This window comes from Miscanthus floridulus, chromosome 1 (genome assembly GCF_019320115.1).
Source record: "Miscanthus floridulus cultivar M001 chromosome 1, ASM1932011v1, whole genome shotgun sequence".
NCBI classification, from domain to species: Eukaryota; Viridiplantae; Streptophyta; class Magnoliopsida; order Poales; family Poaceae; genus Miscanthus; species Miscanthus floridulus.
Genome location: NC_089580.1, coordinates 179,103,623 through 179,217,735, shown reverse-complemented (window position 1 = coordinate 179,217,735; position 114,113 = coordinate 179,103,623). Strand labels below are relative to the sequence as shown.

The following is a 114,113-nucleotide window of genomic DNA, read 5'->3' as shown; positions in this document are numbered from 1 at the left end:
TTTCATGAGCTTCTCATTGTCACTCTTGAGCTTGACATACTCATCATAGTCATTGCACTCAACCACTTGCTTGCCTTTGCTACTAGATCCATGCTCAATGCTCTCATCAATTAAATCATCATATGTTGTAGCTATATCAATCTTAACAACATGGTTAGTAGCAACATGTGGCTCATTTGGTAAGAATTCTTGTGCAATAACAAGGGTATCATAATTGATCTTTAGAGTTGTATATTTATCTTTTAGCTTGTTGTGACTAGTGATGAGCTCATTGTGCACCCACTCAAGTTTATCATGTTTATCTTTAAGCTCTTTCTTAGAAGATTTGAGCTCCTTGAGTTTGGATGATATAGAATCATTTGTTTCTTTGAGCTCATCATTAGCCTTTTCTAATGTATCACACTTAGCTAAGAGTGAATCATTTTTAGCATCAAGTTTTTCATTTGTGGCTCTACTCTTTCTAATGATCTTAGTGTATTTTCTTAATATTTTGACAAGATTATTATATGTGGGTGAATCATCATCGCTATCGCTATCATCATCACTAGCTTGCTCATCATCACTACTATCATCACTCTTAGTTACCTTGCGTTCACCCTTGGCCATAAGGCATAGGTGTGTAGAGGATGATGGCGATGGTGGTGGTGAGGATGCAAGATCAATAGTAATGGCGGCCACCTTCTCATTGTCACTCTCATCATTGGATGATCCACTTGATGAATCAATGTCCGTGAGCCAATCACCGACAATGTAGGCCTTACCACTCTTCTTCTTCTTGTAGAAGTCTCTCTTTTTGCCATCTCTCTTCTTGTATGGCTTGTTCTTTTTCTTTTCATCTTTATCACTTGAATTATCTTTCTTGCCCTTATTCTTGAACTTGTCTTTCTTGGGCTTTGTGCATTGATGAGCTAGGTGGCCAAGTTCGCCACAATTGTAGCAATCCATCTCGGAGATTGGCTTTCTTCTTGAGCTAGTGAAGAACTTCTTCTTCTTGCCATCAAACTTGATGCCACTCTTGTTTAGCTTCTTTAGCATCTTGGCGGTATTCTTCACCATGAGAGCAAGACTTTCTTCATCATCTTCATCACTTGAGCTCTCATACTCAAGTCTTGCCTTGCCCTTATCTTGGCTAGCTTTGAATGCTAAGTCTTTCTCTTTCTTCTTTGTAGAGGCTGAGCCATCTTGTGGTGTGATGTGCATATACATCTCATGAGCATTGATCTTTCCCAAGATTTGTGTCGGTGTAGCGGCGAAAAGATCACCTTGATGTAGCATGGTCACAATGTGCCCATATTTGTCAATGGGGAGGACACTCAAGATCTTTCTCACAACGTCGGATGGTGACATTTGAGTAAGTCCAAGCCCATTGACTTCCTCTACAAGAACATTTAAACGAGAATACATTTCATTAGCACTTTCTTTGGGAAGCATCTCAAAAGAATTTAGCTTTTTAATTACAAGATGATAGCATTCCTCACGCTCACTCTTGGTTCCCTCATGGAGCGCACAAACGTTCGACCATAGTGCATGGGCGTCTTTGTGGTTCCTTACACGATTGAACACATCTTTGCAAAGGCATCTAAAGATGGTGTTGCGAGCCTTTGCATTCTATTTTTCATAGTTTACTTCATCGCCTTGAAGTTGTGCGGCATTCTTAGGTGTTGGGAACCCTTGAGAGGCGGCTCTAAGAATTCCAACATCTAGAGCTTCTAGGTATGCCTCCATGCGAATTTTCCAATATGGAAAATCACCCCCCTCGAAGATAGGAGGAGGTCCATCCCCGTGAGACATCTTGCTCTGAGCAGTTAAGCTTAAAAATGTGAGCATGAGGCTCTGATACCAATTGAAAGGATCAAGATGCCCAAGAGGGGGGGTGAATTGGGCTAATTCTAAATTTTCTTGCAATAATCAAATCCTACGGATAGCCCAATTAACCCCTTGTGCCTAGAAAAGTGTTTCTATCAAATCAACACACAAAAGACTTGCAATCTATATTCCAAACTTACTTTAACATAGCAATTCTATGAATGTAAAGACAAGTATTGAATTGCTCAAAGTAAATATTCAAAGTAAATGCTCAAAGTAAATGCTCAAAGTAAATAGAGAGAGGAACGCGGCGATATTTTGCCGAGGTATCGGAGAGTCGCCACTCTCCACTAGTCCTCATTAGAGCACCTGCGTAAGGGTGTAGCTCCCCCTTGATCTGCGCAAGGATCAAGTGCTCTCTATGGGTTGATTCTTCGACACTCCATCGCGGCGAATCACCCAAAGCCGCTCACAACTTGAGTTGGGTCACCCACAAGCTCCACCGAGTGATCACCAAGCTCCCAATCACCACCAAGCCGTCTAGGTGATGGCGATCACCAAGAGTAACAAGCACGAACTCTCACTTGACCACGCGAAGCCTAATGAGAAGATGGATGCACACTTGTCTACTCTTGATTCACTAATGAGGTTTCACTCTTGGATTCTCAAATCACAAACACCTCACTAGGACCTTGCTCTTCTTGGCACTCACAAACGTGTTTCTCAGCTGTTGCAATGAGCAAAAGTAACTCCACACACGAGTGGAGCTTCTATTTATAAGGCAGCCTAAAAACGAACCGTTATGAGCTTCCGCGGGATGATCGGACGCTCCGATCATTTTGACCGGACGCTCCGGTCAGTTCAACCCATGCAATAGTTTTCAAGTGATGACCGGACATAGTTAGGGTCCGGTCAGTACTGATTGGACGCGTCTGGTCGCTCTTGGATGCTTACTGTAATCAACCGAACGCTGGATACTCAGGGTCCGGTCACACTTTCTCAAGTCTGGACCCTTACTGGAGTCGACCAGACGCTGGCCCTCAGCGTCCGGTCACATTGACCTTCAGCGTCCGATCACATCAGACTTGTTCTCCTCGGTCAAATGAACTGACCAGACCTTGCGGCCAGCGTCCGGTCGCACCGGAGCGAGCGTCCGGTCAGTATTTGACCCTCCATTCACTTCCAACTCTCGATCATATGTGAATGAAGTTTGTTCCAAAGGATCTTAGGCATTCATAGGAGCTATCTAGAGCTAGTTTTAACAAGTCTGCACCACACCTAACTCACTAAACTCAACTAGGTCAAGCTACCCATTCATACCCCCCTTAATAGTATGGCCAAAGGAAAAACAAAGTCCTAAACTATTCTAGGTGCCTCTCCAACTCCAATCGACACTTAGAACTAGTCATCCTTAACCTTATCGTCAATCCTTTGAAAACCAAAACGATTTCCATCGTAGGGGCATGACAACCTCGATTGCCCAATCGATCTCCATTACCATGACCTAACTTAATTGTCTCTGCAAACCCCCCTTAATCATAGTAATCTTGTATTGACATTAATCACCGAAATCCAACTAGGGGCCTAGATGCTTTCAGCAGATCGCGGGAACGGTTTCCCAAAAACCCTTGAGTCAAAAAAGTGGAGAAAGTGCTTTATAACAGTACCACCGCCCCCCATTCTTCCACCCTTGCCACTTCACCATTTCATCTTCCGCCTTAGCCACCACGCCCCTAGATTCGCAGCCACACACATTGCCGACGCCAGACCACATCTAGATCTGAGTGATGGCATCGAAGAGGAGAGTCATGAACCCAAAGAAAACAAGCCCAAAGAAGGTAGGAAGCAGAGCTAGCCATGACAAAGAGTGGACGCCGTCACAAACTAGAGAAGCAGAGCTCGAAAGAATGGTGACGGCAGGCATGCTTCCTGACTGCATCATCACCGGATGGTGGCTAGCCAGTGGTGAGCCCATTCTAATGCCTAACATTGATGAAGTCGTAGTCTTTGAAGATTATTTCTGGCATGGATTGGGGTTCCCTATTCATCCTTTTCTATGAGAGTTGTTGGTATTTTGGTCGATTAGTCTATGCAATCTCCACCCCAACACCATACTCCACATCTCGATTGTTATTCACTTCTGTGAGGTGTTTCTTGTGATTCTGCCGCACTTCAACCTCTTTAGACACTTGTTGTGGTTAAAGAAGAAAGGCAGTGGCTCCAAGGTGGTTGGTGGCGTATATCTTCAGCTCCGAGATGGAATGGCCAGTGATTATATCTGTGTACCATTGAACACTTCCCTGAAAGGATAGAATTCCAAGTGGTTCTACATGAAACAGAACCACCCGGCCATCTGCTGCGACATCCACCATATCCCGGAGAACCAAAGAAGCTGGTTGAAGAGACCAAGAAGTATCAACATGGAGCAAGTGAAGGAGCTCCTTGACTTGATTCAAGGTGTGGACTTGAGAGGTGAACTTGTGGCAGCAAGCTTCATAGTACGCCGTGTGCAGCCTTACAAGGAGAGGGCCTACCCTGCTTTTGACTACAAGGGTGACAACGACGAAACCCGGGAGAGACCTGAACGGCTGTCAAGGAGAGAAGTAATAAGCCGCACCATAGAACTATTCACCTCCGGTGCCTCATTTAGCTAACCAAAAGAAACAAAGGCCTTTAATTGTACGAACCCGCCTCCTTAGGTAATCATTGTAACCTGCATTGTTCAAATGTCGATTGCCGAGTAGGGAACTGACTTACTTATGCAAAGACCCATTCGCAGGACTAGGCAGTATATTTTTCTGACGTGCCGAGAGCTGAATGGCCGCCGGCGGTGGATGTCCAACCAACAGAAAACCCTAAAGAAAGTTCCATCGGTATCTCATCAGAATCTAGAAATTCGGATGTTGATCACACGGTGCGTCCCCCCATTATCAGAGAAATCCTAGGGGAAACGGGTAGCAGCGGACGAGCCAGCCTAGAAGAAGAGGAAAACGGCGACTGCCGCTCCCCACAAACCAGGCGGTATATCACTTGATGGCGACCAGACCACTCGTCCGCGAAGGGCCACGGTAATCAAGTGGTTTGATGACGACGAAGATACAGTTCCTCCTCCCCCAAGCGTGCAAACAACTTCATGCAGTACGCGCATGGAAGAGCAACCAAGGGGAAGCGATAAAGTCCCCAAGCAGCAGACAACAAAAAACCCCATGGAGCAAGCGACGGGAGTCCCCGAGCAACAGGCGGAGCTAAACCCGGTGTTACCGGTGGAGGAAACACCAGAACAATAGGTGGAGCAGAGGCCGACTATAGAGGAGGACAGACCTCCACCCAAGAGTATGGGAGTCGACCCCACGGTCGCACCTAGGGGCTCAAACAGGCCTCGTCGATTCAAAAAAGCACATCGGTAGACTAAACGGTAAGTATCCTCGCGTTGGTGTTGTTTTGCTATTTGATCATAGCTATTTGGGCGATCGACCAAATGTTCTGATGCAACGCAAGGCACACGGAGGATTTGAAATCACCCACCCAGACTAATGAGCAGCCTCAAGCTGACCCTGAGGCAGAGGTAATGCCTACCACCCTTGTGTCAGGGTCCCCTAGTGCTCGGTAGTCAGCAAAAAATCAACAACCGCTTTGGGTGGACCTAGAGACGACGAAGGGCCAGCATCAGTAGAGGCCGGCTCAGCGACAATGCTCAAAGCAACGACGGGTAGTGCTGGACCCTTGAGAGCTGAAACTAGAGCTGCCAGCGAAGCAATGGAATCTGGGTCGATGAGACCAGGGGTGCCTAAGGATGGCAATGGGTCGAGTTCGGATCGGGTGGAGTCTCCATGCACCCAAAACCGAAACCCGAAATCGAAACCTGAATTCACCCCAAAAACCGATTCGGGTGGAAATCCATCACCAAAACCAAACTCGCGGATACCCGAAACCCAAACGGATACCTAAAACCTGAATGGATACCCGAAACCCGTAGATATATATACACATATTCACATGTATAAACAAGAGGCAACAAATAATAAATATTTTCATGAGTCAACTTTAAATAAATTTAATAATCTAAGTAAACAAATTATTATTAGTATATTATAAAACATGAGTTTTAATTCCAAATGATTTATTTTGGATATCCATTGGATATCCACGGGTGGAAAACCAAACTCGAAACCGAACCCGATTGGTTTCAGGCCCCGAACCCGAAAACCGTGGGTGAAAAACCATCCCCAAACCCGAACCCGCAGAACCCGAAACCCATGGATATCCGCCCCAAACCTAATCCATTGCCATCCTTAGGGGTGCCTGAGGAGCTAATGGTGCCCCCTAAGGGGTCACAGGTCATGCTCAAACCCACTGTCCGGCCAGAGAGCCCCCCTTGCGATGACCCCAACTGCTATGGAAGAGGAGGACAAGGTGGAGGAGATCGTTCATGATGAGCCTCGAACCCAATCTGTCCAAATCCTTCGCAAGCATGGTGAAGAAGTGGTAGTTGTCGAGGAAGAGGACACCCCTAGAGAAATGAGGAGGCTGAAATCCACCCTCGGCGGAGTAGTAAAACAAATCGAGGTTAATACTGAATCCCAAATATTCTTCATTGACATTGGTGGTGTCCTTCTGTCATTGTCATTATTCATTTTCAGGGGATAACTCGAACTGCCAAGCACCATTACCAACTGATTAAGAGGATGGAGCCCCTTGCCGAGGAGAACAAAAAACTCAAGGAGGCGATGAACCGTTCGGAGAAAAACATCCAAAGGGCCCAGCGCGAGCGAGACCTTGCTGAGTCCAACATGCGGGACCTAGAATACCAGAAGGCGATCTTGTCTGAGCACCTGGCGACTGTGAAAGAACAATTGTGGAGCAAGTCCGAGCAGCTGACCACTCCCTCTACACAACTTAAAGATGCTTCCAAGCAGTTGGAAAAGCTGCAGAAATTCTCTAAGGAGAAAAAAGGTGCGTACGATCCACAAAAATGCCTCGCATAGTTGGATATGATTACTTTTGGTGATGAAAGATGTACTTGTAGAACAAGACGCGGTGCTCGGCCAACTACGCTAGACACTCGAGCAACTCCGAGAGGAGAAAACAAATGAGACAGGGCGAGTGAACAAACTGACCGAGGAGCTAAACAGTAAGTACCCCTTGGTTGGGTTTTCTGCTATAGCAATTATCTTGCCTGATGGAACTTCAAAATGTATGCAGACTATCGCCAGAGGGTCAAGGCATAGTTCAATGTGCTGGAGCAAGAAGCCCGGTCCCAGAGGAACAAATTTGACACCGTAGTTGTTGGAATCAACCCAGTGCTCGACTGTGTCGAACCGGAAACTGCTCCTCAGCCTAACGGTAGGCCACCGTGCCCGGACATCATCATTGAAAGATGCAAGATGGCATGGGAAAGCTTCAAGAGCTTCAACCGTGATGTTGTTGTTACCACCGCTACCCACACCCTTGCTGTTGTTTGGTCCTACTATCTAGCCACTGACCTTGAGGCGATAGGGGGCGGGTACGCCGAGGGACTGAGTGAAGCGGAGACCCAGCGGCTGGAGGATGAGGTGGAAGACACGGTGAAAAAGTTGGCCAGCGATATAGACCTATTCAAGAGAGACTGACGGCAGTGGCAAAACACAATGATCTCCTTGGTAGAGATCATCTGTAATTTCCAGACAGTATAGTTAGAATGCACGAAAGCATGGAAAATACTTATACAGATGATAACTATTATAAAGTGCATGAGCATGCAGTCAGATTGTATTTCGGCGAAAAAATCTTCGTAATTACGACCATAAGGTATTTATACGAAGTATAAGTAGAGTCTGAGCAGTTAGTTCGCTACTGACCCCCATGGCCTCAGCTAGCCCATAGTCCATGACGTCGAGTGTGGAGCCCGTGCATGTGTAGGCGTGACCAAGGAACCACAGCCGACCACCCATAACACAGAGCGCGGAGCCCATAGCACGTGTAGGGAGAGATTAGAGACTAGGTCTTCTCCATAGAAAGGAAAAAAGTAGAACGTGTACTGCTCGGTGGCTATGGAAATAACTTGGAGATATAGATCGTATAGGCAGAGTACGAGCAAGTAGTCTTGTGTTGAACTCTCGGCCTTGGCTGACCCATAGTTCATAATGTCGAGCGCGGAGCCCGTAGACATGTAGGAAAAATAGGTGTGACCAAGGGACCACAGTCGACCACCCATAACACAGAGCACGGAGCCCGTAGCACGTGTAGTGAGAAATAGGAGACTGGGTCATCTTTGAAGAGATCAGAAAAAAGAAAGCATGTTGCTCTTCGATCAAAAAATGTTTGGCAATTTGGGGAAATCGTGTTCGACGATTTGGAGAAATCGTGTTCGGTGATTTGGAGAAAACGTGTTCGGCGATTTGGAGAAAACGTGTTCGGCGATTTGGAGAAAACGAGTTTGGTGATTTGGAGAAAACATGTTCGGCGTAGTTATGGCGATTACGTACTGGAGTTCGTTATGAAGTAGCATATAGCTCAGCAACCACAAGTGGTTGTTAATCCACAATAGAGATAAAATGGAGACAAGTTATGGAGACAAAAAAACATTACTGATTATAAATTTGTAGAGTATATATCTGTAGTGTTTTAAGGATAGAAACATATAAGGTGTTCGATGTGCCATGAGTTGGGAACATCAACTCCTTCTAAGTCACTTAGGCGATAAGAACCTAGTCGAGTAACCTCTTTGATGATATAAGGCCCTTCCCAGGGGGAAGAGAGCTTGTGCAAACCATCAGTCTTTTGTTTTCTATGGAGAACGAGATCACCCACAGCAAATGAATGACCTTTGATGTTCTGGTTGTAGTACCTCCGCAAGCCTTCTAGATACTTAGTTGTATAGACACAGGTGATTAGGCGCTCTTCCTTGGCTCTCTCGACATCCTCAGACCGAACAGCCTCGACCTGCTTTTCATCATAGTTTTCCACTCTAGGTGCTTGGAAAGTAACGTCCGCTAGTAGTATGGCTTCTGAGCCGTAGACCAAAAAGTATGGAGTCATGCCGGTGCTACGACTAGCTTGAGTACGTAGTCCCCAAACTACAGCTGAAAGCTCCTTGAGCCATCTGCCCAAGTGCTTTTCTTCTTTCTGATATAGTCATTTTTAGGGCATCAAAGATCATACTGTTCGTCCGTTTGACTTGACCATTGGCTCTTGGATGGGCAACAGAAACATATTTGACGGAGATGCAATGGTCTTTGCAGAAGTCCCAAAAGTGGTGTTTAGTAAATGTAGTTCTGAGATCGGTGATGATGCTGTTTGGTAGACCAAATCTGTGGATGATATCTTTAAAGAGCTCAACTGCCTTCTTTGTAGTAGTCGAGACGAGCAGTTTATATTCAATCCACTTGGAGAACTTGTCAATGGCGACATACACGTACCGGAAACCACCTGGTGCTAGCTTAAAAGGCCCAATCATATCCAGTCCCCAGCATGCAAAGGGCCAGGAAGCTGGGATGGTGTAACAGAACCGACCAATTATACGAAATTAAGTAAGAAAATCATCCGCCAACGTAGACGATTTAGCAAACTTAAACCCGCATAACCCGGTAGTCCATGAAATCACGAAGAATTTCAAACCAACTTACATACCAGCCAAGATCGTAATAAGTTTAGCGATCGCCATCATATATTACATAAAAGTTTGCATCTCAGATATATCATAGTTTAAACATAGTTATTACAAAACGAGTTCAAATAGAAGTAGCGGAAGCCATTTATTCAAAACCACACACACTTACACGGAGTTCAAATACAGTGCCAGCTAATGATCATCTCCAACAAAAGCATCAGACGAGACGTAAGGAATGACCATGCCCATGGTCCTAAGCATCACCCATCGCAGGATAAAGGCAGTTGATACAGTAGCCGTAATACATCTGCTCATCTACAACAAGTGAGAATAAAACCTTGAGTACGAGAAGGTACTCAGCTAGACTTACCTGACATAACAAAAAATAAGTGGCACCAAGGATTATGAAGGCTTTATAGTAGGGTAGCTGACTCATTTGCAAAAAGAAGCATTTTTAGTATTTCAAGAACCTTTTCAAAAGCATTATTGTCAAGTTAATTATTATTAACCAGTTAACTAGATTTGCACCTATACTAGAGCAAACATATGATTAAGCCAATAATGATAACCAATGATCATTAACAACTTCCATAATGTCATATTCATTATAACTGTCCAAGTGTTCCATCAACATTACTATGATGAAGTAACTCAAGTCAAGTGCTCACTATCCAGGAGCGATGGCGATTTGAATCGATTTCTAACTAGCTGGTAATTTATTCCTTACACAAACCTCACTCACCCGCTAAAGTGAGGTATTGATCACCGAGTCAACTATCTAGGTATCTTGAGTTTGCTAGGAACCACATGTACTCGGGGGCCGACCGACTGTACTTTGGTCTTATCATCTCGCCCTCGTGTCCTACCACATCTCCCAGTTTCGTGGTCGAAAGGTACTTTATCCGGCTAGCTAAATGTAAGGCATGCATTCAACATGACTCGAGGCCCAACAACGGTCGGTCCTTAATCGACACAGATGGAAAGCACTATAGTTCAAAACTCTATAAGTCTCCGTCCGGTCTCAATTTCATTTAACACTTAGTTATACCATGACTTCATAGTCATCCAAGCAGATCCAGGTAACCACCTATAGCTCGCAGGTGATAGGAAATCACCCAACTTCTACTGGTCTAAGCCAGCTAAGCATTGACTCGACTGCGGATACCAGGGTAACAAGGATATAGTATAACAAAGGTAGACAAGGTATAATGCAGCAACGGTTGCAAACAACTCCTGAATGTAATGCATCAATTAAAGTAAAGCATTTAATTAATAATTGCAAACCGGGAGAAAATGCTCCGGGGCTTGCCTCTCTCGAAGGAGCTCAGTCGGTGATCGGGGCACTCCGGAAGTTCCTCAACGTCCTCCTCGTCGGCTTCGGGCACTTCCTGCGGCTGCACCACGAGATGCTCCTCGAGCTCCTTGGGTATGACGATTGGGTTCTCGGTTTGCGATCCTATATGATGCAATGTGCGTAAGTGCTTATGCCATCGGTGCATCGGATGAGATGAATACAATGGATATGCTTGAATGCAAGGTAGTCAACATCATGCAAGAACATATACTACAAGCATATGTCATCTACTACATTCTCTTCTACTACTAATATGTTAAGTCAACACATCTTATTAAATGCTTCAAAGATACACCAAAGCTTCACTAATTTCTTAATCACACATAAAGCAACACTTAATTAAACCCTAATTAATAATAGGTTTGAATAGTAACATCTATTTTTATTGTTTAGAAAAATCTTAGAAAATTACCATAGCATAGTACTACCCTAAGTAGTCTACCATCAGATTTTCATAGTATTTGAATGAGTGGATTAGCCTACACACAAATAACAAGCTATGGCATGTTTATGAACCTGAAAATACTTTGTACTGTGAAAAGTGTCAAACAATAGAGAAAATATTTTTCCTATGTTCTACACAGCAAATAATCACTGTACAAAAATTATCACATGCATGTTTTATATAAATTTTGCTCTCTAGCAAAAATAACAAAAATTAGCCATTAAAGGCACTTGAACTACACCTCATAATTTTTATACAGTACATGCATGACACATATTTTTCCTAGGAAGTACATTACATAAGAAGATTAACAAACTTGGAATCATATTTTTCTGAAGCCTATAGGTTTTTCTCCACAATTTTCAAGTTATCAGCAATATCAAGGATTAAATAAAGCTCTACAGAAAAGTATCTCAAAAATGACATGCAATATTTTTATCATGTAGATCTGGTGACAAGGAACCTAGCAAAATTTGTTTCAATAGATTTGGAGCAAATTTGAGTATATAAACATTTTCCAAATCATTTCTCTTTTCAAATAATAAAGAAAACTAAAAACGAAAACTTCCTATTACTACTGGGCCGGCCCGTGGAAACCAACTGGCCCACGGCCATACTCGTCCTGCTCAGACTGAGCAAAGGGGAGTGTAGTGGCATGGCTTGGGGCTTTGGCCCAAGCCAGCCTGGCCCAGCTCGGTTGAGGCAAGGAGCCACGCCGGCGTCGAGACGCCACGGCGGCGCGGACTCTGCCAGCTGGCCAGCGGTCGTTGCTGGCCGGGTCAGGGCAAGTGGGCGAGCATGCGGGGTTCGCAAGGAGGTGGTGAACTTGAGCAGGCAACTAGGAAGGGTGTAGGAGGGGAAGGAAGACGCGTTCCACGGTGGCCGAGCCCGATGGCGCCATGACTGACGGCGGTGAAGCTCGCAAAATGCTCTACCTTGGCTCAAAAGGCGTCACAGCCATGAGCACCAGGTGCCGGAGAGTGAGGTGAAGCCAGGTGCGCTTGATTGCGGGCAGTGGTGGAGGATGGGCAGCGAATTTCACCGGCGGGGGCTGCGGTGGCGCTCGGTGGCGAGAGAGCAGAGCGTGTGCGAGCGGAGCAAAGAGGCAGCGCGGGAGAATGGAGTGGCGAGCACAGCAGCTTCGGCAGATGAAGGCGGGTGCATGGGAGCAGAGGTAGGCCATGGCTACTGTGTGGCAAGTATCGTCGGCGCATGGCCGCCACACGGCGGTCGCGCCCTAGCGCGGTCGGGACACGACGCGCGGGAACGGTCGCGGCGCAGCGCTGGGGCAGGCCGGACGCGGCTCTAGGCTGGGCCGAACACGAGGTGCGCAAGCGGCGGGCACTGCTGCAGGCCAGGCCGGCTTCGGTCGTGGGCCGAGAAGGGAGGTGGCGGCCCGCGAAAGGAGAAAACATTTTTCTCAATTTCCATTTTTAAGAAATGTTCAAATACAAATTTTCAAATATCATTTTGAGCAAGAAAATGACATCTTTTGAAAATGGCCCAAAAATAAAAGTTGCTTAGAATTTAATCCTCTACAACTTTGATTTTATGACCAAAGTCCAATTCTAGCTAGATTTTGAATTATAAAATTAAAGTCAATTTTAACTCAAAACCCTAATTTTGGAGAATTATTTTTAAAGCAAAATTTGGCAATAATTTGAATACAAACTTTGCTCCAAAAAATATGCTAAATAATTCTAGATGATTTACAATGATAGCCGAACATGTTTTACTAACCTAGCAAGCATAATTAGGGCAAAAACAACTCTAAATAATTGTATGCAACATTCATGTTTCACGAGCATGTTTCGTATGTTTCGAAGCAGGGTTTCAGTTATTATTTACATGATTAGGCTTGTATGATTAGGATGCTTGATGATGCATGATATGCATGATTTGTAGTGCCTAAATGCTGGCAGAACACTGAGGTGTTACAGATGGTTTGCAACTCTTGCACTGGCACGTGTATTTGCTTAGCGAAGAATTAGCATCCTTCACAACGTCGGACGAGATCTTCTGCATCAGTGATGGTTGTGGGCCAATAAAAACCAGCTCGAAAAGCCTTGTGAATTTCAAGAAGCAGCTTCGCTCTCTCCTCTTGGGTGATGCATTTCTATAGGATCCTTTCCTTAGCACTTTTCCCCATCAAGCTACCGTCCACCAGCACGTAAAGCTTGCTCCGATGAACTAAGCGTTCAGTTTTAGTCTTGTCTGTGGGTACCTCGGTGCTGGTGAGGTACTTGATGAATTGCTCCCTCCAATCAGCGACCAGCAAAAGTACCATAAGTACCAACTACTCGGCAGGGGGAACTTCTTCAACTTCCTTATCTTCTTTGATGGATGGCGCCAGGAGATCTTGAATAAAAACCCTGGGTGGAATCGCGGCGCGAGAAGAACTGAGCTTGGATAAGTGGTTGGTGAGTTGATTTTGGTCATGTACCACGTGGTGATACTTGATACCATAGAATTTTCCTTCAAGCTTTCTGATTTTAGTGCAGTAAGTATCCATCTTCTCGCTGAAACAGGACCAGTCTTTATTGAGCTGGTTGATAACCAATGCAAAGTCCCCATACACCATTAGGCATTTGACGCCGAGCTCGATGGCTATACGAAGACCATGGAGACATGCTTTGTATTCTGTGGTGTTGTTGGAGACCGGGAAGTGTATCCGAAGAACATAACGTAGCTTATCCTTTGTCGGCGTAATGAACAGAATGCCTGCACCAGCACCGTTGAAAGGTCCTGGTTTGGTTTTGGTAATTGGATGACAACTTAGGTGGACTAATTGTATTTATGTGAGATACATAGGTGATTAGTCCACAGGTACATCTGTGTGAGCAACATATGCCATGAAGGTGAAAATGGCTTGGAGATGTTGTAAAGCTCACACATGTGATGATGAAGGAGCTTAAATGCACATGAGACATGACATTGAGTCATGTGATCGAGGTGGAGAAGATCAAGACAAGACTTGGCTTGATGGACCGGTTGCAAGCGTGAAGGGCAAGTCGAAGGCTTTGGAGTGATGGACCGCATGGCAGTGAAGCTTGAGCAAGACTTGGCGCCGATGGACGATAGCAACGGTGAAGAGCAAGTAAAGTCAAGATTGATGAACCAATATGATCACATGATGATATGAAGTGGATCATATCATTGTTGATCGTGTTGGTGCATGTGTTGCATCGACATTGGAGGAGATGGAATGAAATGCGCAAGGCAAAGGTATAACCTAGGGCATTTCATTTCACTGGTCATAGGTGTATAGAGAAGTTTATGACCGGGTTTAGGATAGATGGCCATACTATCAAGAGGGGCAAACTTGTTTGCATATCGGTCATCTAGTGCCACTTGAGTGATCTAACTTTGCATCGTCGCTAGGATCGAGTGGCGTGGCAAGTTGAGTGGCTAACATCCTTTGGGAAATGATTGTGAAAATGCTAACACAATATACATGGTGGTGTACACTTGGTGGTGTTGGCACATTTACAAAGGAGGTGGTGTTTGTAGGGTTGAGATGGGTTCGGCGCTTTTGGGAAAATGGAATACCTATTTTCTATTGCGCCGGATGCAAATTCTTGTGGTTAGCACATTAGAGCAAGGGTGAAGAAGTTAGAAGTGAAAATGAGTTGATCGCGAAGATGCTGGCGTCGGTCAACTGACCGGACGCTGGATCTAAATGCACCGGATGCTGGCTGGCTGCGTCCGGTCAGGCTAACGTACGATGACGCAGAAGCTGGAGTGTGACCGGACGCTAGCTGCGTCCGATCAAGTGTGACCGGACGTGTCTGGTCGAGGTCGGTACCTTACTAGAAACGACAAGACGCTAGGGGTTCAGCGTCCAGTCAGTTGAAGCTACTGCGTCCAGTCAAGTCAAGTAACCGTTGGAACTGGGACACATGGCCGTCTACGGGCGACCGGACGCTGAGGTCCAGCGTCCGGTCAACACGACCAGAGCGTCCGGTCGGCCCGACCGTTGCCCAGTGAAGGGGTAATGGCTAGTTTAGCCCTTGGGGCTATAAATAGAAGTGGCCTTCGGCCATGGCTGGGAGAGAGCACCTAAGGGGACTTTGTGTCCATGCTTGAGAGTGCTTGGAAGCCCTCCATCTCACACATACTTGATAGCGATCATCCAATTGTGTGAGTGAGCGATTCTAGTGCGATTGCATCGTGAGGTTGCATCGAGTGGCACTAGGCGATCGAGTTGCAAGCCGATGGTGCTTGTTACTCTTGGAGGTTGCCACCTCCTAGATGACTTGGTGATGGTCTCCGTCGAAGCGCGCAAGAAGCTTGTGCAGCACTCTGGAGAAGTGCTTGTGAGGGGTACTTGTGCTCACCCTGCGGGAGTCACGAAGAGCAACTTTAGTAAAGCGTGTCATTGAGCTACCCTTACTCAAGGGGTAGGTTCTTGCGGCGCCCGACGTGCGGGCTTAGCGGGTGATGCTAATTAGCCGTCGAACCACCAAGTGAGCGGTCGACATAACGGGGACTAGCGTGTTGGCAAACACGTGAACCTCGGGAGAAAAATCATCATGTCAACCTTGTTCTTCCCATTGGTTTGCATCCCCGTTGCACAAGCTTGTGTTTACTTTCATATACATTAAGCTTGTGTTGTTGCTTTTGTAATTAGTTAGCTTGTGTAGCTTGCTAGTTACCTTCATGCTTGTGTAGCATAGAAGTAGCTCACTTGCGTAGCTAATTTGGTTTGTGTAACCTTATTAGTCATATTACTTAGTTTGTGTAGCTAAGTAATTGCGCTCTCTAATTTAGCATTGGTTGCCTTGTTAATGAGCATTGCTAGTGAGCTTAGTTAGCTTTGTGCTTTTGCTTACTAGCATGTGTAGGAGCTCCCTTATAGCTTAAAGTACTAGTGGCATAAGTTTGTGTGACCTTGCTTCTAGAATTGGTTAGGAGAGCTCTAGCTAGCTCGGCACCTTTGTTGCTTGATTAGTATCTTTGCAAGGTGCTAGTGAACATAGATAGAGGGGTGTAGTCTTAGCTAGACCGATAGTTTTAATTCCGCACTTGTTTCGGTTAGCCAACGTGATTAAGTTTTAAAAAGGACTATTCACCCCCCCCCTAGTCGCCATCTCGACCCTTCAACCGTTGATGTTAAGGGCACCGTCGAAGTACATCACCCAGTGTTTGGGACAAGTAGCGGCGATGGGCTCTTGGATCTCGATCTATTCAGCGATGAAGTCAGCGAGCGCCTATGACTTTAATGGTAGGTCTGCTTCTGAATTCAATGGAATAGGTGCTAAGCTCAATAGCCCATTTAATGATGTGGCCATTGGCTTCTTTGTTGCGAAGAATGTCCCCCAAGGGGAGCTCAGTGACCACGACGATCTTGTAGTATTTGAAGTAATGTCGGAGCTTGCGCGACGTAATAAGAATTACATATAACAGCTTTTGTACCTAAGGATAACGAGTTTTTGGCTCATTAAGTACTTCACTGATAAAGTAGATCGGACGTTGCACCTTGTAAGCGTGCCCGACTTCCTCACTTTCGACGACAATAGCTGTGCTCACGACGTGAGAAGTGGCAGCGATGTATATTAGCAGAGTCTCATCTGGCCTTGGCGTTGTCATGATCGGTGGCTTTGTTAAGAACAACTTGAGCTGCTCGAAAGCTGAGTCTGCCTCCTCCGACCAAGAAAAGTGCTCGGAGGCCTTGAGGAGCTTGAAGAAAGGTAGCCCTTTTTTGCCGAGGCGTGATATGAAGCAGCTTAAAACAGCCATACAACCTGTAAGCTTTTGTATATCCTTGACATATGTTGGCCGTTTTGATATTGGTGATGGTGGAGACCTTGTCAGGATTAGGCTCGATGCCTCAAGCACTGACGATGTAGCCTAGTAGTATACCGGATGGAACTCTAAAGATGCACTTTGAAGGGTTCAACTTCTATCGATACTTGTTCAAATTGGTGAAGGTTTCTTCGAGGTCAGCGATAAGGTTGTCGGCTGTCTTGGTTTTGACGACCACGTCATCGATGTAGGCTTCGATGTTGTGGCCGATCTGCTAGTCGAGGCACATCTGAATTGCCCTTTGATAGGTAGCCCCAGCGTTCTTGAGTCCGAAGGACATAGTTTTGTTGCAGTATGCATCAAAAGGTGTAATGAATGATGTTTTTATCTAGTCTTCTTCCTTGAGAGAGATCTAATGATAGCCGGAGTAACAATCAAGGAAAGAGAGTAGTTCATAGCCGGTGGTAGAGTCTACAACCTTGTCTATCCGAGGCAAGCTGAAGGGGTCTTTAGGGTAGTGTTTGTTAAGATCAGTATAATCAACGCACATTCTCCATTCTTTATTCTTTTTTTGAACGAGAACAGGGTTTGCTAACCAATCTAGATGATACACTTCTTTAATAAACCCGACAGCTAAGAGCCATTTTATTTCTACCCTAATAGCCTCCTTCTTGTCTGGTGCGAATCGGTGGAGTTTCTGCTTGATCGGTTTGGCGGTCGGCGAGACATTCAAGGAGTGCTCGATCTTCTCCCGTAGTACCCCCGGCATGTCTATAGGTTTCCAAGCAAACATATCGGCATTGTCATGTAGGAAGGAGATGAGCATGCCTTCCTATTTGGGGTCAAGGTGAGCCCCAATCTTCACGGTCTTGGAGGCGTCGTCGAGGCCAAGGCCGACCTCCTTGATTTTCTTGGACTTGGCGGAGGCACGGGGAAGCTCTATCTCTAGAATCTCCATGTTATCGGTGGGTACTATCATGGCTTCGGCAACCATGCTAGCCATATGGATGGAGAGGTCAGTGGTTTCAGCGAGAGCAAGACTCTCTATCTTGCAGGCATAGGCAACAGAAAGGTTGGCCCGCAGAGCCAGGACTCCTATAGGTGAAGGCATCTTCAACACCAGATACGCATAGTGTGGTACGGCCATGAATTTAGCTAGAGCTGGCTGGCCAAGTATGGTGTGGTAGGCGGTGTCAAAGTCAGCGATGTAGAAGTTGATGTGCTCGACACGATAGTTGCTTGCCGTGCCAAACTGTACTCGTAGGGTGATCTCTCCAAGTGGTCGTGAGGCCCAACTCCCTTAGGGCTCTGGCGAAGAGTAGGTTCAAAGCACTGCCACCATCAACAAGGACTTTTTTGAAGAGCACCTTCTGGACGGTTGCATCGAGGATGAGGGGGAAACACCCTGTATATGGTATCTCTACCCACTGGTCAGCCCTGCTAAAGGTGATGGGGACCTCGAACCATGGGTGATAGCTGGGGTCGGTGGTAGTTTCTTGTAAAGCGACGGTGAGCACTCATCGAGCGGCAAGCTTCCGTTCCCTTCGACTTTTAGTGGAGGCGAGGCCCCCAAAGATGGTGGCAACCACCTTATCATGGTCCTAAAAGGCGTTGTTGTTGTTCCCAAGCAGTCGATGACCTCTGGCTCCATCATTGGTGTCGTCATCGAGCCTCTTGTCCTGGAACTCCCTGGCCAGACCAATGCAGTCCTTTATCTTGTGTTTGGCATTCTTGTGAAGAGGGCATGGGCCGTCGAGGATCTTTTGGTACTGCTTGTCATAGTTACACTTGGCACGAGGTTGACTAGCAGCGGCAAAGATGTGTTCTGGCTGGCGGCGGCGATTTTGGCGAGGCCTGTGTCCTCCTATTCGCTCATGGCCGCTATTGCAATGATAGCTGCAGTCGTCGGGACGGCGGTCGCTGTGACGTCGGTCGTCGGGGCGATCATCATATTAGTGAGGTGGTTGCTGAGTGCCTGCATCCTCGTTGAAGTGCACCTTGGCTTCCTCTGCATCGGCATACTGGTTGGCAGTAGTTATCATTTTGCCGATTCCGGTCAGTAGCTTACGGTTGAATTTGGAGCGAAGCTCACGATGGTGTAGTCCTTAGATAAAGGCGGTGATGACTTTAGCTTTCGTGATGTTGGGGATAGAGTTCCTCATCTCGGAGAAACATCGGATGTAGCTACGGAGGAGCTTGGATGGCTTCTGGTTGATGCGGCTGAGATCATGCTTCGTGCTAGGTCGAGTACACGTGGCCATATAGTTGTCGGTAAAGGCTTTCTTCAACTCTTCCCATGAGCCGATGGAGTCCGGTGCAAGGCTGGTGAACCAGCTCATGGAGGGTGGTGTGAACATGACGGGGAGATAATTTGCCATGACGTTGGTGTCTCCTCCCATGGTGTGGACGGTAGTGGCGTAAGCCTGCAGCCACTTAGTTGGGTTCATTCTTCCTTCGTAGGGCTCGACCCTGGTGATCTTAAAACCATGGGGCCATCGAAGCGTTCGGAGTGCCCTTGTGAAAGCCAGAGGCCCCTTAGGGTTGTCGACACCATCATGTGTGGCGTTGTGGTCAAGGATAGGCTCGAGGGCTAAGTCTGGGTTGTTGTTCTCCTTTTTGTAATCCTAGCGGCGACGCACTTCGTCTTTAGGGTGACCAAAGCAACGTTGCTCGATACACCGCTGCGCATCTCGGAGGTTGCTAAGATGTACTCTAGCATCATGTTTGACCTCCTAGTCATGTTGGCACTGGTGTTTGGCACGATGCCCCCTAAGTCCCCCGTAGAGAGGTAGCGATTGGTCAGTGAAACGACATTGACTTGGGCGGCGATTGGACCTCAGCGCAGCTGATCGGTGAATCGTGCTCGTAGAGCACGAAGGTCTCTGATTCTCGTGGATCTCATTGACTTGACAGTGAGCCGCTTTAAGCATGGCAGCGATCTTGGCAAGCTCGAGCATTTGAGGGAAATGAGCAAGCTCATTGGCGGCTACTGCCAAATTGGCGCTTGGAGTCTTAAAGACGTCATGGCCATTGACATGGAGGAATTCTTCGTCAAGGTCACGGTAGACCGGGAGTGGTCTTCCCTGAGAGTCAAGCCGATTATTCCGAGCAGCCTCGACCCTCGCAATGGCCGCCTCATTTTCTCGCTGCTGTGCGCGGTTGATGTTTCGATTCTCCTGAGCAACATGCTCCTCCTCGATTTCGCCATTCTAAGGAGGGCTGTCGATGCTGACGTTGAAGATTGCACCACCCTAGAAGGGTGGAAGGAGAAATTGATCAGAGAAGGTTTCGACGAGGGTCTCCATAGAGCCCTGAGACTCAGTGCCTAGAGTTTCTTCTAGGATGGTCTAGAGGTGCACCCCGGGGCTCTAGCCTAAGTGTAGCGTGTTGACGGCTGGCGAAAGCTGGACGGCGACCTAGTTGGCAAGTTTGCCCCTTAGGGCATGCTAGTAAGTGGCAGCGGCGTTGGAGAATCCAAAGGGTAGGGCCATAGCCCCTACAGTTTCCCGAGCAGCTTTCGATAGATCTAGATTAGAGGGTGGTTGGCGCTGAACCAGAGTGTCTAGTGCCAATTCAGCAACGGAGAGACAATCGGCGAGCTTCAGTCTGACCTGATCGATAGATTCGATTAGATTGTCGTTGTTGATCGGCCTACTCTGGTAGCAAGGAAGCGGACGACGAGTCATCGCCGAAGGAGACCTCGGAATCAGCTCCGAGATCGGATCTACAGTTGCATGTGTGGTGGTGACTGGCGTAGAACCAATTTGCCCCGGCTCGAGGAGCTCTCCGACTCCGTCAGCATTGATGACCCATGAGATGGATCCGACCGTGAAGATCTAGCTGAGCTATGGAAGGGACGAAGAGCCTACAGAAAAAGCCATCTTGTTTGATAAGGAAACAGCACGCACACCCCTACCTGGCGTGCCAACTGTCGACATAATATCGTCGGCAGTCCTCCGAGGGGTATCCTACGAAGGTAGATTGATCGGTAGGGGAGCGCGAGATCAATAACCAGAAGGCAACAGAGACACACGAGTTAGACAGGTTCAGTCCATCAGTATGACATAATACCTTACTCCTGTAGTCTGTTGGTGTGTATTAGCTATCATATGATATGCCATGATTTTAGAGGGCGTCCTTGCCCGCCTTATATAGTCCGGGAGGTAGGGTTACAAGTCGGTTAGATCTGAGAGATAACCGGAAAAAATAATCGATTATAGGAATCTTGGAATTATACATATCCTAACAGATCTCATAGTGTCTTCAGGATATCTTCTCGATGTCTTGCGGAAGGCGCCGAATAGAGTCATGCCCCACAAGGCTTCTTCTTGTGGGCTGGGCCACCCCTAAGGGCGTAGCCCATATGGTCGATCGTGGGTATCCGGGGTCATACACCCCACAGCTAGTCCCTGAGCACCTTATACCTATTGTGCAATGTCGTCTTTTGCTCGTCCAAGCACGTGCGAACAATACCGAGCAGTCAAGCTCATGGTCCAACCACCATGCTGAACTGCCAAGTTGTGTGAGCCGTTGTCGAGCAGTATGAACTGTTGCCGAGCAGAGTAACCTATCACCAAGCAGTGTGAACCATCACTGAGCAGAGTGACCAAAGTACGGCTTGCTATAAGGGTGTAAGGAGCTCAAGTTTAGAATAAAAAATTTCTCCGCAGTGGACCAAGTGTGCCCAGTTAGAGTCCGAACAAAATTGTAGGAGTCAATCTTCCTCTATAGTCATGTAGTCTTCGAGAATAACCCTGCATACTCACCACGAGGTGAAGTGTGCCCACTTAGTCTCTGAGCCTGACAGCAGATGATGTAGTCATGTGGTGTCAGGGTCAGAAACTTGAAGAATAGTAGAAAACCAGCCGAGCAAGAAACAGTCCCTGGGCGTGTCCCAGAAAGAGACAAAGCACATTCACCGCGAGGTGAAGTGTGCCTACTTAGTCCCCAAGCCTAGCAGTAGGTGGCGTAGTCACGTGGTGCCAGGGTCAGTAACAGAAAAATAATCAATCGACCAACAGAACAGACCGCTAGTCCCTGAGCTATAGGCGTAGTTATCGGAGAAATCAAATCATGGAGGAAAAACCGGAGTAACAGCTGTTCAGTATCAGTTACTTAGCCTCAATAAATGGCGGAGAAGTCAGCAATATTTCGGCAAGGAGCAACTGAAGGTAGCAACAAATGAGCGACATGGGCCGAGGTTGCGCGGAAATCCTGGTAACGGCCCATTAAGCCGCATCGGAGAATTCAGAGGTAGCGCAGATCGTGGGAACGGTTTTCCAAAAACCCTTGAGTCAAAAAAGTGGAGAAAGTGCTTTATAATAGTACCGCCACCCCCCATTCTTCCACCCTTGCCACTTTGCCATTTCATCTTCCGCCTTAGCCACCATGCCCCTAGATTCGCATCCACACATGTTGCCGACACCAGACCACATCTAGATCTAAGTGATGGCGCCGAAGAGGAGAGCCATGAACCCAAAGAAAACAAGCCCAAAGAAGGCAGGAAGCGGAGCTAGCCGCGATGAAGAGTGGATGCCGTCGTGAGCTAGAGAAGCAGAGCTCGAAAGAATGGTGACGGTGGGCGTGCTTCATGACTGCGTCACCACCGGATGGCAGCCAGCCAGTGGTGAGCCCTTTCTAATGCCTAACACCGATGAAGTCATAGTCTTTGAAGATTATTTTTAGCATGGATTGGGGTTCCCTGTTCATCCTTTTCTGCGAGAGTTGTTGGTATTTTGGTCGATTAGTCTTTGCAATCTTCACCCCAACACTATACTCCACATCTCGATCTTTATTCACTTTTGTGAGGCGTTTCTTGGGATTCTGCCGCACTTCAACCTCTTTAGACACTTGTTTTGGTTAAGGAAGAAAGACGGCGGTGGCTCCAAGGTGGTCGGTGGCGTATATCTTCAGCTCCGGGATGGAATGGCCAGCGATTATATCTTCAGCTCCGGGACAGAATGGATGCATCATTTTGATAGATAATGTTTCATAAGTGCTCAAGTCAACCCATGTGAGTTGTGAGTGTTTGAGAGACAAAAGAACTAATCTAATTTTGCTGGTCCGGGTATTGATACCAGATGTGTCCGGTTTGTGCCCAGCCACGATAAAATTCTTATTGTTCTTGGGATGATTCGTCGAGAGTTCCGATGTGGGTCAAAAGTTCCGACGGTCGGGAGTTCTGGCATAGGTCAGGAGTTCCAATGTTTCACGCTTAACTGACTCATAGGTTCACTATCCTGATCATACCGGACGTGTATGATATGGACGACCAGAGGCCAACGGCTAGTTTTCAAATGCCTTGAGGGTTAGGAGTTTCGACGTGAGTCGGGAGTTCCGACGGTCGAAAGTTCCAGCATGCATCAGGAGCTCCGACACCTCACTAACTTCAACTCAGTTACCTAGTTTTCAAACACGCTAAGGGTCAGGAGTTTCGACGTGAGTTAGGAGTTTCAACGGTTGGAAGTTCTGACATTCATCGGGAGGTCCGATGCCTCACATTGTCATTATAACTTAGTTACCATTAACGCAGTGTAAGTCATACCGGATGTGTATGGCAACGACTATAAAACGACTAGTTTTTCCAAGGGGGCTATAAATACCCCCAAGCCTCCACCTTTAGAGGTTGCTGATTCTACTGATACATATACACGTTTTTGAGCCTTGCCAACTCTCCTAAACCCTCTCTTAGTGAGTGTGTGACCCAAATTGCCAGATCAATTAGTGGGTTGAGAGAAATTCAAAAAGAGAGTAATCCATCCACTTGAGCACTTGTGCATATTGTCAATCTCATGATTTACATTTGTTACTCTTGGACTCTTCGGTCCTAGACGGCTAGGCATCGCCGGAGAGCACCCGAGAGATTGTGGTGTGCCTTGGAAAATTTATAATGGTCGATTCCACCACCTCGAAATCAACTAGTGGAAGGAGGAAAAGGAGTTGAAAAAGACTCAGGCTAGAGTGACCTTTGTGGTAACCTCTAGGGCTGACCTTCGCTGGGTCACCCACAACCCCCTCAACAGAGAGTATGACTTGAACAAGTCTAAACTTCGGTAAAACAAATACCATGTCCCAATTTGCATTTTATTTAATATTTGTGTTGCTCTAGCTCTTGTGCAGGTTCTCTGTGTATATTGTCATCTCTAGTAGGTACCTGTAGTTTGGCTTGAAGATAGAAATCGAAATGAGCAGGTTTGGGCTGCTCTGTAGAAATCGTGTATACCAGACACGTCCAGTATTTCATACTTGTGCTGAAAATATTTATTCTCTGTTCTAACTTTGTGCTGCAGGGTTGTAGCTTCTAGATATATTCTTTATATGTTGCTTACTCTATGATATACTTATGAGGGGTGGTATTACTCTTAATTTAGAATTTCTATTTTGGAAACTCTCTTTTCTAATTGTTTTCACATTTAAAGGTGTTAATTTTTAGAAACGCCTATTCACCCTCCCTCTAGGTGGCATCCTAGGTCCTTTCAAAAACATTTTCTAAACTAAAATTTAACAACAAATTCTTTTAAAAAAGTTAGGGCGTTCAACTGCGAAGTTATATAAGTAGCCCTATTACTTTGGTTATGTATCCAGGGTAGATGGCACTCTACTGACTTAGGTAGGCTTAATCAAGTTTTCTATAGGTACACTGACTCGAGCATAGTCTGATAGTATCGACTAGCTATAGGAAGAGAACGATATGCCAAAAATCTAAGAACGGTTGCCCTATATGTTGGCAACAGTGAAAGGACATATAGGACATGCATTCATGCATATCTTATTATGCATTGTAGTGCCGATATTGCTTGCGGATACGCCATCCATAGGTGTCACGCGTGTCGTATTATGCATGACTGGCTCGTTCTATTTCAGAGTTAGGTCTGCACTGTGGCTTCGTGCTCCGCGTTCGCCCGTGGTTCACGCCTATCGTGACCCATGTCTCCCATACCCCTTTTCTACACTCTTGTCAGACCCTTGCCCTACAGTCGTACTAGTCAGTAAGGGCATCGTACGTCGCTCGCCTCGAATGCACGGATTTTGGTCGATTCATTCATAGTGACCCCATACAGGAACCCTGGTGAACCGCGTCAAGACCACTGAACATTCCGCCTTTATAAGCAGAGCCTAACTTAGCCATCGGTACCACCACTCGTCGCTTGTTAGGTCGCTTAGCTTTTCCTTTGAGCTAGCTTTTCGCTTAGCCTTCCTCACCCCCACTGCCAGAAATGGCAGGAGCCTAGGTTAGTAGTTACTGCTTGAACATTGAGGGTTTTCCTAGAATCCTGCATGCCACCCTGCAAAAGCTTAGAGTCAAAGATCATCCTGAGTATGAAGGCCATGAGTATGAGGAGCGTGGCTCCAAGCGGTGTGAGGTTACCGTCTACATTGGGAAGAGTGAAGAGTTCCCCGACCTCACTGAAGCCTGGAGTGTGACCGCCACTGGGTTTAGCTTCATCTACACCTACCAGGTTGTGGCCCGCAAAGACTTGCGGCACCTCTACCAGATCTATGAGGAGCCCATTGCCCATACCCCCATGAGGTTCTTTCTTCCCATGGACAAGAATCAGCAGGCATGGTGGCTTTGCAAGGGTGGGATGCACAAGAAGATAGTCCTACCGTGGTTCACTTGGCCATGTACCTGCTTGCTCTAGATGAGCAATATGATCGGCAAGCCTTAGAACTGAGGATCTGCCTCTATTGAGCCAAGGAAGCCGAGATCTTCACCCGGATGCCTGAGGTGCAACTTGTTGAAGCGCATGCTAGTGCTACAGCTGCTGAGAGCTGGGTGACTGCCATGTCAGAAGTTTGAAGGAGGCTAAAGATTAGCATGTCCATCAGCCGCGAGAGGCCTATCTTATCACCAAGGCCAAGCGAAGGACGTTGGCTGCTGAAAGGTAGGATGCCCCGATCTTAGAAGGGATCCCTATCCATCCACCAGAAAGAAGGAGAACCTGTGTTGCAGTGCTGCCAGCACCTCCACCTTCGGAAGTGTCAGAAGTCGAGCCCTTGATTCTCTCACTCGGCCACTGCTAAGAGAAGAGGTAGATCCATAGCCTGGGCAGTAGAAGAATCCACCGAGCCCAGGAATGAAGATGCATGGTGTCGAGTAGATCAGTCGCCTTGGGATGCTGTACACGTAGTAGTAGTGCTTGTTGTCGCTGTTCTTTGGTGTTGTACTCTTGCCGTTGTTCTTCGTCCGTAGTTGTTGAGATCGTTCGATCATAGAGAATGATGTGTCATGACTGGGAGACTGGATGCCTATACGTGTACTCATATAAGAGAATTGGAATGTGCATTTTGTTTATTTCGCTGTGTTTATTACGTTCATCTACCCTAAGTTTCATTAGGCGTGCTTAAAGTTTTCAAGAATGATATTAAGTGAGTTGTAAGAGAAGTTAATATTCAGAGACCAGCAGACCAGCCGTGATTGGATAACATTGGACACTGTATCAACTAATTATGGATGTCCTAGCAGAACACTTGAATCTCTTTAAATCAAATCCGTCGTTGGATTTGAATTTCTTGTCCCTTGTCGTGAAGGGAACCCTTGTGGTTTGAATCTTTCCTTACAATACTTCCCTTATTCTGTGGTCTATGACCCCATCGCCTTCATGGTGTGTAAGCTGGAAATAGTTGCTTGGTTAATAGCTTATAGTGCCGCAATAAAACCGAGGGCTCCCTGTGGAACAGCTGCCACATGGTGATACTGCTCGACACGCGCTGGTATCGAGGTTGTTAACCAAGTACCTTTGCCAAGTTACACCGCCATACTGCTTTTACTACAAAATATTCTCCTTGAAAATGTTCAGGTGTTTAAAATAGGAAATCCACAATGGGTTGATGCAAAAGTGTTCTCTTAAAGTAAGCAAAAGGAGGTGGTTTTGGAAGAAGAACGTATGAAATGGTCTTGGTTTACACGAAAGACGGATGTGGTCAAGTAAAGGAAAGAAAAAATAGAGTAGTAAGGAAAGTTAACCTTGGGTAGTCGGGAGTGATTGTAAAAATCTGAGTGGATGTCATGTCCCAAGCCCTATGTTTAGTTGACCACGTTACGTATTCTGGTTCATTTCGCTGCGTGCCCTGCAAATGCTGTCTATATCGGGCCCTTAGCTCCCCATTCTCGTGTGGCTGTGACATCATGCCGCACTCGCCGTCCTTGTGCACTGTGCGCTTTTCCTTTTCCCTAGCATTCGGTCGGCTCTCGACTCTCACGCCTTGTCCCTCGTACTGGATCCCCCTCTTCACTCTCATCTCTTTCTCTTTTGGGAACATAGACGCTCGCATGCCTCCCTCATCGAGCACACCCTCTTATCTCCTCTTCTTTATTTCCCACCCGCTTGCTTGTGCAGGGAGCGTACCATGGCCATGTTTATTTCCACGGCATGACCCGTCTATGTATTCCATCCATGCCGTCTCTACTTCCGGTGTGTTGCGCCCCCACCTCCATTCATCACTATAAGATCCCCTTAGTCCTTGCTCTTCTTCTTCATCCTCATTCCCCTCGCATTCGGAGCAGAGCTATGAAATCCAGTCGACATTGTGAAGTTAGGTTCGTCAGTCTAGGATGATGGTGTAATCTGAGAAGAAGAAATGATCTAGTTTCTAAAGAAGTTCAAGTTCCCTTGGTTAGTTGGTCTTAGGGTTCACAATGTTTGAGTTCTACACCATGTTTCGGATAATCATCATCTTGTTGTTTCTCCATTGCCCTTGTCTATCTCGATTTCTGGATTAAGTCTCGATTGTATTAAGTTGCTCTTAACCATGTATCCCAAGATCTCGTGTGGTTTAGTATTCAAAGTCGTGTATTCTTTCATGTAATCCTTGATCTACGGAATGTGATCGTGTTTTTTCCTCTTCTGGTTCTTGCTTCGAATCTCAGGACGAGATTCTTTTTTTGGGGTTGGTTGTAACACCCCTGGTGTTACGAGCTCGTTTAACACCGCGATTTAGGCCTAAGAAAAATTTCTGAAACAAGTTTCTCAGGTTTTTAATTTAAAATGTACTTGAGGTGATAAGCGAATCTTGTGTGACTTAGTTTCGTGGACTCAAATAAATGCTCAAGTTAAATTACGTAGTACGTAGAAATATTTAGGAATATCGAACGACAATTCTAGCAAACGGTTTGTCCTGTTAGATTAAACATAAAAAGCAACTTTTATAAATAAAATAAAATCCATTCATGAATAGAACAATATATATATATACTCACGGGTTTATTTTGATAAGCAAGAATTGACGAGAGAGAGCGCATCAACTTTGTTTATTTTTCTGGCATACAACGTACTCGTTGCATGGTAATTATTTACCGTCTCGTTCTCGTCGTGGCTCTGCATTTCTCTACTGTGGAGGAGATGCCCTAGCTTCAGTCTTCCCATTCGGTCTGCTGCTGTTTGCTCTGACCTTGCTTGCCTTGCTTAGCTTAGCTTGTCTCAGTCTATGCTCGCTTGTCTGGACTGCTTCTCTACCGAGTCAAGCACCCGATTGATAGTGTCCCAGTCACCTTGGCCTACTCCTCACGCACCTTCTTTTCTCCTCTCCACGGTCTCTACCGAGCCACGGCAACTGAAGCGCCTCACGCCCGCTGGAAGCTTCTCAATCTCACTGCTCTCTACTACGTCCCACTATCGTGCCTGTGCCTGCTGCTCCACTCGCCATCCCTCTCAAGCGCCGCTCCACCTCTACGCCGGCCTTTCCCCGCGCGCGTGCCCTGGCCCTGTGTGGACCTACGCCTCCTCGGCGCGCCCGAGATGCAGCGCCCCACGCGTCGACGCCTCGTCGATGAAGAGCCCCTGTCGTTTCCTTCCCGCGCGCGACTCCAACTGCTCCATTCTACCACCGTCCTTCCCTTCCCCGCTACTCGGCCACCGCGCGCGAGTGCGCGAGCCCCGCCGCGCTAGACCTGTAGCTCCTCCATGCAGCCCCTTCCAGGCACCTCCTCCACACGCGCTACTCCATGGTGCCCGCGCGTGTCTCCACCTCGCTGCCCATGCTGCCGTGCGCCGTTGCCCTCCTCTTCTTCCTCACATCGCGTGTCCCCGCCATGGCCATGCCTCATGCACCGTCGTCCAGCCCCCCTCACGGGTACGCAGGCGCACGTGAATCCCGCGCCATTTCCCCTCTGCGGCTGCTCCTGTTCCTCCGTAGCAACCATAGCGCTGCCCTCCTCTTCCACCCCCGCGTTCGTGCTTGATACCCGGCATCTGTGCTCTACCCCCGGTGTCCACGCGCGCCACCTCTATGCGCGTGAGCGCGCCAGGCTCGCCCAGAGTAGTCCTACCTATGCCGTTCCTCGCGTGCCTCTCCGCCGAGCACCAAGCACCGTGCGCGAGCGTGCTGCACCACCCCATGGCTATCCGACCGTCATCCGCGTACCTCCTCGCGCCGCCCCGCTTCACCTCCACCACCGACGAGCCGCCGAAGAGGGTCGGCGGGTTGCTCCTCTGCTCCGTGCGCTCTGCTCCTGGGAAAGAAAGGAAGGTGAGATGGGTGAGAATCCAAGAAGAAATATTGTACAGGGTTGTTTTTGCGAAATATGTGACTCACATGAATAATGTATTCTGGACCATGGATTGGTTTAGTGAAACTATGGGGTCTTTTCTGCATAAGTCGCGCGCACCTTTGGCCTTGGTCACATGGGCCGTAGTTGGCCTTGCACCGCTAGGCCACGCGCGTCGCGCTGCTAGGCCGGTCGGCTACCGTTCGCGTGGGCCACGCGCGCTGCTGGGTCGTCGCCTACGCCGCGCGCTGGGCCGGGCTACCGCTGATTGTCGTGCCCCGCTTGGGCTGCCCTGACCGCTGGGCCGATTTGATGACTGCTGGTTCCTTAGTTTCTAAAACATCTAGCTAAATTGATTACGGAAATAAACTTGTAAAATCAATATAAAGTTGTGTAGGTGTCTAAAAATAGTAAAATCAATTTTGTTAAGTTTCTAAAATCATGACCTACCTGTTAGTATATTTTGTTCACATAGTTTGATAATATTCTTGAAAGCTCTATAATTAAGTTAAGGTACTTAATATTGTAAAATATAAACTTGTTGGAATTTTCATAATAAATTGATAATATTGTTGAATCTAAAATTTGTATAGTAGGCTCCTAGCAATATTAAGTACTCGCTGTAATTTTTGTAGCTCTAGAATAATTAGGTTGCTAAATAGATAATAATGCCCTATTCCGAATAAATATTAAATAGATAAAATGGGATAAAGAAACAACTTGGATTTGTATAACTAAAATAAATGTTGGGAAGTAATGCCTTATTCGACAACATGGATACGTAGATTAGAGCGTTAGAACTGTCTCGTTAGCTTGTGAGACATAATCAGATTTCTAAGCATTTCGACTGTCATCGATTATTTACATCTATGCATTGGCATCAATGTATATCATATAGGTACGATGATGGATCAATGGGTCAATTGAAGGATGATTGGGAATTCAAAGATGGTATAATGGTATTCTCTTTAGGAGATGATGCAATTGAATTTCTATTCAGTTGATGATGGATAATCTAAAGATGCAGATACTAACTTTTTAATATATATCTTACTCAGACAAGTCCTGGTGCATAATCCCTACTTTTCTGCAGTTTAAATTATATTTGTGTATTAAGTTTTAAGGAGTTGAATGAAACCCACTTGCATATATATCTTTATCCTATGAGTCTTACTAGTATGACAGGATCGTATAGATTGCTATGCTACAGGACTCCAGTAGAGGTCGAGTGATTACTTGTCACTCACGAGATATAGAAAAATATGTTACTATATCATTATCACTTGAAAAATATAAATGGTGAAAAAGAAAAATGGTGACCGAGCAGGGATATGGTTTGGGTATTGGTGGGTACAAGAGGTTGTGTCACCGTGGACGCGGGGCATGGCTTGGTTACACTGCTTTCCCTGTCTGTGTCGGTTAAGGACCGATCGTTGCATAAGTCATCGAGACAAGTCACAGATTTATTATCCCGAACACATACTTATGTATGGTCGCTTGGAAGACTTATTGCTCTCTTATCGTGGGTTCTGACTCTTTTCTGGACCGACTGTCAGAGTTTTATTTTGGTGGAGGAGGTCCTTGCACCGCACTAAGTCTAGGACTCAGAGACGGGGGCTTAGAGTCCCAGTTTGGATGGGGACCTAGGACCGCAGGACAGGAGAGTGATGGGTTGGTCCTGCTTGTGCCTTGGGTATAAGCGGGACGTGTGTTTTCGGGGTACCCAGCTGAGGACATTGGTTCACGAATCGCCGCCGAGTCGGTATGGCTTGTCTTATGCCGAGTCGGTATGAAAAAAAGAAATCTGATTACTTACCACATGCTTGAAAGTAGCACAGATGCTTACATAGTATGGTTAGTTAATGAACCAATGCGGTTATTAATAAAAAACAAAAATAAGGACGCACATTTAGTAACGCTTCCTGCAAATGCAATAAACCCACAAGCCAGATAGCCTTATATATCCTTGGAGTCTTTTCTTTTCTACTGTCGGGTAAGTCTTGCTGAGTACAATTGAGTACTCAGGGTTTTATTCCCCTTGTTGCAGGTGACAGGTGGAGACTAGAGCTGACCTTGTGTGTGGATTCCTCCTGATGGGCTCAGAGGGGATTTCCTTTACGTTACGATCATAGTTTTTATTTATAACTCTCACTAAATATTTTTATGAATGAAAGTATTATAATATGTTGTCATAGTTTATATATCAATGCTTCGTCATTTCATGAATAGGTATTTATTTCCGCCATAACTCTGATCACATGTTTATATTCCGCTATTCAATTAAATTGTTTATAACTATAATAATATGATTACATTTCGCTGTTAGAACAATAAATATTATACTCTGATGTTGTATTAAAAGTGATCTAAGAAATGATTAAAAATGATGTAAGCTTTATTCTCTCATTTGTGATCCTAATGGTAAAAATATGGATTTTCGGGTCTCCCCTAGGGTGTGCCCGATGGAACCGAATAATTTAGTGTTCTCCTTCGAGTGCTGAGTGTCTAATAAGAGACGAACACTCTTGGAAGGCATTATATTAAGCAGTTCTGCCACAATTACCACCTTTTAAAGGATGTAGTAGACAAAAAAAAGATAATGCCACAGTTGCACCATCGAAAGGATCAGAAAAGTCATAGAGAGAGAGAGAGAGGTTAATAGGCCTGTTAAAACTTAAAACTCATTCAGCAAAGTAGCAGAATGCTAAGGTTCCACGAATTCTCGTGAAAGTTTCAGAAGGATAGGTAGTGCGCACTTGTTCCTCGTAAGCTTACCGGTTTATGTCCCCCTTAATAGTGTGTTTTTCTATTCTCAAATTTAAAATAGAAATTCAAAGTAAGCTTTTATATTTGGCCAAATTAAGAAATGACATCATAATATAGTAAACGATTCGAGTGATGGAGGAGACGAGCGTGCTAGGGTGTGTAACTTCCGATGACAGGGATTCAGAGCTTCAGAGCGTATAAAGACACATTGTTAGAATGCTTACCTTATATGAACCAATGAGCCATGTTCTCGCTTCAAATTAAACATATTAGAAGATGTTGGACCAACATGCACCCATCTATATATGTCATGTTTGCTTGGCTTATAAGTCGTACTTTTTTAGACAACAAATATTATTTTTTCTTTCACAACAAATCAGTCAACAGTACTTCAATCATGACTTATCAGCCAAGCGAACAGGGCAATAGTTATCGTTTTAAATTGAATAAATTACAAGATGTTGAACTAACATGCCCCAACTTAGGGGGTGTTTGGATCCGGTGACTAAAATTTATGAGGTGTCAAATGAGAATGTCGCATGTGGTATTTGGATACTAATAAAAGAACAAATTACATAATCTATCAGTACTCCACGAGATGAATTTTTAAAGCCTAATTAATCCGTCATTAGTACATGCTTACTGTAGCACCACATTATCAAATCATGTACTAATTAGGCTTAAAAAATCCGTCTCGTAAATTAGTCACAAGTTATATAATTAATTTCATAATTAATCTATATTTAATAGTATAAATATTCGATGAAACAACAAACTATAGGAGGAGGAACAAACACTAGTTGATTGGTGAGTTCAATTTACTCAAACACCGGTACTACTGTGCTTTTATTTGCCCAAACGGAAAATTTCCCCGAAGCGCTACCTGCAAAATCCGGAACCGGCCCACGAACAAAATCTGAATAAAAAATCAACCAAACTCCCAACCCCGCCGTCCCCCGCCTCCCCTCGCGCTCTAGGGTTTTTCCCCGCTCTCCCGTGGGATCCCCACTACTCCCGCTTTGTGCCGCGACGCTCCGACCATGGCGTGGGGGGAGGACGAGGCCATCGGCCCCGACGTGGCCTCGGCGGGTTTTCACGTCTCGGAGCGGATCGGCCGCGACGCCGCCGCGCAGCCCGACCTGGAGGAGGCCCTTGAAGCCTCGCGCTACGCGTCCCACCCCTACTCCTCGCACCCCAAGGGAGGTAAGCTCCGACGTGACCTGCCGTCTACTGCGTGTGTACTGCTAGCCGCGCACGCTTGACTCGTTGATCTGTGCCAGCTTCCCTTTTGGGCGAATGTTACCGTTGTATTTGAGGGTTACAGCAATTGTCCTGGGGGATTCGTGTCATTGTTTTCCCAGTGGAATGGTGTGGTGAGGAATCGAAAAATGAAGGTGGAGGAAAGCATGGCGAGCAGAGGTTTTATCTGTTTATTTCAAGCCACAGAAATTCTGGTGAAGTTTTTTTGTTGCTGCAGACCTGCAGTAGAAGTTTTGGCTCATGTATTGCGCCATAGTACGAGTAGTTTTGGGGCAAATTTCGGGAATGAGACTACAGGACAAAAGTACTATGTGTAACACGGGAGCAATTTACAATCTTGTATTCTTCTGACATACACTGATACACATGATTCCCTAGCAGGATGTGAATCCTGAATCTGACATTAGAAAATGGTGAAAGAGCTTTTGGTCGTTAGGTTATGATGAAACTTGGAAATTGGGGCAAACAGGTGGAAACTAGCATAAACCGAGCAATGCTAGTTTTGCAACAAAAATCACTCGGGAAGGTTCCTATTTTAAATTGGCAGGCTCAACCTTGGCTTATATGAGATCAGCAGTGATGATGTTGAGCTCAAGACATGGTTGAACTAAGTTGGCACTTTACAACCTTATTGAAGAGAAAACACTGTGAAGTTAAACCAAAAATAGCTTTATGTTCAGCTTTTCGGATTGGTGACATCATTCATTCAAGGGACAGATTCTTATAGTATTGCTAATTGAATTGAGGAGGTAGGAACTGTACATTTTGTTTGCTTTGGTTGGTTGAGCATGGGTTGTAGTGTTCAGTCTTCACACTTTTAAAGTAGATAGTTGTTTTTGGTTTTGCTTTGCATTTTTTGTTTGTTGGATTTATGAAATAGTTCATGTTTTAAGTTTTAGTTCTTAGGCTGTTAGGATGAAACACTGCGAACACATTGGTACATGTTGGAACTCTTTGTCTTGAACGCTGGAAAATTTTCTTTAAAGAGAAGTTTTAATGACATTGGACATGATGGTCATGTTGCATGGTCTCAGAAATGCATTGCTGGACCTACTCTTCTCTACCATATGTGTTTATTCTGAGTTATACTTGAAGTTAATAATAAAGTTGTTCCACTAATATTTTGAAAATGAACCTTTATGTCCTCTTAATACATATTTTGTCTCGCCAGTGGCCTTCTTTGGTGGAAGTTGCAGAAACTCGTCAACTCCCTCCTATGTTGATTGAAAGATATAACACAGCTGCCGGTGAAGGAACAGCTCTTTGCGGGATTTTTGCTGGCATACATCGGGCCTGGGCAACAGTTGACAATTCATTTTTCGTCTGGCGTTTTGATAAATGGTAAACCAGTAATATTTGTTTTCTTTTTCTTTTTTACATGTGTGATTGGCCTTAAACTGTTAAAAGGAATACCCTTTATAACGAACTTGATTCTTACTTGGTACTCAGATTTATCTCGTTCTCAATTCATTGTTTCTGTGGGCGTGTTAGTTAGTCACAGCGCTGTTGTTTTGTAAAATTGTTTATACGAGCCCATTATTATATTCCCTTCCATTGTCTATTTTCATATTTGTTTTGAATCAAATGATTGTATGGTCTATAATGTGTTACTTCTGAACTTTTGGCCATGCTAATATTTTGTGGTGCATGGAAGCAGGGGTTGCCTTAGCACCCAGTTACCTCTGTCAAGCTTATTATTATCATGAAGTGATTCCCCTTTTAACATGTAGCGCATTTGGTCGGCGTTACCATCTAGTAGGTCCGAAGATAACATCATTGATTTGAGTTTATTAGATATAAACAGCAGAGTTGGGTTTAATAGCAGTTTTCAAGTGATTCCACTTTCTCGTAAGTGGTCTAATGATACCTTTTCCTCAATGGAGACATGCCATCCTTATTGCTTATATAATTGTTTTTTTTTCTATTTCCCAGGGATGGGCAGTGCCAAGAGCATAATGTCGATGAGCAAGCAATTTGTGCTGTTGGCCTTGCTAGGGCAAAGCCTGGGATTTTCATTGAAGCCATTCAATACCTTTTAGTTTTAGCAACTCCTGTTGAGGTAAGGATGATTATGATTTCCCTTGGAATTGCAACGCACATGCATACCTTGAATGACACTTGCTAATCCAATTGATATATGAAGACGAGCGAAATCTACAGTAATATACATTGCCTGCAAAATTCAATCGTTAAGTTAAAACACACTAAGCATTTGACACAATTTCTGGACAAAATTACTCTTCACAGTATCCATTTTCTGTTTCTTATACCTATCACACCAGGACTAAAATTTACAGGATGCTGAATCAAATTGTATCCTGGAGCTATCTGTAGTTTTAGATTTTCGTAGTGATATGACTGGTCAAGTGTTCAACACTGCAAGGAAGAGTGGACCATCGGATCCTTTCAGGGCATGCTTAGTTTCCTTGCCTTGCTTGACCTAGCCTCAGTAGTGGCTGGGTAACGAGTCAAGATAATCAAATTCATTTCTTACCTACTAATCTTGCTGGGTAAGGTCTTGGCTAATGCAAGCGCCCACTTTGTCTACTATGACATTGAAGCTGTTCCTAATAGTTTTCCTTATGCCTCCGATGTAATGAGACCACCATTGGATTTGAGAGCATCTCAATCAGGAGACCTCAACTCAGGGCCCCTACTTTTGATTTGAGGGCTCCCCTTCTCTTGAGTTTTGCGCACCCTTGGGAGATGGGGCTGAGGGGAAGATCTGGCGGCCTCCATAAAGTAGGGACTTGAGTAGGGGCTCTGTTGTATTAGTTTTTTTTTGGCACCAAAAAGTAGAGTAGGGGCCCTGTTTAGGGTCCATGTTGGAGATGCTCTAAAATATTGGGAACTATTTACAATGGAGTGACAAAAGTACAAGCACAGGATCTTTGTCAAATGCATGGGCCAGCCATCAGTTTCGTCTTATCCTGTTTAGGTTTTGTGTAGCATTTATGAAAACTTAATTGTTAGGTTATCAGTCTGAAATACAAAATATCTTTTGTTCAATAGAAATATTTAGCAACGGTTATACTGATGTATTTACATCAGATGGCCATGCTTTGATTTTCTTTGGGACCAGTAGAATATTAGCTAGTTGGCTGCTACTTCGGCAAGGACAGTCAGTAAATGCTGGATGAACATAATGAAGTCATGTAGCAAGTTTATTTAGTGGAGTATCATGTCTTCGGTGCTAAAATTGCTTGTATGTGTCTTAGAAAAGCTTCCTACTCAATTGAGACATACATACATCATAGGAACTTTATTCCTTATCAAGAAGTCCTTTCCCAATTTGGCTCTTCAATTATATGTACATTGACTTACATCTGTTGTGCCAGCTGATACTTGTTGGAGTTTGCTGTTCTGCAAGTGCTGATGGAACGGACCCATATGCTGAGCTTTCATTACAACCTTTACCTGAGTACATGATTGCCACTGATGGTGTCACAATGACATGCATCACATGTACAGACAAGGGCCAAATTTTTCTAGCTGGTCGCGATGGCCATATATATGAATTGCAGTATACAACTGGTTCAGGTTGGCGTAAACGCTGCCGTAAAGTTTGTCTTACTACTGGTATTGGCAGCCTTCTTTCTAGGTAACTACTGCTGTAAGACCAGAACTGTGATGCTTTGCTTATCTGTATATATGTGGCCACCTGCTTATTAAACCATCATGATTTTCAGGTGGGTACTGCCAAATGCATTCAAATTCTCAACCGTTGATCCAATTGTTGATATGGTCATGGATGAGGAGAGGAACACTATCTATGCGCGTACCGAGGGCATGAAATTGCAATTATTTGATCTAGGAGCTAATGGCGATGGCCCTTTGACAAAAATTGCTGAAGAAAAGAACATTGTTGATCCACGGGATGCACCTTATGGTGGTCGGAATGCACGAAGAGCTGCACGATCACCAAAACCATCAATTGTTTGCATCTCACCTCTATCTGCTATGGAATCAAAATGGCTCCATGCTGTTGCTGTTTTATCAGATGGGAAGAGATTATTCCTCACTACATCTGGTGTAAGTGGTTCTTCAGTTGGATTGAACAGTGGTCTGCAGAGGCCAACCTGTTTAAAAATTGTTGCTACTAGGCCGTCCCCACCTCTGGGGGTTGGTGGTGGGCTTACATTTGGTGCTGTTTCTGCGGCTGGCAGAGCTCATCCTGAGGATCTAGCTTTGAAAGTTGAGTCTGCTTTCTATTCTGCTGGTGCTCTTATAATGTCAGATTCATCCGCTACAGCCATGTCATCTCTTCTGGCTGTGCAGAAAGATTCAGCTGCGCAGCTATCCCTTCCCAGTACCTTCGGAACAGCTTCTAGAACCTCCCGAGCTCTACGAGAAACAGTCTCTGCTTTGCCTGTTGAGGGTCGAATGCTTTGTGCCTCTGATGTCTTACCACTTCCCGATGCTGCTTACACGATGCAGTATTTGTATGCTGATGTGGAATGCTTCACAGGTTTCAGAAAGCCTTCTGAGAAGGCATGTATAAAACTGTGGGCAAAAGGAGATCTTCCTACCCAGCATATCTTGCCTCGGAGGAGGGTTGTTGTATTCAATACTATGGGTTTGATGGAGGTAATTTTTAACAGGCCTGTTGATATTCTAAGGAAATTGTTTGATGGGAACACCCTGAGATCACAAATTGAAGAATTCTTTAATCGCTTTGGTGCTGGAGAGGCTGCAGCAATGTGCTTAACGCTAGCTGCGAAGCTACTTTATGCTGAAGATAGTCTGATAAGCAATGCTGTTTCTGAGAAAGCTGCTGAGGCATTTGAGGACCCTGGGCTTGTTGGGATGCCTCAAATTGATGGCACCACTGCTTTATCTAATACGCGAACTCAAGCTGGAGGCTTTAGTATGGGCCAAGTTGTTCAAGAAGCAGAACCTTTGTTTTCTGGTGCATATGAAGGCCTTTGTTTGTGCTCGTCAAGACTACTTTATCCCATATGGGAGCTCCCTATTATGGTGATTCGAGGACCGGCTGGTACTAATAAACGCGAGGATGGCATAATTGTTTGCAGGCTTTCAGCTGGGGCCATGAAAATTCTTGAGAGTAAGATTCATTCTCTGGAAACATTTTTAAGATCTAGAAGGAACAAGAGAAGGGGCCTTTATGGTTATGTTGCTGGTCTTGGCGATTCTGGTTCCATACTCTACAAAACAGGGCCTATTATTGGTCCTGGAGGGCATAGCAATGGCAGGAGTCCATACAACTCCCAAATTCGAGATATGAACCCTGCAGACAAATCTGCATCAAATAAAAAGCCAAGGCTGCTTTATACATCAGCAGAACTAGCTGCTATGGAGGTAGGTGTTAGGAATTACTCAGCAGAATTAGAGCACATTTTAATTCTTTTTTTTTCACCTGAACACATTGGATTAACAGGTGAGGGCAATGGAGTGTCTTAGGCGGTTGCTTAGGAGATCTGGTGAAGCACTCTTTCTGCTTCAACTTATTTGCCAGCATAATGTTGCCCGTTTGGCTCAGACGCTGGGCAATGATTTATGCAAGAAATTAGTTCAGTTAACATTTCATCAATTGGTATGTTCGGAGGATGGTGATCAGCTTGCGATGCGTCTTATTTCTGCACTCATGGAGGTAATACAGTCACCCTCATGTTCCTTACTCTGCCAATATGAAAGCAGGGAAATCGCAAGTGCAACATGCACCTTCAGCATTCTCAACTGTTCCAGTTTAGGTCAGTAATTTTATATGATTTTTGCAGTACTATATTGGCCCGGAGGGCAGAGGAACTGTTGAAGAAATCAGTACTAAATTGAGGGAGGGTTGCCCTAGTTACTTCAATGAGTCAGACTACAAATATTACTTGGCAGTGGAATGCCTTGAGAGAGCATCTATGACTAATAACCCGATGAGAGAGATATTCTTGCTAGAGATGCTTTCAACCTCTTGACTAAAATTCCAGACTCTGCTGATTTGAGTGCCATATGCAAGAGATTTGAGAACCTAAGGTTAGTGACTTCCTCTGATAACAAATACTGTATCTGGTCAGTCAAACATGTTTAACTTTGATCATCAGTATCTGAACTTCTATATGGATTGAAAACAGGTAGACTTTACTAGATGGACTTATACTGTATCTGGTCATTATGAAGACCTACTTTCAGAATCTATACCTCTTTTCACTCAATAGATATATTTTTTTACAGTAGAAATATTATATTACAATTAGGACAAAACTAGATGGACTTGTATTTGTGATAGGAGTGGAAATACTGTATTGATTTGCAACCTAAAATCTATCAATCTTGGTAATTTTATTTATTTTTTACATCTGTCAGCTGATATATTTATATATTTTTTTGTTGGGTGTGGGTTCAGATTTTACGAGGCTGTAGTCCGGTTGTCTCTGCAGAAAGCTCAAGCACTTGACTCCAATGCTGATGTTATCAATGGTCAAATTGATCCAAGGCATCATGATACCATAATGTTGCAGCGTGAACAATGCTATGAGATTGTTATGAATGCTCTGCGGACTCTCAAGGGTGTTGGGCATAGTCGAATGCAAAGTGCAGACAAGTCATCTGGTCTAGCAACTGCTGTTGATCCAGCTTCTCGAAGCAAGTACATCAAACAAATTATCCAACTTAGTGTCCAATGGCCGGACACAGTTTTCCATGAGCATCTATACAGGACACTTATTGAGCTCGGTCTAGAAAATGAGCTTTTGGAGTATGGTGGTTCTGATTTGGTTTCTTTTCTGCAGAGTGCTGGTCGTAAGCATCAAGAAGAGGTGTGCCATAATCCTTGTTTTCCCACCAAAGTTGGAACTATGGATACATAATTAGTATTTCATAAAAAAGGAAACCTTATCTGGCCTGTCACTGTGTTGGTGATATTATCCTATTTTGGCTTTTGCCCATTGACATACAATTAAATAATTTGGGCTGTTGGTTGATTTAATTCTGTTGTCCCAGAGGAATCCTAAGCACCTGCCATTGGTGTGCGTTTGTTGAAAATTACCATCATTTGTTGTGTAGTTGGCCTGGATTTTATGTGCTATACTCCTACTTCTTTATCATAACCTAATAACCTTATATGCTTATTACCCAGACAAGATCCCATAGCCCATGCATCTTGACAATACAGAAACAAAACTATTAGTATGTTTTCATGTGTTTTTTTCCCCACGTAAACAAGAGTTGCTGGATTTGATCAGGTTTGCCTATAGCATGCCTATCAAATACTCTGCTGATCTGAATTTTAATACCATGTACTGGTTGTAGCTGATAGGCGAGTTATTTTGCCACAAATATCTGAGAAGTGCTTCCTAGATACTGGCCATATGATTACATAAATACCTTTCATGTCACTGTATCTTTCCAAGTCAGTATTGTTCATGCATCACTTTTAGTCTTTATCATGTTGTCTGAGACCGGGATGTTGTTCCTGACTATCAATTTTTACCTGTATAAGGTTCGGTCAATTTCCTCAGTTACATCTGGAGCTGCTAAGTTGCATGATTTAGGTGCACCTATCTCGACTAGTCAAACAAAGTATCTTGAGCTCCTAGCTAGGTACTATGTTCGCAAGGGGGAGCATATTGCTGCTGCCAGGATGTTGTTAATATTGGCAGAGCGACAGTGCTCCAATTCCGAAGAAGCTCCAACTCTTGACAAGAGGTCTCTGGATTTTGAACCCTTATTTTGTTTACTTTTATAAATTTCATAATTTATATTCATCATTTGTATGGACTAACAGTATAAATTTACTTTTGGAATCCAGGTATGAATATCTCAGAGATGCAGTGCTTCAGGCCAAAAGCGCAGGCATCGCTGCTGATTCGTCTAGAAATCCTATTGATAGTAGCACAGTGGATTTACTTGAAGGCAAACTTGCTGTGCTACGCTTCCAAATGCAAATCAAACAAGAATTGGAGCTCATGGCTGCGCGGGTTGAAAATATTCCAAGCAGTTCTGAATCACCTAGTGTTCCGTTCCGTCGGGACAACATTCTTGCTGATGCAGAGACTGCTAAGGCTGCTAAGGATAAGGCAAATGAACTATCATTGAATCTCAAGAGTATCACTCAACTGTATAATGATTATGCTGTTCCATTTGGTCTCTGGGAGGTATGTTTTTTCTTTGTTTCATAGAACTTACTCACTTGGTCTTGCTTTTGTCAATTTAATATGCTTTGCTGCGTCTCAATGATAATTATATTCTCAAACTATGTATTAAGCTCTTCCATAAAACTCCAACTACTATGCATAATAGCAAAGCTTGTGGACATGCAACATTTTGAAAATATTTGTTGAAATAAGAGATATAAGAGTCAGATGAAACTTGAAACAACAGGAATAATCACTTGTGGCGATAACGCTAGCCACCTAGGAGGCAAGCAGGATACTGAGTTTGACAGAAAATCAGTAGGGAGATTCTGTGAGTTGGGATTGGTGGTACTCTGGGGACTGTTAGAAGTTAACTTCTCTCTCCGATAAACTTAATTTCGAAAGGATTTCCTTAGCTGTGGGACTTAGGCACCTAGTATGTGTTCTTGTCCTTAATTATTATAGTATTGGGTGCATCAAACCCTGTTTACTTGTAACTCTACACAGTTAGGACAGAAGGTTTCTAAATTAACTCTACACAGTTAGAATCATAACTGGGGTCAGGATATGAATTCTCAGCATAATCGATCTCCTGAATCTAAGTTTTAGACAGTATTCGTTTGTTTGTTTTCGTTGATACTAGGAGTTCCCTGTATCTACCAAATCTTGCATCTATATTGGGTTATTAGCAAATGATTTCTCTTAAAAAGACTTGAATTTTTTTTGTTAGGTTTGCCTGGAAATGCTGAGCTTTGCTAATTACTCTGGAGATGCTGATAGCAAAATTGTTCGAGAAATTTGGGCTAGACTCCTTGATCAGGCACTTACAAAAGGTGGTGTTGCAGAAGCATGTTCTGTGGTGAAAAGAGTAGGCTCGAAACTTGATCCTGCAGATGGAGCTTGTTTACCTTTAGATATAATATGCCTTCATCTTGAGAAGGCTGCATTGGTAATGTGTATATTCTGTATTTTCCGTACATGCATACTTGAGACTAACTGTGAGAGCATTCCACTATGGTACTCATATTATCCTGCTCTTATCTACAGGATAGATTAAGTTCAGGAGAAGAATTAGTTGGTGACGATGATGTTGCAAGAGCTCTTCTTGGTGCCTGTAAAGGTCTTCCTGAACCTGTACTTGCTGTGTATGATCAACTGTTATCTAACGGTGCAATCATACCCTCACTAAATCTGAAGTTGCGCCTGCTGCGATCAGTTCTTGCAATCCTCCGTGAGTGGGGGATATCTGTCGTTGCACATAGGCTAGGCACCACAAGTGCTGGGGCTTCATTCTTTCTTGATGGAACATTCTCACTAAACCAAACAGGGACTGCAAATCAAGGTGCTCGAGATAAAATAATTAGTTTGGCGAACAGGTAAGTCTAAACGTTAATGACATTTACATTTATGATTCTCTTTCATCTGGACTACTACTGTTTCATACAAATGTGCTCTTATCAATTGTTTGAATGCTGTTAAATCCTTAAAAAATTCATCGTATTGTTCCACTATTTGATTCACTTTTATTTTGCTATGTGAACCTTGCTACCACCTCACACATCTATTAGACCATTCTCTTACATTGTATTGCAATTTCAGGTACATGACTGAGGTGAAGCGATTAAACCTTCCACAGAACCAAACGGAGAATGTCTACCGCGGTTTCCGTGAACTTGAGGAGAAATTACTATCTCCTTATTAGGCAATTTTCAGTTGGTCCTCAAGATTGTAAAGGATGATCCTGCATCTGTTGTACCACAAACCAAGGAATAGAGTCGAAGGCTTCTGGATTCACCTCAGCATGATCTCTATTGTTCCTTACACGTATCTGCAAGAACCCAAGGCCGCTTTAATCATTATTAATCAGAGGTTATTCATGACAGTGTGCAGCCTTCTTTTATTTGACTTCGAGCCAGTATGAATTACAGAGCTGCCGATGTGGAAAATTGTCTAGCTGTGTTCATTACTTGCTAATCTAGTGGTAGATGCTGCTGATCCCGTTTTACCTGAATTCAGGAAACAGCTGGAGAACTCAGGCCGGACTTTGAACCAGAACAAACATCTAGCTGTTGAATACAAGTTGGTTTTCATGTTGGAAGTCGAAATTTAGTATGTACCATGACATTGTACAGTTCGATAGTAGATTATTCAGAGTGTTGTAAGCTTTGTAGCTTATGTGTTCGTTGGCATCAAGTTATCATTTCAGTAGCTGGAAAAGTAAACGTTTTTGTCAGAAATGTCGAATTCTAGGTCCTTTTTGTTCCATCTGCTTGGTTTTCGTTTTCCTCCTTTACTTTTTGACGTTTTGCTGGGCCCGTGCGGAAATGACAGGTTGATTATAGATTAATGCTCGTGGATAGGATATTATCGGTTGGGTTAACTATACACAGTTTCCAAAAGTGTGATGATGTCCAATATGGCATGGATGCAAACAACGTCAAGGCTATGCACGACATTGTTGTGTAATGTGTTTCAATCAGATGGTCTGCACTTGAGTAGTGCCTGTGGTCTAAGGCTTGTTTTATTCGACTGCTAGTATAAGAATCATCTCCCCGAGCTTACCGTCTCGACTACTACTAGTATAAGAATCATCTACCCGAGCTTACCGTCGGTATTGGACACGTGATCAAGGAACTGAATTGGTGGACCATGCATGTTTATTGCAAGGAAAATTTAGCTTTGGAACACTGCGCTTTGGTGAAATTGGTCGTGGAACACAAGTATATTTTCTTCGCTGTAGAACACTAAATTCTTTGCTGTAGGACACTGCAGTGTACCTAGAGCAAATAAAAAAAAGTACAGTGTCCTGCCGTCAATTCCATGAATGTTGCAAAGGTTAGCGTACTGCCGGGCTGCCTTTGTCAATTTCGCGGATTGTGGTGAGCACTCTTTAGTCTTTTATACAAATGGTTCGTGAAATCTGCAAACTGATTTACGCAAAATCAGCCTACTGGCTCAGTTCAAAGGATCCTTTGCTCCCTTTAGTGCAGAAGTCTGAGATTTGAAAGGCACATGCAGAGGGGAAACATCGCTTCTTCACCTGGCTGTTGATCCAGTCCAAGATCCTAACGGCGGACAGGTTGTCAGCAAGAAATTGGCGTTGCAATCCAGTTTGCCTTCTGTGTTCATTGTCCCTTTGCGCAGGAGGTTGCTGCATGTGCGGAATTGGGCTGGGGAATGCTTGCCATGAAAAAAACAATGACACCGTTGTAATGTGATAAGCAAAGTATTTACTTTGCTGATAAAACATGAGGAATGATGCCGGGAAGTGTAATTGCAATTGGGCATACCTTAAAAGGCAGATTAAGAAAGGTCTTCCTGCAGAAAGTTGTTGCTGAAGCAGAAAAACATGTACACAAAAATGAAGTACAATCTGCACATGTTTTTTGAGGGAATCTGCACATGTTATCTCACAGATGACACAATGACTCTTTGGTCACTGTCAGACTTGAGAACACATCCAAGTGCCTGTTTGGATTAGCTAGGGCTAGTTTCTCGTTCGGGCTAAAAATTAGCCTAAATTAGCTAAAGTTGGCTAACAACTAGTTGTAGGCTGGCTAACAAATTAGCCCACCTGTTAGTCCCCTGTTTGGATATGCTAGGGCTAATTTTGGCTAATTCTTAGCAGCTGACAATTATCTCTTGGTATCCCAAACAGGCCCTAAGGCAGATCTGATTTGCTTCCATCTTCAATGTGCATACCTTGACCCCTTGAAACTAACCATTTATCTACAAGTATCATGATATCTGAAGAGATTCTTCCATCTTTAGACAGCTCCTTAGTTGCTTTATTTATTAAGCCTACCATTTTCAAAGGATTACTGGGCACCACATCTTTTTGGAGAATAACTTTCAAAAGCTCACATCCTTTACTGGCCTGTCCCTGTGCTATCAACGAATTTATTAAATTTAACTAGGGAAAAAATATCCAAGTCAAAACCTTTCAGTCTTCATCTCTTCATAGTAGTTCACTGCAGTCTCCATTCGACCACACTTGCACAGTCCATTAACAAAAGCAGTATATGCTATCTCATTTGGTGAACAACCTTTTTCACTCATTTTGCACCACAAAACGATGGCTTCATCAGGCCTTCCAGCATTACAGAGTCCGTCTAACAAGCTTGTATATGTAACAACTGTTGGTGGCTTCTCTTCATCAATCATTCATATCTACGCAAGTGATTGCTTTGTCAATCCTGCCGGACTTGCACCAAATATCAATCATAAGATTGTAGGTAACTACAGAAGGAAACAGACCCTTACTCAACATTTCTTCCATGATTTCTTGCGCCTCATCAAACTTACCTGCTTTCCGGAATCCATTTATCAAGATATTGTGTGCTACCACATCAGGAAGATAACATTTGGAAGAAATGTCACGGAAAATCCCTAATGCATTTTCTATCTCTCCAATTTTACACATCCCATTCATGGCAGCAGAGTACGTGACAATGTCAGGAAGAAAACCTAATTTTAACATTTCATCGAGAAATTGCAAGGCTTCTGTTATCCTGCCACTGAGACAAAGCTGTTGCACCATCTCTGTGCAGTTCTTAATCCATGGTTTGTGCGTGTTTGTCCGCATCTCCCTCAGCAGATCAGCGGCAGCACTAGTATCATTTCTTCTACAAATACCATAAAACAATGAATTATATGTGAACTCAGAGGGTTTCAAACCAAGATCCTTCATTTGGTTGAATATCTCATATGCTTCATCTAGTCTATCCGAATTGCACAATTCAAGTATCAAATCATTAAACATCAAAAGCTTTCCCTTGCAACCAAGGCCAACCATGTCCTTTATGAGAGCCAAAGCCAGATCCAGCTTCTTAACCTTACAAAGGCCGCACACAACAATGTTAAACGAATCAGAGTTTGGTTTAACATCTTCACTGATAACAAAAATATGCACACCAACAGTATCATCGTCACTAATCCTCTGACCACCACGCACCATGGAGCTGAGCAACTGATATGCTGCTTCTACCTCTCCATGGTTAGTAAGACCTTCAAGAATCACATTATATAATAGGGCAGCACTGCCGGGTTTCAGATGCACTGCATTTTCATTAATGAATGGGCCAACAGTAGAGAATTCTCCTCGTCTACAGAATGTCTCAATCATCTTCTTGAGCAAGCGGACATCAGGTGTAACCCTGTCCCTCTTCATATCCTCAAACAATTTCACAGCCTTCCCCATCTCGTTTCCATCACACAGCCCCTCAATTAACACACTGTACATCGCCAAATCCACACTGAATCCATAACTGGCCATCTTACCAAACATATCCATGGCCACATCAACCCTCCCCTGCCTGGCAAACCCATGTACTAGAACGCTCAATGTCTTCTCGCTTGGTCGCATGCCAAGTGCCTCCATCCTCCCAATCAGCTCAACTGCATCCTCCACCTTTCCCCACTTGCTGAACGCCACAGCAAGCATAGTTAACACGTGCTCATCCACCCAGGCCTTCTCGCTCATTCTCTGTAACACGGCGCTCGCGTCTTCAGGACGCCCCGCGTTGCAATAGCAATTTAGGAGCGAGGTGAGCGTGTACCTGTCGACGCTCTCGTCACCGCAACTCGCCACCATCTCCTGCAACCGCGCCTCGGCGTCTTCTGCACGGCCGGCCTTGGCGAGCGCGTCGAGGAGGCAGTTGTACGTGTACGAGTTTGGGGTGCAGCTGAGCGTCGTCCTCGCTGCATCAAAAGCGCGGGCAGCGGTATCCGGGAGGCCAGCCGCGCCGAGGCGGCGGAGGAGGAACCCCAGCGCGCCGGGCGTCATGGAGCAGCGAGAGGCGAGCGCTTCGGTGGCGAGGCGGTCAAGGTGCGCGCGCTGGTGCGGTGGCAGGAGTGATGCCATGGCGTTGAGGGAATAGCAGGAGTGGCGGAAGCCCGGCTGCTCGGCGGCCCAGCGGAAGAAGTCGAGCGCGTGGCGCCAGGACGGCAGGCGGAGGATGACGGACTCCGCGGCTGGCGGCGTGAGGTACGCCGCGAGGCGGCGGAGGCGGGCCGCGTCACGGGTGGCGCGCGGGCGGGAGAATTCGTCGAGCAGGTGGTGCGCGAGGAAGCCCGGGGATGAGGGGGTGGGCGCGGCCGGCGGAGCGCCGGCGGCGGCGGTGGTGAAGGACCGGAGCAGGAATAGCGACGAGGGCGCGCGGCCGAGGCGGCCTAGAGACATGGGAATGGCCGGTGGCGAGCTTGACCGGGGCCTTGGGCGGAGTGGCGGCAGGAGGTTCCGGAGTCGACAGGGGGGACTGGGGGCTGGTTTCGGGTCTGTGTTTGTCTGTGGAACTGGAAAAAAAAAGGGTAAATCGGATTCGTGCCGTTATAATTTTCGATGTTTAGAAAAACGTCATTACTATTCGTCTACTCTGAAGCATGCTATTATAATTATTCGTTTTCCACAAAAATGCCACTTAATACGTATGGACACAGCCTGGGACCCAGCTGCAGACGTATACGAAGACGTATACTTCATCACCCCTGTCACTGACACGCGGGCCCCACATGTCATCTTCTTTCTCCTCTCTCTCCACGCCAGCACCCCGCGAGCAGCAGCACGCCGCAGGGCGAGCAGCAGCGCGCCGGCCTAGGCTGGGAGCGGGGAAGGGGCCGTGCCTGCTGGAGCTCGCGGGGACGGGGATAGGACCGCGCCTGCGGGAGCTCGTGGGCATAGGGGTGGGTCGCGCCTGCTGGATCTCGCTGGGACGGGGTCGCTGCAGCGCACAGGGACTGGGGCCACGCCTGCCAGAGCCGGGGACCAGGAGCCCGTGGTCGACTTGCACCAGGATCCAGTGGAGCCCGCGGTCGCGCCGGCATTGGAGGCACTTGTGAACCTACGCGGATTCATGGAGGAGGAGGTGTGCCGGGCGCCAGCCATGGAGGTACTCGTGAAGCCCTAACCGGCGTCGTATCCATTGAGGAGGAGGTTCGCTGGACGTCGGCCATGGACGAGGAGGCGCCCGCCGCCGGGGAAGGCTAGCGGCATGCCGAGCAGCAGCAGCACGCTGCGAGCGAGCAGCAACACGTCGGTCAGACCGCTGAGCTCCGCACCGGCTACGTCCTCGGCGCGGCCGCCCAGGCGGTGAGCTCCGCACCGGCCACGTCCTGCTGCTCGGCTGTGGCACTCCCGTCGGCGACTGCTCGCCCGCGGCGCGCGGGGGTAACGACAGCGGCTCGTCGGCTCACCCGCAAGCCTGCAGCCGCCGTCGCCGGCTGGCGCCCGCCGTGGCCGGGTCGGGATGGAGAGAGAGAGCCGGAGCGAGAGAGGAGGAGGAAGAAGATGACATGAGGGGCTCACGTGTTGTGACATGGGAGATGAAGTATACAGTCTTCGTATACGTCTGCAGCTGGGCTCAGACTGTGTCCATACGTATTCAGTGACTATTTTTATGGAAAATGAAGAATTATAATAACATGTTTTAAAATAGACAAATAGTAATAACGTTTCGACCAACTATCGAAAACTATAATGGCACGAATCAATAAAATAAAAAAAACAGGTGTCCCCGGCCCTCTTTTTTCCCTCCCATCATCAGTATAGATGGCTTTGACTTTGAGGTTTCTGCCTCCGCTGCCTTCCCCGGCCGCCGCCATGTCCTCCACCGCCGCCCGAGCCCTAACGTCCGTCTCCCGCGCAGCCTTCTCCTGGAAGCCGGTAAGTCAGCGACGCTCTAGTGTTTAAAAACAATTAAACATTTGTCTGAAACTATGGCAGACTAACCCTCCTTGCCAGACGGGGCGCCCGCAGCAAACGCTGGCAGCGGCGGTGAGCAGGTCGGGCGTGGGGCTCCACTTGGGAGCGTGCGTCACCGCCACGCTGTTCCCGACGCAAGCTGGCGAGGGTAGGTATTTCCTCGTGGAGGGTGAGGAGGAGGCGAGGGTGGCGGCAGAGGTGTGGAACGCCGAGCCACGGTCGCAGCTCTGCACGACGCTTCGGCGAGGCGAAGGCGCCCACACGCGGGTCCGGACGGTGGAGCACCTTCTCTCGGCGATGGAGGCGCTTGGCGTCGACAACTGCCGTATCGAGCTTAGCGGCGGTGACGAGGTGCGCGGATGTTTGCCCATTTCTCACCTTTGTTTTAGTTCCCTACTTCCAATGTTAATACCTTAGGTGGGAAGGTGTTCAGTTATAGTTGTGTTTTCGATTTATGTGAAAGTGCTTAAGCAATGCCAGATTCCTTTGCTTGATGGATCAGCGCAAGAGTGGGTAGAAGCAATACAAAGCGTTGGCTTGTGTGTGGCAGAGGATGCCAATGGGCAAAAGTTGGATAAACTGGCGCCTGAAATTCATGAGCCTGTTTACCTACGGAGAGATGATTGCTTTATAGCTGCATTCCCTAGCTCGCAAATCCACATCACCTATGGCATTGATTTCCCAAAGGTATATTCATCTCTTCCTTTTGAAATAAGTAAAAAGCTAGTTCGTTATGGATATGAAACTGGATCATGTCTTATGGCCCAGTGATGCATTGTTTATAAAATTATCAATAACATTAGACCATTAGATATACACAAATAGGGTGGGTTCTTCGGTCACTATAAGTTTGAACACAGATAAATGTCACCCCAAATTGACTTTTTGGATCTGACTTTGCTCTGTGTTCATGTATGACATGATTTACTTGGAGCCTATTGCATCGTTTTGATATCCATGTTATGGCTGCCTTTTCAGTTTGCCAATGTTTTATGGCATAGGCCAAGGCAGGATGTGTCGCATCACCAATATATATCATACTCTGTTGCTCTTTTTTTTCCTCTCAAACATGCAAGAGAGCTGTGTATCATACTCTATTCCTCATACAAATAGTGTGTGCTAGAACATGAGAATTAAGGTTAAACATTTTTGTTTATGAGTTGTTTAGGCTTAGCTTTGTTCTTGTTAATGTTATGGCCATCAATTATTCTTTATGGAAGAAGGAAGAAGTACTAGTATACTATCTTTCTTGTTTGTTAGTAAAATGTCCATGCATTGGTTCAGTCTGATACCTTGTGTTGTGCTTATTATATGACATCTGCTATCATATTTTCTAACTTCTAACTGCTTTTGGACTACTATAATGTTGAAAAAGTTTCAGACTTGTATGTAACTTGAGCAAAGTGTGCATCTATTGCAGGTGCCAACGATTGGGTGTCAATGGGTTTCTACATACCTGGATGATAATATATACTCAAGCAAGATTGCGCCTGCAAGAACTTTCTGTATATTTGAAGAGGTTTACTCATACATCTAGCATATGTTTTTCATCACTTCTGTCTCCTTTTGGTAATATGCATTTGTATTCTCTCTCTTATAAGATTACATTACCTGCTATTATCCTGTATTTACAACTGTTTGGGTTCACATTTACATGTATACTTGAGAAACCTCCTTATGTAGGACTAAGTTACTTACCTAGCACATGGTTAATGCTAATTTACTTTGTCATGAACTGATGATTTTGTGATACATGGCTTTATGTTCATTTTCATCTTCTAGCGTACTCTATAACAATTGCATTATTCTTGCTTGGATAAGGACTTAAAAGTACTCCCTCCGGGCAGCTTTCTAAGGCGCTATCGCGTTTTTCTGAAAGGCCGCTATGCAAGACGCGCTGTCATTCCAAGTACTGGCGATTTGACACAAGCACTGTTTTTGAAGCGATCATTGCATGCGACCTTGACACTATTTGAGTCCTCGACCAATACAAAAACGCCGGCTGGCTACATGCTACTTTTCACGAAGCGTCACTGCAACCACATGCACACTATGGAATCAAATCCAATAAATACGAGCACTTTGGCACAGCATCACGGGCTTGGATTAATTCCTCCTTCGTATCTGGAATCCATCTCCTGGCGCCTCCGCGCCTTAGAAAACGGCCCAGAGGGAGTATGTCCTATGTTGTCCTCACAAGTTTGCTGCCTTTGTCCTGTGTGCCTTTTCTTTTCCTTGGAAGGTTCCAGAATGATTTACTTTCGCACAATTTTCTGTCCCTGTAGCACTGCTTTACTTCTTTTTTCTCCTGTTATTTTTGAGAGGTTGCAAGATCCTTTGTTATGGGGATCTGTATTAATATTTTTTTCTTTTGTTAAAGACATTTTTTGGTCATGAATCACACATACATAGTGACTCACTTCTGCTTGCTGCATTTTTGAGTTCAACAGGTTGAAGAAATGCGTGCTGCTGGACTCATCAAAGGAGGGTCACTAGAAAATGCTATGGTTTGCAGGTGAAGAGCAATATGCTGGAAAATGTTGCTTGTTTATTTACCGTTGTGTAGAACTGCCTATTAGAGGTATCCTAGTTGGCCAATTTATTGAAGGTTTATATTCTTCTGGATCTGTTGTCATGTTGTGAATACAAGACAATCCACAGTTCAGACTTATTTCAATATCCGTAGTGCAACTACAACATTAACCTTTTGTTGGTTTATTTCTTAAATATTTTATGTTAAAAATGGTTTCATGAGTAACAACCCAGATGAAATTTGTTATTAGAGTCAGTATTTATCTTTTGTATCAAATAGTTAATAATTTAATATGAACAGGTACTCTGAACTTTGAGTAAAGTTTATTTTAGTAGGAGCTTTTTATCTGTACTTCCAAGATAACTACTATGCGGTGAATACCATCTTTTGCCTTGACTAGTTTAATATGAATACATACTGCTGTTACATAAATCGCTTATTTATAAAGTCATCAACATCAAGTCAGCTAGTAGTTGACCATCCAGTGGTTTGCAGTGTGCCACGTAGTTCAACCAGCAGGACCATTGGGACTGTTGCTTCTCTTATTCCTTCCTTTCAAAACTTTGCACCTTGATGATGTTGCGACTTATGGGCTGGGAATGAAACTGTTGCATTATTTGGATTATGTATTTTCTCTCAACTATATCAGATAATCGTATACTACTTATTTGGTAATTTGACAGCATATCTGGTGGTTGGCTGAATCCACCACTGCGGTTCGAGGATGAACCTTGCCGCCACAAGATTTTAGATCTTATTGGTGACTTCTCGCTGTTTGCACAGAACGGTAACCAGGGTTTTCCAATTGCTCATATAATTGCCTATAAGGTACCTTCTTTATTCAACTTACTACTGTCTTGTTATGTGTGTGATAAGTTAACAACTGCCTCATAAGTCATAAGTTCCTTTCCTTTACTTAAAATAAAATCATAGAAGAGTCGCCTCTTTAAATTCCAGGTTCATGCTCTTCTTTTCACTAGTTAGGACAAGTACATTGCTATATGTTAGCATCTCATACTCCGTCTCATGCAGTGCCACGTAGGATTTTTACTGATAAGAGGTCGTTGTTTCGCGAAACCACCTCATGAGCGAAATGTTATATTATGAGACAACTATTGTACCATTGTATGAGTTGTGATCATGCAACTCACAACTTTACTTTTATTGTGTGCATAAATTAAGGAATTGTGAGTTACCGTGAGATAACTTAAAAGACAACCATTGTATATATTGCCTATTAAGTCGTCTTAAAATTACGTGGCACTACATGAGTCCACCTATGAGACAACACCAATGTATTTGCCTTTAGTCCTTGTAACTTTTGCATTTTTGTTTCATTATTTTTTATTTTGGATCCTACGTGTTCACTGTTTTTTAAATTACTGCTCAGTCAAATTGTTGGTTTTTGTTTACTGATACATATCTTCTTGATCATGTGATAACTAATTGTCGGTGTTTCGAGTTACTAACTAGTAAATTTCTAGTATTGCGCGTCTGGCTCGGATGGTGTGCTTAGAGGACACGAGGTTTATAGTGGTTCGGGCAGAAAGTCCCTACGTCCAGTTCGTCGCTGCGGCTCGTGTTACTAGCACTAAAAGTTTGTAGTAGGGGTTACAAACGAGCGAGAGAGGGACATGTCCCAAGTCTCTGATGTGTGTGCTCCTAAGACGTGTTAGGGCGTGTGTTTTGATGTCTACAGCTGTGTAGAGTAGTGAACCGCCCTCCCTCTCCTAGGGCGTCCTGCTTCCCCTTTTATAGACGAAGGGGAAGAGCAGGTTACACAGAGAGAAAGAGGGAGAAGAGCCAAGGAGAGGAAGGCTTTCAGGACCGCCTGGGTCTTTCTTCTCCTTTATGCGGGTCCCGCCGACACTGCAGATGGTGACAGGGACGGCTCTACGTCGGGCGCCTATTCGCCTGCTGATGCCACGCCCCAGCGATTGTCAGCGGATCGTGACGTCCCATTCCGTCTCGACGAGCGACTGCGGCGAACCAGCGTGCTGGTCAGCGGCCGTACAGGGAGTAGGCAGCATAGTGACCACGCGTCCGTCACTCTTGGTGATGTGAGTTCCTTAGAGTGACATGTCCCGGGCACGGGTCATGTTGAGATGTGCCCGCTCCCTGCACGATGCCAGAAGTTTAACCTTGGGTTGTACTTTCTGGCCCGTTGTGGTTGCGGCGGTACGGGCTTCCGTCAGGAGCCGCGCCTGAGGGGTCGGGCGAGACGGAGTCCCCGACCCAGAGGCCTGGGCGAGCCGGAAGCCCCTGACCCAGAGGTCGGGCGAGCCGGGGCACCCTGACCCAGAGGTCAGGCGAGGAGGAGCCCATGCACCTGGGGGTCGGTTGGAGCTGTAGTCGCGCTCTTGACTGCTCGGATGAATCAATGTTGATGACCATTAGCTCCTTCTCTTCGAGTACTCTAGTATTGGTCCCCGATAGTAGCCCCCGAGCCTACGGAGGAGTAGAATACTCCTTCGAAGACTTTTCCGAACGGGAGGACTCTGAGGGCCTTGACCTTCTTTCGTCGCCCACGGCGTGTCCTAGGGACAGCGATTCCCTTTCGTCGCGATCCGAACCCTCGGGGGTATAGCCATGAGATTTGGTTGGTCGGAAAAGGTCTTTCCTGTTTCCGACCCCTACAGGGGTCTGTCGTTCTGCGACCGCGTGTTCGGTCTCCTTGCGAGTCCAACTTTCCTCGAGCCCCCGCCCGTAGCAGGGGTCCGGTCGAGGATCGGCTCGTCTTCCCTCAAACGTTTTTTCCGATAAAAATGGAGGGGCTGAGCCGTGCTATGATTTCCCTCTATGGACGAATCGTGGTGCTCGGTGAGTGGGGCCCCTGGCATCCCGTTCGCAGGGGTCTGGCTTGGGTCAGCTGGTAACCGACTCCAGATTCTCAGTGGTCAATCCATATAGTTCTTCGGGTCCGTTCGACTGGTCCTGAGGGCTCTCTACCTTTCTTCGAGGGAAAAACCATGGATCGTATCCGGCCGAGACTCGAACGTGGGCTGAGATACCCGCGTGAAAGCTCTAGTTTGGTTTTGTTTAATTGATGGAACTCTAAGTACTAACCTAGTTTATCAAAGTGATTATGAGATAGGTAGCACTATTCCTAAGTGGTGAAGCAAATGAAGATCATGACATAATGATGGTGATTCTATGGTGATAATCAAGTGCTTGGACTTGAAAAGAAGAAAGAGAAAAACAAAAGGCTCAAGGCAAAGGTATAAGTTGTATGAGCCATTTTGTTTCGGTGGTCAAGATACTTAACGAGTGTGATCACATTTAGGATCGATAGCCGTACTATTAAGATGGGTGAAACTCGTATCGAAATGCGGTTATCAAAGTGCCACTAGATGCTCTAACTCAATGTATATGCATTTAGGATCTAGTGGAGTGTTAACACCCTTGAAAACATTTGTGAAAATATGCTAACACATGTGCACAAGGTGATACACTTGGTGGTTGACACATTTGAGCAAGGGTTAGGAACTTCACTGGCGGAGTGTCCGCCCGTAGAGTGCGAACAGTCCGACGGTGCCACCGGCGCTCTATATAGAAAAGACGGAGGTCAATGTAAGTGACCGGATGCTGGTCTTGGTAGGATCGGCGCGTCCGGTCAGTGGAAGCGTGAAGACATTGGCGTCGGTTTTCGACCGGACGCTGGGTCACTTAGTGATCGGACGCTGATGGGGTGCGTTCGGTCCTGCTAACGTGGCAGCGCACAGAGGAGACGTCGAGTGATTGGACGCTGGGTGTGTCCGGTCAGGCATGATCGGACGTGCCCGGTCGTGATTTTTCTTTTCTGAATGCTTACTGTAAACGACCGGACGCTGAGGTCTTGCGTCCGATCACTCCGAAGCAGCGCGTCCGGTCACAACTTAAATGTACTGATGACCGTTGAGATTGGAGAATCAGCGTTTGAAGCAGGGGACACGTGGCACACATCGTGCGACCGGACGCTGGGGTCCAGCGTCCGGTTGATCTGACCTGCACGTTCGGTCATCCCGTTTTTCCGTGGACTAAGGAGCCAACGACTCTATTTATGGGGGCTTCTATTTAAGCCCTATGGCCGGCTCAAGCTCACCCTCTTGTTCATTTGCATTGATATAGCAATCTTGTGAGCTTAGCCAAAGCCCTCCCACTCATTTCCATCATTAATTCATCATCTTTGTGAGATTGGGAGAGAATCCAAGGGCATTGCTTGAGTGATTGCATCTAAAGGCACTTGATATTCGTGTTTCGCTGCGGGATTCACTTGTTACTCTTCGTGGTTGCCGCCACCTAGACGGCTTAGGAGCAGCGAAGATCGTTGAGCGAAGGTTGGTGATTGTCTCCTGGCTCCGATCGTGGTGATTGTGAGGGGTCTCGTGCCTTCCTCGGTGGAGCGTCGAAAGGTAACTCTAGTGGATTGCTCGTGTCATTGAGTTACCTTACTTATGGGTAGGTTCTTGCGGTATCTAATTGTGTGGACGAGGTTCGTACAACACCTCTTAGCCGCCTAACCACCAAGTATTGGTCGACACAATTGGGACTAGCGTGCCGGCAAGCACGTGAACCTCGGGAGAAAAATTGGTTGTCTCTTGCCCTTTGATATTCTCCCGGTGATTGATTTAGTATTTATCTTGTGATTGTCTCACTCCTCTACACAGTGGTATAATCACCCTACTCACTTATTTATATTCTTGCAAACTAGTTGTAGCAAGCTCTTTAGTGTAATTAGAATTGAGAGTTTGCTTTGTTGTTTTAAGTTCATCTAGTGGAACTCTTTAGTGTAGCAAGTGTGAGAGCTCTTAGTAAGTAGTGACATAGCAAATTGTGTGTCTAGAGATCATAGCAACTAGAACTGTTGGATAGGTGGTTTGTAACCCTTGTAGAGCTAGAGCAAGTTTGCATTTCGCTATTTGTTATACTAATCAAATTGCTCTAGTTGATTTGTAGATTTTTAAATAGCCTATTCACCCCCCTCTAGCCATATTAGGACCTTTCACCGCGGCGCTCTTGCATCCGAGTACTGGCCGCTAGCGGCCCATCCCTTTTCACTCCTCACTATAAAGGTGCTCGGAGCGGTTGTCGAATTCCATCGGTGGCCCAACCTTCGAACTCCTGGGCTTAGACGGCCCCGTAGGAGCGTTTTTAGCTCCGTATCCCTCTTACCCTGTGTCGTGTCGTGGCCCTTTCGGGGAGGCGAAACGTTCAGGCATGTTTTTCGAGGGGGCGGCCATAGGTTGCGTGCGCACGCCCCGCGACGAGACATGGTGACAGGTCATGGCAGGCGCGGAGATCTAGGCGGACGGTTGGTTTCCTCGCACCCGTCGCCCCTCCGCAGCCACGCCGACGCCGCCAACAATTAGGTTTCCTGTGTCTGCATCTCTGCCGCCGTTGAGCTCACATTCATCCGCCCCCACCTCCAATGGATCCGTGGTGCCGTTCTAACATCACCTTCCAGCGCATGGAGGGCCTCGTCCGTCGCGGTCTTCTCCGCGTGCGGACCTCGGGCGAGGAGTGGTTGCTGCCTGGCAACGAGGATTCGCCGTCGCCGCCCGATGGCTACGTGGTGTCGTTCGCCCACTTCCACGAGCGTGGGCTCGTGATCCCCGCCCACAAATTCCTCTGGGCCCGCCCACAAATTCATCTGGGGCTGCTGCACTTCTATAAGATTGAGCTGCAGCATCTCAATCCCAACGGGATGCAGCACATGGCGGTGTTCGTCGCGCTATGCGAAGGATTCCTGGGGATCAGCTCCTACTTTGACTTGTGGAGGTATTTCTTCGCCGTCAACCTCTAGAAGAAGAAGGAGAAGGGCGGCAGGCAGGAGCTGCACATGCCGATGGGGTGTGCCAGAATCCAACTTCGGAACAATCGAGTCGGCGAGTACTCGTCCATGCGGCTCTCGACGTCTAACAAGGGGTGGCACTCGCAGTGGTTCTACCTCAAGAATGACGCCGCTGCCCCTCTGTCGAAGTTCATCCGGGCGCCTGATCGAAGAGGCCCCGAAGCAGTGGAGGAAGTGGGGCGTCCCGGAGAAGGATAGAAAGAAGACCCGAGACCACATCGGACGCCATCCACATCCTGAAGGAGAACGGACCTAAAAGGGTCGGGCGTCATAGCGGCTTACCACGCGAGGAGGGTGGCGCCGCTAATGACGCGCGCGCTCCCGCTATACGCGATGGCGTCCGAGGCGTCGTTCGACGGAACGACGCTCGTTGAGGGAACGCTCCCCAACTCCGAGATCGCGCAACGTATCAAGGAGGCGATGGAGCCTTTGCGGGACGACGCGGGTGCTGCCCTCGACTTCGTCTACCCGGTGTCGGGGCATCCTCCTAATGCGGCCGGAGCCAGGCTACGTTGTCTTCGTAAGTTTTCCTTTCTCTTGCCTTCTCTTTAATTGATTTCCCGACCCCATGAGACTAACTTTGAGAGGGGCGGGACCAGCCGAGGGACCTCATCCTCACGGATCACCCGGCGCCGTTGCCGAGGCATTCAGCCGTGAGGGCGGTGAATCGCGTCGAGGGCGAGCGGCTGAGGAAGGCGAAGGAGGACAAGAAGAGGAAGAAGCAGCGAAAGCTGCGGGCGCGAAAACGAGGGGAGGACACTGACAACGATGATGACGATGACGATGGTGACGACTACAAGGTGATGGAGGAAGAAGAAACGGCAGCCGACAATATCTAGTGGGACAACCTGGAGAACGAGGATGCGCTGACAGCCATCGGTTCATCCTTGCAGGCGTCGGGACCCCGTTCCAGGGAGGGGAGGGTACGTCTGGGGAGCCGGCGGAGGCGGGTCATTTCGACGATGCCTCCCAGGAACCGACAGAGGAGGGACGTACTGTCGGCCTGCCCCAGGCGCCAACAGAGGTGGGCGGCTCTACCGTCACGCCCGAGGTGCCAGCGGAGGTGGGCGGCTCTGTCGTCGCGCCCCAAGAGCCAAGGGGAGTGGGGCGTTCCGCTAATGTGCCCCAGGAGCTGCTAAGGGCGAGCCCCTCTGCCCAGGAGTAGGGGGTGGGCTCGAAACAGCCTCGTTCCGACGAGGCGGAGCAAGGGTCGGGGGGTTCGTCCCCCAAACGCATCTGCCGCCCAACGGCGCTGAGGTGAGTTATCAATTCCTCTGTTTTTCCTGTTTTAGTCAGATTTCGTCATGACTTGTGTTTTTCGTCCCTTGTAGCATCGGCAGGCAGCGGAATCCTTTGGCATTGGTGCCAAAGAAGAGCATCGCCCTCCAATCGGGGCGGCGGCTGTCGGCTGGTGTCGCGCCTGTTTCGGGTGGGAACGACGCTAGTGTGACCGCATCGCCGGACGGTCAAGCGCCGTCCACGGTGGCGCCTATGCCCTCGGCGGGACGGGAGGACGCGGGCGTTCAAGGGGCGCCTTCGGAGGCCGCGGAGCAGCCGGTGACGGCCGCCATACCGCTGCCGACGGCGGGGTGGATGGCGCTGCCGAACGCGCTCGTGGCGCCGACCGTGGTGGGCGCGACGCAGCCGTGAAAGCTCTAGTTTGGTTTTGGTTAATTGATGAAACTCTAAGTGCTAACCTAGTTTATCAAGATGATTATGAGATAGGTAGCACTACTCCAAGTGATGAAGCAATGGCGAAGATTATGACAATGGTGATGGTCAAATGCTTAAACTTGGAAAAGAAGAAAGAGAAAAACAAAAGGCTCAAGGCAAAGGTATAAAATGTAGGAGCCATTTTGTTTTAGTGATCAAGACACTTAGTGAGTGTGATCACATTTAGGATAGATAGCCGTACTATTAAGAGGAGTGAAACTCGTATCGGAATACAGTTATTAAAGTGCCACTAGATGCTCTAACTCATTGCATATGCATTTAGGATCTAGTGGAGTGCTAACACCTTGAAAATGTTTGTGAAAATATGCTAACACTTGTGCACAAGGTGATACACTTGGTGGTGTTGGCACATCTACAAAGGAGGTGGTGTTTGCAGGGTTGAGATGGATTCGGCGCTTTCGGGAAAATGGAATGCCTATTTTCTATTGCGTCGGATGTAAATTCTTGTGGTTGGCACATTAGAGCAAGAGTGACGAAGTTAGAAGTGAAAACGAGTTATCGTGAAGACGCTGACGTCGGTCAACTGACCGGACGCTGGGTCTGAAAGCACCGAACCCTGGCAGCGCGCGTCCGGTCAGGTGTGGCAGAGGTCGCCAGTTTCGTTGTTGCACCGGACGCTGGACCTGAGATGCACCGGACGCTGGTTTCTGCGTTCGGTCAAACTGACGAGTCTGTACAGTACCTAGGGCATTGCACCGGACGCTGGTCTGTGTCCGGTCAAGATGGACCGGACGCGTCTGGTCGAAGAAATACGTCTCGGGGAGCTTACTGGAAACGACCGGACGCTGAGATCCAGCGTCCGTTCACTTTGTAACTGACGCATCCGATCATGTCATGACTGTTAAGATCAAACGACTCTTGTTGAACGAAGGATGATACGTGGTTTACATCGGTTGACCGGACGCTGGGTCTAGAGTTCGGTCAGTATGACCGGAGCGTACGGTCAGAGCGCGTTTTGCCCAGTGAAGGGGTATAACGGCTCTATTTGACTGGGGCTCTATTTATAGCCCCATGGCCGGCTCAAGGGAGCTCTCTTGCACATTTTCATTGACATAACAACCTTGTGAGCTTAGCCAAAGTCCTCCCACTCATCTCCATCATTGATTCATCATCTTTGTGAGATTGGGAGAGAATCCAAGTGCATTGCTTGAGTGATTGCATCTAGAGGCACTTGGTATTCGTGTTGCGCTACGGATTTCGCTTGTTACTCTTGGTGGTTGCCACCACCTAGACGGCTCGGTCTAGCGGTGGAGGATCGGCACGAGTTGGTGATTGTTTGTGGCCGTCTCCGGTGATTGTGAGGGGAGTTATACCTTCTCCGGCGGAGCGCCGAAAGGTAACTCTAGTAAATTGCTCGTGTCATTGAGTTACCTCACTTGTGGGTCAGTTCTTGCGGTATCCAATCGTGTGGACGAGGTTTGTGAAACTCCTTTTAGCCGCTAAACCACCAAGTGTTGGTCGACACAAAGGGGACGTACCGTGTTGGCAAGCACGTGAACCTCGGGAGAAAATCGATTGTCTCTTGTCTTTTGCATTCTCCCGGTGATTGGCTTAATTTTCATCTTGTGATTGGTTCATCCCCTACACGGCGGTATAATCACCCTACTCACCTATTTACATTCTTGCAAACTAGTTGATACAAGCTCTTTAGTGTAATTAGAATTGAGAGCTTGCTTTATTAGTGTCATTCATCTAGTTTAGCTCTTTAGAGTAGCAAGATTGAGAGTTCTTAGTGAGTAGTTACATAGCAAGTTTGGGTGCCTAAGTAATCATTGCAACTAGAATTGTTGGATAGGTGGCTTGCAACCCTTATAGAGCTAGAGCAAGTTTACATTACGCTATTTGTCATACTAATCAAATTGCTCTAGTTGATTTGTAGATTTTTAAATAGGCTATTCATCTCCCTCTAGCCATATTAGGACCTTTCAAGCCGGTCGTGACCCCGTCGACGCAGGTGGAGGTGGCGGCGGCCGTGACAGATGGGTCACAGCCGGGCGCAACTGCATCGTCGCCTGAGGCATCGGCGCGACCCGTGCCATCGGCGGACCAAGCGACGGCGCCTGGCGTGGGCCGGACGGAGGGGGACGCGGTCGAGGGGTCCCCGGGAGTTGTGCTGGGAGAGAGGTTCGCTTCCGCACCGCTGACCCCTTCCGTCACTAGAGGGGGCGTCCCAGCGGGGACGTCGTGGTGAGAGGCGTCGGCGGCGCTTGGGGCCGGCAGGGAGTCGTCCCTGACCTTGATGTCGGTGGACAGCGGCTCGCCCGCGCGGGGTGAGCCCCTGCTCCAGTGGATAGATCCGCAAGATCCGGCGTCGACGCTTTTTACCCTAGACGCCGCCGCACAGAGCATAGAGCGGGAGAGCCTCGACGTAGGGATCGTGTCCGTGCTCGAGTCCTTGGACCATGCCACGGGCGCATTGCGCGACGTTGTTGTTCCGTCCGGTCGGGTTTTGCTTGGTCCTGCTTCTTGCTCTTTTCTTCCTCTATATGCTTTTTGTATCCTGACCATCATCTCCATGCAGTCCCTTATAGCTCGCAGCCGGGGGAAATCTCGATTCCTTCGTCAACAGAAGGAATTATGGGACCGCCTCGTCGAGGAGGCGTGGCTACGCGGGGAGGTGACAGCTCAGCTCGTTGCCACCCAGCAGAGGGTGGTCGAGCTGACTCCCCTCGCCGAGGAGGCGGCCAATCTTCGGTCGCGGGTGGTCGAGGCCCGTCGGGATGCTGGCGAGGTCGAGAAGGCGTTCGAGGCCCTGTCGGCAAGGTCGCGGAAGGATGACGAAGAAGCCGCCAGGGTAAGGAGCGGGATGAGTTGCTCTAGAAGGACGCCGAAACCCGCTAGCGGATCCTTAACCTTCTGGGCGAGGTTGAGAAAGAAAGGGATTTGAAGTTGGGGGCTGAGGAGAAGCTTGCGGCCCTGGAGAAAAGGGCGAGCCTGGATGCCCCGGCGGTCGCTCGGCTGCGTAAGGAGCGGGATGAGCAGATCTAAACCGCGGAGAGGCTCTGCTCGAAACGTGGCACGACTCACGAGGAGCGTGACCAGGCCTGCCAAGCGCGCGACGCGCGTAGCAGAAGGTCGGCTCCCTCCAAGCCGAGCTCGAAATGGAGACGAACCGAAAGCTGGAGGCTGAGAGCGTTTCTGTCAGGCTGGCTGTGGATCTCACCGAGGTGAGGAGAAATCTTCAGGCGGAGAGTGACGAGCTCGGTATCCTGAGCGCCGCCCTCAGAGTGGTTTGCGACGACCTTGTGGTGGTGCGGTCGGAGGGGACCAGCTCGTTCGCGGCTCGTGCCGTCGAGATCACGGCTCGGGTGCGCCAGCTCGAGAGGAATGCCCTTCGCGCTGGGGTCAATCAGTCCTTCGCGATTGCTCGTTCTCATTATGGGGACAACATCGATCTGGAGTCGATGAGCCACGGCTACGCGCTCGGTTATGAAATCCACAAGCTGGAGGAGATGGAAACGGCGGTGGCTCCCCTTTCGTAGGACCTGGCGGACAGGATAGAAGGCATAGTTCTCCCTCGGAGGGGCTAGTTAGTTAAATAGGTTGGTCGGTCATTTTTGTAATAAGCGAACAAGTTCTATCCCTTTTGTTTCGTTTGAACAAGTCTGTTCTTTCATTTCTGTTTGAAGAAATTTGTTCTTTCTCCCCTTTTTATGTGTAAAAAGGGGTAAAGCGCTCCGACCCTTCCTGTTGTTAAGATTGTAGAGCTCGAGATGCGGGTGAAAAACTCTGATCACACTGGTAAGTAAGAGTGCCGTAGCCGCTAGGGCGTAGGTTTCTAGCAGTCCGACCAGCCTTACTCAGTCGTTCGTTTCCGCAAACCTTGCCTCTAGGTTTTTAACGTGAGAAAGGGGTCGGGCACGGTGACTATTTCGGAAAGGGTATATATATACCCTTATCAGTCCCCGAGTGAGACTTGACCCTTTGCCATTGTCGGGGTCAGGTGTCACTAAAGATCTAGAAGACGATAGCGAAACTGGTAGGAGAAAAGCGTTCTTTTGTTTCAGAAACGTTATTCTTAGTTTTCGTTCGTACCCCCTCCTTAGCATCCGAGCCATCGTTCTGCGACCGCGCATTCGGTCTCCTTGCGAGTCCAACTTTTCTCAAGCCCCCGCGCGTAGCGGGGGTCCGGTCGAGGGTCGGCTCATCTTTGTGATCGCCACCCCGTCCGCGGTTTCCGCAATCGGAGGGGTTGAGCTAACGTCACTTGCCTCGATGGCTCGAGTGTCGCACTCGGTGAGCTCAGCTAACGGGCATGTCCAAATGGAAATCCGGGTCCGTCGTTCGTAACGGGGTCGACATAGCCCTCATGTGGCATTCCACTGCTCCTTAATCTCGCTTCCCGGTAGAAGCTCGAGTCGTTCCGGAGACCGACTTAAGTGGCCCGCTGGCCTCCCCTCGATGGAGATTCTGTGGAACGAGAAGGTCGAGATGACCCTGTCCGCTTCTGTGTTTTCTTCCCTGGCTCTGTTCGACGCGAGACAGCCTCGAGCCCTTCACGGGCCGGCCTTCGAACCTCGGTCGGTCGCCGCTCATATCGAATGAGACGACTATCACTTTGTGACACGACGCGAAGTGTTGTGATGCAATAATTGCATATGTGATGCTTAGATGTATGAGAATGGATGAATGAATGATCATGCACTGGAAAAGTTACCTCGATGGCTCGAGTGATGGGTTCGGGGAGCTCTTATCAGATATGTCTGAGTGGAATCCGGGTTCGTCGTTCGTGACGGAGTCAGCGTAACCCGCATAGGGCATCCTGCTGCTTCTTACCTGTCTCTCGGCAGCAGCTCGAGCCGTCCGATCGACTTGGGTGACCCACTGGCACAGGACTTACCTCGATGGCTCGAGTGACGGGTTAGGGGAACTCTTACCGGATATGTCCTCATGGAATCTGGGTCCGTCGTTCGTGACGGAGTCGGCATAACCCGCATGGGGTATCCTACTGCTCCTTACCCATCTCTCGACATCGAGCCGTCCGATTTACTTGGGTGACCCACTGGCATAGGACTTACCTGCGGAGATAGAGGATGAGATTATCTCGCCCAAGAAATTAGTTAGACAGATAAGCCAAGCGTCGAACTTGTAATAAATGGACAAGTTCTTAAATTTCGTTTTGGCCCTTTTCGTCGTTAAGGCTGTAAAGCTCGTGGTGCGGGTGAACAAACTCTGATCACGCTGGTGAGCAAAAACGTCGTAGCCGCTGGGGCGTAGGTTTCTTGCAGTCCGACCAGTTTTACTCAGGTTTGTTTCCGCAACCCTTGCTTCTTGGTCTCAACGTGAGAGAGGGTTGGGCGCATATAATGTTTGCCAGGTGGATATACTCTTAAACGCGTACCGACTCTTTCCGTAGTTAAGGCTAAAAAGCTCGTGGTGCGGAAAAAACTCTGATCACGCTGGTGAGCAAAAACGCCGTAGCCGCTGGGGCGTAGGTTTCTTGCAGTCCGACCAGTTTTACTCAGTGTTTGTTTCCGCGACCCTCGCTTCTGGAGCTTAACGTGAGAAAGGGTCGGACGTAGAGAATGTCTACCGGATAGATATGCTCTTATCAGCCCTCGAGTGAGGTCTGACCCCCTGCCGTTGCTTGGGGTCCGCTGTCACTAAAGATCGTGGAGTTGATAGTGAAACTGATAAGAGACTCTACGTAAATTAAGGGTAAAAGTGACGTAAATGTTCGATGTTCCAGGCATTGACGAAGACTTCGCCGTCGATGGTCTTGAGCTTGTAGGTGCCTGGTCGGAGCTCATCCGCGATGACGTACGGTCCCTCCCACGGTGGAGAGAGCTTGTGGCGATTCTTGTTGCTCTGGACGAGGCGGAGCACTAGGTCCCCGACGTTGAAGGCTCGACCCCATACTCGACAGCTGTGGTACCTGGTGCAACGCTTGCTGGTACTTGGCTGAGCGGAGGAGGGCGACGTTGCGCGCTTCATTTAGCTAGTCATGGCATCCTCGAGGGAACATCTCGTCTCCTTGTTCGTCGTACGCCCTGACCCTCGGCGCTCCATAATCGAGGTCGGTCGGGAGGATTGCCTCGGAACCGTAGACCATGAAGAATGGTGTATAGCCTGTAGCCCGGCTAGGGTTCGTCCTCAGGCTTTAGAGCACCGCGGGAAGCTCCTGCGACCCATCGTCCGCCAAACTTGTTCAACCGGATGAAGATCCTAGGCTTGAGGCCTTGTAGGACCATGCCGTTTGCGCGCTCGATCTGCCCGTTCGTGCGGGGGTGCGCCACGGCAGCCCAATCGACGCGGATGTGGTATTCATCGCATAATCAGGAGGAACATCTTTCTGGTGAACTGCGTGACATTGTCCATGATGATGGAGTTCGGGACCCCAAAGCGATGGACGATGTCAAGGAAGAACAGCACGACTTGCTCGAACTTGATTGCGGAGAATCGGTCGAGCGTCTATCCACTTTGTAAACTTGTCTACGGCGACAAACAAGTGAGTATAGCCCCCGGGCGCCCTCTTGAGAGGTCCAACCAGATCGAGCCCCTAGGCCGCGAACTGACCACGTGATGGGGATCGTTTGGAGCGCTTGGGCCAGCAGATGGGTCTGCCGAGCGTAAGTATTGACAACCTTCACATGTGCGCACAATCTAGTTCAGCGTCGGCTACTGCGGTCGGCCAGTAGAAGTCTTATCGAAACGCGGTTCCGACCATGGTCCTAGGCGTGGCATGGTGCCCGCAGATCCCACTGTGGATCACTTAGCAACTGCTTCCCTTGTTCGATGGTGATGCAACACTGCACGATCCCAGTGTGGCTTCGCCTGTAGTGCTCGCCCTCAATAAGGACAAAGGATTTGGCGCGACGCGCGAGTCGCCGAGCCTCCATTTTGTCCGTCGGCAGCGCCTCACGGAGGTGGTAGTCGAGGTAGGGCGTCCTCCAGTTGGCCAGAGGGTCGGGCTCTGTCACTGGATCCTTGTTAAACTCCATGACTTTGGGGTCGGATGGAGCCGCTGGCTGGTTAGCCCCCGAGCCTAGGGCAGGCAACCCGTCACTGGTTTGTTCCAGCTCCTCGTAGCGGACCGAGGGCTTGTACTGATCGCTGGCAAAGACGCCCATCGGCATCGGCTCTCGATCGGACACCGTTTTCGCCAGCGCGTCGGCCGCCTTGTTGAGACGCCTCGGGATATGACTGAGCTCGAGACCGTCGAACTTATCTTTCAGCTGGCGGACTTCTCGGACATATGCAGCCATCTTGGCGTTGTGGCAGCTTGACTCCTTCATGACTTGGTCGATGACCAGCTGGGAGTCGCCTCGGACGTCGAGCCATCGGATACCCAACTCGATGGCGATGCGTGCGCCGTTGATGAGTGTCTCATAATCGGCCATATTGTTGGAGGGGAAATTGATGCGAACCATGTACCTCATGCGTACCCCGAGGGGCGAAGCGAAGACCAGCCCCATGCTAGTGCCTTTGTTCATCAACGATCCATCGAAGTACATCGTCCAGTACTCTTGGTCGACGACTGCTGGCGGCATTTGGACCTCGGTCTACTTTGCAACGAAATCGACCAGCACTTAGGGACTTGATGGCAGTCCTAGGGGCATATGAAATGTCTTGACCCACTTCGCGATTCTTCCTGTGGCATCCCGGTTTTGGATGACCTCGCCGAGAGGGTAGGACATCACGACCATTACCGAATGCGACTCGAAGTAGTGACGCAACTTCCTCTTGGCGACAAGGACAGCGTATAGGAGCTTCTGGATTTGGGGGTAGCGAGTCTTAGAATCGGACAAGACCTCACTGATGAAGTACACGGGATGCTGCACTTTGAGGGCGTGTCCCTCTTCTTCTCGCTCTACCACCAGGGCGGCGCTAACCACTTGCGTGGTGGTCGCATTGTAGAGCAGAAACGGTTTCCCGTCGGTCGGAGGGACCAGAATCGGGGCCTTCGTCAGAAGCTGCTAGACCGTGTCAAGCGCCTCCTGGGCCATCGGACGTCCATTCGAAACGGTCGGCCTTCTTCAGAAGCTGATACAGGGGGAGACCTCGTTCGCCGAGGCGCTGAGATAAAGCTGCTGAGCGCGGCGAGGCACCCTGTAACTCGTTGTACCCCCTTTATGTTCTGAATCGGGCCCATCCTTGTGATGGCCGAGATCTTCTCCAGGTTGGTCTCGATGCCACTGCTCGGTGACGATAAAACCTAGCAGCACACTCCTTGGGACTCAAAAAACGCACTTCTCGGGGTTGAGCTTAATGCCGTTTGCTCGGAAGTTTCACGGAAGGCCTGCTCTAGGTCGGCTACGACCTGGTCAGCCCTTTTGGATTTGACCACGATGTCATCCATATAGGCCTCAACGGTCCGTCCGATGAGATTCCCCGAAACACTTGAGCATGCAGCGTTGGTACGTAGCTCTCGCGTTCTTCAGGCCAAACGGCATTAGTGACGTAGTAGAATGATTCGAACAGGGGTGATAAAAGACATCGCGAGCTGGTCGAACTCTTTCATCGCGATTTGATGGTACCCGGAGTACGCATCAAGGAAGCAAAGGGTTTCACACCCTGAGGTCGAGTCGACTACTTGATCTATGCGTGGCAAAGGCAACAGATCCTTTGGACACGCTTTGTTGAGACCCGTGTAGTCAACACACATTTTCCATTTCCCACTCTTTTTTCATGCAAGAACGGGATTGATTAACCACTCAGGTGGTATACTTCCTTGATGAACTCGGCCCCCAAAAGCTTCACAATCTCCTCGCCGATCACCCTACGTTTCTTCCTCATCGAAGCGACGCAGGCGCTGCTTTACCGACTTGGAGCCTGGCCTAATCTTCAAGGCGTGCTCGGCGACTTCTCTCGGAATGCCTAGCATGTCCGAGGGTCTCCACGTAAAGATGTCACTGTTGGCACAGGAGAAAGTCGACAAGCACGCTTTCCTATTCGGAGTAGGAAAGCGTGGTGCCAATACGCACCACTTTGCCCTCAGAGCCGCTGGGGTCTATGAGGACCTCTTTGGCGCCTTCTACAGGCTCGAAAGACCCGGTCGACCGCTTAGGGTCGGGCGTTTTTTCGACGATCTCCTCCCTGATGGCCGCAAGATCTTTGGAGGCGACAATTGGCGCGGCGTGTTCGCAGCACTCGACCTCGCACTTGTAGGCGCGCTAGGAAGGTGGTGCCGATGGTGATGACCCCTGCGTGGACCCTGCATCTTCAACTTCAGATAGGTGTAGTTAGGGACAGCCATAAACTTCGTATAGCATGGACGTCTTAGGATGGCGTGGTGGGTTCTATGGAACCCGACCGCCTCGAAGGTAAGGGTCTTCGTCCTGTAATTAGTCGGATCTCTAAAGGTGACGGGCAAATCGATCTACCCAAGTGGTACGTCCTACTTTTCTGGCACAATGCTGTGGAAAGGCGCCCCGGTCGACCGGATGCGCGCTCGGTCAATGCCCATGGCGTCGAGCGTTTCAGCGTACATGATGTTGAGGCCGCTGCCTCCGTCCATCAGCACTTTGGTGAGCTGCTTCGTGCCGATGATTGGGTCGACCACGAGCGGATATCTTCCCGGCTATGGGACGCTTTACGGGTGGTCATTCCGATCAAAGGTTATGGCGAACTTCGACCATTGAAGGAAGGTAGACGCGGCCGGCTTGGCCATATAGACCTTGCGGGGCACAAGCTTCTGGCGGCGCTTGGAGTTGTAGGCCGCCGACCCTTCGAAGATCATGAGGTAGCCATCCAGTGTTGGAAATCCACTGTCCTTCCTCTCGGCGTCGTCTGCGGTCGGTTTGGGCTCCTTCCTATGCTCCCCTTGTTAGAGCCTCCGGACAAGAACTGCTTCATGACGACGCAGTCCTTGTATAGGTGCTTGACGAGGAAAGCATGGTTCGGTCATGGCCCGTCGAGCAGCTTCTCTGAAGTGGTTCGGGGTACCCTCGGCGGGCTTTCGACCCTCTTTGCGGTCGGTGGAGGCCATAAGCGAGCCGTCGCATCGCTGCTTGTTCTTCTTTTTGTTGAGACAGAGGCGCCTCCGCCGGCGTTCCTCGTCCCGCTTTGCCTTGCTTTTGAGGCAGGTCGAAAAATCGCCCCGCCGCTTCCTCGCCTGAGGCGTGGCTAGTGCGATAGTCGAGAAGCTCCTTGGTGGTTCACGGACCCTTACGTCCCAGCTTATGAACCAGGGACTCACAGATTGTCGGTACGAAAAGTGACCAACACGTAAATATTTATAATTTTACCGTACGTTGTTGTCGGTGCAGAAAGTGACCAACAAGTAAATATTTGTAGTTTTGCCAGTATGTTGTGATCAGAGGTGGTCTAGCACTCAATGACATAGGGTTTATACTGAGTTAGGGCAACGTGCCCTACGTACAGTTTGAGTCGGTCGATGACTTTATTCCTAAGCCTAGATGCTCGAAGTTTGCAGTGAGGGTTACAAACAAGAAGAAGAAAGATGGGAGGTACAAGAGGTCCGGTCAGAAGGGCCTGAGAGCGACTAGGAGCTTCGCTATGTGCTAAGTGTTCAAGCGTGTGTTTGAGGTTCGAACCTAGCGGTTTTGTGGTTGTGAACTAGTGAACTTGATCGATCTAGTGAATCTGAAATCACTTGAATGTTGAGAGAGGGCGCATCCCCTTTTATAGATGAAGGGGATGGCCTTACAAGTGAGAGGAGAGAGTACGTATGCTTCTAAGTCTTGTTGCCCACACCGATGGGTACAGGATGATGGTAGGTGCCCACAACACTGTTGGATGTCGGATGCATGTGGGAGGTTCTATCATTTTGTTCGGGTATGGTAGATGTCGGTACCTGTTATACTGTTGATGCCCAGAGGCACGTAAGGAGTTTCACCATGTTCACTCGGTACTGTAAATGTCGGCGCCCACAACACTGTCGATGCCTAGAGACATGTAGGGAGAGTCTTTCCATATGGGAGTTAATGACGCCCACAATACTGTACGGAAAATGTCGGCGCCTACAACAATGTTTGTGTCAGGGAGGTTGCAGAGTACTATTTCTGCAGGTGTATAAGGTACGGTCTTTGGTATCGTGGTTTGACTTGTGCGCTTTGCCTTGCTTTCTCCGTTCGTTCCCTGGTCCCTTCCAAGCGGGCGTCCTTTGGTCGGTTGGTCCCAGTCGGCTCTGATTGTGCCAGTCGGAGAAGAGCAGTGAGCAGGGTTTTTGCGTACCCTGGTCGGAGACGTGGGGTCGGAGTCAGAAGTAGTGCTTTGGGCAGGCCTTTCGGTCGGAGAGGTTGTCCGGAGGCGGGCTAGAGACCGAAGTGAGCCCTCCGATCGGAGAGGTGGGCCAGAGTCGGAAAACGGGCGTCGCTCCTCGGCTAGACCTTTCGGTCGGCGATTGGATCGCCCTTCTGGCCTGTTGTCCAGATACTTAGGGCCGGCCCATGAGTTGCGCATTGTCTGCTTGAGCCGAGCCTTTGTTGGGAAGCCGGTCCTGTGAGGGGCCCTAGGTTTATGGACCCGATAGTTGTAATCGGATGTGGTCTAGCACTCAATGACACTAGGGTTTATACTGGTTCAGGCAACGTGCCCTATGTCAAGTTTGAGTCGGTCAGTGACTTTATTTCTGACTCCAGGTGCTCGAAGTTTGCTGTGGATTACAAACGAGAGGGAGTGAGATGGGGGTGTATCAGAGGTCTGGTTGGACTCCGGACCAAAGGGCCAAGAGTGATGGGAGCTCCGATGTGCGCTAAGTGTTGCTCTGTTCGGCTTTAGAGTTCTAGAGCCGAGCAGAGAGAATCGGAATGATCTGTATGTTGTTCGTTGGAATCGTTGGTCGTCCGAATCGATCGTTGTTTTGATCGATCGTTTTTTTAGAGCGCATCTCCTTTTATAGATGAAGGAGGCGGCTTCACAAGAGAGAGGCAGTGAGAGAAAGAGAGTATGTGTGCTACCTAGTCTTGTTGCCCATGCCATCGGGTACAAAACGGTTTGTCGGCGCCCACAACATTGTTGGTGTCAGGATGCATGTGGTTGGTTCCATCGTCTTCTTCTGGTATGGCAAATGTCGGCGCCTACCATACTGTAGGATAAATGTCGGCGCCTATAGCATTGTTTCATGTTCTGACATGTCTGGAATGTTGCGGATCATCCCTCTAACACGGTCTGACAGTACTGTCCTGCAGGTGTGCAGGGTACGGACCCTGGTATTGCGGTTGACTGGAGCGCCCCGCCTTACTTGCTCTGTCCGTTTCCTGGGTTTTCATCGAGCGGGCGTCCCCAGGTCGGTCGTTCCCTAGTCGGCTTTGGCCTTCCGGTCGGAGAAGAGCTTGTAGGCAGATGTTTGGTGTACTCCCGGTAGGAGAAGTGAGTCGGAATTCGGAGGCGAGCGTCGTCCCTTCTCGGCTAGGCCTTCCGGTCGGAGAGTCGGAGAGGCGGGCTGGAGTCAGAAGCGACGACGGTCGGAGAGGAGCGTCGTTCCTCCTTGGCCAGGTGTTCCGGTCGGAGAGGCGGGCCGGAGTCGGAAGCGAGCGTCGTTTCCTCCTTGGCCAGGCCTTCTGGTGGGAGAGGCGGGCCGGAGTCGGAAGCGACAACGGTCGAAGAGGAGCGTCGCTCCTCTTTGGCCAGGCCTTCCAGGTCGAAGAGGCGGGCCGGAGTCGGAAGCGACAGAAGCGAGTGTCGTTCCTCTTTGGCCAGGCCTTCCAGGTCGGAGACCGGATCGCCCTTCTGGTCTGTCATTAGGTTTTTGGACCGGCCCAGTGAGTTGCACGTCGTTCGCAACGTCGTCTGCTGGGCCGAGCTTTTTGCTGGGAAGCAGGTCCATGAGGGATCCTGGGTTTATGAACCCGACACAGGTGGTCCCAGACAGGAAAGCTCCTATAACAGTCGGCGTCGGTGACGTTGGGCAGCTCGTTGCATTGCTAGGAGAAGCGACGGCTGTACCCACGAAGAGTTTCCCCGGAATTCTAGTCGGCAGTTTTTCGAGATCCCATGGGTTCCTAGGATGCGCGTATGTGCCCTTGAAAATTTCTCACGAAGATCTCTTTTAGGTCCGCCCAACTTTGGATTCGGTTGGGCGGAAGATGTTCCAACCACGTTCGTGCCGAATCGGCCAGGAACAATGGAGGGTTGCGGATAATGAAATCGTCATTATCCGCTCCACCGGCTTGGCAAGCAAGCCGATAATCCTCGAGCCACAGTCCGGGATTCGTTTCCCCAGAGTATTTTGGGATGTTGGTCGGACGATCGGTACCACGGTAGGAAGGCGGCAGTTGAGGATGTGTCGGCCAAAGGCCTGAGGTCCCGGCAAGTCGGGGCTCGGGCTTCGGTCTTCGCCGCTGTCGTAGTGTCCGCCACGACGAGGGTGGTAGCCTACGGCTAGCCTCCTCCCTCGCATCGCCGCGGATACGCCTGCGAGCGTCGAGGGTGTCGAGCACGTCACAGTGGAGGCCGAGACGTTCATGCACCGGGACGGCGGCGCGCGGCCTGCCGCTTTGCTACGCCTGGTGGACTGACACGTCCCTGTTGGGTTGCTCTGAGGGCACGCGCTGGCTGGCGTCGAGCTTCGCGTCGTCAGGACAGCCAGCTCTCGGCCTATTGCGCCGCCGCACGCTCGAGTAGTGTGCGAATCTCGCGATGGGCCCGACGATCCTCGGGTGTCGTGGGCCCCGGAAGCCCCCAGAGCAAGGCCTGCCGCAGCAGCGATGTTCTTACTTGCCCGGGTGAAGTGTGGGAGGGCTTCAGTCGTCCTCAATGATCCTTCGGTTCACGTCGCGGGCGACGGCGCGTGCACGCCCACCGTCTCCGTGGCGCTCGATCTCTCGTTCGAGCTCCGCGCGTTCCAAGCTCGAGCTAGAGTCATGCTTCCTCAAGCTCTTGGTGCCGGGCCTTCAGCTGCTCTACCCACAGGCGAGGTACCCCGAGGGGTCATGGCTCCCACTTGTTGGAGTCTGAGTTGGAGGGCGGCTCCGATTCTCCTGCGATGAGGTTGTGGAAAGATTCTGCGACATATTCGGTCATCCCCATGAACTCGTCGTTTGTGGGGAATGGGGGCGTGTGTTGCGCCACAAGGTGGCCAACGGTCTCGGCGGCGTTGCGCAGACCGAACGGGAGCGCTGTCGGGGCGCTCCGAATGAGGTATTCCGGGGAAAGCGGCTTCTCCGGCAAGCTGCGTCATGACGTTGGCGAACGAGAAGGTGAGGCAGTCTAAGTTCTCCCGGGACGGTCGGGGTCATAGGAAGGCACCGAGCTGGCGTTCTAGTCCTCCCGTAATCGAAGCCGAGGAGCTGGTCGCTCCCGGGGACGCGGGCCTCCGGTGTGTGTAGCCGCAACTCCTCAAGCGCCTCGGTGATCACGTCGAGGCCTGCGGAGTGGAGAGTTGGACGGCGACGGGAGCCTGCACCAACTCTGCCCCCGTCGTGACGATGAAGTCCAGGTTTCCGAAGCGCACATGTGCGCCCAGGACCTAGCTGACGCCGTGACTAGCCATCCGGGGCCTAATGTGGAAGTCGAGACGCGCAAAAAACCCCTACCTGGCGCGTCAACTATCGGTGTTTCGAGTTACCAATTAGTAAATTTCTAGTATTACGCGTCTAGCTCGAATGGTGTGCTTAGAGGATACGAGGTTTATACTGGTTCGAGCAGAAAGTCTCAACGTCCAGTTCGTCGCTGTTTCTCGTGTTACTAGCACTGAAAGTTTGTAGTAGGGGTTATAAACGAGCGAGAGAGGGACATGTCCCAAGTCTCTGATGTGCGTGTGCTCCTAAGGCGTGTTAGGCCGTGTGTTTTGATATCTACAGCCGTGTAGAGTGGTGAACCGCTCTCCCCTCTCTTGGTGCGTCCTGCTTCCCCTTTTATAGATGAAGGGAAAGAGCAGGTTACACAGAGAAAGAGGGAGAAGAGCTAAGGAGAGGAAGGCTTCCAGGACGGTTCCACGTCGGACGCCTGTTCGCCACTGATGCCACGCCCTAGCGTTGTCAGCGGGTCGTGACGTCTCATTCCGTCCCGACGGGCGACACGGCGAACCAACGTGCTGGTCAGCGGCCGTACAGGAAGTAGGCAGCATAGTGACCACGCGTCTGTCACTGTTGGTGATGTGAGTTCCCTGGAGTGACATGTCGCGGGCACGGGTCATGTTGAGATGTGCCCGCTCCCTGCACGATGCCAGAAGTTTGACCTTGGGTTGTACTTTCTGGCCCGTTGTGGTTGGCGGCGGTACGGGCTTCCGTCAAGAGCCGCACCCGAGGGGTCGGGCGAGACGGAGCCCCCAACCCAGAGGCCGGGCGAGCCGGGGCCCCCGACCCAGAGGTCGGGCGAGGCGGAGCCCGCGCACCCGGGGGTCAGTTGGAGCTGTAGTCGCGCTCTTAACTGCTTGGATGAATGAATGTTGATGACCATTAGCTCCTCTTCGGGTACCCTAGTATTTGTCCCCGGCACTAATAAAAAGCTTGATTTTCATCAGATCTTGTAACACGTTGGTGGTCATTTTGTGTTGATTTCTCACACGTAAAGTCGGTGTCTCATTTGAGGGGGTTTCATTTTGCACTCTCGCCTTTTATAGTTTTGGCTGACTAGTTCCTTTATGAAGTTAATTTTCAATCCCATTTGTAGTGGTTGGTAAAAAGATCATGTAGTTCATGACAGTGAATACTCCAGACACTGACTTCATATACCGTTAATGGATTTTCAATCCCATTTGTAGTTGTAGGTAAAAAGATCATGTAGTTCATGACAGTGAAAACACCAGACAGTGACTTCATATACCGTTAATAGATCAGAGGCATAGTAAAAGTTAGGCCATAATTATAGTTATCCCAAAGGGTACATCAATAACAAAGAGTACCGTTACTGTGATTTCAACTAAAGCCTTGGAAGTTGCATCGACACTCATTATCCTGATGTGACCTTATGCTACAGACCACCTGCTTTTTTTTTGTTTTGTTTTGTTGGCGCATCACAAGCTCATGCTTTCAAGCAGCATGTGGTTCTGAGATAATAATGTTTGTCTGAGGCCATAGCATATTCTCTGCGTACCCTTTTTGTGCAAGAAGATTCTCTGGCTAAGAGAAACGGATTGTAAATTGGTTTCCTAGTTTTTCCTTCTACTGTTGTCTTGTTTATGCTAATCCTTGGAGCTCTCTTGTGGCACCTGAACTTAACTTTTTCCTTTTCTGTGACAAAGGCTGGTCACGCGCTGCACACTGATTTTCTCATCCATCTGTCTGGAAAGAACACTGTGGACCAAGAACAACTTGCTGGGCAATGTTCAAATGTATACGGCTCCTATTCATCTTATGTTCGGTAGTGGTTAGAAAGGCACATTTCAGGACAAGCACCCGGTGACCCTTTATGATTCGTAGGGTTCTATTGTGACATTCATTATCCTTCAGATTCGTAGGCTGCAGCAGCAACTCTTTGCCTTTCAGAAAAATGATTTTGCCGACCCGTGTGGAGTTTCATAAAACTTTGTATGGAAGATCATTTTTTCCATCATACTTTTAAGTTTGCATGCAGATGCGGCCGGGCCGTGTCTGTTCTTTTGATAGCTGAACACAGCTGGGGTTGGACGCGCCAGCAAGCAGTGTGTCTGCAGAGATCCCTCCTCTGATCCTGTTGCAGAGCAGAAAAGCTGCCATCCAAGCAGTGGCTGTGGCTCGGGGTCGGGGTCGGGGTCGCCGGTCGCCACGTCGTGGTCGCCCCTTTTCCCTGTGGATAACCACGAACAGCGTTGAGGTGGCACTGCGACGCGCGGGTGGACGACTGGACCCGGAAAGCGACGTCCTCGCGCGCGTGGGAAAATTTGCCCATGCGTAACGTAAGGAAGGCCGCAGGCCCGCAGATGGCGGTGGCGGCTGATGGAGAGAAGGCGACCGAAAGTGCAAGCGCCCGCGGCCCTCGGAAGCCGCCGCCCGTCCGCCGCGCGGCTTCCTCCTCCCGGAACCAAGTCGGATTCGTCCCATACGCGCGGCCAACCGGTGCTTCACTTGGCAGTTGGGCTATGGCCTACGGGCTCAGCTGCTTCATCCCCATTGGGTGGATGACTCGACTAGGGTGACGTTTAAATCCAGTGGGTAAAGTTAAGGATGTTATATTAGGGTGTCACATAGGAGTAATAATAAAATAAATTATATAAGTTATCAGTAATCTACTAGACGAATTTATTAAGCCTAATTAATACTAATCCGCTTTTAGCGGGACGGCGACCTTGCGTACGTAGAACGGCGTCGCGAAGCAGGAGTATTGCATCAACGGAAGAATAGCAGGCGGCAGATCGATTGGGCCAAAAAATGCAACATCGACGCCAAACCGCCAAACGGACGCTTCCAAACGACGGGCATGGACTGGACTGGAGTAGCACTCCGTTAATCTGGGCTTACGTACGGCAGCTCACTTGCGCGTCACCAGCGGAACCACTTGTGCGGCCGTGAGTGGCACGCACAGAAAGATTCGGCGTCAGGTGGGTATCGGAAGCAGTCACGGCCGGAGAGCCAGCCGTCTATCCTTTCTCGGGGGGAGCGAAAAGAATTCGCGAAAGCCGAGCCCCGAGATTCCCTAGCATCCCGTACGCGCATCGACACAGCCTCCCCCATCCTGTGCCGTCGAGGCTTTCCTGCTGCTGCTGGGCGCTGGCACTACTACTGTACTGAGCAGTAGGTGTATTCCGTACCAGAAGGAACCAGATCTTCGATGTATTTGTTTGGTTTATAAGCCATATTTTTTTAGCTAATAAATATTATTTTTCTCTTATAGTACATCAATCAATAGTACCTTCAGTCATAGCTTATCAGTCAAGCGAACGTGGCTCCTATCCTCGTATTTTTTTCACTGCTAGTGTACCGATCACCAGAGCCTCACTTCAAAAGATAATCCACCTGACCTGACCCTGTTTGTGTTTGTGTTTGGGCTTGCTGTTTGTTGTTGTATGCAGCGGCAGAACCATGAGCCATGCATCTGTTTCGAACAGAACAAAAACTTGATTGGACAAAAGAAATCGCGGTCCAGCACCTAATACTCCCTCTCCTAGGAATCTTGCTGATCCGTGTAAAACTTTGTGCGCTACTTTTGTGCTACTGTGGTGCTATTTCTTTTTTCGAGCAAAATATGGTGCTTTTTCCATTCAGCCTGTTCGTCTGTTGGTTTTAGTCAGGGCTTATCAGCCAGCCAACGATATTTTTCTCTCACAGCAAACCAGCATCAGCCGAGCTTATCAGCCCAGAAAATAACCAATGAACCGACCGATTGACTGAGCAACCTAGCACACATATCGAGTTGTTGCTCAGCACGTTACCTTGACGGTAACATCAAACAAATAAAGCAGTTAGACGAGTGATTTGTGTCGCATAATTGCTTGGCATACCCATTCAGATCGTAGTTCTTTGTAAAATCTCAAGGGCTTGTTTCAGTCGAGGAAATCTCACTTTCTATCTTTGGAGCCTCACTTTCGGTTGCTGGAAAAACATGGCCTGAAGTCATGCATTATACTTTCTCAATTGCCTATAAAAAAATCAAAGGAAAGAAACCCTGGTGGAGTTGCTTCACAATGCATAAAAAGTTTCTTTCGGTTGCTGGATGCCTTGTTCATCAGTTCTGGTTGGGACTAAACGGAGTTTTCCATCTTGGGGACTGAATCAGGTACTTCACTTCACGGTAGCCGTGGGGTAGGGTATGAATGAATGAATAATACATGAATCCTACGCCTAGATGATATTATCAAATTGCAACATTTGAGGTGAACAGTGCGGAGTCACCAGGAATAGAGGTCTTTATAGATACTATTGCACAGTAATGTATTATTTTGTAACAAGTAGACCATGCTCGATTCATCAACCAGCCAAGTAGCTCGCCAAGTGCCAGGAGAACTCCGCATGATTCGCTCATCATGCCGTGTCCTGGCCTACTGGCTGTGGTGCCAGCATCCCAGCCTAGTCCCTGGCTAGTAGCACTACACACATCTGGGCCTCTCGACTCTGGCTTGAGAATTTTTTACACCCCGCCCGGCCGTGTGTTGCACTTGCACAGGCCGAGCAGTTCAGTCCCATCACATGCAGCGCTTGTCAGTTATCACGCACGCCATCATCTCAAACCTTGACCCCGATCATGGACGCGCAGTCATTGAGCGATGGTCTGCGCCTCCTGTCCCTGGTGGGCGTCGTGTGACCTTGTGGCCGCGCCTTGCGCCCAGCCCCCCAGGTGCTGGAAGCTCTTTATTTTCCTTTGAAGGCGACGGTCATGTTTGCTCGGCTCCAGCAGTGACAAATCTCATAATCATATTTGATAATTTGCGAGGCCCAAACCATAATGCCCATCATTTTCCACGCGCACACAAACTGATTCCCATTGTAGCAACGCATTGGCTGGCGCGTGCGTGCGTGCTTTCATCTTATCTTATAATAATGTTATAACCTGTCCATAGAGTTGAGAGAGCTTCTGACAGCAACAAGTTAAGAGTTGGTAGGGAAGAATGCTAATTCCTGTATCCGTGATGGAATTTTTGCTAGCTAAAAGAAAATACTAGTCATGAACCATAAGACTTCTAGTCATAGCTACTCACTTGAGATACATATATAGCTGTCAGCTATTTTAAAGATCAAACATGTTTTGCCCATGCTGGGAAGTTCTTTCCCTTTTCTTTCTATAATAAGGATATGTTTAGATTCAAACAACAAATTGTTAGAGGAGACCAGCTAATAGTTTTTTTTATTAGCGGGCTATTAACTAACAACTAACTGTTAGAGGAAACCAGCTAATAGTTTTTTTATTAGCGGCCTATTAACTAACATATTAGCTTAGCTCTATTTGGATCCTCTAGGTAATAGTTAGTAGTACTTAGCTAAATAGTAAACCAGCTAATAGTTTTTTTAATTAGCGGGCTATTAACTAACAACTAACTATCGGAGGAAACCAACTAATAGTTTTTTTATTAGCGGCCTGTTAACTAACATATTAGCTTAGCTCTATTTGGATCCTCTAGGTAATAGTTAGTAGTACTTAGCTGAATATTAACTAACACATTAACAACAGTTAATAATTTGCATTGACTATAAATAATTTATTTAGCACCAGCTAATATTTTTTATTAGCTAAATAATTTATTTTGAGCTATTAGTTAGACTATAGGTTAGCTAGGGTGTTTAGATCCATCAGATCTACTTTTAACAGCTAACAATTAGCTTATAGGATACAAACAAAACCTAACTCATACGATCGGGAGTATCGTGCACATGTTTATAAGCTTCTAGTAGACGTGGCAAGTGGACACCACGTGCAACCAAAAGAGATATAATGATGTTAATAATTTTCGGTCTCAAAGATTAGAGATGATTTAGGGCAAATGATCGTTTTAGGTTGTTATTATTTTATATTTCATAAGTGTTCTCGATCAATATAGTAAGCTCGGCCACTTGAGCTGGTTGCATTGTGTTGTCAAATATAATAATTGCTCTAGAATTTTAGCTTCACCCCGCGAAGTCACGACATAGACTAGTACTTTGACTAGCATGAAAGGGAAAATAGGTATCCATCACTATCCTAAGGCAAGGGTCCTCGAGCTAGCAGCTTCACTTGTTCCTCTGATCCTTGTTTAGTTCTCCAAAAATGTACTATGCAAAAAGAAAATTTATCGTCACATTAAACTTACGGTATATGCATGGAGTACTAAATGTAGACGAAATCAAAAACTAATTGCACAGTTTGCTTTAACTTTACGAGACGAATCTTTTGAGCCTAATTAGTCAATGTTTGGACAATAATTCACATATACAAACGAAATGCTACAGTGGAAAATCGTGCACCAAACTTTGCCGAACTAAACACGCCCCTAATTGGAGAGTAATAGAATTGCTAGCGATAGTTAAGCCGCTTTCGTTGCGTCAATAAGACAGGGTGATCTCTTAGAATATGGAATAAATGTGGTCACTCAAATTTGGACTAAAATAGATGCCTGGGCAAGAAACAAATGAAAAGAAAAAACATAGCATCGATGGACCAAAGTCCAAAGGCTCAATGCAATCAAGTGTTGCTCCTATTTGGTTCGATAATGGACTTTGCAAATTTTAATAAACCATTGTAAAATAAAAAGCGTGCCTATGTTTATATACCATGTATATGTATATAAGCACCCATATTTACATTTGAAATGTTTTACATTACAATCAGACCTAACCTTAGGACTCATTTATAAGACTAGCACTTCGAGAAATTTTAACTTTCCAATTTCGCCAATTTCGAGTTACAAAGCAGTCACAACGGATTGGTCAAGAAACAATACTTTAGGCTCCCCCCCCACCCACCGCATCACTCCTCCTAGAGCGGCTCAAGCGGACCTCCATACCCTAGCGCCGCTGCCCCTCCACCTCCCCTGCCTCGCTGTTGCCCGTGCAGGTCGCCGGAGGTCCGGGCGAATGCGAGGAAGGAGGTGGCAGGGCTCTCTCCCGCGTCGTTAAGGTCGCAGGCTTCCTCAGATGTCGTTGGTGGCGGCGCTCTCATCTTCGTTGGGCGGATCTTCCTCTCCCCACCCCGATCGGAGCTTCATTGGACCACCGGATCCGGTGGGTCAGAACCCATTTCCGGGCATCCCGGCTAGGATTGCGGCGGTGGAGCTCGTGGCTTAACCATGGGGTGGTAGTGGCTCAGAGGCCGCGCGCAGCGCGGAGTCGCGCAGTGGTGGTACGGCCGGCGGCGCGTGATGTGTGTCCGATGATACGGATGGACGGGCTGCGGTGGCTCAGGTTGTCACGCGTCTCAGCGTGATGGTGTGCCCAAGGTCCTAGTGCCTTTGTTGTGGTCTGGCTCAAATCCTGGAAGGGCTAGGGAGTGGGTGTGTAGACGGCAACAGTTCGGTGCGGGGCCTGTCGGAGGCCCTATGCGGTGTGGGTTGATGCGGGGTGAGCTCGCCAGGGGTTGGGACGTTGGTGGGTTGGATGACTGGGCTTCTTCGGATCCCGACTCTTTTCTCCCCGTCGTCTGCCTTCCTTCTTGTTCGGGCTGACTTCCGTGGTGGAGCTGGCCGGATCAGCTGCGGGGGGTGAACTCTCCGACGGGCTTCTCTCGGCGCTTCTTCTGGCCGATGTTCCTAGGGACGGCAGCCGGGCGGGGCGGCTGCTGACCTCTCGCCGCATCCTACCTCCCTAGTAGGGTTGGGTCTCCGACGACTTAGGTGTGGAGGTTGCATGAGGTTGGGGTGAAAGCTTGGACTACGATGTCTACGAGCGTCGTCCCCCTCTTGGGGCATCATTTTCTACCTCTCCTCCTACCGTACTGGATTTTGCAGGTAAAAACCTTTTCTTATCGGGCTAGCTTGTCGATGGTCCGTTTCCTTCTTGAAGGCTCTGCAAGGCTATCCAGTTTTCACTGTTGATCTATTGTCATCTTCCATAGTGCTTCTCCAAGGTGGTGGTGCTCGGTGCTCCAAGTCATTTTTGCTAGTTCCTTTCTTCGTTGGAGTTGTGCTTCTAGTGGTTAGATAACCGAGTTGCTAGTAGGGTTGTTTTTTGACCAAGTTGGCTAAAGGTTGAGCATATAGTCGAGTGGTGCACTCTCCTAGTTGGTGGTTTTTTGACCCGGTTTCTACTAAAAAAATTGGGCTAGCACTTGCTTTTTTATTTTCTTCGTTTGATATAAATCACGGCAAAGCTTTTGCCGCCCCTTCTAAAAAAAATCGAGTTACAAGGAAGTTGTGTGTATGGGTGTACTCACTTTGTACAGAGCTCATCCCTGACGCGAGCGTGTCTCTATAGATACTGTACTGCCACATAGTTTCTTCTTCCTCATCTCTTTTTCTTCCACAACTGCCCCCACCCTCACCCGCCTTGTCCGTCGGCCCGGCCACCGGCGACCTCGCCACCCGCTGTCCATCCCACAATTCCTTCTCCGCCCTTCCCTAATTCCAGTCGGCTACATACCTACATCTTTGGCGACTCCCCATCCTCGTCGTCGGCTTCGCACAAGCGTCTATCCTCCGCTGCCCGCTTGGTGCCCCCCACGCCTCACTCGCTGCCCTTCAATCGGGCCCCTCCCTTCTAAGTCATCTTCAATGGAGCAGCCCCCCTTCCCCAAAAAAATCCTAAAAATCCTACCGCCGTTGCCTCGTCCATCGTCCCCACCTACGGTGACCCCGCCGTCGACCACCCTCATCCCTCTCTAATCTGGACGCACAAATTTCAAATTCCAAAACGCCACCTTCGTAAATCAACATCCTAAGAATGGCCAAGCACAAAAGGAAACTTCAAGCAATGGCCCAACGGCCCCAATCAAAGCAATGCTACCAGTATTCCTCACCAACTTTAGCTGAGCCAATCGAGCAAGAGTCCTGATCGGTAGAAAGTTGCAAAAGATGGAAAGCTCAAGACCATCAGCCTGGTTGTTTCGGTTTATTCGCTCGTATCTGACTTATAATCCATGGTTTGAACAATATTTTTCTCTCGCACCAAACCAGCCAGCAGTAATTTTAGCCATGACTTATAAGCCAATTCAGCCGAAACAAACAGGCTGCATGTATGGGATCTTCAAAAAAAAATGGAAGGAAATCTAAGACAAAATCAATGCGAGCCGTTTTTAAAAGGAAGCACCCGGTAGCGGCCAGCTAAGCGCGCACGCAGCCATCTCGAGAGAGAGAGAAAAGGGCGCCGCGGACCGCCCCGCCCCGCCGCAAGTGGAAAGCAAGCAGAGACAGGGAGGAGAGAGAAGTAGTGAACGCGCAGCGCAGCCGCAACCGCAGGCCGCAGGCCGCAGCAGCAGCTCTGGCCAGCGGCGTCATTAGCAGTAACTCGTAATCGCTACCTGACCCACGGCCAATCGCGTGATTTACTGGCTTCGCTAATCACGCTTAGCGATTTAGTCTCCTCCTCGCTCGCCCCACCTCTTCCTCCCTCCCTCCCTGCCTCGCTGTTCCCTTTCCCCGCCCGTGCCTGCGGCTTCTGTCTCTGAATCAGCGGCGGCTCCCGAGGCGCGTCCTGGCGAGCGGCTAGGCGCCGGATCTACGGCGGCGATGGAGGTGTGATTTGGACGGGAGGGAACGAGGTGAGGTCTCGGTTTTCTCGATATAGAAGATGGCGGCGGCAGAGGCGCGGGGAGGGGAGTTTCCCGTGGGGATGAAGGTGCTGGTCGTGGACGACGACCCGACGTGCCTCCTCGTGCTCAAGAGGATGCTCCTTGACTGCAGATACGACGGTGGGCAACTGCCCCGCTTCTCTCCTTCTCCCCTCGGTTCGGTTGCTTTGGCGTGCCTCGGCGTCTTCTGGGCGCGAGGCGATTGATTGCTTCCTGTTCCTATCGGTTAACAATAATACGTTTGCTTCTGTTTCATGCCTTGCTACGGTTTTATCTGTTTGTAGTCCGGGAAGGCTCTGCTTTATGCGATTCACACGCCCCTCCCGTAAATTCTGGGGAATTCTGAGATGTCCCGTTATCAATATATAAGAAACCTTCCCTTAGAATTCTAACGGGTGTTTTAAGTAAATTTTAACGCGTCTGTATTTGGGCGTAGTTTGATTGATGGTATATATTTGCATAGGGAGATCTGAGTGGATGCGTTATACGTGGGAAATCTGTGTACGTGCCTAGCTACTGCTGCTGCTTGCTACTCGGAGTGCTTTTGCATTTATCAAAGTATCAAGATTAGATTTCGAGGATTTGCCGCAGCTAAATTCGGATTCCACCACTATTGTATATGTAGTGTATCGGTGATGCACCTGTCACTACCTCGCACGTCCTGATAATCATATATTAGGCCTATGTTTAAATGAGAATACTCTTTGGATGCAGACATGCCATGTTGCATTTAGTATGGGAATATCCATGTATATGAAACCCATAATTCCTTGAAATGTTTGTTTCTAGTGATTCTGTTGTGGGCGCTAGCACCACATGCGTGCACGGGAAAATGAGTGGGTGGGTGGGTGGGTGTGGGGGGGGGGGGGGGGGGGGGGGGGGGGGGGGGGGGGGGGGGGGGGGGGGGGGGAACCAGGTTTAACTTTGTTTTGCAGGAATTGGTGATATCGTATCTTTCTATTTTCATTTCCTGATGTGTTTGTCGTCTTCTGGACGTATCCTTGTGCAGCTTGCCTTAGAAGCTAACTACAACTAATGAATGCATTATTTCGATGCTAGTGCTAGTTTGGTAGAAGATCGAAGAAAATGCAAAATTCTAGACATAGGGATAGGGCCCTAAATGTTAATTAAATGCAAAGTGTGAGAAATTACTGAGCATGCTTTTCTTAGCCATTGTTCCTCGTATTGATACCTGTCAGCTGGATATGCATGACTAAGCCACAGCAAGCATCAGGATGTGATATGTTTTTTTCCATTAAGTTGCAATTCAAATATAGAATCCAATACTTGTTGCTAGTGTGGTTTTGAATTTGTAATTTTTTCGATTCTTGTTGCTCCATGAGACCATGACACAATATTGCATGCTATGGGTTTTATTTGTTTTCTTTTAGATCCACATTTTCATGAACTTTTTTCTATTTCACAGGGACAGAAGCTAGCTAGGTTAGCTTGTTCTTGAATAATACGGATGTGTCAGTCTCAAATTTTGCTTCATACCTGTTGTTGAATTTTCCTTGTATAAGTTCTTTGAAATTTAAACCTTTTTGACCTTTTCTTCTTTTGTTTTACAGTGACAACATGTCCTCAGGCTACAAGAGCACTAACTATGTTGCGAGAGAATAGGCGTGGTTTTGATGTTATAATAAGTGATGTTCACATGCCGGATATGGATGGATTCAGGCTACTTGAACTTGTAGGCCTGGAGATGGACCTTCCAGTTATCAGTGAGTATATATTTCTTCCTGTTTTTTCTGTTCAGTATGCTAACATGTGGTGTTGGAACACATCACTAATAATTGTTGATGAAACTTGCAGTGATGTCTGCTGATTCAAGAACGGATATTGTAATGAAGGGAATTAAGCATGGAGCATGTGACTATTTAATAAAACCTGTCAGAATGGAGGAGTTGAAAAACATCTGGCAACATGTTGTTAGGAAAAAATTTAATGAAAACAAGGATCATGAGCATTCTGGTAGCCTAGATGATACCGATCGTAACAGACCAACCAATAATGATAATGAATACGCTTCCTCTGCGAATGATGGAGATGATGGCAGCTGGAAATCTCAGAAAAAGAAAAGAGAGAAAGAAGATGATGAAACTGACCTGGAAAATGGTGATCCTTCTTCTACATCAAAGAAACCAAGAGTTGTTTGGTCAGTTGAGCTTCATCAACAATTTGTTAACGCAGTCAATCACCTCGGGATAGACAGTAAGATTTTGCTACATATTTTTGTACTTCTTACTTTTATTGACAGGAATTTGCTGTAAATTCATATTGCCAGTTATGCGCCTTCTTGATTGAATTTGAGTATTGTTGATTACCGTCAAAAACCTGAACCTTAGAACGAAGTCATCTCTTCTCCATCATGCTTATATTGTTTTATATTTTCTGCAGAAGCTGTTCCAAAGAAAATTTTGGAATTGATGAATGTCCCTGGCTTAACCAGGGAAAATGTTGCCAGCCATTTGCAGGTTTGGTTTCCAGCTTTCTGATAACATTACATGTTTTAGTACCTTTATCTTTATTGCACATGATGTTGCCGCTTATGCACTTGTACATCTTGCACCTCATTATTTTACCTAAATTTAATCTGCATTTTTTTTGAAAATTTAATCTGGATTTGTTAGTGATATAAATAGATGGCTTCCTGCCAGACTGAACTCAGATTTGAGCGCCTTGTGCTTTTATTGTTACAGCACTTATCTATTCTTTCATTGTAGAATGCAATGTAATTGCACCAAACCGTCATACTATTCATTGTTTGACTGAAAACATTGTGAAAACATGTTACTAAAAAATTCATTTCCCCAGTTCTCCATGGTACATATCACAAAAGCAAACAGCTTTTGACACTTTGACACTATTTTCAGAAATATTCGCCTTGTGCTTTTATTGTTACAGCACTTATCTATTCTTTCATTGTAGAATGCAATGTAATTGCACCAAACCGTCATACTATTCATTGTTTGACTGAAAACATTGTGAAAACATGTTACTAAAAAATCCATTTCCCCAGTTCTCCATGGTACATATCACAAAAGCAAATAGCTTTTGACACTTTGACACTATTTTCAGAAATATTTAACTATAGACATTGCTCTGAAACTGATTAGATGAGGTTGATCTATCCTCTTTTTATTAAGCATTTTGAATGTACCCTATCACCCTATGTAATACATTAAGTTTTACTAGTTTCTATTGGCTTTTGTTGAGCTCCAAGTCCAACCAATATTTAATAACCTCATAGCTTTAGACATCAATGGTGATAATATGCATTTTTTTATATGTGCAGAAATTCAGACTCTACCTGAAGAGAATTGCTCAGCATCATGCAGGAATACCTCATCCATTTGTTGCGCCTGCTTCTAGTGCTAAAGTTGCTCCGTTAGGAGGACTGGAATTCCAAGCTCTGGCTGCTTCTGGTCAGATCCCTCCTCAAGCTCTGGCTGCTTTGCAGGATGAACTCCTTGGTCGACCTACAAGCAGTTTGGCGTTGCCTGGAAGAGACCAGTCATCTTTGCGACTGGCTGCAATCAAAGGAAACAAGCCCTATGGAGAGAGAGAAATAGCATTTGGTCAACCCATATACAAGTGTCAGAATAACACATATGGTGCATTCCCTCAAAGCAGCCCAGCAGTTGGAGGATTGCCATCTTTTGCAGCTTGGCCCAATAACAAACTTGGTATGACTGATTCACCAAGCACATTGGGAAATGTGGGCAATTCTCAAAATAGCAATATGCTATTGCATGAATTGCAGCAACAGCCAGACACCTTGCTGTCAGGAACCCTTCACAATATCGATGTCAAACCTTCTGGTGTAGTTATGCCATCTCAGTCGTTAAATGCTTTCCCGGCTAGTGAGGGTATCTCACCTAATCAAAATCCCTTGATTATACCATCTCAATCCCCAAGTTTTCTGGCATCAATTCCTCCATCCATGAAACATGAACCTCTTCTTGGATCACCTTCACCATCAACCAGTCTGTTGGGTGGGCTTGATATGGTTAATCAAGCTTCAACAAGTCAGCCTTTGATTAGTAGCCATGGAGCAAATCTTCCTGGTCTCATGAACCGCAGCTCAAATGCAATGCCTTCACCAGGAATTAGTAATTTTCAAAGTGGGAATATTCCTTATGTGGTTAATCAGAATGCTATAGGAGTTAGCTCAAGACCACCAGGTGTTCTAAAGACTGAGAGCACTGACTCCCTGAGTCGTAGTTATGGCTATATTGGTGGTAACACCAGTGTGGACTCTGGCTTGCTCTCTTCTCAGTCCAAAAATCCACAGTATGGTTTACTTCAGAGTCAAAATGATGTTAGCGGCAGCTGGTCGCCTTCACAAGATTTTGATAGTTTTGGAAATTCTCTTGGGCAAGGCCACCCTGGTTCCACTTCATCCAACTTCCAGAGTTCTGCCCTTGGCAAGTTGCCTGACCAAGGACGAGGGAGGAATCATGGGTTTGTCGGGAAAGGCACTTGCATCCCAAGCCGCTTTGCAGTGGATGAGGTTGAATCTCCAACTAACAACTTGAGCCACAGCATTGGAAACAGTGGTGACATAGTGAACCCCGACATATTTGGATTTAGTGGACAGATGTGAAACTTTCTTGAATTTGTAAGTAGGTGAGCACACTTTCGAAATGTTTCTACCAGATGTTATTTCTTCTATTAATATTCTTATTAATTCATCCTTTCTGTTGTATTTAACTTCACCAAATCCTTGTCAGTATTTTCTAGTTCTAGTTCAAGCGGTATTAACATTGTCAAATTGTTAATGTTACTGTTTTTTTACTAGGATTAACTTGATTGAGTTAGGCAGGCTTAAGTTATTTTTCTATATTTATACTGTGTTTGTTAAATGTTATCATTGTTCTAACTTAGTGTTTGCAAAGATCCTATTTATCATTCTTGGTGATTTTGAAAAGTTATTCATTTCCCCTTTTCTACCGTGAACTACATGATGTGAAATTCCACAGTGACTTCTGCTCTCCTTTTGAACTTAATGCAATAATTCCAAACATGATTATCCTTTTTAGTTCTGCCTCAACTCCTAACAAAATTATTTTGCTTGATGCAGGGTTGATCAGTGAGCACTGGAAACAAATTTAGTGGTTTGATGAATGGTTGCTCGTATTTTCGTTTCTTCCTTTTTCTTCTGTAATTGGTTTATAAAGGGAATAATCTATGTGACAACATGTGGAATCTTGCTTTATAGAAGTTTGTTCAGTTTAAAGGACTTAAAGTTAATCAGTCCCTTGTCATATAACTCCTTTCCGTTGTCCTCTTTTCCTGTAATTACCGATTGCAGCATGATTTTTATGACCGTCGTAATTCAGCCTAGCCGATTTATCCCCACACATATTATCTCTACTTGGCACTTGGCAGGAAACCGTTCATGTCTCAGCTATGTCAACTACTCCTATTTGATTTGTTTGTTTTTTTTTTCAGTTCACTCCTGTTTGAATGTTGTACAAATAGACTCTGATTGGCGTTACGATGAAACATCAGCCGTAACTGAAATACCAAAATTTAGTACTCCATCCATTCCAAATTATAGGACGTTTTGACTTTTCTAGATACATTGCTATTACTATGTATCTACTAGACATAGTATATATATCTAAATGCATAGCAAAAATTTCGTATCTAGAAAAGCCAAAGCGTATTATAATTTAGAATGGAGGGAGTAGTATATACTCCTACATGTATGATTTTATTTACAGCATGTTGTTACAGTACAATAAATCTTTGGATGATACATCAACCGTAACTGAAATGCCCAATTCTAGAAGTATATACATGTATGGTTTTATCTGCATTGAAACAATTCAACAGCATGTTTTTACAGCACAATAAATCTTTGGTATTTGGTATTTGAAATGCTTGTATATGGAATCTGTCCATTGGTTAGCCAGGCAAGTATGTATTCTTCAGAATTTGCTACTCCGTTGTTCAGGCAAGTAGCGCCTGGTTCAAGCCCTCGGCTCCTGCAGCATGGGCAACTAAACTTGCTTCGCAGTCGCAGTCCTGATCCCCCGCCGCCGCCTGCAGAGCGGCCGTCTGCGCGTGCTGTCTGTCCGCGGGGTAAGTCCAATACAGCGCGGTGTAGGTGAGGCAACAGACGGTCATCGGCACGGCGATCTCTGCGAAGACTGCCTTGCCGAGAGCGGCGGCGTTCTCCCTGTCAGCCTCCACGCTCGTGCCGGACGCGGCCGGTTGGTATCCGAAGACGCGCTCCGCCAGGATGCCCACGACGGGCGGCGCGAACGAGGCGAACACCGTCTCGAAGCACCTGTCTAACGCGTACACCGTCGTCCTCGCCTTCTCCGGCACGATCTCCGCGAATATTGGGCTGCAAAAGGACTGCGGGGTGAGCGACTTGCCAGATGGAGCAAAAGCCCTTTTAGCCGTGGGCAGGGCAGGGCTGCCGGTGGTGCCACTTTCTCACTTGTTTGTGGAGGCGGGGCACCAGGGCGAGACGAAGCCGAAGATGAAGAACGTGACAGCGTACGCGGCCCCTGCGGAGGGGTTGTCGGGGAGCGCGAGCAGCAGGACGGCGGCGAGCGGGACGCTCGACGCGGTGCACACCTGCGCAAGCGCGATCCTGCCCGTGTTGGGGAACCGCAGCGCCACTGGGTCCCCGACGAACCCCGCGAACAGCGCGCCGAGCGCGTTGGCGAGATTGTTAAGGTTGGTGATAACGGTGGTCTGCCAGTGCGTGAACCCGACGAGTTCCAGCCACATGGCGGCGAAGCTGAGCGCCGACCACGGCACCGACCCAGCCACGCCCTGCGCCACGATGATCTGGAACGTCGGCACCTTCACCACGTCCTTGGCTTCTCGGGCGAGTTGGGCCAGCGTGGCCGCAGCCGTGGCCTTCACGCTGACGGGGCGGGGGTCGGTGCCGAGCAGCCACGTTAGGGTGGCGATCGAGACGCTGACGAGCGCGAGGGCGTAGAACGCCAGCCGCCAGCCTGGGACACCGAGGAAGCTCGTAGCCGCTAGCAGCACGCCGAGGGTGTTCCCGGCGACATGGCCCATGCTTTGCGACATCGACACCCACCCGAACGCCGTGCCACGCGTGCCGTCGTCGCTGTAGTCGGCCACCAGGGAGTAGATCGCCGGCACAACGAGCGCCAGCCCGACGCCGTTGAAGCCCCTGGCCAACGCCATCTGCAAGAGTGCTCCTCGACATAGCGTTCAGGTAGCGCGCGCACGTAGTGCAAAGGGGAAAAAAACTGTCTGGAATGCCCCCTTTGTTAGTGCCCAGTGACCAGTGACCAGTGAGTGGGGAAACGACGCAAAACAACTCGTAGCAGTCACTGACCTGGAGAAATGTGCCCGAGGCGCCGACCAGCAGTGTGGCCACGGCCCAGAGGAATGCCCCGGCGGCGACGACGCGCGCGCGATCATAGCGGGCCGCGGCGCACGTCGCGAGCGGGTAGCACACGACCTGCACGAGCGCGCGGCACAGCGTGAGGGAGCCCAGCGCGGTGGGCGTCGCCCCCAGCGCCTCGCCTACCTCCTTGTACACCGCGGGAAGCAGCGCCTCATCCGCACGCTCCAGCAGCGCCGCCGCGGTCACCAGAGCCAGCGTGCATTGCCGCCTACGCCGCTGCGCCGCGCTACTCCCCATTTCCTCCACATACACTCGGGTGCGTGCCAACGTACGCCAGGGTTTGAAAACGGAAGCTTGTTTATACATATAGCTCCCAAATGGCACCGTTTTTCTTCTTTGCTGGTACGTGCAAGCATTTTTTAGGAAAGTACGTGGAAGCATTGACCTAGCATTTCTTATACGTAAAACAATGCTTGCAAGGAAGTGATTGGTTGATGTATTTGCGTGATAGCTATGCCGGTGAGACGCGAGTTTCACGAGCGAAAGCTTGGATTTTGGCTGACATTGAAGAGGCTACGACATTGCCTTGTAGAATCTAGTGACCATGTCCTGATGTCCAAGATTAAACTTCTCTTGTTGATAGCCAATGCCCCGGGGCTACAGATTGCAAAGGTAAATCCTCAGCTATCACTGTCATTTTGCGTTTTATTTATTTTGCTCCAGAAGACAGCGGTTGATTTGTTAGTAAGGTATAGTCAGCCGCTGAGCTATGCCCTTTTTTTATTACTGCTACTCGCTCAGTGCTAAAATTTTTTCAACGCGAGGCAACTCCCCATTCCCATTATAGCATAACGGAAATACAAGCATTCGAGTTTACAGACTAGACAGAGCTCAGATAGAACGACAGCTAAGATAACTAGCAGAAGAGACTAGAATTTCCACCATACGCAGCTAAAACAGCTAACAAGCACCAGAAAGACAGGCGACCAAGTTTATCGTGCAAACAGTTGCCAGCCAAAAGATTGCAGAATCAATCCAGAACCCTCCAAAACGAGACTAAAAAAGGACTGAAATCTGACAGTCATCAAAAACGTCCTGATACTGGAGACTGCATCGGAGTGGACACAATCTTCCTCTAACCACCTCGTGAGCCATCACCTCTAAGCTGCGTCTTCTTCTTGCTCGGTCACTTCAGTATCTTGCAGAAGGAGCTGATTCACCTGTCGCGCGGTCTGAGACGCCAAGACTTCTTTCGCCACGCGCAGCATCGTATTGGCACCTTCCACCAACTGGTCTTGATTCATTTCAGCATACAGACCTGACCAAAAATTCATTAGCGCACAGGCATGACAGATTATCTCTAAAGGGTTTTTGATTAATTTCTTTTCAAAACAAGCTTTGTTTCTACTCTTCCAAATGGCCCAACAAATGGCGCCAATACCCCATGGGTGGAACTTCTTACCAAACGGCAACCACTTCTCACACCATAACCAGCATCGCTCAGTGCTAAATGACGGCAGACAAAAAAAAGGGGGGCAGTTCTTTTGTTAGATAAAGACAGCGTCCAGCAGTTCACACGTTCAAAACTTTTTGTTTCACTTTCACCAAAGTCCTAGTTTGATTGTTTCATTGCAGAAGCAATTACCAGAGCGATTGAGCATCATGTGAATTAAAATTGTGAGAAAACCGGCTTGGGATTCAGAAAACCAGCTCATTCTTGATTCTTCATAGAACAGACCAAATATCTGTATGGCTCCCTACAGTGTTTTTATTATTATTTTTACCATGGGCATCCGCTGCAAGAAGTATGGGATTTCTGCTGTCGCAATTGATACAAATTTCTCCTAAACATTGGGATTGGATCTGTTAATCAGGTAGGCAGGGACGCTGAGCATCACATAAAAATGAACTTGCAACTTGCAGCTTTTGTTCGGGCTAGTTCCAAGTAACTGAGCATCACATAAAAATGAACTTCATGAGGCCTGACAAACAAATCAGACAGATGGTTCTTTCCAAAGACGTATACACACGCCTCCGAGAAAACCTATGGTCTTTAGATGAATGAAATTTTCAGATCTCCATTGCGCAAAGCCCATACTGCTTTCCACTGATCAGGTAAATAGCACCACAAACTGAACTACTAGAAGCATCACTAGAAACAAGTACTGTGATCAATCGTAGTAACTACTGCATCACTAGATTCAAGCCAGCTCGGCAGCCCCTGAGACTAAATCACTGACAATACATTACCCTGATAAAGCATACCTCATTTACACACGTAATAACTACTCAAATATTCGGCCTCGGCGTTTCGGTGGTAGCTCCAACCGAGCCAACACAAACAAACATTACGCCTGGCACATGCAAATCCCAGCTACCGGCCTACCGCAGGAGCACACGACGGGAACGCTACTACTCCCACACGTCCAGAGAAGAATCCTCGTCTTCATCCCGGTGGTTCGCCAGGGCAAGCTCCTCGGAGACGTAGGAAAGCCCCTGCATCAGCCTCACCACCTCCGCCGCGTCGTCGAGGTAGTACCTGGCCTTGCTGGGCTTGCGGCCGACAGTGCACGCGAACACATCCGCCTTGGACCCTAGTGAGTCCCCGCAAGCAGCGCTGGCGATCAGCTGGAACATATCCTCGTCGGACTTGTCGTCGCCGATGCACAGGACGAAGTCCGGGCACTGGCCCCGCTCCTTCATTGACACCAGCATGCGCCGAGCCACCAAGCCCTTGCTCACGCCCTGCAAAAGGAAAATGATCTCGTTCCCAGTGAGTTCCTATTCCTACGCCTGGTTTATTTTGCCCAAAGAAGATGGGAGATCGAGATGATGGAGGAGATTGCGGCTTCACCTGCGGTTTCACTTCAACAGAGTGAGGCGTGGTCTTCACTGATACAGGCTCATTTGCAAGCACGCTTTCAAGGTGGTCGACGAGCTCCTTGGCCTGGCATGAGCCGAAGTCAGGGTCCGCGTCCTCGTAGTTCCAGACGAGCACCGTCTCCCTGTCCTCGATGGTTGAGCCATCCGTCGTCTCCCTGTACAGGCACATCACCGGCTCGGCGATCTGCTTCCAGCTGCAGTCGGTAGCAGTGACACAGGTCTTCCATTCTGAGTCCCTCTTACACCTTTATTCAGTAATAACACATTTCAAGAGTCAGAAATCCCCTGAGCTAGACAGTTTCTATTTCTAGTGACGTGCATATCTCAGCAACAAATTCAACTGTCAGCCAATTGGATATGTTAATGCTCTATCCAATGTTCCAGTCCTACACTACTACGTGTTTCTGTTGAACCGATTGTAGAAGTTTCAGCAAATCAAACATTTCTTACAACAGGACGACACTTAGCATTGTAAGATGAATTAGTACATGATCCATCAAGTTTTTAGTTGGCCAGTGCTATGACATCGAATTAAGTCAGATGATGATATGGAGAAACGAAAAGCTGATCTTCAGGAAGTAGGACATATAGCTACATACCTCAGGAAGTAGCCATGCTCCGCAGCTATGCCAAGGTTCTCACAAGGGAACCACTCATGAAGAGTGCGCCGGTCATACCCGCTGCATAGGTACACCACATTGTTCTTGTCTCCGCACAAGCTGTTGAGGATCCGAACAGATTCGGTGGAGGGGCTCTTGTTAATCGCCTGTGGCATCAGCGTGCCATCGTAGTCTAGCAGAATTGCCCGTGTCTTGGCTCTCCGGTATGCCATAAGAATGCTCTCCAAGGAAAGCTTCCTGAAGTGAAGGTCGAGCGAGACCACTCTGAACCGCAGACCGAAGCCAATGCCCCAGCACCTTCTCTGAGAATGATCACTGCAGGTCCTCTTAAGGTCCTCGAGGAAGCTGATAGCCCAATACCCGACGTCGTGGGTGCTCACGTAGCGGAAGTGCTTATCGTGACGCAACCTCTTCTCATTCTCAGGCAGCACAAGGGCGGTCTCCATGGCGTCTGCCACGGCCTCGATGTTCCACGGGTTCACCCGGATGGCGCCGCTCAGAGACGGCGAGCATCCGATGAACTCGGAGACCACCAGCATACTCTTCTTCTCCTCTGGCTTCCCCTGTCGCAGCATCCTGTCCAGCTTCTCATTGCCTTGCCGGGAGACGATGTATTCATAGGGAATCAGGTTCATGCCGTCCCTGACCGCGGTCACCAGGCACACCTCGGCGATGACATAGTACGCCACGCGCTCGTAGAACTGCAAAGGCTCATCGATCAGGACCACCGGCTCGTACCCCGGCTCACCATACACCTCGTTGATGCGCTGCACCATGGTGTACGTCTCCGCCTGCACCTCGGCGACGTCCTTCCCCCTCCCTCGCGCCGGGTTGGCGACCTGCACCAGCACCAGCTTCCCCCGCCACTCAGGGTGCTGCCGCAGCAGCTCCTCCATGGCAAGCAGCTTAAGGCTGATCCCCTTGAAGATGTCCATGTCGTCGACGCCCAGCATGACCACTCTCCCCTTTCCAGAGTACATCTCCATCAGCTCAGCCACCTTGGCCTCGGTTTCCGGCAACCCGAGCACCGTCTTGAGCTGCTCCATGTGCACTCCCACGGGCAGGATTTTGATGCTCACTGTACGGCCGTAGTACTCGAGGCAAATGTGCCCCCTCTTGGACTCGTACGAGAGCCCGAGCATGCGGCCGCAGCAGGAGAGGAAGTGGCGCGCGTAGTCGAAGGTGTGGAAGCCGATGAGGTCGGAGTTGAGCAGGGCGCGCAGGAGCTCCTCGCGTACGGGGAGCGTCTTGTAGATCTCCGACGAGGGGAACGGCGAGTGCAGGAAGAAGCCGAGCTTGATGCGGTTGAAGCGCTTGCGCAGGAAGGTGGGGAGCACCATGAGGTGGTAGTCGTGCACCCACACGAAATCGTCGTCCGGGTTGATCACCTCCAGCACCTTGTCCGCGAAGATCTTGTTCGCGGAGACGTAGGCCTGCCACAGCGCGCGGTCGAAGCGGCCGCCGAGGTCGGGGGACAGCGGCAGCATGTAGTGGAAGAGCGGCCACAGGTGCTGCTTGCAGAAGCCGTGGTAGTAGCTCTCGGCGATGTCCGTGGGCAGGAAGGCCGGCACGCAGTTGTGGGTCTCGAGAAGCGCCTGCGCGACGGCGTCCTGTTCGGCCTGCGGGATGTCGTCGCGCAGGCAGCCGATGTAGATGAACTCCATCAGGGGTGAGGACGAGTGGTGGAGGTGGCGGAGGAGGGAGTCCTCGTCCCACTCGAAGGTCCAGGGCTCCTCCGGCGACGCCGGGCGGCGGGACCGGATGGGGAGCTGGTTGGCCACGATGATGGTGCGCGGCCGCGCCGGCGTGGACGGCGACGCCGGGGAGTCGTCCATGAACCCGGGGTTGGTGACCACGCGCGGGAGCCGCCGCCGGAGCGCGCCAATCGCAGCGGCCGCCGGCGCCTGGTCTGCTGCTCCGGTGGCCAGGTCGAGGAGGTTGGAGTAGGAGCGGGACGCCATGGCCGGCCGCCTGGTCCTCGCAGGGATCCGATTCCGAGCTGGCTTGTGGTCAAATGTTTGGGCCTTTTGCTACAAGAAGCACAGCCCTTGCAGCAGAAATCCAAGATTGGCGTTTGGATCGACGCACAAACTAGCGAAGAATGGAGCGGATGCTTTGGCTCGCTGTTTCTTGCAGCCACCTGTATCGCTAGCTCACTCTACCTCGGAGTGATGGAGTGAGGGGAAAGAGTCAGAGAGATAGAGAGGATTTTTTTGTGCTTTCAGTACAAAGGGAGAGCCTTTTTCTTCTGCTGCAAACTGACGTTGCTGTTCTTGCCTGGTGGATGGATGTGGGGAGTACCAGCTGAGTGGTGAAAAAATTGGCGGCTCAGAGACTCGCAGTAAAAACCCCCTCTAAAGCGAGCAATTGAGGCTTTTCAGCAAGCAAGCAACTCTGCTGGAGTAAGAAGCTGATAAATATCAGACGGAAAGTGCGGGAAAAGATCAGCCAAAAGAGAAAACGCCCGAAGAATCTCCGAGCCGCAATCAACCCCCTATGCTACTAAGATCGAGCTGCTCATGTTGCATGAGGAAGAAGTGGGGGGACAGGGGAAGTAACTTTATAGCAGCAGCAAGCAGGGAGGTGCACAAGAACTTCCGAGCTCACCTGACCTCTCAGGCGTCCTCATGGAGATCCATGGCCTTGGATTAATCAGCAACCAGACGACGGGGACAAACGAGTCGCATAGGACACCACGACAGCGCGGTATGGGGTGACAGGGACGGCAACAATCTCCCTGGTTCCTCCCCCTCTCCTTCTGGGAGACGGATCAAGGATATGCGAGAGGGAATAACACAAGAAACGGGAGGGAAAGAATATGAAATTGCTCGGAGATCGGGAGGCGGCCTTGTTTGGTGGCCTTGCGCTTGGATCTTTCGGCAGCTCACAGGACCCAGGGGGGAGAACGCAAGCAGCACAAGTGCACGGCCGCTGGGCGTATCTGGGCAGGAAATTTAACGGCGTGTGTGGTGTGTGGGATGGACGGAGTTCGGTTGCCGTTCCCCGTCGTGTAATTATCGGTTTTATATAAGGCGACAGCGAAAGAGCCTGGTGCTGGTGGTGTAGACGCTTGGACAGGAAATGAATAAGAAAGCCGTGCTAAGTTTGGGGATTAATTTCTTGCCTTTATTTGCTCTGGAATTTCTCTCCAGGGTACAGAACTGCCCCCTGGCTACCAACTTCCAAATCGGAGTTCATCAGGACTTCAGACCATTTTGCATGGATATGGAGAGGACTGAACAGAGGTCAGTCAAAGATTGGCAAAGCTCCATTACAGCATGTCGTCGAGGTGTCAGTTTAAATTTGCTGTTTTTTTAAGATAACCAGCCTGTTTGCTTGTTGGCTTCGGCTAGGGCTTATCAGCTAGTGAACAGTGTTTTCCTCTCACAACAAACCAACACCAGCCGGGTTTATCGGTCCAGAAACCAACCAACCAGCAGGCCGAACAAATTTGCCAATCTTGACTATGGGTTCCATTCATCAAGAATGCAACTATGAGTTATGTGTCAGTAAAAGTAGTTCACATTTACGGCTGCAAAATAATTTATTATAAAAATGCATTTCATAATTAATCTAATAATATTTATTCGATATAATAAATATTAATATTTTTTATCTATAATTAATTGAACTTAAGATACTAAATTATAATATTGTACTAGAATTATATTTTTTTTAGACGGAGAAAGTAACTTGTAACACTAGTATACCTTCATATTTTGTCGAAAGAGCCATCTGTACATGCTACCTAGATTTGGTCCTTCATCTAGGTACGTCTGCAAAGTCGCTAATCCTTCCAAGACCGCACACTTCTCAGCTCTCACCAAAAACAAAGCGAAGATCTCGCATAAAAAAAGAAGAAGCACTAATCTGGATCATTCTTTTGGCATCCTGATCAGCACTCAATTCTCTTTGCGGTCAAAAAAAGAAGATGCCCCTCGCATTTGGTTGGAGAGAAAAACCAGTGCGAACTTTTTCGCAAGTGCGCATTGACCTCTCTGCCTCTCGGTTTTGCACCGTTCTTCAAGGCAGGAGGCGGACGAACAGCTGCGGCCCGCAAGGCACAGTCGCGCGTGGGCAGGGGCCAGGGGGTGAGTCGAGCCGGGGCCGGGGGAGCTCACGTGGCCATCGGGCTGGGCCCGACAGCGAACCCAGACCGTGTCCGCCGGCGACGTGGCGCGGCGCGGCACGTTGGAACGGCAGCGGCGGTTGGCAGCGGGCTAACGGGAGCCTGACAAGTGGATGTCAGAAATTACACTGTTTTTTTCTCATGAAGTGGATGGAGTCTGGAGTGGTGGTGGCATGAAATTCTTCCGTGCAGGCTGCGAGGGAATCTGATTGGGTTCCCACTTTTCTGCCCTAGATGCTGGTTGCCGGATCTCTGCCGTCGGCAGATGAGCTGCTACTACATCTGAAAATAAAAGCTTTACTAGAAGACCACCAAAGAGATAGTGCTGTACTAGTATGAGATAGACAAGCCTACACCAACTTGCGGCTGTGCTCTCGTGCCGTGGCCACCGGCCCACCGCCCAAGCGCACCGGCTCCCGCGCGCGCCACCAACGATCGCGAGCACGGCACTGTTCCGGCCAACCGTTTGCCGCTGCGTTTTGTGCACCCTCGCCGCAGTACTACACGGCAGCCCAACTGGTTCGGTTCATTCATGCACCGTCTGCGTGGCTCCAGTGTTGAATGTGCTCCCTTCATCATTGGCCTCGTGCTGCGGCGGCCTGCAGGTGGAGGATGAGGCAGAGGACCACCCAGCAGGCAGCGCGCAGCAGCCGTGTCCGTGGCCCAGCAGCCCCCAGTTCGGTTGGCTGGTTCGTATCGTTGCTGGTTCGTGAAGTACTGTTGGCTGGTTTGTGTGAGAAAAAAATACTGTTCCGGCTGGAAATTTACGATCGTTTACGACAAGCCGCAGCCAAACGAACAGGCGTGGCGCGCCAGAGCCAGCAGCGGTCCGGTCCCGATCGTACGTCCTGGATCCAACGGTCAGGAAATCGATCTGCTGGTTGTCTGGTTACGGAGGGGATAAGATACGCCAATGCTAGTTTGGCATTCTCCTGCCGGACATCCCATTAGGTCCCTTCGGTTACGACGTTCCCAGTCCTTCCTGGACTGGAAATGGTTCCGGACACGTAGAAAATAACGAACAAACAACGAGGCCACGAATCGATTCCTTGGCCTAAAGTTGATTGTAGTAGTATGTTACATACCACATGATTTGGGGCATCGTTTCCGTTTCTAGATATGAAAGATTTTGCTTGCCCAGGCAGTCGGGGACGCAATTAAACCTGCCGCTACCGTTTCTCTCCCCGATCGCTAAGCTCGGTGCACGCGTCCGCCGTCGCTGTCGCAACGTCGCATCGACTGCTGCCAGGGCATTGTCTTGTCAAAGCAAAATCGTGAGGGAAATGGAGGACAAGTTGTCGGTGTTCCGGATTATGGGTCAGTAAATTTTCTGGTGTGCGCATCTGGCTCAGATGGTGTGTTTAGAGGACATAAGGATTATACTGGTTTCAGCAAAACATCCCTACGTCTAGTCTGTTGCTGCTCGTGTTACCGGAGGTTAAAGATGGGCGAGAGAGGGAGCGGATTCTAGGTCTCTGGTGGAAGGATTGAAAAGTGCTGAGTTTGTTCAGCTGTTCAGTCGTGTGCTCGCGCCTATATCCCCTGTTGTGTTCTCCCTTTTATAGAAGAAGAGGAAGATGCAGGTTACATCAGAAAAAAGAGAAGAGAGAGAGAAAGAGGGAGAAAATTGAGGAGAAGCCCTCTGGGACTACCGCGTCCTTCTTCTCGTTCATGCGGGTCCCGCCGACGTTGTAGATAGTGACGGGGACGGCTCCACGTCGGGCTCCTGTTCATCACTGGTGCTATGCCTCGACATCATCAGCTGGTCGTGGCGTTCCATCCCGTCCCGGCGGACGGCGTGGTGAATCGACGTGTTTGTTAGCGGGCGTACAGGGATTAGGCAGCAGAGCGCCCACGCACCCGTCACTGTTGGCGATGCGAACCCCTGGGCGTGGCCTGTCGTGGCCATGGGTCACGTCAAGATGTGCCCGCACCTCTTCTGGTGTAAGAGGCTTGACCTAGGCTCACACGTTTGGATCCATAGTGATTGTGGTTTGTACAGACCTCGTCGGGTGAGGCGGAGCCTACGTCCAAGGGATTGGACGAGACAGCTTCTATACCCTCAGGATCGATCAAGACTGAAATACGTTGTCGGATACCGTGAGAAGGGGTACCCTAAGCAAGACCCAAAAAACGACTGCGTAGACTTCGTAAAGATCGAAACCAGCTAAAACACCGCTGGCCCCGGCCGGTTCTCCGACTCGCCCGAGGCCCCCTCACCGCTGGCCTCGGCCGATTCTCCGACTCGCCCGAGGCCCCCTCACCACTGACCTCGAGCGACTCCCCGCCGAAGGCCTCGGCCGGGCCACTGACCCTCCGTCTCGCGCGAGGCGGGCTCGGCAGCACTCCGCTGCCTCTTCCTTCTCCCGTCCCTCTGACAAAACGTCGTGTCGCATTAACTCAGCCAACTGCTGCCCCTGACATCGGCCGCACGCTCGGCACAGTACAGCAGAGTGGCCGACGGGACAGGAAGCAGGGCGGGGCAGGGGTTACCCGCCACTGTGCTAACCACTATGCACATGGCTGACGCCCATGCCTCACTGAGCTGCCAACTCCTGCTGCAAGGACAACGCAGCATGGAGAGCCACGTCTGGGCTACTGCGGCCTCGGAATCAGTACCCAGGACCAATAATTCCCTCCAAGGCCTCGGCAGTTTGCTTCAGGGGCTCGGCAGCTTGAGGACCCACGTCCGCCGGGGCCCCCCGCGATGGCTTAGCCTCGGCACCTGCAGAGCCACAGCTCCCCACGACGTCATCACACGATGACCCGCACGTCGCCTGGACTGGGCAGGGGTTACCCGCCACTGTACTGACCACCATGCACATGGCGGACGCCCATGCCTCACTGTGCTACCAACTCCTGCTCCAAGGACAACGCAGCATGGGGAGCCACGTCTGGGCTACTGTGGCCTCGGAATCAGTACCCAGGTCCAATAACTCCCCCAAGGCCTCGGCAGTTTGCTTCAGGGGCTCGGCAGCCTGAGGATCCATGTCCGCCGAGCCCCCCACGATGGCTCGGCCTCGGCGTCTGTAGGGCCGCTGCTCCCTACGACATCATTGCACGGTGACCAGCACGTCGCCCGCCATGTCCTGCATCAAGCTATACTGGAGCCCCACGACGTATAAGATCGAGTATGACCGGCGCGTCACTTCTGCACGACAAGGACAGGGCCACTCCATCGACCATACCACGACAGTGGCCGGCTACAGGGCTCGGACATGCCACCCCGTTTACAGAAGCGCTATGTAGCAATCTATGTACGGTCCTAGGTCTCCCTTAGAGTATAAAAAGGAGGCACCGGGGCCATTTCTAGGGGCGACCGGAAGAGGATGAACACACCGATAGAACTTGACACTTCCACTACGCTGCTTGGGAACAATGCCTCAAGCAGCTCGCACCACCCTCACCGAGACCTGGGGCTTGCCCCCTCTCTCACCTAGCTTGTAACCCCCTACTACGAGCACTCCGGTGCAAGGAATACAAGATTAATCTCTTAGACTGGACGTAGGGCCTCGATTGCCTGAACCAGTATAAACCTTGTGTCTCTTTGCATCACCATCCGGGATTAGGGGCACGCAGCACAAACTCACTCGTTGGTTGAGGGACCCCCGGTTCCAAAACACCGACAGTTGGCGCGCCAGGTAGGGGGCGTGCGTGTCAGCTTCATCATCCTAGCAAGTTCCGGATGGCAGACCCGGTACGACCATTGCGTCTCGGCACCATAGTTTGGTTCGGAAGCCTAGAGTTCATGTCTCTAGGGCATGAGTACGACATGGTGCTCCTCGCCCCTCGAGCCCCACCGTCCGACGATGAAGTCACGCCCCGGCAGCCCAGGCGCAGGCGGCGCCCGGGCAGCCACTCTCGCCATGCTCGCCAGGCACGACGTGAGCAAGGCCACCCCGACGCTACGCGAACCCAGGGCGGCACGCTACTCCCCGCCGATACCCTACGACCAGCTGTTGGTACGGGGTCCCTGGCTGGAGACCTGTCTGGCCTGAGCATGGACGAAGGAAAATCACCGGCGGCTTGCGGCGATACCCAGCCGTCTGGCTCCGCTCCACCACTCCCTGGAGAGCCGACCCCGGCGGGGCAGAATATGGAGACGGCACCGTCGCCATCCCCCTTTGGATTGAGAAATGCCCCCGCCTCTTATGCCTACGCTTACGCTACCACTCACGAGCACCCCTCGGAACGCCGCCAGCGCTTCGCTCCCGACCTGAGCATCCGCTCCGACTCCTCGGACGAGGACGAGGCATGGCCCAGGGCGGACTTCTCCGAACTCCACAACCCTAGGGCTTTGCGCCAATTCTTGGCTGCAAGCGACTACTGCCTCGGCTACTCCGACTCCGACGACGAAGGGACTTACGATCCATCTTGTGAGTGCTTCCACGTTGGGCTCAGGATGCCAAGGGCGGGCGAAGAGGACGAGAGGACAGGCAACCATTCCCCGCCCCGGGCAGGGGCGGGCGACGCCACACCTCCGCGTCTCGAACCCCCGGCAGCACGGAACGAGAATCCTGTTCGCGGGGGACATCGACGCCCAGACCTGGAGCAGCTCCGCGAGCTTCAAGCCAAGGTCGAACAAGACCGACTCCTTCTGCAACAGCTTCGGGACACTCTTGAGCAGGAGCAGCAAGGGCGTGGCGAGGGCGGAGGAGCCCAAGGGAGGGCCCGCGACGTCCATCACCGCATCAACGATAACGAGGGGGGAGAGCCACCCCCAATCTTTAATCGCGCTAGCTAGAATGTCGCAGCGGCTGCGATGCTGGTCCGAGCGATGCCCGAGCCCTCCACCACCGAGGGGCGACGGGTCCGCGGAGAGCTCCGCGACCTCCTCGAGACCGCAGCGGTGCAGCAGGCCAAAAGTTCCGCCTCCCGCCGGCGCGGAGGCACTTCAGAGCAGCCCGCAGCGCAACCTCGCCGGGGCCAAGATGCCTCGGTCCGCCCCGAGGCCGCTCGCACGCCGACGATCAACAGGGCCCCCTCGGTACGCGATCGACCTAGAGACCAACGCGAGGCACGGGACGACCACGAAGTAGTTGGCGGGCGACGACGCCACGACAACGGAGCCGCCCGGGGCTACCACCCGCACCGAGGCGGTCGCTACAACAGCGGTGAGGACCGTAGTCCTTCCCCTGAGCCGCCAGGCCCTCGGGTCTTCAGCAGGGCCATCCGCGCGACTCCTTTCCCCGCCCGGTTCCGACAGCCGGCCAATCTCGCAAAGTACAGCGGCGAGACCAACCCGGAGCTCTGGCTCGCCGATTACCGCCTGGCCTGCCAGCTAGGCGGCGCGGACGATGACCTGCTCATCATCCGCAATCTCCCTCTACTCTTGTTGGACTCGGCACGAGCCTAGCTCGAGCATCTCCCTCCCTCGCAAATCCACGACTGGCGCGACTTAGTTAGGATCTTCATCGGGAACTTCCAGGGCACTTACGTACGCCCCGGGAATTCCTGGGATCTTAAGAGCTGCCGACAGAAGCCGGATGAGTCTCTCCGAGACTTCATCCGGCGCTTCTCCAAACAGTGCACCGAGCTACCCAGCGTCGGCGACTCGAAGATCGTCCAGGCTTTCCTCTCCGGCACCACTTGTCGGGACTTGGTCCGAGAGTTAGGACGTAACGTCCCGCGCTCTGCTGCCGCGCTCCTCGACATCGCCACCAGTTTCGCCTCAGGGGAAGAGGCTGTTGGAGCCATCTTCCCCGACGCCGATTGCAAGGGTAAGCGGAGGGAAGAGGCCCCCGTGGCCTCAACCTCCCACCTCCCAAAGAAAAAGAAGAAGGGTCGCCCAGGGAAGCAGGAGGTCCTCGAGGCCATCCATGTCGCCACAACAGATCGCAGGAATCCCCGAGGCCCCCGTGGCCTCGGGCTATTCGACGACATGCTGAAGAAGCCCTACCCTTACCATCAAGGTCCGGTGAAGCATGCTCTCGAGGATTGCACCATGCTGCGGCGCTACTACGCCAAGCTCGGGCTCCCCGACGATGACGCCAAGCAGAAGGGCGCCGGCGGTCGGAACGAGGACAAGGACGACGGGTTCCCCGAGGTACGCAACGCTTTCATGATCTTCGGTGGGCCCTCGGCATGCCTTACGACGCGGCAGCGCAAGAGGGAGCGCCGAGAAGTCTTCTCGGTCAAGGTGGCCACCCCCCAGTACCTCGACTGGTCCCGAGAGGCGATCACCTTCGATCGAGGTGACCACCCCGACCGTATTCCGAATCCCGGGCAGTACCCGCTGGTCGTCGACCCGATCATCGGCAACACCCGACTCTCCAAGGTGTTGATGGACGGAGGCAGCGACCTCAACATCCTCTACGCCAACACCCTGGAGCTCTTAGAGATCGACAGGTCGAGGCTACGAGGCGACGTTGCACCCTTCCATGGCATCGTGCCGAGGAGGCGCCCGCAACCCCTCGGGCGCATCGACCTTCCCGTCTGCTTCGGCACCCCTTCCAACTACCGCAAGGAAGTCCTCACCTTCGAAGTAGTCGGGTTCGGGGGAGCCTACCACGCCATCCTGGGGCGACCATGCTACGCCAAGTTCATGGCAGTGCCCAACTATACCTACCTCAAGCTCAAGATGCCAGGCCCTAATGGGGTCATCACAATCGAATCCACGTACGAACATGCATACGACTACGACGTCGAGTGCATCGAGTACGCCGAGGCCCTTGCGGAGGCCGAGACCCTCATCGCCCACCTAGACCAGCTCAGTGGTGAGGTGCCTGACTCCAAGCGTCACGCGGGGGCGTTCGAGCCCGCTGAAACCATCAAACTCATCCCAGTCGACCCCGCATGCCCCGACGACCGGGCGCTGAAAATCAGCGCCACCCTCGACGTCAAATAGGAAGCTGTGCTCGTCGACTTTCTCCGTGCGAACGCCGACATTTTCGCATGGAGTCCCTCGGACATGCCGAGCATACCGAGGGAAGTCGCCGAGCACGCCCTGGACATCCGGGCTGGATCTAGACCGGCGAGGCAACGCCTGCGGCGCTTCGACGAAGAAAAATGCAGGGCCATCGGGGAGGAGGTACATAAGCTCTTGGCGGCCGGGTTCATCAAGGAAGTATCCCACCCGGAGTGGTTGGCTAACCCCGTTTTAGTCAAGAAGAAAAATGGGAAGTGGAGGATGTGTGTAGACTACACCGGTCTGAATAAAGCCTGTCCAAAGGTCCCCTTCCCATTACCTCGAATCGATCAAATCGTTGATTCCACCGCAGGGTGCGAGACCCTGTCTTTCCTCACTGCGTACTCCGGATACCATCAAATCAAGATGAAAGAGTCCGACCAGCTCGCGACTTCCTTCATCACACCGTTTGGCATGTACTGCTACGTGACGATGCCCTTCGGCCTCAGAAACGCAGGTGCCACGTACCAGCGGTGCATGACCCAGGTCTTTGGCGACAACATTGGGCAGACCATCGAGGTCTACGTAGACGACATCGTGGTCAAAACCAGAAAGGCCGAAAATCTCATGAATGACTTGAGGGTGACCTTCAAATGCCTTAGAGAGAGGGGCATCAAGCTCAACCCCGAGAAGTGCGTGTTCGGGGTCCCCCGAGGCATGCTCTTGGGATTCATAGTCTCGGAACGCGGCATTGAGGCCAACCCAGAGAAGGTCTCAGCTATAACCAGCATGGGACCAATCAGAGACCTCAAGGGAGTACAGAGGGTCATGGGATGCCTTGCGGCCCTAAGTCGCTTCATCTCACGCCTCGGCGAAAAAGGCCTGCCCCTGTACCGCCTCTTGAGAAAGTCCGAGCGCTTTTCTTGGACCGCTGAGGCCGAAGAAGCCTTCGCCAGGCTCAAAGCACTGCTGACCAACCCCCCCATCCTGGTACCGCCTGCCGAGGGCGAGCACCTCTTGCTCTACGTCACCGTGACAACCCAAGTGGTTAGCGCGGCCGTAGTAGTCGAGAGGCAGGAGAAGGGACATGCTCTACCCGTCCAACGACCTATTTACTTCATCAGTGAAGTGCTCTCCAAAACTAAGACGCGTTACCCCCACATCCAGAAGCTGGTTTACGCAGTAGTCTTGGCTCGACGCAAGCTGCGTCACTACTTCGAGTCCCACCCGGTGACTGTGGTGTCGTCTTTTCCTCTGGGAGAGATAATCCAAAACCGGGAGGCCTTGGGTAGAGTAGCCAAGTGGGCTGTCGAACTCATGGGGGAAACCTTGTCCTTCGCGCCTCGGAAGGCGATCAAATCACAGGTCCTATCCGACTTTGTAGCCGAATGGACCGACACACAGCTGCCACCTGTTCAGATCCAATCAGAATGCTGGACCATGTACTTCGACGGGTCCCTGATGAAGACTGGGGCTGGCGCGGGCCTACTCCTGGTCTCGCCCCTCGGAGTACACATGCGCTACATGATCCGGCTTCACTTCGCCGCCTCCAACAATGTCGCCGAATACGAGGCCCTCATCAACGGCCTGCAAGTTGCCATCGAACTTGGAGTACGATGTCTCGACATACGGGGTGATTCGCAGCTCGTCGTCGATCAGGTGATGAAAGAGTCAAGCTGCCATGACCCCAAAATGAAGGCGTACTGCGCGATGGTACGTCGCCTGGAGAACAAGTTCGATGGTCTCGAACTCAACCACGTTGCACGAAAGTTCAACGAGGCCGCGGATGAACTAGCAAAGATGGCGTCTGCACGGACCCCGGTCCCCCCGAACGTCTTCACCAGAGACCTCCACAAGCCATCTGTCGACTACGCCCCAGCGATGGAAGAGGGCCCATCGGCCGAGCCCACCGCAGGGCCCGAGGCCCCCTCTGCCATCGAGACCTCGCCCGCCGAGCCCGAGGCCATGGCGATTGACGCAGAGCCTCCCAAGGTTGACCAAGGAACGGACTGGCGAGTCCCTTTCCTTGATCACCTCGTTCGAGGAGAACTGCCCGCTGACAGAACCGAAGCCCGACGGCTTGCGCGACGCACCAAGACTTACGCCCTCTGCGACGACGAGTTGTATAGGCGTAGCCCATCTGGTGTTCTCCAGCGATGCATCACCACCGAGGCTGGCCAATCCTTACTTTGGGACTTGCACGCAGGAGTCTGCGAGCACCACGCGGCGCCTCGGGCGCTCATGGGTAACGCCTTCCGCTAAGGTTTCTATTGGCCAACGGCGGTGGCCAACGCCACGAAGCTAGTACGCTCCTGCGAGGGATGCCAGTACTACGCTCGACAGACGCACCTTCCGGCCCAAGCCCTCCAAACCATCCCCATCACATGGCCATTCGCTATGTGGGGGCTAGACATGGTTGGGCCTCTGCAGAAGGCATTCGGGGGCCATACCCATCTGCTGGTAGCTATCGACAAATTCTCCAAATGGATCGAGGCTCGCCCAATCGCTCAGATCAAATCCGAGCAAGCGGTGCTGTTCTTTACCGATATCATCCACAGGTTCGGGGTTCCTAACACCATCATCACTGACAATGGGACACAATTCACCGGACGCAAGTTCCTAACGTTCTGCGACGACCACCACATCCGGGTGGCTTGGTCGGCCGTAGGGCACCCAAGGACGAATGGCCAAGTAGAGCGTGCCAACGGCATGATCCTACAAGGCCTTAAGCCAAGAATATTCAACCAATTGAAGAAGTTTGGCAAGAAATGGCTTGCCGAACTCCCATCAGTCATCTGGAGCCTAAGAAATACCCCAAGCCGAGCCACGGGATTCACACCGTTCTTCCTGGTCTATGGAGCCGAGGCCATCCTCCCCACTGACTTAGAATACGATTCCCCAAGGCTACAGGCGTACAATGAGCAAAGCAACCGCACTGCCCACGAAGGCGCCCTCGACCAACTGGAGGAAGCCCGAGACGTCGCGCTGCTACACTCAGCCAGGTACCAGCAAGCCCTACGGCGCTACCAAGCCCGGCGCGTCCAAAGCCGAGACCTGAAGGTGGGTGACCTGGTGCTGAGACGGAGGCAGAGCAACAAGGGCTGCCACAAGCTGACCCCACCCTGGGAAGGGCCGTACATCGTCGCTCAAGTGCTGAAGCCCGGGACCTACAAGTTGGCCAATGAGAAGGGCGAAATCTTCACAAACGCTTGGAACATAGAACAGCTACGTCGTTTCTACCCTTAAATTTCCAAACGTTGTTTACATTGTTTCTCGAAATACAATAAAGAAGCGTTCTTAGTTGTTATAATCTTTCGAGGAACCCCCCTTATAGACAAGTCGATTGTATAGAACCTAAGGACCGTACGAACGTCTCAAAGGCGAAAAGGCCGGCCGAGCCGTGAGAACGGCCCACGCCTCCGGGCTACGGCAGCTCCCTCACCACCTTTTCACCCAAAGGACAGCGTAGGCTCCGAGGAAGTTCTATGCAGAGATAGGGGCTCGACGTCACAATAGCGCTATAAGGGAGACTCGGCTCTGCCTCTGCAAAGCCGAGCCTCCCTCGGGGGCCAAAAAGGGGAAACCCCCTAAGTCCCGAAACCCCCTAAGTCTCGAACACCGTTTGTTAATAGTCTTTCAAAAAACTTCTACGCCAAACTCTCTCGCGCTCCGACAGGACCTTCACAAGAAACCCAAAAGACCAAAAGTTTGTCTAGAGGCCAAAGGGCCGGTCGAGTCGTGAGAACGGCCTACGCCTCTAGGCTACGGCAGCTCCCTCACCACCCTTCGCCGAAGGACGGCTTAAGTCCCGAGGGATTTCTTTGCGGGTTCCCAAGATTGAGACAGAGGGCACAGGCTTGCAAGTAGAACAGAAAACGGTTAAAAGACGCACATACGCAAATACTTTAAAAGGCCTCAACAGCCACAAAAACATCACGATACAGCAACTAACTCAATCCGGTTACATGGCCCCTTTTGGCCCAGGTCAAAGCTCAAGGATCGGTGGCCGGTGCGGGAGGGACCACCTCTTCTTCAAACAGACCAGCCAGCACCGTGCCAGGTGCCTCGGCCGCCTCCAACAGCTTCACGACCTCCGCATCAGCCTCCTCGTCATCTTCTGGCAACACATAGCCGTCGCTGACAGCCTTGAGGTTGATGGCGTAGTGCGAAGAGATGACGGCCAGGGCGCGCTTGACACCCGTGTGCAACGCCCCCCGGAGCCTCTCGTGGACGCGGCCGCTCAACGCAATCAGGCGGCTCCCAAGGGAGCTGGCTGATTGGACCTCCTCGACGTCCAAGGCCTCGTAGGCGGTACGGACAGCGCTACGTAACGCCTCGTGCTCCCGGACCTCAGCATCCAGCGCCGCTTGCGCTGCGACGGAGGCCTCAGCCGCCTGGGAAGCTTCTTTTTTCAGATCTACGTCGCAACGAGGGGTCAGGAGTCAAACGCGAACCAGAACAAATGGAACAAGGAACACGGTTCAGCAGAACTTACCCTCGGCCTTGTTCTTCCAGGCTAGGACCTCGACCCGAGAGGCCTCGGCCGCCTTGGTAACCTCTGCCAAGGCGACTCTCGTTGCCTGATGCTCACTCTGCTCCGCACCCAGCTGCCCGGCTGTGGCCTTCGCAGAGGCCGTCGCTTCTTGGGCCCGAGACCTAAAGGAGTCTCGCTCCTCCTCCAGTTCCTTGATCTTTGCCTCCAAGGGGACAGCCTGCCCCTTAGCCGTGACCAACTCGGCCTGAAGGTCAGCACAATGAAGGCGGAGGTCCTCCACTTTCGCACTCCGCGCTGACAAAAGCCCTTGGGCGTCGGCGAGTAGGCCCTTCTGCCGCCGGAGCTGGTCCCAGATATCCCTCTCCCTTCGTAGGAACATCGATTTCCCAAGGGACCGGGTCTCGAGCTCCTATAAAGGTAAGAAACGCGCGTCAAAACACTACGAGGGGACTCGAAGAGAAAACAACTCGGCTTGGGAGAGGAAGGTACTTACCTGGGTGACACCGGGCAAGTCCCGTCCCATAATAGTCATCGCCGTCTGCAGCGACCGCACTGCCAGTTGGCGGTACTGCTCGAGGGTATCCCACCGCCCCCCCTCTGCGATATCTTCAAGGGCGAACACAGGCTCCCCCTCAGGATCAGCCTGGTTCCGCCAGAAAACACGCGGGAAGTTCCACCCACGGGGCTCGGGCCATAGCCGGGTAAGGGCCGAACTCCCCTCGGTGGGATCTGGGACCGGCTGCTCTGCGGTACTGGCCTCCTCGACGTCCGCCGCCTCCTTCCCTCGGGAAGAATCATCAGACGAGATTGTCTGAACCAGGGGCGGCCCCAAAATTTGCTCCGTCTCCACCTCCATCGCCTCAGCCTCGATGGACCCGGGGGCTCTGGCCTCCGCCATATCTACCTCGGTGGCCCCGGCGTCCACCGCCCTGGCTTCAGAGGTCTCGGGGGCTCCGGCCTCACCCTCAACGGCCTCGGCAATAATGGACGCCCCGGCCTCCTTCGCCCCAAGACCCACGACATCGCGAGGCGTGGGCTCCTCCTCCTCCACTCGCTCTACGGCTGCCTCGGCACCCTTTTCCTGGGCAGCCGCCTCCTCCGAAACGGCCCCGCCCGACGCCGCGCCACGCTGCATGCCAGCCTGCGCCTCCGCTGCCTGATGGGCAGAGGAGCTAACATTCACCTTGAGCGCCTTACGGGGCGCCAAGGGAGGATCTTCCACCAGATGTGTCTGGCTGGAAGCAAAGACACTCCCAAGGTCAGCACGCGATCGAGGGGCAAACAAGAAGTACTACGTACTCCACCAGAAAAAACGCTTACCGTGAACGGGGATGCAGCCGCTTCGACACCGCCAGCCTCCTCTGCAACGGCGGCGGTGGTGGCAGCAGCGCGGCCTCGGTGACCACCAGTGCCAGCTGGCCTCCGTCGGGCCCCGGCACCTCCTCGACCCTTCGCGGAGACGAGGGGGTCGCCCCCACCGTCGCCGGCTCCACCTCCACCGTCGAACCCATCGGGCTAACGGCACGCTCCTCCAACACCGGCGTCTCGGGTGTGTCGGCCTCGGCCCCGGGACGAGCCGCCACTGGCCCCGGGACACCTCCTCCTCCTAGGAGCGTCAGGCTCCTTGCCGGCGCCCCGGGCACCATCTCCCTAATGTCGGGGAGGTGTTCCAGGCAGGCCGTCCCCACCTCGCGCCCGTCGCCGTCGCTCGAAGAATCCGACATCGACGACGAGGGAGACGGCTCCAACGGGAGACCGTCGAGCTTCTGACGCCGGCGACGGGCGTCCAGCTTTTCGCGCGCAAGGAGCTTCTTCATGCGCTTCGCCTCCTTGGCATCTTTCTTCTTCTCCTCCTCCTCGGCATGTGCCCTGTTCATGGACCGCCGCCGGGCGTCCTCAGGAACGGGCGGCGGGGAGCCTCGCACGTCTCTTATCCCCTATGGGAACAACGAAGTAAGACAACAGACAAAAAAGAAAAAAGGAAAACGAAAAACAAGAAGGCCACGAAAGCCTCGACAACATCCAACTTACCAGCGAGACATACCCCCGCGATGGGCGCATCGGGAATGGCATCAAATCGTCAATCTTCGGCTTCCCGTCTACCGCCTCTCTCACCCGACGCAGGGTCTCGTCGTCGGTAAGGGCGAAGGCGGACATCTTGACACCAGCGATCGGATCGCCCGGCATCATCTCGAACAGCCGCCGCCGCCGGGCCATCAGCGGCAACACCCTCCGGCGGTGAAAAGCCGCCACGACCACGACCGCCGAAAGACCGTGGTCACGCAGCTTCCCCAAGGCCCTCAAGAGCGGTTCCAGCCTAGGCTGATCGGCCTTGACGACGCCGTATCCCCATTTCTCTGGTTGACTCTCTACAACCCGCCCGGTATAAGGGGGAAGTCCTCTGCCGTCGTTGCGGAGGTAGAACCAGCCGTCGTACCAATGACGGTTGGACGAGGACAGCTGGGCCGGGATGTAGAGGGACTGCCGGTCCTGGCGTACGTGAAGAGTGTAGCCGCCGGCCCTCTGCACCTTCCGAGCCCCCCTCGTTCCCCCTGGCTTGGTGGTGAACGTCGCTCGGAACAAGTGGAGCCACAACTCCCAGTGGGGAGCGATCCCCAAGTACCCCTCACAGACGGCGACGAAGATGGCCGCCTGCGCGATGGAGTTGGGGCTGAAATTGTGAAGCTCCACACCGTAGTAATGCGGGAGCGCCCGCATGAAGTTGTCCACCGGCGACCCGAGGCCTCGCTCGTGGAAGACGACAAAGCTCACCACGTAGCCGTCGTGCGGCCTCGGCTCTGACTCGTTCCCCGGAGCAATCCACTCCGGCTCGTCAGGGTCGGTGATCGGGCGAAGAAGATCGGCCTCCACGAGCGACTGCAGCTTCTCCTCGGTGACGTCGGACCGCTCCCAGGGATCCGCCGGGAGGATGACGGGACCACCAGCCATTGCGCGGCGGAGGGCGCTGCTACGACGGTAATCTCTCTCCCTCTCTCTTTCAGTCTCTCGCCTTTCCCCTTCTCCTCCCCAGCGCTCTAAGCTCTCAACAACGACACGGAGGCAGCAAAGACGAGTGCGGAAAAGGTAAGAAGGGGAAGGGCGAGGTTCTTTGCGTATTTATGCAGGGACAAGACGAAACCGCCGGGCGACGAAATCGGGGAAGTTTTCCCCAATAGATCCGGCGCGGTTATCCAGATCTGGTTTTACCGCCCACGTGCCCACTCCCCCCTCGTTAAATCGTGCGTGCAGATACGTCCCGTCGGATGACACCACGTCGTGTCCAACCGCAGCAGCAGCAGGCGCCGTTTCGCTACCCTGAAAAAGTCGCCTCAAAAGGCGCGCCTGCCGTTGTTAGCCGTAGGGAGAGAAATAACCCCCCCGATTCCTTTCAGGCAAAGGAACTGGGCACCGAGCCCGCTACGGTCTAGGGGTTCGAAGGCTGGGCCCTTAGGGGTCTCGACAGCCGCCCCAGGGCAACAGAGTCAGGGGCGACTACGGGCGAGCCTATATGAGGCCGAGGCCCAAGCAAGCGAAACGCTTGGGACGCCCTGTGTTGTGTCCGAGACCGGTAGGGAGGTCTCCGAATGGGATCCCACCGTAGGGAGGCACCGAGCCACCGAGGCCCAGCGAACGGCCTCGGCACCCACTAGAGAAACCCTCCGGCACTCTTGGAGCGCGTCTCCGGACCGCTAGCCGACCCCCAGCGAACGGGGTATGGGCCTCCACTCGGACTTACCCGATAACAGCTCACCGGAACTGCCATCGCTCGCGCCCACCGAGGGTAGCGTGGCACATTCCACCCCTCCTTCCGAGCGAAAAGGAAGCGCGAGGGTCGAGTAAAAAGTCAGGAGAATCCCTGACGGCCCTCTTGCTCTGCGCAGAGGCTAAGGGACTCTTCCTGCAAAAAACATTGCCGAGACCCAGCGACTTAGGCTCGCACCTGAGGGGGCTCGACAAAACAAACCCTCCTTCCGAGCGAAAAGGAAGCGCGAGGGTCGTTCAAAAAGCCAGAAGAGCTCCTGACGGTCCTCTTGCTCCGTGCAGAGGCTAGGGAGCTCCCTCTGCTAAAGACGTCGAGACCCCACGACCTAGGCTCGCACCCGAGGGGGGCTCGGCAGACAGACCCTCACGCGCGAGGGGTGAACCAAAAAGCCAGGGGGACCTCTGATCGCTCTCTCGCTCTGCGCGAGAGACTCGGGGGCTCCTCCTGCAACTTTGCCGAGGCCCAGCGGCTCAAGCTCGCACACGAGTGGGCTCGGCAAACAGCCCCCCGTCCGAGCGAAAAGGACGTGCGGGGACGGACAAAACAGTCGGGAGGACCCTTGACCACCCTCTCTCCCCGTGCGGAGGCTCGGGGGCTCTTCCTACGCCCAAGATAAAGACAAAAGCGACCCAAGCCCGTTACGGTCCAGGGGTTCGAAGGCTGGACCCCTCGGGGGTTTCGATAGCTGCCCTAGGGCAAAAGAGTCAGGGACGACTACGGGCGAGCCTGTACGGGCGCACCCTGT

The 114,113-nt window shown here is 49.7% G+C and overlaps 5 protein-coding genes and 2 pseudogenes across 7 annotated transcripts; 3 read left to right on the top strand and 4 right to left on the bottom strand.

Moving 5' to 3' along the window:
* Positions 1-33,136: 33,136 nt before the first annotated feature.
* LOC136549767 (nuclear pore complex protein NUP155-like) lies at positions 33,137-43,861 on the top strand (annotated as a pseudogene).
* Positions 43,862-45,196: 1,335 nt separating this feature from the next.
* On the bottom strand, positions 45,197-47,806 carry LOC136503851 (putative pentatricopeptide repeat-containing protein At5g08310, mitochondrial; annotated as a pseudogene).
* A 1,261-nt stretch (positions 47,807-49,067) lies between these two features.
* LOC136549755 (probable UDP-3-O-acyl-N-acetylglucosamine deacetylase 1, mitochondrial) lies at positions 49,068-75,832 on the top strand. 2 transcript variants are annotated; one of them, XM_066541162.1, is made up of 7 exons: positions 49,068-49,195; positions 49,274-49,585; positions 49,715-49,921; positions 50,655-50,753; positions 51,685-51,749; positions 52,451-52,595; positions 75,419-75,819. In XM_066541162.1, the coding sequence occupies exons 1-7, from the start codon at positions 49,082-49,084 to the stop codon at positions 75,539-75,541; spliced, it is 1,065 nt and encodes a 354-aa protein (XP_066397259.1). In that variant the 5' UTR covers positions 49,068-49,081; the 3' UTR covers positions 75,542-75,819. The 2 variants fall into 2 exon arrangements, with proteins under 2 accessions (XP_066397259.1, XP_066397266.1); XM_066541169.1 differs by lacking the exon at positions 49,715-49,921 and having other exon boundaries at positions 75,419-75,832.
* A 7,054-nt stretch (positions 75,833-82,886) lies between these two features.
* LOC136549737 (two-component response regulator ORR21-like) lies at positions 82,887-88,539 on the top strand. 2 transcript variants are annotated; one of them, XM_066541146.1, is made up of 6 exons: positions 82,887-83,403; positions 84,855-85,007; positions 85,099-85,497; positions 85,684-85,760; positions 86,582-87,907; positions 88,370-88,539. In XM_066541146.1, exons 1-5 carry the CDS (start codon positions 83,283-83,285, stop codon positions 87,890-87,892), a joined length of 2,061 nt encoding a protein of 686 aa, XP_066397243.1. In that variant the 5' UTR covers positions 82,887-83,282; the 3' UTR covers positions 87,893-87,907; positions 88,370-88,539. The 2 variants fall into 2 exon arrangements, with proteins under 2 accessions (XP_066397243.1, XP_066397234.1); XM_066541137.1 differs by having other exon boundaries at positions 86,582-87,915.
* A 405-nt stretch (positions 88,540-88,944) lies between these two features.
* On the bottom strand, positions 88,945-91,025 carry LOC136503844 (uncharacterized). Its single transcript, XM_066498795.1, has 3 exons — positions 90,620-91,025; positions 89,741-90,465; positions 88,945-89,644 (listed from the first exon to the last, which is right to left on the bottom strand). Exons 1-3 carry the CDS (start codon positions 90,995-90,997, stop codon positions 89,245-89,247), a joined length of 1,503 nt encoding a protein of 500 aa, XP_066354892.1. The 5' UTR covers positions 90,998-91,025; the 3' UTR covers positions 88,945-89,244.
* Positions 91,026-92,555: 1,530 nt separating this feature from the next.
* On the bottom strand, positions 92,556-97,132 carry LOC136549731 (alpha,alpha-trehalose-phosphate synthase [UDP-forming] 6-like). Its single transcript, XM_066541127.1, has 4 exons — positions 96,742-97,132; positions 94,114-96,528; positions 93,486-93,759; positions 92,556-93,376 (listed from the first exon to the last, which is right to left on the bottom strand). Exons 2-4 carry the CDS (start codon positions 96,093-96,095, stop codon positions 93,044-93,046), a joined length of 2,589 nt encoding a protein of 862 aa, XP_066397224.1. The 5' UTR covers positions 96,096-96,528; positions 96,742-97,132; the 3' UTR covers positions 92,556-93,043.
* An 11,970-nt stretch (positions 97,133-109,102) lies between these two features.
* On the bottom strand, positions 109,103-111,822 carry LOC136467643 (uncharacterized). Its single transcript, XM_066466414.1, has 4 exons — positions 111,637-111,822; positions 111,408-111,542; positions 109,606-110,014; positions 109,103-109,227 (listed from the first exon to the last, which is right to left on the bottom strand). The coding sequence occupies exons 1-4, from the start codon at positions 111,820-111,822 to the stop codon at positions 109,103-109,105; spliced, it is 855 nt and encodes a 284-aa protein (XP_066322511.1).
* Positions 111,823-114,113: the final 2,291 nt, after the last annotated feature.

Bases quoted from the DNA above. Each gene is read 5' to 3' on its own strand.
- LOC136467643 (XM_066466414.1), bottom strand. From the start codon at position 111,822: ATGGCCCGGCGGCGGCGGCTGTTCGAGATGATGCCGGGCGATCCGATC. The intron at 111,543-111,636 runs GTAAGTTGGATG...TTGTTCCCATAG, and splicing joins CGCGGGGGTATGTCTCGCTG to GGGATAAGAGACGTGCGAGG. The intron at 110,015-111,407 runs GCGCGCGAAAAG...TTACCTTTATAG, and splicing joins AGCGCATGAAGAAGCTCCTT to GAGCTCGAGACCCGGTCCCT.
- LOC136549755 (XM_066541162.1), top strand. From the start codon at position 49,082: ATGGCTTTGACTTTGAGGTTTCTGCCTCCGCTGCCTTCCCCGGCCGCC. The intron at 49,196-49,273 runs GTAAGTCAGCGA...CCTCCTTGCCAG, and splicing joins CAGCCTTCTCCTGGAAGCCG to ACGGGGCGCCCGCAGCAAAC. The intron at 51,750-52,450 runs GTGAAGAGCAAT...GTAATTTGACAG, and splicing joins GAAAATGCTATGGTTTGCAG to CATATCTGGTGGTTGGCTGA.
- LOC136549731 (XM_066541127.1), bottom strand. From the start codon at position 96,095: ATGGCGTCCCGCTCCTACTCCAACCTCCTCGACCTGGCCACCGGAGCA. The intron at 93,760-94,113 runs GTATGTAGCTAT...TACTGAATAAAG, and splicing joins GAGCATGGCTACTTCCTGAG to GTGTAAGAGGGACTCAGAAT. The intron at 93,377-93,485 runs GTGAAGCCGCAA...TTCCTTTTGCAG, and splicing joins CTGTTGAAGTGAAACCGCAG to GGCGTGAGCAAGGGCTTGGT.
- LOC136503844 (XM_066498795.1), bottom strand. From the start codon at position 90,997: ATGTATAAACAAGCTTCCGTTTTCAAACCCTGGCGTACGTTGGCACGC. The intron at 90,466-90,619 runs GTCAGTGACTGC...GCACTCTTGCAG, and splicing joins CCTCGGGCACATTTCTCCAG to ATGGCGTTGGCCAGGGGCTT. The intron at 89,645-89,740 runs GTGAGAAAGTGG...GTCCTTTTGCAG, and splicing joins TGCCCCGCCTCCACAAACAA to CCCAATATTCGCGGAGATCG.
- LOC136549737 (XM_066541146.1), top strand. From the start codon at position 83,283: ATGGCGGCGGCAGAGGCGCGGGGAGGGGAGTTTCCCGTGGGGATGAAG. The intron at 83,404-84,854 runs GTGGGCAACTGC...TTTGTTTTACAG, and splicing joins CCTTGACTGCAGATACGACG to TGACAACATGTCCTCAGGCT. The intron at 85,498-85,683 runs GTAAGATTTTGC...TATTTTCTGCAG, and splicing joins CAATCACCTCGGGATAGACA to AAGCTGTTCCAAAGAAAATT.